Source organism: Indicator indicator, chromosome 20 (assembly GCF_027791375.1).
Source record: "Indicator indicator isolate 239-I01 chromosome 20, UM_Iind_1.1, whole genome shotgun sequence".
Classification (NCBI taxonomy): domain Eukaryota; kingdom Metazoa; phylum Chordata; class Aves; order Piciformes; family Indicatoridae; genus Indicator; species Indicator indicator.
Window position 1 is genome coordinate 8,032,228 of NC_072029.1, and position 144,179 is coordinate 8,176,406.

General features: G+C 41.6%; 2 protein-coding genes and 1 non-coding gene across 6 annotated transcripts; 2 read left to right on the top strand and 1 right to left on the bottom strand.

Moving 5' to 3' along the window:
• Nucleotides 1-4,559: 4,559 nt before the first annotated feature.
• On the top strand, nucleotides 4,560-46,975 carry PFKP (phosphofructokinase, platelet). 4 transcript variants are annotated; one of them, XM_054390085.1, is made up of 23 exons: nucleotides 4,560-4,692; nucleotides 13,263-13,336; nucleotides 19,962-20,039; nucleotides 22,283-22,472; nucleotides 24,939-25,104; nucleotides 25,513-25,557; nucleotides 25,661-25,769; nucleotides 26,206-26,301; nucleotides 27,595-27,687; nucleotides 28,055-28,180; nucleotides 28,797-28,861; nucleotides 29,360-29,429; nucleotides 30,512-30,658; nucleotides 31,409-31,479; nucleotides 31,892-31,979; nucleotides 32,879-33,031; nucleotides 38,978-39,130; nucleotides 40,829-40,993; nucleotides 42,241-42,302; nucleotides 43,216-43,327; nucleotides 44,728-44,827; nucleotides 45,443-45,548; nucleotides 46,460-46,975. In XM_054390085.1, exons 1-23 carry the CDS (start codon nucleotides 4,608-4,610, stop codon nucleotides 46,611-46,613), a joined length of 2,508 nt encoding a protein of 835 aa, XP_054246060.1. In that variant the 5' UTR covers nucleotides 4,560-4,607; the 3' UTR covers nucleotides 46,614-46,975. The 4 variants fall into 4 exon arrangements, with proteins under 4 accessions (XP_054246060.1, XP_054246061.1, XP_054246062.1 ...); XM_054390086.1 differs by lacking the exon at nucleotides 32,879-33,031 and having other exon boundaries at nucleotides 29,360-29,435; XM_054390087.1 differs by lacking the exon at nucleotides 38,978-39,130.
• On the top strand, nucleotides 26,821-26,892 carry TRNAP-AGG (transfer RNA proline (anticodon AGG)). The gene has a single exon. It is a non-coding gene; the product is annotated as a tRNA-Pro (tRNA).
• Nucleotides 46,976-47,928: 953 nt separating the features above from the next.
• On the bottom strand, nucleotides 47,929-66,138 carry PITRM1 (pitrilysin metallopeptidase 1). Its single transcript, XM_054390084.1, has 22 exons — nucleotides 66,109-66,138; nucleotides 65,173-65,333; nucleotides 63,856-63,982; nucleotides 63,550-63,638; nucleotides 62,914-63,042; nucleotides 61,886-61,999; nucleotides 61,068-61,164; nucleotides 60,774-60,908; nucleotides 59,887-60,025; nucleotides 58,683-58,799; nucleotides 56,881-57,013; nucleotides 56,111-56,231; nucleotides 55,477-55,553; nucleotides 54,535-54,700; nucleotides 54,311-54,411; nucleotides 53,883-54,003; nucleotides 53,034-53,105; nucleotides 51,685-51,797; nucleotides 51,048-51,173; nucleotides 49,514-49,659; nucleotides 48,766-48,868; nucleotides 47,929-48,243 (listed from the first exon to the last, which is right to left on the bottom strand). The coding sequence occupies exons 1-22, from the start codon at nucleotides 66,121-66,123 to the stop codon at nucleotides 48,150-48,152; spliced, it is 2,496 nt and encodes an 831-aa protein (XP_054246059.1). The 5' UTR covers nucleotides 66,124-66,138; the 3' UTR covers nucleotides 47,929-48,149.
• Nucleotides 66,139-144,179: the final 78,041 nt, after the last annotated feature.

Genomic DNA, 144,179 nt, shown 5'->3' on the forward strand with positions numbered 1-144,179 from the left:
AGTCATTGTAGCTGATGTTCAATAAGTGATTTTCTTTCACAGTGAACATGGTGAGGTTTTACTTTATCACCCCTCACTAAAAAAAACAATAAAGCACTCCTCATAGTTGACATATTTCCTGTTTCCCACTTCTTGCACTGACGTGGGCAGTTTAAATGGCTTTATTACACTCAGTATGTTACTGAGTACTTTTGCCCCTGTGTAAAATGGGCACATTCATAGACCAGTGATCCAGCTCCCTCTCTTTTAAAAGCTTATATTTACAGTGACTCAGGATATTATCTATCTTTACCGTGCAAATGATTTTTGATGCATTTTATGACTGCTGGGAAGCAACAGATGCATTCTTTCATTACCTTTTCCATAATGTCTGTATTGGTCAGAGCTTGAAGTAAATTCCTCTCCAAGGCTGTGTTAATTGTTGCCCTCTCCCTAACAAAATCTGCACCAACTAGACAAGAAAACAGAAAAAAAAATAGAAAATCTTGCTTGAATATTTATTAAGACTCACCTATTCTGGACAAATCATGTTCCCTTCTCTAATCTGTTAGCTTTCCATGGTCCTCAGCCCCCTGCTTCCCTTTCTCATCCAATCATAATAGCAAGTCACTTCTTCAAATCTCTTGGGGATTTTCCTACATCTCTTGTTTCATACCAGTTCCAGATTTCCTCTCATTTACACCCTATATTTCTAGCATAAAGAATGCCTTGTGTACATTACTATAACCAGCACTGCAAATATGCAAGAGAGAAATGAAAAACCAAAGAGAATGCAGCTCCTGATTACAAAACTTATACTATTATGAAAACACAGCTGAAGGGAAAAAACAAATAGGAAAGAGGCTAATTAGTACAAGAGTTTATACGCAACATGTAGGGCCAGGGAATATTGTAGTATTAATGGACGAAAGCAAGCAGTTCTCTTAACTAAATGACTGTCACCATCTGCCCATAAATCATATCTTGATGACTTCCTCTTTCCTTCTTTGCATGCTAATCTGCACATTCCATGACTAAGCCTGTTTCATTTTAAAATGCGGGCATTTCTGTAAATCCTTCCATCTCACTCATTATTCTCTACCTGTTTATTAATACTATTAAAAAGTAGGCTATGCAATAGTTAGTTGACTTTATGATTCATAAATCTTATGAAAAATCAACAGCTGGGCAGAAAAGACAATTCCTATAAATACCTCAGACAAACATGGTGTGGGCTCATGTAACAACAGATGCCAAAGAATCCACATATGAAAGAAAGGTCTAGCTGTAAAAAATAGTTTCAGCTGCTGGAAATCCATTTATTCAGCTCTGTTGCCCATGCAATAACCTTGCTCTTTCTCAGGCACAACGTGCCCTTCGTAGTTTAACTTAATTTCAAAGGAAGGTGTGCCAAATGGAGCACTGGATGCACTGGTGATACTGCCTCCATGGTATGAACCATTTTACAGTTCAAAGGCACCATGCGTAATGACACTGGCACAGTTAGTTGAGGTGGGTAGCTTTCCAATGTATATTTAAAGGGTCAATCTGGATTTCGTAGGTAGTGATAAGATTTAAAGGTGGGCAGATAGGCTTGAGGTAGATAGCACAGGGAACAGGCAATGGAAAAAGGATGCAGCAGATCATCTACAATGGTCTACTTGGGGAAGACTCAAAACCCACCTGTCCTCTCCCTATCCTATGCAAAGTGATTCTATTTAGCATTGCCATAAGAGGACAATTACAGTGCCTAATGTCGTGTGCAAATTACCTGCTGAGGTTTTATTCAGATATGCAGTCCTTGACTAACACTTTGCTGATCTCAGAAGAGCCTATTCTTAGTGTCAGTATGATTTACACGTGTACCTGGCTGCATTGCAACTATATCCCATGAGGTTAAATAAGACTGTTTCCCCTAGCAGTCTTCAATACTTAAGCCAAGAATTCACTCCTTTTAAGATTCTAGGCAATTGTATTGCTGGAAGATATTTAAGTATATCATGACAGTCTTCAGGAACAAACAGTTCCACATTCTTTCCTCTCCTCCCACCTCTACGTTAATGATTTGGCACAGACAAAACACAATTCTTTCCTGAGAGCTTTGCTGAATAACAATGAGTAGCTATAATAAATGATTAAAACAGTGAAATTGTAGGCAGCTTCCTAGTTAGGCAACAGTAAAAGAAATACATCACTTGTCAGTTCATTATTTGTTATAAGGCTATTGGAAACAAAATACTTTCAGAAAACAATAGCTCCTTAGCACCAAGGCTGTATTTGGAAGCAAGAGGGACAAGTCTACTTCCAATGTGTGAATGCTGTAGCTTCACTGAACAAAACAAGGTTAGCCCATTCTAAAGAATGTCTGCACCAAACCAACCAACCAACCAATTGAAAGCTTCTGCAAAGTGATGCTCAGATGTCAAACTATCATTGGTCCAATATCTTAAAGTAGTTATAATATTTTATATTAGCCAAAGGCCCTCCTACTGACTTTATAGGTTTGGATCAAGCACCGAGTCACTCAAAAGACCTTTATTTGGCTTTTGCAGAGCTTCTCTCCAAGAAACTAATGTGATTCCAATTCAAACCAGAAGCCTTTGAACAGAGTTGGACTTTATAGGAATTCATATATTTCTGTAACAAAAGTTCACCTTTATTGTAATCTATGTCTCAAAACTCTCTTTAGATTCGGGAAATACAGCAAACTCCCTGCAGAACCACTATTGTTCATGGTTTACACACAATTTGGCAATGTGTCTTTTCCACTGCAAACTCACACACTCCTTTTAGCTTGATTAAGATTTGCAAATGTGAACTGCCTACAAACTAGTATAGATATCTATTTACAAGTATAATTTATTCAAATATAGATCTATGAGCAACTTTGACTGGACTGCTTAAATGTCTGTACCTCTGCATGTGTCTGTGTGAAAGGTGACTGGATGAGCATGTGGATTTCTACAGCATGAGTTGTAATGAAGATGTTGAATAAGCCCAATAATTATTACAGCAATTAAAACATAAAACTTTATGTTTAGTCAGTATTTCTCCTGGTCCTGACTCTCCCTGACTTGGCTTTTTAATTTCAGGCAAGCAACTTAGCCTGATTCTGCCATTTACTTATTGACATTTACTTATGCTGAGTACCACAAAGAACTTTATATGGGGTAGTACAGATTTATTTGCTTAAATCATCATAATTGGGGTCTTAAGTTGTTTTCTGTGACTACACACATTATTATAACCAAAAGAATTGCTCTGTTGTATACCAATGTGATAGAGCCAGCTTAAGAGACCACCTCTCCTCCAGTACTAATCACTCCTCAAAATGCATCAGTGCACAACAGGACAGTAAAAGGGAAGGCAGAAAGACTGGGATGGCTACCTAGAGCAATTTCTTTCAACTGCTTTACCACTGCTGGTCCCTTAGACTCAACCTGTGTCTCTGCACACTAAATGTTTAAAGGAATTCCTTTTCCTAATATCTGCTACGGTTTGGGGATGGCAGAGCAGCAACACACCTGAGAAAGGATGGGAGACAAGAAGTCAATGAACAGAGCTCTACACCTTTGGGTTTCATTGCCTGGTAAGACGTGGACCAGACCCCGTGGCACAAAGCCTGCCAGACAACGCAGAACTAACTCTTCACTTCTCATGCACAGCAGGCGCCGTGTGTCTCGCTCACTGATACGAGCTTTCCGAGTAACAGATGAGCCTGAGGGCAGGGCCAAGCCGCCCAGGAAGAACGGACCGTAAGCACCCCACAGGCTGGAGGAAGACTTCCCACTCGAGCCTCTGGATGAGATGGTTGGGAGCTGCATTCGGGCATCTGCAGCCACCCGCCAGGCCTGTAGCTGGGCTCACACAGGACTGCTCCCGACCAGCATAAAGCACGCCCACGCTCAACCCTCACATCGCGGCACTCTGACAGCCGCCTCAGCAAGGCTCTAGCCTCCGGAAAGCTCCCGCAGCTCTACAGGCGCGACGGGCCTCAGCCGCTCCCATGCAGAGCCCGAGTCACTTCTCGACCGGCCAAGCCACCAGCCATCTTGGCTCCTCACCCCCACCCGGCCGCCACGGGGACTCACGCCCCCTCCTCCCCCGGCACCTGCCGGCGCCCTCCGAGCGTAACCTCCCGCCCACCACGGCAGCACGCCTTCTCATTGGCTGCTTGTCCTGCTCGTCAGCCCGCTCTCCTGAAGAGGCGTGGGAGGGCGGTGCCGGGCTGCGTAGGGTTGTCAGGGGTGGTGGGGAGAGGAAACGGCCGCGGGTACGGCGGGGGAAGAGGCGGGTGGCTGCGTGACTGGCTGTGATGTGAGAACTACTTCTGTGCTCTGCACAACCTTACCTGTACTTTTGTTTTGGTTTTTTTGGTTTTTTTTTCCCTCTCCTTTCTTCCCCGGGATTTTTCATTCAGTCGCTCCCTCCCCTCGTTTTTTTTTTTTTTTTTTTTTTTTTTTTTTTTTTTTTTTTTTTTTTTTCCCCTGTAGAAATACACCTGTCGATAAATCCATACCTACGCTGTTTCTTTACGGGTTCTTTTTTCGCAGAGGCCAAATACTCAACGGAGTGTGCACCTCGAGTAGCAGGGCAGAGCCCCACGGCCGGTGCTGCCCCGCAGCGCCATGGATCACCAACCGAAGTTCTTCGAGAACCTCTCGGGCACTGGGAAGGCCATCGGAGTGCTTACCAGCGGCGGCGATGCCCAAGGTAGCTGCTCACGATGTTCATCCGGAGCGGCGGGGAGGAGGAGGGGAAGAAGAGGCAGAAGGCTGAGGAAGTGTGTATGGGGGCACTGCAGATACGGTGGGGAATGGGGGCAGCCGGAAGGTGAGGTAGGGAGCCCCGCGGGGAATGGTGTGAGGGATGCTGGAGCGCTGAGGGCCTCCGAAGCAGTCAGGGCGCCCATGCTGGAGGCTGTGAGGGAGCCGCCGGCTGTGGCAGGTCTGCGAGGTGTCGGAAGCATGGGTTGCCTCAGGGGTGGCGGCGGGAAGCCGCGCCGGTAGGGGCACGTGGAGGCGTGGGGGGAATCTGGTAGTGCGGCACACGGGAGTGCCGCGGTTCTTGGCTTCCTCTTTGTGTGCCGGCCTTTGAGCCGTCTCCTTACTAAGAAGGTCCAAAAAGATAAATCAGGTTTTGTGCGGCCTGGGCGCCTGAGCTGCGAACACACCCTCATCCTTCCTTCTCCCTCCCTCAGAATCACGGTTCCTCTGAGCCTGCCTTGGCAAGGAAAAGGGTAGAAAGACTCCAGTAGCTTTCACCACCAAAATGTCTTCATCCCTCGGGAAATGGTGGGGAGAGGAGGGTGAGGAGGGAGTGTGGATGGCTGATGTTGAGCGGGGGAAGGAGGTCGTGCTGTCTTGCACGGCGAGTGGGAGGCTGGCTGCGCTGTTGGGGCTCTGCCAGCCCTCGCCTCATCTGCTTTTCAGATTGGCACCAGAAACACATATGTTCATACTCAAGATGTAGAAAGCTCAGATGGTAGTTTACTCTCTAGCCTCATAGGAGTATGTTGGAAATGTTTCACCTCCTTAAACATACCTCTTTAATGGAGAGGTAGTCCTAGCTGCAGGACAGGGTGAACAAAAGACCTATAGACGTTGAGAGGGAAGGGAGAGAAAAGGAGGCGATATACTCAGTCAGGAAGTTGTGTTTTCCTACACTTTCGTTTCCCCTTCTCCACCAGGAAAAAAAAAAAAACAAAACCCACAAAGCTTAAGTAAATAAAGATTTCAAATGTGCCTTGCTTCATGCTGTTTGAGAGGGCTCTTCCTCTGCTTTTGCCAGGAGTTGTTCAGTGACGATTGCTTTTAGCTCCTTCCCTTAAATGACAATTATTTTCTTGTGCCGGGCGTGTCTCGGAAGTACTTTCACTTAAAGAAGACTCGGCACGCTTAGTCGGAGGAGAATGTGTGAGGAGAATGGGGGGAGAGGGGAAAGCCCGGCTTTCCTTTTTGTGTGGGCTCCTAGTGCAGTGGGCAGTTTACCTAGCCTTTTACTCGAGGCCGTGCGGGCTCAGCCCACACCCGCGGCTGGGTTGTTCGGTCCGGATTCCCCGGGCAGCAGCGGGTACCGGCAACCGCCTCTCCGCCCCTTGCTTTTCCAGCACGCCCAAGACCTGGAAGCTGGCGGGGACCGGCGTCTCCGCGCTCCCTCCCCGCCGCCGGTGTGTACGTGATCCGCGGCGAGTCGCTGCAGATTCCGCCTCTTTGCGTCATCTGGGCTGCGAGAAGCATCCTCCCTCCTGCTGCCCGCAGTAATAACGGGAAGCCCCCGGGTTTACCTGAAACACTAATCGGGGGTGGAAGGAATTTGATGCCAGTTGGAAAAGAAAATGCAGTTCTACCAAAAAAAAAAAAAAAGGGCTGCTGGTGGTGCAAATTCATCTCCTTGCCGGGCTTCCTTTCTCACTCTCAGTGCAGGTTACACTTGTTCAAGTTTTACACACAGCTTGCACTCAGTGTCATCAGTTCTACCTCTAAATGATTCTAGGAGGGACTGTGAATCAAAATACTTGTCCTAGTGCTCATTTTAATTTTGAAGTGTGACAGGGCATTGCATCAAGCAGTAGTAGCATGTTCAGCAGAAGGCTGAGCCCTGCTACTTGTGTCCGCATGGCTGGAGATTATATAATGCAGCAGCAGATGCATCTCTTTTTATAAAGTATTAATCTGCACTTGCTACTATGTGAGCTAAAGCATTTAAGGGGCTTGCAGAACTCATGGGTAGCATCTAGGCTTTATTTTCTGACAGATTGCAACTACAGCATATTTGTATGGAGGGACAAAAAGTTACAGCCTGTGAAAGTTGGCATCTGAGAAGTGAGGTCACAAAGACCAAATGAAGTAAACTGGATGCTTTCCAAGTCGTTTTGTAGGCAGCATTGTCCCAACTTGGAAAAAAGGAAGAAAGTAGAACTTGATCTTTCAAGTGAATCACACCACACAGTTGAGGTTCATAACCTTTACTATCATGGTAATGGTTTAGATGTGTAAAACATGCAACATCAAGTCTGCTTCCTAAGTTAGGAGTCAAATAAGGGACAGAATGAGTCATGCCTTGTCAAGGTCATTTGCCCTCTGTAGGGCATATGTGTGAGAAGTGAAGTCGTGAAGTATAAGCAGAAGGAAATATGTTGCCATTGCCGCAGAACTGTTTGAAAATACCTGTTCAAGCAAACTGTAGGTGAGACAAAACAACTAACTCTGAAGTGGGCAAAGAAGTACTAATACATAAAGTTCCAGTATCGTGTGTTGGGCTTTTTGGTTTGGTTTGGGTTTTTTAGGATTTGTTGGACACTAGAAATCTTCAGAATATCTGAAACTTACTGGAAATTGAGTGGAAAGCACACCCATTAGCACTGCAGTGAACACTGTAATCTTTGTATCAATAAGTGCCTTGATTTAGATTGGACTGTAAATCTTAGCCTAGAACAAAATAGGCTTGAAATAATTTTGAAATAGGAGTAATTTGCTGTTATTGTACTTTTAAATAATTTAGAAGTAGCATTAGGTAAATCAAGCCTTTTTATTTATAGGGCATGTTAAGGTTTAAATTACTTCCCCACATTTGTGGTATTTCCTTGTAAAGCTTTTTTGTTTGTCCTTTTTACTATCTGTAGAATATTAAGGACTAAAGGATATGTATATGTCATACCGAGACTGTTACGGTTTAGTCACTGTATTTTAAACACAAGTATATTATTTAGTTTCTTGGAGTTAAAAGCATTTATTAGTAGTTTGTTTCACAGAAAAAAAGGAAGATAGAGATTTTGTACAGCTAAGGTTTGAAAGCACCAAACTTTGCAGTCCATCCCTTTAGCTAGCCAGCTTTTAAATTTTGAACTAAATCAAGTACTTTCTACTCTAATCAGAAGTACCTTGAGATGGAAAAGAAATTTTGACAACTAATACTCAAAATGTAAGTATTGGTTCTGTTTCTGGACTGTTTCTAAATTGCAGCTCAGAAAGGTGGACTAACATGACTTTTAAGTCATGCTTCTGTTTTGCCTTTGTGGGACTCTGACCATGGTCTCCTTCAGGTCATGAAGCAGAGCGGCTGTGTTTGAGCAGAGCGGTTGTTGGTGGCTGCCACAGACAGTTTTGGCTGCTGTAGGTCATTTGTGTTTGTACAACCTCCAGCCAGACTGCTTATTTTAGGATGGTGATAGGTAGGGCTTAGCAGCAGGAACAATGTCATCTGAAAGCTGCTGACAGAAAGCAATTGTGTAGTGTTGGGGAAAATGATGTGTTTGTGACTACTTTGAGCTGTTGCCCAATTTACTGGCTCAAGATTATTGTCTCTGCATGTGACTGTGTTGTTTTTGAGATAAGCTAAAGATTGAGTGTTGTGGAAGACAGCATAAGTAAGGGATTTATGGATTACATCGTGATGGTCTGGAGTATCCTACACTGTGACTGCTGAAGTAGAGATCTGCCCATCATGATGTTGGAAGCATTACCCACTTCCCAGTGCTTCAAGGTGTGTTTGACGCACTAGTGCAGGTGTACTGCTCTTGTCCTAGTAGTTTACATTGGAAGAAGAAATGTTGCCACTGAAACAAATGAAAAAACTCCTTTGGCAAATACTGAACTTGGAAATGGCTAAGAGCCCTATAGCGTCTTGGGTTCCAGAGGTTTTGCATACCACAGACCATGACTGGAAGCAAAGATCTACATAATTATCTTCCTGAAGCATTGCAGGCTTCCAAGGAACATCACAAGATATATTTAATATGGTAGCACAAAATGGAAAAAATTTTTACAGTGAACAAATAAATGAACAACAAAACCCAAACAAAAAAACCCCAAAACCCAAACAAAAAACCCACTGCCACCAACAAAAAACCCTAAAAACCTTCCAAAACAAAGAAACCTACATTCCTTTTATGTCATCTGAATTACAGGTTATTTAACACTTCTGTAATTTGAAGATAGTCACAAGAAATATTGGAATTCTAGGCCCCCCTCAAAAGCCACCTTTTTCTAGCAAATAGATGTGTGTAAGTGTATGTATTTTATGTACAGTTCTGTGTCCATATCCATAATATAAGTACAGTTTGTAAAATTAAGGAATGTAGTTAGTAATGAATGAGTGTAACTATTTTAGTGCACTTAATATTTTGGAGGAACTGCTCCTGTAATTAGTGAATTTGTGATTGAAAAGAGTTTTAAAGTGTTTAAAGTTTTGAAGAAGGAGATATGTATGTAAATGTTATGCTGTTGTATTTATTTGTGCAGTGGAATGTTCTAATACAGTTCATGTTTAGAAAAATGGTATTTTCTTCAGGAAGCTAGAATCTGTTCTATGAAATTGTTATGTAAATGGACCAAACTCTTAATAATTTCTTCAATTGTATTTGCTGCTTCTCATCTTTCCTTTTGAGAATGATAGGCTCTTACATCATTATTGGTAGATCTGTTTACATACTTGAGTAAAGTCTTTTTGGCAATGTTCATACATTTTCCTTAGTTTGTGTGGTTTTGCTATTCAGTCTTTTTAAGCCTGGATCTTTACTTGGGATGGCACTTAGGGCATATGTTTAAGTCATTAAGCATGCATTAAAGCCAATGTTTATCTTTAAAATTGGTGCTTAAGTATTGCTTGATGCTTGTCCAAGATGCGTACTTTTTATTTTTCTTGTATATGGTTAGTATTACAGCTATTTAAAGGCCTGTCTAGCTGTTGAAAGTGAGGAAAACTTGGCTTAAACACAAAATAGTGTTTTAGTTTTAGTCAAACTCCTCTGCTGTTGTGGTGCATATGTATGTGGAACAGGATGTAGGTACATGAGGGGAGCACCCTTTGGGGGAAGACTGCTTTTAAAACAGTTTAAGGATTTGTGTAGTGTTGTTTGTAGCCTTGCTATGAATAGACAGTATCAAGGACAGTAAATTATCAACTCTTTAATTAAATTCAGGCATATAAAACCATGTAAGTAGTTGCAGTTTACTTAGTCTTTGCTGATTCCAAAAAGCAAAATAAATATTTTTTCTCTGTCAAAGGCTTTAATGCAAAAGCATGTGGTTATTCAGAAAGACTTTAAGTAATTCTTAAATTACAGGAAAAATACTGGTTTAACTCGTGGCTGTCTTTTGAAGCTGCTATTCTAATCCTATGCATTTATAACGCTGTATTTATTATTCAGGACTAAATCCATGTTTAACATGGTAAATCTTCTTCAGTAATAAGCATATAATTGCATGTCATAGTTGTTATGGTAATTCACAAGTTGTATTGTAAGGCTCTACAAGTAGTCAAATACTACAACATTTTGTTTGACAAGTTCTACAGAGACCTATTTTATTAAATATATTTGCTGAAATTATTGTGCTTTAGCTTGTGTGGATCACAGATGCTGGAGTTTTTTTATTCTAATTAGATACTTGGAATACACAGACTACTGCTGAATTAAATACGAGAGTTGTTAGAACTGAATATAGAAAATGGACCTGAAACCACCTTAGTCTTTCTTTTTAGGTGCCAAATGGGAGAGGTGACAAGGTTGGACCTCAAAACTAGAAGTTTCTTAAACTAGAACTTTGAGTCCTTATACAACGAGGATGAACTTTTTCCTTCAGAAAAGGAACCTTCTAACCTCTCTGCTAAAGTTCTGCAGCCAAGTGGATAATATGTGAAAAAGTTGATCTCACCTCTAAAAAACACTCCTCCACAAACAACGACAACGTTCCCACTCCAGAAATATTCCACAAACTTCACCCAAACTACCAAAAAAACTCCCTACTAACCAAAACCAAAAATAAATCAGTCTGCCATACAACATACTATGTTTTAATGGGAGCAAGCTGTGGACTTTAAAGGGAGTAGCTTGTGCTTATGTCTTTTCTGGTTGGTTCTGGAAAATGGCAGTGCTGTGAGGAACTGTCAGTTCTATAAAGTTAATTGTCTGTGTCCCCATTTTCCAGGGGATATTGTGTGTGAGAGGGGTGGGGGTGTCCTTGGTATGAAAACTGTTTCACCTTGGAGACAACCTGGCAGTGTGTGGTAAATCTGTTTTGATCTGAGGTTTAGCATGCTAACTTTCTTTTCAGTACAGCTGCTTTTCTTTGACATCATCCAGTTCATCGTCCAAAGCTGTGCTTTTAGCTGGCTTGGCATTTGAGAACTTTTTCCAGCTCTGCTGCAAGGCTGACTCTGAGAGAATTCTTGCTTGTGTTTCCTAATACAGACTTGACGTGAAAACACTGCGACTCATTATTTTAATCTTAAGGCTGAGACATCTATATGAACAGCAAAACAACTCTTGATTTTGGCAAGCTTGATTTTTTTGTTTTGTATTGGGCAACTTTCTGGTATGTTCTTAAGTAATAAATCTTTGAGCATATCTCAGTCTCGTCCTTTATTCAAACAGATAAGCTTTTATAGCCCAGTGTTTTTTACAATAATGGTAGAAGTCGTAGGCTTACTGTGTTGTGGATTTATCATAGTCTCATTAAGGTTGGAAAACACCTTTAAGATCGAGCCCAGCCCTCCTTACTTCAGTGCACATGTAGTGTGGGTGCTGACTTTTTACATCTCCAGATAGATGTCAAGCATTCACCTATGTCGAGCATCAGACACTGACCTACTACTGTGCTCTTTTGGTGTTAAGTATAACAGATTTGGAGGTTCAGTGCCCGATATTTTGGCTTGCCATGTTTCTGGCATTCCCTTTTCAACTGACGTGCTGAGGCTCTTTCATTACAGCCTAGATACTACTTCTGTCCTCTTGTCACTGTTTTAAGTGGTATGGAAATAATTAGTTTATGACTTTTGGAAACTTCCTGAATAATGAGTAAGGCAACCCAATATGGAAAGGGATGAGTTATGAGATAAATTCATTTGACCCTTGGGGGAGCATCAGTGGAACTGAAACTATTGCTCAAGAGGTTAAGACCATTGGATTTAAGTGGAAGATTTTGCATTAGTATAATTTGTCAGATGTCTGTGAGCAGACAATTCCAATATGAACTTGCAATTCTGGGAAGCAAAGCTGCATTTAGGCACTTTCCTGTTGAATGAGTGCATGTAGCATTTCGTTCCAAGCACAAATATAGGCTGGGAGAGGAGTCGCTTGAGAGCAGTCTCAAGGAGAAGGACTTGGGAGTGTCAGTTGATGAAAAACTCTGTGTGAGCTGGCAGTGGTCACTGGCAGCTCAGGAGGCAGCCTTGTGTTGGGCTGTGAGAGCAGCAGGACAAGGAGGAAATGCCGCCCCTCTGCTGAGATCCCTCCTGGAACACTGCATCCAGTTCTGGTGACCCCAGCATAAAAGGGACATGAAACTGCTAGAGTGGGTCCAGAGGGGGCCATGAAGATCATCAGAGGGATGGAGGGTCCCCCCTGTGGGGACAGACTGAGAGAGTTGGGGCTGTTCAGATTGGAGAAAGGAAGGCCCTGGGGAGATCTTAGAGCAGCCTTCCAGTACCTCAAGGGGCCTACAAGAAAGCTGGGAAAAGACATTTTACAACGATGTGTGGTGGTAGGATGAGAGGGAATGGATTTAAGCTTGAGGAGGTCAGGTTTAGAATGGGTATTAGTAAATTCTTTACAGTGAGGGTGGTGAGGCACTGAACAGGTTACCCAGTGTGGTTGTGGACACCCCTTCCCTGGAGGTGTTCAAGGCCAGGTTGGATGAGGCCTTGAACAACCTGGGCTAGTGGAAGGTGTTCCTATCCATGGTGGAGGGGTTGGAACTAGATGATCTTTAAGGTCCCTTCCAACCTAAATCATTCTATGAACCTGTGAATCTTGTGTTAATTTACTGCTGCTTCTATCTCTTGGAACCTGTCTGTGTTAAGAACTTTGCCAGTGCTCCCCCCATCCCCCTCAAATCCTGTGTACAGAACTGTGTGATTTTGCAAAGCTCAGGAAGAACAACTGTTGCAGTGGAAGTTCTCCTTTGAAGAAGATAAATTTTAACTGGCTGAATGTTTTGCATTTCAGATGGAAAACCAATTCTTGACAAATGAATTTACTCCGTTTCTGGTTTGGCAGCTGTTCCTTTTACAACGCTGTTTTACAATCAGCAGCAATTTAATCTCTGATTAACACACATACTGGCATCTACATAATTATTGTTACAAAGCAAATAGTTCAGCACCCTTCATATTCATGGGCTGATTGCACTGTCATTAAGCAAATTTCTGCTTTAATAGATGCTGATCACTGTCTTTCTTTGGGAGTAAATTAATGTTGTCTTTTTTTAAAGAGACTGAAAATGTAGAATACACACAAAATATTGGATAAGCTCTAACAATGTAATTTTGCTTTTTCTTCCCAGGTATGAATGCTGCAGTGCGTGCAGTAGTACGCATGGGAATCTATGTAAAAGCCAAAGTCTATTTTGTTTATGAGGTTAGTTTTTGTTTTATTCATTCTGTATTTGTCTTCTGATTATACTTGAGGTTTTGTGGAAACCTCATGGAGAGTGACTAGTGTAAATAAAAATGCTTGTAGATGTCAGTCCTTTTTAGTTCATATTTGAGCAACATGATCTAGTGCCAATGGTAGGGGGGGTTGGAACTAAATGTTCTTTGTGTTTCTTCCAAACCATTCTATGATTCTGCATTTTTAATTCTTGTAGAAAGTACTTTTTTAAAGGTTTATGCTACAAATACTGCATTTTAAAGTAATTTAATGGAATTCTTCATGTGACATCAGAAGCTTGAAAATACTGAGAAAACCAGAGATGCTTGTCACCCAGCAGTGAGCTATGCATTTGTGTGCTTGTTAGATGTTTGACCCCAAATATGCTTTAGAAGTATCTTCCTAAGCCTGGTTGAACTACTGATTCTTAAGCCTTTGAGTTTCCTAGTACATTTTCCTGGGATATGATAAGGATGTGACATTACCCACATCTCACAGATGACACAACTTGATTTTGAGCTAGAATATTGCCAGGCTGGTGCCTTACAGGTGGACAGTTATAACTGAAAAAGCTCCAACCAACAAGCAGCAAAGACCCCACCAAAAAACCTGCACTGTCAGTAGGGTGTCCAAACACCAGGTTGTTGTGGTTGAAGCTCATGACTGCATGTGCATGAAGATTGTTAACTTCTGTAACAATTATTTGAGATGAAAAAGTGATGAGTTGAATGTAAATGCCAAATAATATTACATGTGTCTTACTGGAAGTCTAAGTTATCCTCAGATGTCTGCCTGAAGGACACTTTCAATTTTCAGTAGAATTTGAGGATTGAAGCAATACAGTAAATACATTTAGCAAGAAATCATTCTGTTCACACTGGAATTCCTTCCTGTACAACTACTTAGAAATTTGAGGTGATTACAAAACATAATAAACATTGTATACAGGGCAAAACTTAGTAGGCAATGTTCATAGCAAGATGTCATTTTAATGTTTACTATGAAAATATAAGAGTACTAGAATTCATACAAGTGCTAGGAAAGTACTTTGGGTTTAGTTCTGTGCATGCAAAATCCCTAATTTAACTTTACAAGGTAGCTATTTATCCATTTTCTTTGTCTGCTTATTCCTATAGTTCATTTACTAAAGAGATGTGAAGTACATTGAAATGCAAATAAGCAGGGCACTGTGCTCCAAAATTCTTTTGTACTGCAGTGCTACAGCAAGTAGCTCTGAATACTTGGTGTGTGCTAATTACATGGCCCATCGCTAGAATTCTGTCAGTGTTCAGCTGTTTTGAGGCTTGCTGAAATGGGTCAGATACTTTTGTGGCAGTAAGGAGGGGGTTTTTGCTATCTTTAAAGGCCAGAACTGGAAATTTTTATCTTATTTTTTTTTAAATTATGTTTAACTTAAGAACTTACAGTATGCTATCTTTGTCACCTTTTAAAAACAGGTTTGTATCACAAAGTCTATTCAATGATAAATTTCCAGAGAAATTTGTATATATCTGTTTTTCTGAATTTAGAAAAATTGCACTATATAAGTTAACATAATCCTCTGTTAATTGCTAGAGTGGCAACAGTGTGAAGTCACAGATACTTCTGAATGAAAAGTGATTGTGAAAATCAAGTCAGTGGAGTTTTGAGTTTCCATTTTATATTTTCATTTTATTTTCATTGTAACCGTGTGATCGGGAAAAAAATGCACATTTCACTCTAAGGAGGGGTAGTAGCTCTGCAAGCTTTGCTTTTAGATTAGTCCATTGGTATGTTTCAGCTAGTACTGAATGTTAAGCTTTTTTCTTCTGTTTTCATTACTAAAAACATGAAGTCAGTTTTCTTTTCACAACACATCCACTGTTGCAAGCTTTGAAATGAAACAACTATTTCATTTCAGCACTTTGAAGCAGGAAACAGATGCAGGTGACAAGAATAGTGGAAGGTAAAAAGTAAGACTTTCCATTAATGATTCCTGTTTTAAGCCTTAGCATGGTCTGTACATGGAAAATGTATTTTTGTAAATACTTGAAATTATTGAGTATTTTTAATAAAGTCCTTCTGTGTTACAGTTTATCAAATGCAGAATTCAGTGTGTTAAGCAATGAGAACAGTATATTTTTAGCCTACATTTTGAGTAGGCATTTTAACTGATACACGTTTTCAAGGTGAAGTGATACTTCTGTTGAAGCTGCTGTGAAAAAGTGAAGAAAAACCTGGAGTGCCAACACCCAAAAGGTGAAAAATATTTTCTTATTTGGAGCCAAAAATGGAGTTCAAGTTCTCAACCTGTTCAAGCATTCTTTGCTCTAGTTATTGTATGATGGTTTTCTCCTGTAACTTTTTCCATCATAAGAAATTTTTTTATACTGTAAACCCATATATCTTCTACGGTTGTAGTCACAACTAGCTTGGTACTCTAAGCAAAACTATAATGCTTATTTTCCTTTTGTTTCCTAACACTATTACACTTTGTTTTGGGATGAGAGAGATTACCACAACAAATTAAAATTGGCAGTGATCCACATACAAGTGATTTTCTAGCCTTTTTTCAGTTAGGTTTACCAAAGCCCAAAGAAAGAAACAGATACTGCCATTCATGGGCATGGTTTGATTCACAAAGAGAAAGAAAAAGAAACTAATGAGAAAATGAAAACTGAAGAATAACTTATATCAAAACTATAATGTTTTATATCTGATTTATATAGTTAATTTGAAATTATATTTTATAAATATAAAAACTCAACCCTTGTATCTTAAATCACTGGAATTGGCACCGTTTGAAAACTTTGCTGTGAGTTCGTAGAAACGCATTTGCTCTATACAGTACTCCAGTGTCATATTTTACTATGTTAACATTTTTTAGCATTTAATTTTAGTATCCAAGCAGTCTGTAGTCCCCCTCGCTGACTAGCATCACGTTTTTCCTCAAATCTACACCAACTGCAATTAAAATTTGAATACCCATGGACTTACTTCACTCATACTGTGAAACTCAAGAAGACAGAGCTACATGTCAAAGTACCAGGCTGCTCTAGGAAGCTACTTTTAAATTCCTTCACTAACCAGAAGTGATTTAAATTGGTTTTGTGCTTGGTTTTGGATTTTTTTTTAATTGAGAATTAGAAGAAAAAGTGATGGCTCCCATTCTTGGGAATTCATTTTGGAAACTCAGGTCTGAAATATTTATACAAATAACCTGCCCTTTTTCCAGGATTGAAGCACATAGTTCCCAGTGGATGCGTGCTCTTACTACTAAGCTGTGGAACTTTTAGATTCTTCATCTTGATTAAGAGTCTTTTTCTCCAGAGGCCGGCATTGGAAATGCAATGGTACGGCAGTCACGGATTTCCGTGAGGAACACTTCCTGTCTTTTCTGTGTGGTTTGTGCACTCCGTGATGCTGGTATTTTACCTTCTCGGGCAGTAGCTAAGAAAGCTCAGTAAGTAAAATTAACTGTACAGCCCAAATGTCTCATGTAACATAGCAGAAGATGGCTTTTATTTTTAGAGGGAAGACTGGAGCAAGTTGTGCTGTCTCTCCCACTTTCTGCAGGAGTTGTGTGTGCTGTGTGAGCATATGACCCACAGAGATTTCCTCTTGCTTGTCTTTGAGTATTCAGATTTTGGGTAGAGAAAGGAATACATACAAAACGGGGTTGATCTTCAAGCATAGTGCTTGCTGTATTATTTTAACAGTTTACTCCCCCCCACCCTCCTCTTCCCCCCATTCTTGTTCAGTACCCAAACCGCTACATTTAGAATCTAAGATTAATTTCTTCAAAATGTAAATTGATGGGGTCCTAGCCTTTTTTTTTTTCATTAAAGTCTGTGTTCACATATGCCAGTAATTTTCAGTAACCAGACAACTGTAGCAGTGCTGAACTGTTTGATAAAATATTTCAACTTAAATTCCACCTTTAAAATGGATCACCCAGTCCCCAAGTTAGGGTCAAGTGTTTAAATATATAAAATAATAAATGGAAATCATCATCAATATTTCAATTATACTTAGGCTTTTTTTTTTCCTCTATAGGTTTTCTAGAAAGCTGTTTTAATTCTGTGACTTTTTCAATCTCTAAATGATACAGAAGAACAGCATGGAAATTTTGGCTACATTGTTCATAGCTAGAGTACATAAAATCCCTGGCATGCTGAACGAGTCAGGAAGAGAGAGTAAAGCAATGTTCAAGTGGAAAGGGCCTCTTCCAAAAGCACCTTATCCTTACCTTGTACTGAGAGGAGTTGTTTGTACATCCTCTCTTCTCATTTGTGTACATAGAGAAAGTAGAACCGATGCAGACCCCTGCCCAGAATGCACACTTTAAAGATGCATGGTCCAGCAATCAGTCACAGCTCATCCATAGCCTGCCTATAAGGTGTTCCAGCTCTTACATATATTTTCAAACAGTAGTTTGTCCATTTGCTTTCCCATGTGTTTTAGATTTGTTAATAAAATACAAGTAAGGATTTTTCATCCGTAAGCCTTATTTTGTGTGTATAACGATGTAGGTATTTTCTGTATGTTGTGCTTTCTTGAATGCACTTTATTTTTTTTCAAGTAAAAAACGGAAGGTGAATGGTTGTTGCAGGTACATGATCTGTATATCATTTTTGTGTGCTTGTAGTGGAGCTTACTGTATAGTCTTACAAACTGAATTAGAGTGCAGCCTCACATGATTCTTTTAGGATTTGCTGCCTGTGAATCTGTGTTACCATAGTAGCCAGTTGGAACACTGATAGGGAATGCTATCAGTTTGTTACTGAATGATACAGGGAACATGATATTCCTTGCTTTAAAAAGACACAAACCTGTGATACGTGAATTTGGTAATTTATTAGCCTTCATCAAACTCAGTTGGATCCACTGGAATGTTTCTGTCTGAAGATTTCTGGACTTTATCTAAGAAAGAATTAATTTTTTAAAGCTGATATGTAGTATTGTTTCTTTTCTAACTTGCTCTGATTTTTGAAGGAATTGTGCCAATTGTGTTAACTTCAGGTCATTTATATACATTAGAATACAAGACAGTATGTGTATATATTAAATACATAACAAAGTTATCTGGAGGGTGTACAGAACATTCAATGACAGAAATTAGAGCCATAGGTCATTTTCATGCAGACATTTCTTTATTATAACATGATCATCTACATGTAAATTTGTTAGCCAAGTCTCACTGAACAGAAACTTTGATGTTTTCCCCTTAGAATCTCTACTAGGATCCTAGAAAGTTTAATTTGAGTAACTTCTGCTAAGTCCAGGTTCTCTTTGTATTCTTATCCTGTGATGCTAGTGATAGACTCCAAGTATGCTGGAGTATTCATCTCATACAGAGGGCTTTTTATACCAGTGTAGTCATAGCATTTCCATGTTACTGCTCACTGGAGAAAACCTGCACATGCTCTGTTTTGTGCCAAAGTGTGTGTGTCTCCAGTTTATAATGTCACCTAAACTTTTGGTTCCACCTGACTTATTCCTGAGAACCCTAAAACTAGGTATGTACAATATTGGAGAGCTGCGTGTATTAGAAAGGATAACTAACTGCTCCTCAGCATGACCATCTGTATATACACGTCATCTGAAAATAGAGACATAAACATTCTTGTGTTTATTTTTGTTTAGTGGAGTTTTTTGTTTAGCATAGTTTTGTTTTCCCTTTGGATTTAAATAAATGTCACAAAGTTGAATGGTAACTCCAGTTTTATCCTGGTATCTCTCTCAGTTTTCCAGGTTAGACTTTTGCTTTATTTTCTTTTTTAAAACAGCCAAACCCACAACAAACAGTATTCACAATATCACCTGCTGGAAAAGAGTCCCTAATTGTGATTCTTTCTGCTAGTATTTATGTAGGGAGTTAATGAAGCCAGGCACAACAAAACTCTTCATTTCCTCACTGGCTACTTTTCCTTCTTTCAGCTAGGTGTAGTTCTTTCATATTACAGCACACACTGGTTTCCAAAGACCATTTGAGTTAAGATATTAAGGATTTCTTAAATTTATAACTACAAATTGTATTTTTCTACTACATTTCTTCCATGAATTTGTGTAACTGTTTGTGTCTTTTGTGTGAAAAAAGAGTGGAAGTTCTGTGACCTGATTTTTCCTTAGTTTATGAAAGATTCTTTGGTTGTTACTCTTTGATTTGTTGTGCTTACACCTACCTTGAGGGGAAGAGTGTACAAAACGTCACAAAGGTAGATTTTTGTTTTTTTTTCCTAAGAGCATGACCTAAGACTGAAATTACATTTTTAGGAAGCACATTTTATAATGCATTTCAGAGTTCTTCCATCTTTGTCATTTTTAAAAAATAACTGAATTTTAATTCCTAAGAAAGGAGAGTTTAGAAGCTGTGTAATCTGTGTAAAAGTATTACTGTATCTTGTAAGTTGTTTATATAACTGATCTTGTAGAAAGAAGGTTTCTTTGGCTTTGTTTTTCCCTAATGTGATACTTGCTTGAGTGTTTTTAATTTAAATTGAGTATTTTTGTTATTTAGTGGTTTTAGTTTCTTTTAAAAGTTCCATTAAATTGTGGAAGGTGAGTATCGCTGCAGTGGAAATGTTAGAGATTTTTTAAAATCGGGCTTGTTGAAATACTTTTTCTTTTGCAGGGTTACCAGGGAATGGTTGATGGAGGTGATAATATTGTGGAAGTTTCATGGGAAAGTGTTTCAAGTATCCTGCAAGTGGTAAGTTTTATGAGGTGGGACGTGAATCCCCTCTCTTTAAAGAGAGAACCCTAATTCTATATACAGACAACCACAGTAATTATGGATTTGAATCCTGTGATGACTTGAGTGACCAGTACATATCACTTCTAGCAGAGCCTGATTTCTGCAGTATGGATGTTTGACACTCTAAAGATCTCTATGTGGTCTTGTGTTCAGTGCACAGAAAGAATCTGGAAACCTTTGTCCTAGATTTTCAACAGTATATCTCACTGGCTTCCTAAAGCCATATTGACAAATCTGTATTTAATGAAAAAGACATCACAGAGCTAAAATATGAAATGAGTGTGTTTTGTAAGGCAAGTGCTTTCTGATGAAACCCTCTTGGCTTTCTGTCTGTGTGGATTTAGAATTACAGTAATGGGAGTAATTATAGTCCAGTTCTCCAGAGCTCAGATAATACCAGCGACTTGGTGCATTTATATTACAACCTTCTGCAAGGTGGCTGTTTGGATCTCCTTACACTTTTCCTCAGCATGGTAATACTGTTACCTCTTCCAGAGCAGATGCTATGTTTGGCAAAGAGGCCTTACTGCTTGCCAAGCTTTCTGAAAACTACCTCCAGGTGCAATGTGGGTTTCTTTGGAGCTGTCTGTAAAGCTAACATAGTAAACATGAAGCAGTTAGCAAAGAGAAAAATAGGTTTATTTCTTAAAAAACAAATACTGTGAAATATGTTTGTCCACATATGTTTGGTTTTCTGGTTGTTTTTTTTTTTTTTAATCCCCTGTCTTGAAGAATCTGTAATTGTAGAATCAGAATATCTCAGGTTGGATGGGACACATAAGGATCATCAAGTCCAAAATCCTGTTTCCTGCAGGGCTACATAAAATTAACCATGTGACTCTAAGAACATCATCCAGACCCATTTTATGATTAAGAGAATATTGAGATGTCATGGCTGAGCCAGACAGGAGCACAGGCAGGAGCAGGATGTAGGCATCCTGTACATGTATATAGCGTGTATGCTATATACCTTTCTGAGCTTGATTCCTAGAAATTCTGCAGACCAACAGTGAAGCTTAGGATGCATCTTAAAGGATATGCTTAGATGTTTTGATGAAAGATTTTTCAGGCCAATGTACAATTGTGTTTAATCCAAATAAGCTTGTTTAAATAGTCTATTTTTCCTGTACTGTGTTCTCCTGAGTATGGAAATAACTAGTTCAGATATGTTTTTAGTCCAGGTTGTTATTTTTAAAACCTCTCCACGTGTATGCTGCTGTTTTATCTGTGGAGAAAGCTGAGCTGTTCCTATTCCACTGGTTTTTTTGTTTTTGTTTTGTTTTTTTTTTATTCTAATAGCAGCTGTTGTGCGTTGCAGTGTAGATGGTAAAATAGTACCTAGGGACTGGCTTAGGAGCTGAAACCCCCATTGATAGGGCAGATCATTTCAGTACAGTTTACAGATCAGAATCCCTGATTCAGGTTGGCATGACTTATCTGTTAGAAATTAAAGTGAAGGAAGTGTTTCTGCAAAAGTTGAGGGAATTGTCTCCAGATTTGTTTTACTGTGACAATAAATAAGGCAAAAATTAAACTTCTTCTGAGTGACTGAACATAAACACAGAGGTGTAAGTAACTCGTTTTCAGCAAGATGCCCAGCAGTTTACAGTGACAGAGAACTTCAGTCTTGTTTGAAAATAATTACTTCCAGTTCTGGAGGAAGGTCTTTAAATCATATTAGTAAAGCACTGAATGTGGATGCAGTTCTCTGCTTGATTCTGTGGAGCAGCAACAAATGCTGGTTTTGAGCTTTAAGTATGCATCTTTTCTGCTGTTTATATATTTCATATTAGGGGGCAAATGTAATGCTTTGAAGCAAACTTACCTAAATGCTTAACTATTTAGTGTCATAGCACTTTTACTGTTGCCGTCACATATAAGCAACAATTAGAGAATTTAATGGAATGCTACTGAAATTAATCCCAAACCATTCAACATTCTCTTTCAAGAGTAGCCCTTTTTCAGTCGTTTTTGAGTGCTTTTTTCCTTTTCCCTGGGGTTTATATATGCTCTTGAGAACATAATTTCTCTCAGATTTGATAATTCTTTGTTTTTCATTACTTCTTAGTCACTGTAAAATTAAAGATGGAGGTTATGCTACAAAATAACCGTTAATCATTTATCTATCTTAAACAAAAAAAAAACCCAAACAAAAAAAAGGATTACAAATGCAAACCTGTTCTATTTCCTTTTCCTAGGGAGGTACAGTTATTGGCAGTGCACGCTGCAAATCCTTTCGTACCCGGGAGGGCCGCCTGCAGGCAGCCTACAACTTGGTTCAGAGAGGAATCACTAATCTCTGTGTGATTGGTGGTGATGGTAGCTTGACTGGTGCTAATCTGTTCCGTGAAGAATGGAGTGGACTTCTAGAAGAACTGGCGCAGAAAGGTAAGTTTGTTTAAACCCTTAGTCTGATATCTAATAGGTTATCTACAGTAACTTTATCTGCACAGCAGGTATCCAGAAGATATCTCCTGTTCAGAAATCAGATACATGCATTCTAAGCAGTTACACTCTCCCTCATGAAGTGATAGTTTTTAATTCCTGTACATCCTCCCTTATATACCATAAAGGCTCAAAAAGGCCAAGTAAGTTACTGGGCAACAGTTTGTGTGGCTTTTATCCCTCGTGGTGAGTCATTTTCAGCTTTCTGCTTCAAAAGCCCTTTGCCCTCAGATCCAAATTGAGATGGTAATTCCTTTCTTACATCAAGCTGCACACTAGGTTGTTACTAAATTAAGATGCTTTCCTGCCTATGTATCACAGTTTAAGATTAGAGCATTAAGTGGCTGTTGCTAAAAGCGCATCCAGCCCAGTAGCTGTCCTTGATAGCATGCAGAAGAATGTATAGGGAAGACTAAAAGAGCAAGCCCAAACAATCCTGAGTTGATGCTGTATATGGTTCATAATGTATCAATCCCAAGAGGTTCCATCCCTTTCTGACTTCGGGATTTCCGAAATTAGGTGCTGATAGCACTCCTTTATGAGTTTTTCTTCCATGAATGTATACAGCCTCCTTGAAAGCATGCAGATTTTTCCTGAAAACATTGTGTAGGAAGGAGTTCTGCAGCTTCGTTGAGTGAAGATGGTGAAGAATCTTCTCCTGTTTATTTTAATTCTATTGACTTCTAGTATCATTTGATGTCCTGTGATTTTTGTGTGACAACAGTGAATGATCAATCCTGCTTCCTCTCTGCATGCCACTTGAGATTTTACAGCTGTCTTATTTTCCTTTCATCATCTCTTTTTCTAGATGAAAGAGTCCTAGTTTGCTTAGTTGTTCCTCACATGTAAGTTCTATACCTTTGATCATCTTTGTTGCCCTTCTCTGAACCTTTTCCAGTTCTACCATGTCCTTTTTGAGGTGGGGAGGACCACAACTGCACCCAGTATTCAAGATGAGGGCAAACCATGGATCTACACAGTAGTATAATGATCTTTGTTTTGTTCTCTATCCTTTTCCTAATATTTTCTAATATTTGGATTATTTTTTGACTGCTGTTGAGCACTGAAGCTGATTTATTAATGGAAACAGCTTTATCCTATCATTATGCTGAAAATAGCATTATTTTGTTAGTGATATAAGGGTACATTCTTCATGTGTGTGAGTTCACATTTATCTACGATGAATTCCATCTGATACTGTACTGCTCGCTGTGTCTTGCTAGTCTTCCTCATTTTTTTCTCAGACACTTCATACTTTAGAACTCAAATAATTCAATGTGTAAACGTTGGCACTTTACTGCTCGTTCCCTTCTCTAGGTTATTGCTGAGTGTGTTGAACAGCGCAGATCCCTGTATAATTCTATTGGTTAACTTTCTTCAGATACAAGACCTTGCATTTACCACTGCCCTCCTTCTTATTTTTTTTCTTTTTTACACTCTGTTTCACATTATTTATTCTATGCAAGTCTTCTCTATTATGCTGTAGCTACTTAGTTTCCTTAAACTCCTTTGGCAACAGACCTTGTCAATGGCTTTTTGGAAATCTAAGTAGAATGTCAACCAGATATCCCTTATTCATGTGATTGTTAAATTACCTTTGGAACTCTAGAAAAGGTTTGTAATGCATGGTATACATTCATTGAAAACATTGTTCATCAGAATGTTGTATTTATCTTTATGGACATGAGTTACATTTTTTATTGTGCTTTCTACTATTTTCTCTCGCATAGACATTAAACACACCAATATGTAATTCTTGAATCTCATATTAAAAATTTGCATTATATTTACTACCATCCCATCCACAGATGCTAAGGTAGTTTTAATCACTGAAGCAGCTAAGGTATTTCATCCCTGAGGTCCTTTAGAACTCTTGGATGATAGAGCATTTTCACTGATGTCTTGGGAGACGCAGACCAAGACTTAGAATAGGAGCTGTTCTATTCTGTTTGCTTATTAATCATGAAATCAGAGCCTTTCAGTAGTGCAAAAGAGAAGTTTAATGCTGATTTTTGATTCTTCACATATGCCCATAATCACATCCAGTTTGCTTACTTCTTCGTTGCATGTCTTACACTGAGGCTACAATTTGATTGCTACTGTTTAAGTCCAAACCATCAATTTTAAGGTTGGTTGCAAAACCTGATAATCTGTTGGCACTTTGATATGGACTGAAAAGCTCTTGTTTCCTTCCTTACTGTAAGGAGTTCTATGCAGGATTCTTTGGTTTGGTTGGTTGATTGGCTTTTGCTTGTAGTTTTGACTAACCTTGTTACCTAAAATATCTAAACATAATTTAATGTTTGGATATGATTAATTTACAAAAGTAGAGCATCCAAGCAGTGTGTCTAAAACGTTTAAAAGAAAATAAAACATCTTACAGCTCTTTCTGTGGATACTTCTTTACAGGAAAGATTGATGAAGAGGCTGTTAAGAAGTATGCTTACCTTAACATCGTGGGAATGGTTGGATCCATAGACAATGACTTCTGTGGCACTGATATGACCATAGGTACTGACTCAGCCTTGCACAGAATCATTGAAGTCGTGGATGCCATCATGACCACTGCTCAAAGGTATAGAAAACTCTGACAAATACACAATGGTTCATGCTTCAAATCTTAAGCTCTCCCTAGGTAAAAGTTAAGCCATTAAATTATTTTTCTTTTTTAATGCAGCTTTACTATTACTGTTCTTAACTCTGGATCTGCATTGCTTACATTTCTAGTAAATGTTCAACTTTTCTCTCCTATCTGTCCATTGATGTTTTTAGAAGAAAGTATTAGTGAAAATGAATGATGTGTTGGAAGATATCTAATTTCAAAGATGCTGTTTAATACAGCCCCCTGGCTTGATAATGCCTTCTGTGTTTGGTGAACATGGTAAACACAGGCTGTTGCCTGATACCAGGTTCTGATTTCAAGCACTTGGACTGGATTTCTGAGTTGCAGTATTACAGTTACTGTATTTTCTTACTTTTACAGCCATCAGAGGACATTTGTTCTGGAGGTTATGGGGAGACATTGTGGGTATGTATTGTCTTCAGCAGTTGCTGTCTTATGATACAGGTATCATTATGAATGATAAAGAATTCTGAACTATAGATGTCTAATTATTTGTTATGTTTACCAGGTATCTAGCTCTTGTTAGTGCCTTAGCCTGTGGGGCAGATTGGGTGTTTATTCCTGAATACCCACCAGAAGAAGGATGGGAAGATTCAATGTGTGTCAAGCTTTCAGAGGTAACTATTACTATGTTTGGGATTCCCTGACCTCTTGGTAGATGTTTTTTTGTAAACAATGATTTTTAAATGTTATCAGGACTTCCAGCAAATCTTTTCTTCTGGTGTCACAGCTAGTGCTGTTTGATCTTAAGCATTTTTTTTTCTTCATTCCATAATTATTTTGAAGAAGTGTATGACCTACTCTAGGGATTACTTAAAACAACTCCTATACAGGCAGTGTGTGTATGCCTTTGCTCATTAATTTGGTACGTTTCACTTCATCAGTGAAAAGACTTGTCTGAAGATAAAATGTGTGAGAACTCTGTAGTGATTGACTGCAAGAAATATTTCCTCAAATCCTAGCATCTGAATGGGTAGCAACTGATTATAAAACTGTGCTGTAGGTTTCTTTTACTTTTTTAGCTATATTCATGTGCTTCTATTTTCATTACAGAATCGTGCACGAAAGAAAAGGCTGAATATTATTATTGTAGCTGAAGGAGCTATTGACTGCCACAACAAACCTATAACGTCAGAGAAGGTTAAGGATGTAAGTGTAACATGCCCATTATATGCTTTCTGCTTTGTTCTTCAGATGGGGCTGGCTGTTACCAATCACATTTCTGTACAGTAAATCTGTTCTTGTAGCTTGTCACAATTTGCTGGTTCTGTGTTGTATTTGTGCTTCTAATCCATAGTCCACTTACAGGGCAATTTTGCAGTGGCTTTTAATGAGAACCTTTTCTCTTTGTAATATAAGACGGTAGTCCAAAACACCTACTTAATTGCTAGAGTCTGAAATCAGCTCCAAGCAGTAATTATAACCCTATTTTGCTTGTAAAGTGTTAATTCTGTCCTATCTCACAGTGAAATAGTGTTTTGGACAAAGTCTTGTCAGTTTTTCCTGAGTGGTTGCCTTGCCAAAAGTTGTGTTTTGATGTGTAAGATTAAGAAAAGCTTTTGAGCTGGAATTATTCTGCTTTTCCTGGAAAAGGGCCTGCAGGAGTTGAAAAACACATGTTGGAGGTTTGACTTTCCTTGGGCTTTAGGGAAAAAAAGAACTTTATGTGGCTCGTTGGTCTAGGGGTATGATTCTCGCTTAGGGTGCGAGAGGTCCCGGGTTCAAATCCCGGACGAGCCCAAGCCTATTTTGGTCGAGAGGGCCAGTGCTGTCCTGGGGTGCGTTAAGAAGTGTGACCAGCAGGTTCAGGGAGGCTGTCCTGCACCTCTGCTCTGCCCTGGTGAGGTCTCATCTAGAGTAGTGTGTCTGGTTCTGAGCTTCCCAGTTCAAGAGAGGGAAGTACTAGAAAGAGTCCAACAGAGGGCCACAAAGATACATGAGGGGACTGGAATATCTCTCATATGAGGAAAGGCTGAGAGACCTGAGGCTGTTTAGCCTGGAGAAGAGAAGGCTGAGAGGGGATCTTACCAGTGCTTACAAATGTGAAGTCTCATTCTCTGGAGACTTTCAGAACCCACCTTGATTTGTTCCTGCGTGACCTGCTCTAAGCAATCCTGTTTTGGCACAGGGGTTGGACTGGATGATCTCTGGAGGTCATTTCCAACCCCTACTGTTCTGTGATTCTGTGAGTGAAGTCTTGTTTTCCGTAACTGTCAGCAGCTGAGAGGAATCTCTGACTCTTAACTCGGAATTGCAGTTTCACTATGGAAAGTGTTACGTGTAGGTGCAATAGATGGCTACAATTTTCATCCAAAACCTACAAATGCAAGCGACAGAAGATTTTGCAAATAACTGTGCTAGCACATAGAGCAGATCAGTGCTAACACACTTATGTCAAACAATGATGATAATAAACCCACTGTGTTTTGAAACTCTCTGCAGCTTGTGGTTCAGCGGCTTGGGTTCGACACCCGAGTAACTATCCTGGGTCATGTGCAGAGAGGTGGAACCCCTTCAGCTTTTGACAGAATTTTGGTGAGTGAACATAAAATCTTTACTCATGCAACCACGTAGTAAAACTACATTTTGCTTATTTATTTTTTTGGGTGTGGGGAGGTTTTCTACCTGATGAACTTTACAAATCCAATTATTATTTCGTATTAACTGTCTTGAATAGCTCAGATTCAGAATAGTGAAGCACTTTATGTGAAAGAATCTTCATAAGGATTAAAAAGCAAAGCTGAAAGAAATATTGTCTGTACTTAAGGGTATTAAACAGCCTGTGACATTTTTGCTTACCAAGGAATAATTGTGTTCACCTTCAATTACAGAGAAATTCTGACCATTTCTATGATTGGAAGCCTTGTGTTTGCTTGAACACTCAAACATTATTTGTTTCTAGGCAAGTCGTATGGGTGTGGAAGCTGTGCTTGCCCTTTTAGAAGCTACTCCAGCTACCCCTGCCTGTGTCGTGTCCCTGTCTGGAAACCAAGCAGTCCGTCTGCCTTTGATGGAATGTGTGCAGATGGTGAGTGTCTGGCAAAAAGCCAATTTATAGCTTTTTCGTTAGCTACAACAGACCACTGTGTGCAGTAATTGTCTGTTGTCGTTAAAGCACTGATGGGACCATGTGCAGAACTTTCCCACATCTGGGACTAATGTTAACTTCATGTGTGTTCTCTATGCGTTATTACTTGTGAAATACCAACAAACAAGAAATATATGTATTTATTTAATTTACTATAAACTTCATGTCAGACCTTCTCTTCTTATTGCTGCAACAAATCCCTCAGATGCTTGCATCCGTTTACACAACATATCCAACTGTCAGCTTTCTGCACTAAAACTGTTCAGCTTAAAGTGAACACAAAATAGATACAAAGGTTTTTGTTGTTGTTTGTTTGTTGCTGGTTTGGTTTTGTCCCAGGAAGGCCTGTAGTGTCTGTTTCTACTTTGTTCTTCTCTCCACTATAATTTATGCAATGATAAGAGGTAGCTCAAAAATTAACCTAATGTTAGTATTTCTTTTTCTTCTCTTTGGAAAGCTATTTCAGAATGATTTATTTACTGAACTATAATAAATAATCAATTTAGTTCGTTTTTAAAAGATACTGAATAATCAACTTGGTTTTGTTTTTGTCAAGACTCAAGAAGTCCAGAAAGCCATGGATGAGGGAAGATTTGTTGAAGCTGTGAGGCTTCGTGGAAGGTATAGTCAATAATTTTCATTAGTTCCTTAATTCTAAAAAAGCTGAATTGCTTTGCTGTTCTGCTGGCACTTCATATTTTATTTTAAATAATTTCTACATGTTTTTATATATTTGAGAGAAACAGAAGAGACAGAAGAAGAGTGGATTAAATAGAATAATTGAAATTCATACCTCCCTAAAAACATCCAAAGCACAGAAAATTAGTTCAATACTATGCCAGTCTAGTGGCTGATATTAGGCTGAACAGTGACAAAGAGAAGAGCTGCTGTGTTGTATGAGCAGACTGGAAGCAGCCATATGTTTGTTCAGTTAAGACTTTTAGGCCAACCCCCTGAGCTTGTTCCTAAGTAGCTGGTAGTTTTCCAGCAGTAATGTTGGAAATGTTCTGTCCATGTCACTTGATAATAAAATGCTTTCTCCCTGATCTGTAAGATTAACTAACCAGCTATATAGTTATTTTATTGATCTTATTTTTTGTGTGTGCCTTCTTTATTTAGGAGCTTTGAAAACAACCTTAACACCTACAAATTGCTGTCACAAAAAAAGCCAGATGCTGAGCTTCCAAAGGTAAGGGTGCAAGCGTGTGCGCTTGGGTTATCTTAACAATCTTCTTGGGTCAATCCCAGGCACAAATCCAGGCTGAGTGTAGAGTGGTTTGAGAGTAGCTCTAAAGAAAGAGACTTGGGGGTGTTGATTGAGGAGAAGCTCCCCAGGAACCATCAGGGCCCTCCTGCAGCCCAGAAAGTGGCCGTGTGCTGGGCTGCATCAAGAGGAGTGTGGTCAGCAGAGCAAGAGATGGGATTCTGCCCATTGACTCCACTCTGCTGAGATCCCACTTCCAATCCTGCCTCCAGTTCTGGTGTCCCCAGCATAAGAAGGACAGAGCAGTTGGAGTGAATCCAGAGGGGGCCAAAAGATGATCCAAGGGCTGGAGCACCTCTGCTCTGATATGAGGATAAGCTGAAGGAGCTGGGTTTGTTCAGCCTAGAGAAGAGAAGACTCTGTGGGGACCTTAGAGATGCCTTCCAGTACCTGAAGAGATCCTACAGGAAGGCTGCAGAAGGACTTTTCATAAGGGTGTCTACCAATAGGATAAGGGGGAATGGTTTGAAGCTGATGGGAGGGTAGGATTAGACTGCATCTTAGGAAGAAGTTCTTCAGTGCAAAAATAAGAACCAAAGTTTCAACCTCAGGAGATAAAAGAACTTAGAATTTTTTTTTTGGTGGGTAGTCAGCATTGCTTTGCCAGATCAGGTATCTGTTGGCTTGTTTTTTTTTAATCTATCAATGCAAATTTAGGACTGTTAGCATTGGGATATTTTGTTTTAAAATAGTTTTGCCATGTCTTTCTGTGATGGATGGCATTCAAAGGTAGGCTACTTGCGATTATTAACTGCATGACCACACTAGCCAAGTCTGTGTGCTTCAGTAAAAGGGATTGGATGGGAACTGAAAAGTAGATGAAATGTGCATGTCAGAGGAACTGAGGAAAAGCTTGTGTATGTATTGTTTAGTTGCCTTTAAATTTTGGATGTTTTTAGGGGCTTTGAATATTCCTTTCCTACCTTCAAATAGCAACTGTCTATAATGGACAAATTAACCATGGTGTAGAAATTAAAGTACTGACAATTATTTTTTTTCTCTTGCAGACTAATTTTAATGTGGCAGTTTTAAACGTTGGTGCCCCTGCAGCTGGCATGAATGCTGCAGTGAGGGCTGCAGTGAGAGTTGGCATAACTGAAGGCCATAAAATGTTTGCTGTCATTGATGGATTTGAAGGTTTTGCTAGAGGCAAGGTCAGTATTACAGATGTGAATCACAGAGTACTATGTACTTCATCCCACACCACCACCTTCATGTTCTGTTATAACTCTTGTGGGAACTAATTCTATAAGCTCTTTTATTTCATTCCGATATATAAACTCCAAACAGTGACTGTAGTTCTCAACTCTTCAAGCCCACATATTCATTTATCTTAAATAGTGCTAATCCCATGCTGCAGAGCTACAGAATTAGTTCAGATGGATCATACCTTGAAATTTTAGTCAGTGTTTAACATACGGGAAGTTCTCCACAGAAGAACAGAACTGGTGATTCTGCATGATGAGTTGTTGCATCTGTGCTCCTTTGCTGCAAAAAACTCTGCAGTGGTACTTGTTGAGCTTTTTTTCTAATTCCCCAGATGAATCAGGTAGTGGTAGACATCAGCTGGTATGCTGAGGAGAAGCTGGATATGAGACTAATGATTTCAACACATAGCTGGTCCCAAAGCTAACTTCACATACCTAGTTTTAGATGTTTCACGTTCAGTAGGAGAGAATGTGAAAACAGGATTATGACACAAAACAAGGAAACAGTCTGGAGGAGGAAAGAGCAAATAGAGTGGAAAAGGATTAGTAAGAGTTCAAGAGAAGTTAACTTTCTGTGACAGATTTTATTTCTGGTGCCCAACAACTTCTAGCAGTTTTTCATTAAGTAGCACCTGCTGTTTGCTGCATGTCAAGAGAAGTACTGAACTGAATCTCTGTTCTTACTCTTATTCATAGATAAAGGAAATCAGCTGGGGAGATGTTGGAGGCTGGACTGGACAAGGAGGATCAATTCTTGGTACAAAACGGTAACAGCAATATTTTGCTGACTAATATGATGAACTCTGGTATTGTATGTAAACGTTGTGTGATGCCTTGCTCTTTTCCTTCCACAGAAGGTTTTAAGTCCTCCTTTACTATTTTGTTTAATATCAGTTCTTTCCAACTTGAGTATCTTTACCAGTATCTGTACCAGCTCTGAAGAGAGGTTGAAAATGGGATTTGAGACTTAAACTTGGGACTTCAAAGGACTTCAAACTTGTAATTGCTTTGTTTGACCTAATTCCTTACTGGTTGTCAGAAAGAGTTGTTTGTATGGGTAAATATGTAGAAAAATACTGCATTGCCTGCTCAGTTTACTGTTTCAGCTTAGTAATTAGTCCTTGTTGCTGCAGAGTCTGTAAACTGCTTTTATTTTTCTTTTGGTTTAATGATTTTTAGTACTCTTCCTGCAAAATACTTGGAGAAGATCGCTGACCAGATGCGCACTAACGGCATTAACGCCCTTATGGTTATTGGTGGATTTGAGGTACACTGAAATGACTAATTCTGCCTAAGTAGAGTAGAATTCCTAACAAAACAAATAGACCATTCTGATTTTTACTCCATCTTCATGTAAAGTGTATTTGGTTGCAACTGTATTTGATCTACAGCACATAGTGTTTAGAATTAGGAGCGTTGTCATTCACTGATCTGTTGACATTCAGGAAAGTGACTAGGAACTGCAAACCAGAATGTGCTTAATGGATACATTCAGATAGCTGGATAGTATTTTTGTGTTTAAAAAACCTCACAACTTAATGACTTCAGCAATGCAAGCTGCAGTCTATGCTCTATCAGTACTTAAAACATCCTTCCAGAAGTTTTTGACCTTTGATACTAATTGCACTGTAGTCCCATTCTTTCTCACACAGTGCATTTCAAAGTCTGTAATTGATCTGCACAAATATTTTCTCTTTTTCTGTATTTCATATTCATTTCATTTTACAAAAATAATCACGTTTTGAGATCTTGATCCAGGAGAGTATTAACCAGAGAAGAGCATGCTTATTGCTTCTTAATAAGGAATGAATCATCCATTTTTTCCAGGCCTTGGTTAGGAATATTAAGATTTTAAATGAGAAGTAACAGTACCTGAAGACTGGAGAACTAGTTTGCAGCATGTTTGGGTTGTACAAAGCACTTTGTCTAAATTATGTATTTCCTTGAAAATGAATGTTCTGTTTATTGTTTGTTTTCAAATGTATGCCTGGTTTTAATGCTTTCTTTTCCTTGTGTCTGTTAGATTTTAGTGGTTCCTTGATGCTTTGACTTGCTTGAGTGTGCTGTGGTAGAAATGGCATTCCCATGGCCCTTCCCATTTTATTGCTCCCACTTTGCCTTTATCTTATTCATCCTAATCTTTCACCCAATGCCTGTGCCCAACAGGCGTACCTCGGACTCCTGGAATTGTCAGCTGCCCGAGAGAAATATGACGAGTTCTGTGTTCCCATGGTTATGGTTCCTGCAACTGTATCCAACAATGTACCGGGTTCAGATTTCAGCATTGGTGCAGATACTGCTCTGAACACTATCACTGATGTAAGTCTATCCTGGTGTGTGCGCTTACTAACCAAGCACTTCTGGTGCGAACGGACTCGATTGGCTAGAAATGGATATTTTCATAGACCAGAACTTTGGAAACGGCATCTGGAAGACACTGCAGTTTCACATAGCTACAGTCATGGAGGCCTTGAGCAGCTGAGCCTAGTTGAGAGGTGTCCCTCCTCGCCCATGGCGGGGAGGTTGGAGGAGATGATCTCTGAGGTCCCTTCCAGCCTGAGCCATTCTAGATTCTATGATACGTCCTTAAAAACAGGGAAGGTTTTAGGATCCCAGATGCTTCCATGGTTTCCTCTGAAACCACAATAACCTGCAAATTTACAAACTACATAATAATACAGGGACAAAAGAAACCTAAAGCTAAGGATTGGCGGTTATATGGTGCACTGGATAGGAAAAAAATCTCCATTATATGCAGATATGTAACATCTTTATTCCTCTAACACAGAATGCAAGAATCCCCATTTTTCTTACCATAGGAATTACCTGTACTTAGGTGTTGGTCTCTTCTCCCTAGTATCAAGTGATAGAACAAGAGGAAATGGCCAGGGGAGGTTTAGACTGAATCTTTAAAAAATTCCTTGACTGAAAGGGTAGTGAGGCATTGGAAGAGGCTGTCCAGGGAGGTAGTGGAGTCACCATCCCTGGAGCTCTTCAAAAATCACATAGACAAGGCACTTCAGGACATGGTTTAATGGCCATGGTGGCATTCAGTGACAGATGAACTTGCCCTTAGAGGTCTTATCCAACTGAAGTAATTCTGTGATTCTAAAAAGACTTGAGACATATTATGAAGTGTTTTTTAGAAGGATCAAATCCAGTAATCCAATATAAATTGAAAATGGATTAGTTAATAGTAAACTCAGTTGAACAGAAAGCATTGCCAAACACCATGCAAATGAAATGGTCAGCCATGCACTTACCATTCATGAAGTGTACTGCAAGCATTAATCCATCACACCTCTGCTGAGAAGATCTGTTCACTTTCTGTATATTCTGACATCATTTTGGCTGTGAGACAGTGGCAGTCATTCTGCACTTCAGTGTTCTTTTCAGCATAATGAGCTGACAGACATACTGCAAACGTAGCTGCACAATGTACACAGTTTGTTCAAAGCACAGCAAAGACGACAACAGAACAGTTGTCTTCAAAATCATGTTTAAATTTGCAGTTACAAAGAAGGAACAGAATGATTTCATGGTTTAGACAATTACAATGAATTGCCATATGGTATGAGAGGTTCCACTTTTGATTTTTGTTTCCAGCCATGTTTGAGCCAGAAGATGGAATTTTTCAGATTGTACATATTGAGCTACATTTTAAAACATGAATAATAATCGGCATAGTGCTCATATCAAGTGGGAAAAGAATTTTAAGTTGCCTTTAAAAATTAAAATTTCAGTTCTTCTGTCATTTAGATACAGTTGAAAATGTTAATTGTAATGTTCTTTTCAGAAATTTGAAGTATTTCTCCAATGGCATCAACTACAAAAGCACTAGCAAAACTTTCACCTGTTTTGGATTTGTTTTGCTTTTTACCATGCCAACATAAACATTTTTGTCTCCAACAAAATATAGACCCTTCAGTTAGGAAATGCCAGTTTCCCTCACTGCTGCCTTTAATGAGACTGTAAGCTTAGTAAAATCTATCTTGAGAGTGTTCTTTAGAGACAGGCTATAAATGCTGATGTTGTTTCCAGTTCTGGTAAATAAAAATATCTCTCCAAAACCATTGATCACAATTTGAGGTGAGTAATGTTTGTGCATAACACCTACTTTGCTTCTGTTCTTTTCTTCATAAGCTTTGTTTACCTAACTGACTTCTTTTTATAGGTTTTATAGGAGATGTATCATATTCATTTGGTGTCTCTCTCCTTGTTGCTGTGTTGCTTTATATTTAGGTTTCTAGATACCTTTCCTTGTCATTAAATAATATGTCAGTATCTCCATATTTTCCAAGTCAAAAAAGTCTCAAAATGATTTTTTTTTTTTTTTTTTTTACTAATAGCTTCTGTCCTGATTTTGCCTTTTATTTTACCCAGATTTTTCTCTGAAATCAGTATGAAATGTTACGACTTTGCAAGATTCAGATTCATTCCAATGGAAAATTCAGATTTCTTCCTCTTTGGGGAAGGAGCAGGCTTTTGTGTTGAGGAAGCATTTCTGCTTGGTATCTTCTCAGATTTCTGCTCTGATTGTTAAAAGCTAATTCACTAAAGCTGATAATGAAAAATGTGTCCTTTCATTCCTGTGTCACAGTGATGATGCCCCCTATTAAATGTGACTGAAGAGCTCCACACAAGTCATACGATGCTAAATGAAAGTAAAGATGGACATGATTGTCCCTGACATCTAGTCTATAGATACATGTCTAGAGTAGTACCTCTTAGGAACACCAAAATGTCATGACACTTAAGTTTTTCTGTGGTGCTGTTCTGCTCTTGACAGCTTTTAGTAAGGTAAGTGCATTCCTGCTGAGTAATGAGGTCTTAGTGTTTAGCATTTCTAGACACTCATCAGTGTTTGGGGTGTTTGGAGCATGGCAGGCTGTGGAAATGATGGTATCTTGAGACATTTGCAGCTAAAACTTGTTAAGAAGCTGCATTTAAAAAGAAAAAAAAAACAATAAACCTCAGACCAACAGATAGATAACTTCTGGATGAGAGGTCAAGCATGTGAGTTTTTTTTGTCCCTGAGTCATAGACAGTGGATGGTACATTTCTTAATAGTCACAATTTAGATTCTTTCACCAGTTCTGTGACCCTCTTAAAAATGTTTTGTTTTTTCAATTTCTGGTTTAAAATACAAGCTTTTAATCAGTGAAATGGTAGAATGTGTTTTGGCTTCTGAACAGTCTTTCAGGTTTGTGATAATCCTGTATTTTTCGCTTCACTTTTCAGAATATTAGTGAGAACTCAGTATTAAATAGCTTGGGAAAGCTGGATGTTTCTGTACCTGAAAAGGGTATACCTAAGGCTTGTAGATGTATACAAAATACACTGTTTAGGATTGCAGGATAAGAAAATGTGAACTTGGGAGTTTTCTGAGAAAAGAAGCATCAGGAAAATAACTGCCATCGTAAAAGTACTTCTATCCTTAACTTCATTTTACGAACCCAGTGAAATGAATCCAGTATTATTTCAGGTAGCAGACCTCTGAAATGTGAAATCAACGAGTTAGATTTTTGTCCTACTTAACCAGGAAGGACAGAAATGCATTTTTAAATGAAACTTGGAATGCTTAACGTGATGAAAAACAGGCATTAGCAACACATTTTGCAGGTGGACTAAAAGGCAGAAACCTACTTTGTAATAAGCAGAAAGAATAAAGAATTAGACTCTTTCAGCTGCAGAACATGGAAATAGTGGAAAGGTTGAACATTTAATTTGAAAACAAAGCCTACTGATGGGCTAGAGGATACTGATGGAAGGAGGAATAAAATACAACAAGGTATGGAAGCAAATTCTTTTGATTCAGGGGTGTAGAAGTAAATGAAGGAATGACAAAAAAACCCCAAAAGGTACTAGCTAGAGATGGGAAAAATGGAACCTGCAAAAAGGAGAGTGTTCTTTGACAGTATGACTTTTCCTTTCATCACAGGGAAGAGGATACAGGTTGACTAACTGTTTTTTGAGAAAAAGAGTAGCAGACAACCCCTGGGGAGTAAAGAAAGCTACAGTAAGATTGCTGTAATGCAGTCTCCATGCACTTCCCTTGGAAATCAGACTGCTGTACCCTTCCAGTGCTGGTACTAGCATGTGTGGCTCCACATTAACCTGAACTAGGAAGCTGAAAATTAGCCTGACCCACACTAGTGTTAACCAATTAAATTCTCATCTACTTCAGTTCTAGCAACAGCTGGATGTGGAACTAGAGCTGTAAATCCATCCCTTTCAAAGGCCATTTGCATTTGATCCACATAAAGTTAACAAACCACAGCCTTTGCTTGACTGCATCTATTTAATCCTTGGTTATGGCAGTGCCCTTTCTAATAACACAGAGACAATAAAAAGGTGTCAGATTATTAAAGCATGTTACACAGTACAGCATCTCTCTGACTTGACTTTAGTTTTTAATAAAAAAAAAAAGTTGTCCAGCAGTCATTAAAGCTACCCATCACTTGTTTCCCATTTAGAATTCCTGAGTGACCATTTATTAAAAGCATTTTCAGATTTTGCTGCAGTGATGCGAAGATGTTGCATACAATCGTCTAATGCTCGTGCTTGGTGAAGGGACAGGCTTGAGATATGTTTGCTGAGCTCACTTGCATCAAATAAAATGACAATATTTAATGCAAGGAAAACATATCTTAATTGCATCTTAACATATCATAAATGCAGACTAACCAATTGTGTTAGTTAGTTAGCTCTAAATCTCCCTTCCATTTGTTTACCCCAAAGTCTCCCTGTAAATCTTGTCAGAGAAACTGATGGTTTGCAGATCTCCAGGAATCCAAAGTGATGGCTGTGTCACACACCACTGACACTGTCTATTTCTTTATCTGTCAGTAGAAACAATTCAAAGCAGCCTGACTGAGCTGAGTTGGGCTAGGCAATCACTGACATTTTCTCAGTGAAGTCTCTTCCACTCCAAAAAAAAAAAAAAAAAAAAACAGAATAAAATTTAATAAATAAAAATAAAGAGTCCCATTTGTTGCTCTTCTGGCTGTCCTGCTCCTCAGAACTACAGGTCTGGAGGTGCAGTGCTTTGGATTGGACTTAAACTGGCAATGCACTGAGCTTAATAGAATGTTGCACTTGGGAAAATACACAAGTAGAGCTAGACTTCAGAAAGCAAATTTGCACTTATTCACCTACCAATATGTGCTGTCCTCTCACTGACCAGGATCTGCTCTGTCAAAAACCCACAGAGCAGAAGTCACAGAGGTGAAGTTTTTCCCAATCATTTTCTCCTAAGTTACTGCCTAAATCACTGTATAGATCCTTGTGGAGATGACTTGATAGCTAGCTGATTCTGATCTGCAGTGGTTTGCTTCTCTGATTTGAGAAATTGAAAAGATGAGAGTTCGTTGACCATCAGTCCCTTCTGGGAGAAAGAGATGGAGAGAAATGCAATGTTGTGTGTGATTGAGAGGCATCACACAGGCAGTTGGAAACATTGCCATGCATCCTAAGAGATGCTGATTAGCTTAGAAAGAATTGGAATCATGTAACTAATTTGTTTACTGACTTAAGCCAGCTGCAAACTCTTAACCTCTAAGTGTTGTTTTGACATCTTCAGGAACACCTAATCCTTTTCAAGTGTGTGGAATCCATTTGAGGGTCTACAGCTGCTTTTCAAAGAATCCTTGAACTCTACTTGCAAACTTGTATTAACTCATCCATGTGCATGGTCCTGCATTTTTCTGGGCCTGTGCCCAGTCTACATGCATAGGGGCAGAGGTGTGATGTTGATAGAATCTTGGGAGGCATAGTCAAACCTTTTTTTTTTCCTTTTCTTGGCAGAAATAGATGTTTCTTGACTTCATAGGATAACATAGTTTTTAAAAACCAGCTGTCCTTAAGCATTTCCTTGAAGTTGTAGGTGTTTTACTAGTTAACTTTCTAAACTCCTTAACATATATCAAACTTTGTCCTTTAAGTGGTTTCTTGTGGAATGATTTCCAGTCTCCCTGTATGCCATCTTTTTCTGCCCACCTGCTTCAGACCTCTGTGCTGTGCACACTTCACGTTCGCTCTGCATTAACTTGCACTAATCTTCTGCATCTCTTCAAAGAGCATTGTGCCAATGCAACCCCAGTGCACTGTTGTGGTATGTCCAGATTGTTCTCCCCACCAAACAACTCACCAGTTGCATTTACCTGGGCCAATGGACAGCCAAATTTACCATCACACACAAGGAGCCACTAGCAGAGCAATCTAAAGCCAAGCAATGTATCACTCACACTTGTACCACTGCTCCAGGCCTATGAAAGTTGTCTGCAGCTCCACGAGGCCCGTTCCCGCTTTGAGGAGTTCTGTGTTCCTATCTGTGTGTTACCTGCTACTATTAGCAACAATGTGCCAGGCACAGACTTTAGCATTGGTGCTGACACTGCCTTGAATGCTATTGTGGAGGTAAGACTGCCTATCTTTTAAAAGTTAAGAAGATAAAATGCATAAAGTGAAGATCCATAAAGACCTTGAAATGTCTGCTGTCTACAATAACTTGGTTACTCTAGCTTTTAATGGTTTATTGTTAGGATGTTTTCCAAGACATCAAAGGTTAACCTTGTAACAATTAATTATGCTGTAAATTTAACTTCTGGGGGATTGTGTTTTGTTACCCAGGACTGCTGCAGTAGTGCTTAGGGCATTTGCTTTTCATAGAATCATAGACTCCTGGAATGGCTCAGGTTGAGTCTGCTGGAGTCACAGCAAAGAGAACTGAGTTGAGGTCTCGTAAAAACAAATGAGTAAACCTCTGAGCAGCTCTGGGTTTTACCAAACCCCTCATTATCAATCCATCTAAGTAATTATGAAGTGATTGGCCAACCAAGTCAGATGAGAGATCCAGAATTTGATAAATGCTGTTTCCCTGCTAAATAAATATCCCTGATGCACTCCCAGGGAGGACACAGGAACTTTTGCCACCCCATGAGCTGCCTCCCCCTTACCTACTTCTGTAGATGTCAGGGTGTGTCTGGTAATTACGACTGATACCACTTCTGATGGTGATGCATCTGTAAAACTGAAACCATAAAACAATGGGGAAAGAAATGGCTCCTCTTCTTTCACTGCTTTTGTTGTGAATGTTAATTGCTGTTTTCACAGCTTCCTGGTTGAATCAATTGAATTTCATTATGGTTAGAATGTTTTATGTTAAAAATGGAATGCTGTTGATTTGGTGAAGTGCTGAATATCAGATTTCTCTTGAAGCTGTCTCTGTTCATGTGAAAACTCATGTAGCAATAGCTTCCCTGTTTAAAACCTCTCAAACTTGGACCAGGTGTTGGATCTGTGGCCTTTCCAGCCCATGGAGTAGGACATGACTGAGTGATTCTTTAAAATCCAACTGTGCCATTTTTGTGTTGGGTTATTTCTGTCACAGCCATTCTGAGAGAGCAAGAATATTAGAAAGGTTCAACTACGTCTCTTGCATAGTCAGAGGCAGAAATCCTTCTAAATAAACCTGAAGTGGCTAATCTCAAAAGCAGCTAAGGATTTAACATCCTTGCTTTTTAGCACTTGAAGCTTCTCAAGAGGCAGAAAATTTCATTCACCTAACCAAGCAGCTGAAAAACTGATTTAGCGAGCTTGGAGTTTACAAATAGGCTAGGTCTCTCAGAATGAAGGAAATGTTATAAGTGTGTTGTATTTATTTTTTCAGCCCATATGTTTTTAACTATCATAATTCAGGTTTTTAAGATGATGAACTTCCCAGGTACTTTAATCTCTCATTTTTACTAAACAGAATTGGTGTATGGAGGTACAGCAGTTTCACAGAACTCTTCTTGTCACCGTGTGTGGGATAACTTACTGATTTTGAAGACAAAGAAGGAAATAGTATTTGGTTATTTCTTTCATTTGCTTTCTGGAAAGAAAATGCATTACCTGATGACTTGAAAACAACCTTGAATGCTGATTTATGAGAATGACTTTATTAGATCATTGCTATAGTCAGATTGGGTTAATGCTACTTTGGTATTTGTAAAACTTTTGTAATAAATTCCTTATGTTCTTCTACATGTGAGCAACCCAAAGCTGCATGACATATGAGACTATAAAAGCAGAGGCTTTCCTTACTTAAACTGCCAATCTCTTGTCTTTGGTCAGACCTGTGACCGCATCAAACAGTCAGCCAGTGGTACCAAGCGTCGAGTGTTCATCATTGAGACCATGGGTGGCTACTGTGGTTACCTGGCTAACATGGGGGCCCTAGCAGCAGGAGCTGATGCTGCTTACATCTTTGAAGAACAGTTTGATATTCGAGAGCTCCAGGTATACAGCACTAGCAATGTTTACCTCCTTTTTAAGTAGGTGCTAAAGTTGTGCATTTCATGTGTGTGTTTGAAGGTTTTTAGCACTGGTTTGTGTCCCTGCCCATGGCAGGGGGGTTGGAAGTAGATGATCCTTGCAGTCCCTTCCAACCCTGACTGATTCTGTGATTCTAAAAGCTGCCCTTGCCAGTACTTAGGCCACATTATCTAAAGGAATATACAGCCAGTTATTCTTGGCATCAGGTTGAGTTAAATGACGTCATTATTGCCAGTTTTAGTCATTAAATACTACCAGGAGATTAACTGATTAATTTGTGGTTTATTGCATTGCATTTTATTATTAACGCATTTTATTACTAATGCTTTTTTATAAACGTAAAGGCAATTTTGTTGAATTGTATTTACCTGCAAGCCCAACTGCATGTTAATGAACAGGCCAGGGCAGTTTTAAAAGAAAAACCAAAACAACTAACAAAAAACCAACAGAAGCAAAATAACTTTTTTCCCCATTATGATACTGCCACAGCTTCCTGTGTTAGAAAGCTGTTCAGGGCAGGAACTGAGCAGCATGGGAAGTGTTTGAGATACTGACTTTGATACCAGAGCTCTTCAGAGCATGTGTAGATGAGTGACTAAAATGAAGATTGCAGGCTGTAAGGATTACAGATCTGGCTGTAAGCTGGAATTGGTCTACCGTGAGGATTTTACACTTCTCAGGTATTTGGTGCAAGCTGCAGTCATGGACCAATACAGAGCTAAAAAGGCAGAAATTTCCTGGAAGGAAGGGAGATATGAAGGGAATTTTAATTCCTCCCCCTCATCTCTCAATGCTCTGGTGTTTCCTTGTCATTTATGGCAGTACCAGCACAGCAGTGCTGCATAACAGGACTCTTGCAGGGACTGTGAATAAGTTCAGGCAATGATCACAGAATCACAGAATATTAGGGATTGGAAGGGACCTCAAAAGGATCAACTCCAGCATGGTGCTGTGCCAGAACAGCACACCAACCCAGCCTTGTGTTGCTATTCACATGAGTTATTGGCGATGCAGAGGAAGGAGTTAGTTTAACCCCAGCTGGATAGGCACACCCAGGATGTTATCCTGGCTTTCCAAACTCCTGCTGTGTGAATTTGCACACAGTACTTTGTGTGGAATACTTGACAGAAATTCTCAGGATCAATAGGTTCATGTCGGTTGTTTATGAAGAATTCTGGGTGGCTTATTAAAAATACTCTTGTTGTTTCTAGGCTAATGTGGAACACTTGACTGAGAAAATGAAAACCAGCATCCAGCGTGGGCTAGTGCTGAGGTAGGCAAATGATGGATGGCATCAGTGATACTGAACACTTCCAGCCAGGTAGACTGGCCACTTGCAAAGACACTCCAAGTTTACTCTCTGAGTATTCCTTTAGCATGAGATTTTTAGTATAGCTGGTGCTCCAGAAGGCAATTCTGGGGCTTCTCTGGAAGCTCAAGTCCTAAACTGCCTTCTTTCTATGTAAATGTATTTCCTCTATAATCCAGTATTTTAGCCTTTTTTGGCCTATTTTCTTATCAGCTTTATCTTTTATTTTACATTCTTAGTAAAGACAGTGGGAAAACAAGCATACAGGTGTCCACACAGAAAAATCTCTTTCAAAACATTTAAAATATATTGATCAGTATGTTTTACAATTACAGCTTCTTACCTGGATCAGGCTGTAGCTTCTCTCTTGAGCATTTATTTTCAGTCTGTCAAAACAGCAAAGGGCTGCTAGGTGGATAGCACAGTAACTTGTATGAGTTACTTGTATGAGAAAATGATGTTTGGTCAGAGTCTACAGGGTGAAAAAAAATTATGTTTGCAGTGGCAGTAAGGAGCAGCCTAAGGGCCTATTCATTATCCATGCTTTTATAAAAGAGAAAATGATGAGATTGGATGCAGGTGACTTCCTGTTTTACTGCAGGTTTTCCTCTGCTTAATGAATTTACCAGACCTAAAATGCTATTTTTCACTACCTTATTCAGCTGTAAATTCCAAGTGATCTTACCAGTGTAAAAGTAATGGAGGCTTCAAAATCATCAGCATCTTACATCAAAGTGAACTTGTGATTAGATTAAAATACCCCAGCCATGATTACTGGCATCAACAAAATGGGAAAGCATTTGTCATTCAATAGCTGTAAAGACATCCACTACTTGATAGTAAATTTGCTGACTGTACCTGGCCTTAATTGTGACAGAAATGAGAACTGCAATGAGAACTACACCACAGACTTCATTTACCAGCTGTACTCCGAGGAAGGGAAAGGGGTCTTCGACTGTCGGAAGAATGTGCTGGGCCACATGCAGCAGGTAAAAGTGACCTTCCCAGCTGTGTCACCACAGTGCACACTGCTCAAGCTGTTCAAGCCAGGCTCACTTAAGGGTGAAGAAAAGCAGGGGGAGTTTTGTTTGTAGCTAACTCACAAGCTTTTGTTAGCATCGTATTTTATTGCAATTTCTTCTTAACAATCTAGAGAAAGATGCATTAGATTAGGATTTTCAGTTTTATACCCTTGTATAATTTTCAGTTTTATACCCCTCCTGTCTATATTACTAAACAGTGACACTTATGGGTAATATAGATCTTTTATTATTGTAATGCATTTTTAGAACACACTTTCTTGCCCATGCATGAAAGTATCTGACTTCTGAACCCTGGGAAAGATGAGATTTCACTGAGAGAATAGTTGCAGATAGATTGTTCTTGTAGAGGAGAGAATAGTGAGCTGCTACTTGTGGTCTCTGAATCTTGTGTCCCTTTATTTCATTATATTCCTCGTTAGTGAGCTAATAATTAGTTTCTAATTTGCCTACCCCAATCACCAAGACTGAGGGAGTTAGAAAACCAAGTAGAGGCAGATTTGTGAGTACTAGTAGTGAAACAGCTGCCTCTGCTTTTCAGTCATGTCATGTTGTATATTGTCCTTATTCCTGTGGCTTTAGACTGAGCATAGCACTTCCTGTGTAAGATTTAGCAAAGGTGACCTTGAAGGCTACCAGCATTAGTGACTGCTTAGAGCTCCTGGTAGGTACCTCATGCAGGATTTCAGTCCCACCTGCTCCACTGAAAATGGACAGAAGAGGCAGGCAGGCTCTATGTAATGCAGACTGAGGGTTTGGAAACAACCCAAAACAAGGCTGTTTGTTCCCAGAACTATTTAAAGGCTGCTGTAATACTTGGAGTGGAAGCGCACACACACACACCTGCACCCCAAGAAAGTGATTGCTAGTCTGGAAAGTCCTGATGGGGTTTTCTCAGCCTAGTACTGCATGCAGGACATTCTGTCCTCCCTCATTCTAGCTGCCTTAGAAAGAGATGCTTCCCAGACTTCCTAGGTGTCAGAGTCAGCACTTGGGTTTCTTAGGCTCCTTCCAACACCCCTTCCTCAACAGCTTCCTGGGTTCTGATGTGGTGAACTGAGGCTGCCCCATGGCAGTGCCATAGCTGGGCAGTGCTTGGTGAGCAGCACTGCAGGGAGGTGAAAAGCAGCGTTGAGTCCGCGCTCTGCAGGTGCCTCACAGCTTTTGAATGTGCTGTGGTGACCTGTGTGCTTGGTGGGGTTTGTGGCTTGATTGTTGGTGTTTGTGAGGTGGTGGCAAAGAGGGAACAAGAGGTGGTCCAGGCCCGTAGTGGAGATGGCTGATGGAGTGCAAAGCCAAGCACTGGTGCAGCAGACAGCTGAGCTAACCCACATTTGGTTTTCCTGCAGGGTGGTGCCCCTTCACCATTTGACAGGAACTTTGGCACAAAGATTTCTGCCAAAGCCATGCAGTGGATCTCCAAGAAACTGAAAGAGACCTACAGAAAAGGTGGAGAAATGCAGGGGGGCTCTCCTGGGGCTGTATGCGATTAGCTGTCAGCATGTGAGGCTGCTCTGCTCTGCAAGCAGGAGTTTAGATTAGTTCCTTCTTTCCCTCTTGTGTTTTTATTGTTCTTCTGCTGTAAGATGTCCCCTCCAAGTGCAGTCAGTCCTTCAGATAGCTGCTTCCTCATCTTTCAGACAATGTTAGTGTGATTGCAGTTTGTCATGCATGCAGGAATTGATGGTTAAATAGTTACATCTGTTCTTCCTTTTTGTTTCATGGTGGCTACATGGGAGACAGAAGAAGGTAATGATGATGTCTTCTTTGGGGATTTTTATAAAGCACTCGTAACTAAAATCTAATGTAAATTTGGATGTTAAAAATCAATCTTCCCCTTATTTAATTACACAGTTTTCATTGCTAATCACCACAGATAAAGTTAAAAACTGAAGATCTCCTAACCCTATTAAAGTACTAATTGATGTTTTATCATTATATTAAACATGCAATAACTGAAATTAAGCTACTGTAAGTTTCCCATTCCATTTAATGACAGCAAAAGGGGTTTCACCCTTACAAGTGAGAGTAAAAAAACATTCTGAATGGTTTCTTTCTTTTTAGGAAAAGTCTTTGCCAACACTGATGACTCAGTTTGTTTGCTGGGGATGCGGAGGCGCAACCTCGTGTTCCAGCCCGTGGCTGAGCTCAAGACTGAGACAGACTTTGTGTATGTACATGCTGCTCACATCTTAAACACCCCAGCACAGCCTCTCCTTCAGCACAGCCTCCCCTTCAGCACAGCCAATCAATCCTCCATACTGCTGACACACAGCTTTTGCCTGCTGCTACCCTCCACCTTTGTCTTTGGCCTACATTCAGGCGGTGCTTTGCTTTGATTGTTCACTTGGGGTTTATAATAGCTCCCTTCATGTTTTCATTCTCCTTATTCTTGGAGGTCTCTTGTGAATTCTGGGACTTCACTCTGCAGTTCAGTGGGGCAGCATTTTTTTTGTGCCAAATTTGGTATTACTCTTAACTATAAGGAACATCTTCAGTAAAATCCTTCCTTCAGTATTCTGTCCTTATTTCTCCCTATTTTGGGTCAGTGTTTACACAGAAACTTAGAATGGCTTAGATTCAACCTCAGAGCTCATCTATTCTAATCTCCCTGCCATAGGTGAGGATGCCTCTCAACTAGGCTGCTCAAGGCCTCATTTTACCTGGCCTTCACCACCCCCCCCGAGGGAGGAGGCAGCCACAACCTCCCTGGGCAGCCTATTCGAGAGTCTCACCACCCTCCTACTGAAGAACTTCTTCCTAAGATCCAGTCTAACCCTTGCTCTCCCTCAGCTTCAAATCATTCCCCCTTGCCCTGTCTCTAGACACCCTCATATAACATCCCTCTGCAGCCTTCCTGGAAGATCCCTTCCAGGTATTGGGAGGCAGCTCTAAAGTCCCCCTGGAGTCTTCTCCAGGCTGAACAATCCCAGCTCCCTCAGCCTATGCTCACCACACCATAAACGTCAGTGTCTGAGCCTATTTTTAAGGAAGCCCATTACTGCTGGCATTGCGAAATGTGTTTGTCTAAGCCATTAAGTAAATCACTTTGTATTTTTTCCCACGCCACCTGTGACACAGGCACAGGATTCCCAAGGAGCAGTGGTGGCTGAAGCTGCGACCCCTGATGAAAATCCTGGCCAAGTACAAGACAAGTTACGACGTGTCAGACTCAGGCCAGCTGGAGCACGTGGCCATGCACAGCCCAAAGGAAGCAGAAACCGGAGCCATCTAAGCCATCACTTGTAGATTGTTGTACTAGGTGCACATTGTGAGTAACAATGCTTTAGGATCGTTACAGCTTCGGTTTGTAACATTTAAATTATTGTACCAGCACTTTATGTGACCCAAGACCTTCAGCTGTCACAGTTCCTGTCCTGTACTTGTGTTCTGTTGGAAACAACCCTAGCATCTGATAGGTGAGCACCATTTACTGAAACTACCCCTTAACAGCAAGTGCAGCACCCTTCTATGCACTCTGTAAGTTACTCATCTACTGCACTTTGTTTGAGTACTTGCACCCAAACCCTAAGTGTAGGTGGCTAGCTTTGTGTTGAGTTACAGGATGTGCTTAATGTATCTGAAGTGAAATAAAATACTGTTGCAAACATCACCACTGTGCTCTTCTTTGTGGACACCTGGGGAGAAAAGGCTTCATGGAGGAGTCTTTGTGCACAGGGGAGAAGCACCTGTCCTCCTTCCCTAACTGTGCAGGAAGTAGACATACAATCATTGACTCCCCAGCCCACTAAAACTGTTATCTTGAAGCCACAGCTTCTTGAACACCTCCAGGGATGGTGACTCTACCATCTCCCTGGGCAGCCTGTTGCAACCCCTCACCATGCTCTCAGGAAAGCTTTTCCTAATGTCTAACCTAAATCACTCCCTTTCCTTATATCCTATCACTGCTTACTCAGGAGAAGATACCAACCTCAGCCCCACTCCAGCCTCTTTTCAGGTAGCTGTAGAGAGCAAAAAAGTCCCCCTGGAGCTGTCTTCTCCAGCGGGAACAACCCCCAGCTCCCCCAGCCTGGAGCAAAGGTGCTCCAGCTCTTGCATCATTGTTGTGGCCTCCTCTGGACTCCAGAGGCAGGATTGGAGGTGGACTCTCAGCAGAGCAGAGTCAAGGGGCAGAATTCCCTCTCTTGCCCTGCTGGCCACACACCTCTGGATGCAGCCCAGCACACAGCTGCCTTCTGGGCTGCATGACGGCACCACTGGCTCCTGGGGAGCTTCTCAGCAATCACCACCCCCAAGTCCCTTTTCTCAGGGCTGCTCTCAACCCACTCTGCACGCAGCCTGGCTCTGTGCAAAACAAGCTAAACACAGCACCTGTTGATCAGTGGTCTGCTCACTGCAGTTCATCACAGCCTTGGGCTCCTCTAGCTGTCAGCATCTTAAGCAAAGGAAGGTGCAGTCATCACACCAAAGAGTGAAATCTGTCAGTAGGAGAAAGTTCTTTATCCATTCAAACACACAGTTTAAAACTCTCGACTTTTGCATATACAAAAATATTTAATTTATGTTCTATTCATTAGGTGGGGGGGAGTCAGGCATCAGTAAAATGTTAGGGTCTGTCTTTGCCATACAGAGCTCAAGGATGGCTGGATGGAACATCCTGCACAGTAGGTCTTGCCAGGACAGCTTTTAACTGTTCTGTTGGACACTGTTAAAAGCATCAATGAACACTGAAGTTGCACCACAGCACTGTTAAGTTACTAAAAACCCCTAATGATGGTCACACAGATTGGCTGGGAGGGGCAGCAGCAATTCAGCGCTTGACCCATGAGGGATCTTTGGTGAGATCTGCGTTTTCAGGGCCAAGCACAGCTTGCCCACGAGTGCTCTTCCCCACTGCCAGATACCTGCAAGGAAAAAACAGAAGTGAGGAGCTGCTGCATGCAGTTACATGAGTTAAAGGTATTTTCCTCTCAGGAAAAAGTTTCACAGTAGGGTTTGCTCCCCACTCATCACAACAGGACAGTCTCCAAAGGCTAACCAAGCCTCCCTTGCTCCTTAACCTTGCATTCCTCAGGAGTGGAATCCTTCAGGCCAGAGCAAGTCTAGAAGAACAAGCTCCTAGAGCCAGCAGCTGGATGGCTGAGTGTGCTCTCTCCAGCCACATTCTGGACCCTTCAAAAGTAAATCTACCAAAAATTCAGAACACAGGAGGAAGTGAAGTTCCATCTGCTGGAATGCAGCCAGCAGACCACAATTAACATCTATCCTGGGTTACAAAAGCAAACTGTGAAAGCATCACCAAAGGGCAAGGGAAGAAAACCAAGAACGTTACAACAGCTTCTGCAAACTTCCCTTCTCCAAATGAGGTTTTTGTTCTACTCTTCAGGTGCTTATTCTCCTACCTGCAGCACAGACCACAGACTTACTTGTTTGCTACATCAACCAGGTTATCACTGCTGACAGCAAAGAGTTGTTCTCGGTGTGTCTGCTTCATGGCATCTGAAATCCCATACAAGAAATGATCCATTCCTAGAGAAGACAAAACCACAGCTGTGTTGGTGCCCTGGCACCTCAGCTACAAGGGCATGACTGACTGCAAACTAAGGCAGGTACTAGAAAGGAGGAGCAGAGACCACTGTTCTGAGACAACATCCAACAGGAAATCAAACATCAAAGGTCAGAACTAGGGAGTCGTGCTGAGGTAGAGAGTTTCCTCTTCAGGAAAAAGGATACTTCATGTCCTGTTCTGATGAGTGGCCAAGGAGGCCAGCGGTATCTTGGGGTGGATTAGAAGAGCTGTGGTGAATGGGTCCAGAGAGGTTCTCCTTCCCCTCTACTCTGCCCTGGTGAGGCCTAATCTGGAATACTGGGCCCCTCAGGTCAAGAGGCTAGCAGAGCCACAAAGCTGCTGAAGGCAGTGGAACATCTCCTTCTTTAATCCACCTCCTAGCTGTATTCACCTGACATCAAGGAGCATTTTCAGTGTGAAAATCCTCAGTAGAGAAACTGCATTGTGGTGGTACTTAAAGGCAGCTTGGTTGAAGCTGTCTTACCTCTGCCAAGTACAAATTTTACCAGGTGATGCAGTTGAGCAAACTAAATATTTTCTTCCTTTTACAGTTAAAATATAAATAAATAAATATACTGACAGCTCTGAGGCTGCTGAGAACAGACCTTTATCTGATGGAGCTATTGGTGCATCTACAGCAGCAAAAACTGCTAGCTTGGCTTCATCAATGTCTTGTTGGGTGAATTCTCCACGTTTGGCCCATTCCACTGCTTTCTCAAAGGTTTTCAAGGTGCTTAATGAGTTTGGGTCTCTTAGAAGAGGAAAAAAAATAGTCTAATTAATAAAATTAATTACTTCAGCCTTACAAAATGAAAACCTGCAGCTGTTCTGTTCTCATGTCACTCACATTTTACTATGCAACACACAAACACAGAGGTGAAGATTAAACCAAAAGGTGAGCTTCCTTTTTGTGGACAAAAAAAGTTCAGTTGCCCAGAAGTAGTTGCAAGAAAGCATGCAGAGAACTGGAGCTAAGAGATGGTAACCCAGCAGTGTTTGCTGTGAGAGCTTAGCAAGCATCACTGCCAGCAGTAGAGCAGCAGTGTTAATGATCTGCTGTATCTCCACCAAGCTGCTCTTCCTGCTACACCTGGTTTTGCTCTCTGTAAAACAGGTGCAACAGGTTAACAACTACTGAAATACTAACAGGACAAGTCTTACCATGTTGAAGCTCCATTCTCTATGAATCAAGGCAAGGCTGCCCAAATTTTAGCTGGGAATCCCCACCAAGCACTGTGCTAGGCTGCTGCTGCTGCTCTAGGAAAATGATTTAAGCCTGGACTCCAACAAGTCAAAGTGCAGGGTCCTGCATCTGGGTCAGAAGTAGGTCTTCAGTAGAAGGGTGGTGAGACTGTGGAATAGGCTGCCCAGGGAGGTTGTGGCTGCCTCCTCCCTGGGGGTGCTGAAGGCAAGGCTGGATGAGGCCTCGAGCAGCCAAGTACAGTTGAGAGGTGTCCCTGCCCATGGTGGGTAGGTTGAAGGAGATGACCTCTGAGGACCCTTCCAACCTGACCCATTCTAGGATTCTATCCACGGGACACTTTCAGTGAGGATTATAACTAATCTTTAATACCTCCAATTAAAATTAATTCAAAATGCTTTGGTAAGACCAGTGCAGGGTTCTGGATTGGCACAAAATGAGGAAAACAAAAGGAGGAAGCCCTTCTGTCTCATCAGCAGCAATGCTTTCTGCTGAGTTTCTGACAACTCCAGCCAGTCACTGAAGGAAGCTGCACATGTCCATGCTCAGGACCTCAGGGAGCAGCATCATTCTACTTCCTGGCCTCAAATTTGGATAGTCTCAAATTTAGAATAGGCTTGAATTCTCAGGGTCTTTGCAGCCCAGTAGGAAAGAAAAGGCAAGTAGTTGTACTGACCTCTGATACTAAGACAGAAAGTACCTAAGTAGAGAGTCACAACAAGCAGAGATAACAGAGGCTTTCCCAAGGACACAGAGCAGAGAAAGCAAGGAAGGGTTCATTATGTCCATTCAGCAATTAACCTTTACATCAGCAGCCCTGAATCACTTTCTGGTTATTTCATTCATTTTTCTTTCACTTTATCTTGAAAGAGAGCTCCAGCTAAACCAGGGCACATGGAAGTGGTCACCTCTCACAAGCAGGGAACAAACCAACCCACCTGTAGGAGTAGAAAGTGAAGATGCCATTGTGGTTCAGTTTAGCACCTCCACCATAAGCCCCTCCTTTCTCCCTGATTTCTCTGTGCAGGAATTTAGCTGTCATCAGCCGTGCAAGAACTCGAAGGCTGCAATGAGAGAAGCACCAACAGCAAAGATGGGAAATGGACAACAGCAAGAGCCTCAACTTCCTCAGAAGTCTGCCCATTTGCAATGCACTATCTCTTGTAATCTACAACAAGAGCAGTACTCAGTATTTACTAACAGCTGAGTGATGAGACAGCACTGAAAGAGTGGCACTGATTCCCTAACTATTTCCATTTCTTTCACTCTAATGCAATGTGAGAGCAGGTTCCCAAGCTTTGTTACATGCAGTAGCATTGTCAGAGGCATCCAAGCAGGCAGGGCTGTTTTATTTGGCAGTTAGGAGACAGCAGCCCCTGCTTACCTGATCTCAGCATTTATTAAAACAGGGCATTTCTGGCCCAAGCCACACACAGCTACTCTGTAAGGATTTTGTGACAGCTGCACTGCAAAGCATTCTCTACCAACATTCCACTCTCTGTGCTCAGCCCAACTCTTATTCTGTTTTCTGCTAGGCAGCATATGCAGAAGCTCCCTGCTGGCTCTGTTTCCCACCTTGCATAGTCTGCAGCCGTGTAGGGAACTGTTCGAATGCACTCCCCAACATAGTTCACTGGGAAGGGAAGGACAAAATGGGTCTTCATCGGGCATGGCTTGAAAGTAGGATCCTGAGAGAAAAATGCATTATGGTCACAGTTAGCAGAGGTGAGACAATTTACCCACTGGAAAACTCTGGCTTCTTTGAGAACTGTGATTCTGCCAAGCATACAGACAAATAAATGCTGAAGCTGCTGCTTGACCTACACTCCAGCCAGGGACACTTTGCTCTTGCCCACATTAGCAATTCAGCACACAGAAGATCCTTGGCAAGCTAAATAACAGACACTGGACATCAGCTCCCCATCCTTGCACACCAGCTTTTCAGTTGTGCAGAAGCTGTATTAGTACCAAAGACTTGACTGGCATTGTTCCCTGCCATGGCTTTACTTGGATTGAAACACCTCTCCACAACTCTCCACTTCCATGGCTGCACAAGTCCATGGTCACCACACCACCTTTCAATCCATCTACTCCACTGTAGATACTGAACACAGAAACGAAAACCCACCAAGAAATGCAAACCAGTCATGAACAGCAGCAGCAGCTACGTGCATCAGCTCAGACATCTCCTGCAATAAACTCCCTTCTACCCTACAAGCCCACCTCAGAACTTCCAGTGCTCTGGGTGTCTCCAGGCCCCTGCAGCACCTGCTGCTTCACCTCTTCCACCCATGCACCTGCTTGTGTGCTTCCTCAAGCACCCCCAGGAGCTTTTATGACTACACTTCAATACTCCCAAGCTTTTTGTAACTGCAGAGACCTACTCCCCAGCCCCTCACACAGCCTCTGGCTGATGGGCCAAGCAGAGTAGCATCCACATCACTGATCAGCAAGAAAATCTATGGGCTGAGCTCTCCCTGCCTTCTTTTCAAAGGAGAGCTCAGGGTGTGCCAAGTGGTTTTTCCAAATACAGGTTTTCATTTTTACTTCATTGTCACTGATGCTCTACTGTCAGGTGTCACTCAAATTCAGAATCATTTAGGGAGGAGAGGAAAGGAAGGAATGGACTAACTGGGAGTGAGACCACATAAGCCTGGTTCTGAAGGAAACCAAGCTAAAGCCCAAATAAGCCTCACTTACAGGAGACAGTACAAGTGTTTGCCTGCATTTGTGGACACAGAGCTAGTTAAAGGATTGCTACCCAGAACCAAAGGGAAGGTAACAAACAGGATGACACAGAGGGATTAAAAGTTTGGTGGCTAGTTTAAGGAAACGATCCAGTCAGAGGGTGGAACTGAAGGGCACATTATGTTCAGTGTCATGTTTAGTCCCAGTAACAGCCCTGGAACCAGTTATGCACTTACATTAACTAGTTTCCTTGTGAACTGCAAATCAGGAAGCATTGCACTTCCCACAGGTCCGACTTCTGAAGATTTCTACAAGAGACCCAAGCCCCCCAGTTAAGAGATGATTTAACAACTTACAGCAAGGATATTACAAATGCAACCTCTGCCCTCAAACCCCTTCAAACTGTCCCCAGAGTGTGTCTTCACAAACATAAGCAAGCTACTCAATTACTTCTTTGTACTTGAAATTCTAAGCAAATGTTGAATGAATTTTCTTTCAGAAGTCTGGCACTGAAAGACACCAAGATAGGGATTAAATGAGGCCCAGTAAGTTTCAGACTAACATCCTGGGTAGGGAACTGGGAGCTTCTTGCAGTCTCATCAGAAACAAAGACAGATCTGCATATTGACAGAGCAGTTCCTTTGTTCAATTCATTGAATCAAGCAGATTTTGTGCCAAATGTCCTGAGCACCCAGATGACAAAACAAATTCCTACAAGCTGTGGAGCTGCATGTCATGCCCTATTTCCTTTTGGCCAACATTTCAATAAAGCTCAGCTAAAGAAGAAATTCCCATTGTATGCAACAGAGAAAGGCAGAATTTCTTTTTCCATATCTCAGGCAAAAGAATCAAGCCCAGGGTAAAGCCTGGCAGCTGATCCAGAGGATCATCACTGCCTGTTTTCTTGTGGCAAAGTAGCCTCTGTGGCAAAACACACAGCAGCTTATCACAGAGCTGGCTCCTGCTAAGCTATCTTTGTATGGACACAGGACCTGAGTTTAAGCCATGTCCTGACACAATGGTCTTTATACATGATCAAAGTGACTGTGCCTGGTGCCCCAGCCACGACTGAAATAATTTCTTACCTCAATCACATGGGGCCGAACAGGTTTTCTCTCTTTTTTACTTCTAGCTATGCCCTTTATAAACTTCTCTATTTCTTTAGATGCCTCTGATATTTGCTGAGGTGCTGCATTCACTGAACACCTGTTGAAAATACATATTGAGTTGCAGTAACTTTTTGTTTTTTCAGAAATTCTTTTATGATTGGCACCACTGCTTTGTGGTGCAAAGCATTGTCTATTAAATCATCAGTCTAGCTGAGAGGGGTCCCTGCCCCTCCCCATGGTGGGGAGGTTGGAAGAGATGATCTCTGAGGTCCCCTCCAACCTGAGCCACTCTAGGATTCTATGACCTCCCATTTCACACAACCCCAGTACTCTCAAAAATGCAGATTCCTAGCCCATGGTTTCTCCTTAGCCAAACTGCTCCTCTTCTTTCAGCTGGAGCTCACCTGATGTTGTCACTGTTCAGCAAATACTTCTTAATGCGGGGCAGTTTGCGGAGGATTGGTTTCATGTCAGACATTTCTGCTATTCTCTTCATCAGCTTCACCTGGGTGGGTAAGGAGGCAGAAAGAACAGAGACTGAGCCAAGAAAAAGAATTAGCAAAAGCAAGCACTGCAATTCCAAACTCAAAGAACTGGGCCTCACTGAAGGGTGCCATTAATTTCTCACCTGATCCATGCCACCGAACATTTCCTCCAGCTCCCCAGAAGGTGTCAGGTTTTTGCTGGCTCTGATAGAGGCATACAAATGCCCAGAGTCTGGAACCCCATTGGACAGCTCCTGAGCAGTTGTCTTAACCAGCACTCTGAAATGTTCTTCCTCCTCAAATCGGGGGCTGGAAAAGAGCAGGAGCAGGTCTTTAGGTCACAAAAATACCACAAAGTGAAAGCACAGCAACGGAATTTGTAATACTGCATTAAAGCAATATTGGAATGGCTCAGGCTGGGAGGGACCTCAAAGATCATCTACTCCAACCTCCCTACCATGGGTAGGGATGCCTCTCAACCACGTTTGGCTGCTCAAGGTCTCAACCTGGCCTTCAGCATCTCCAGGGAAGAGGTAGCCACGATCTCCCTGGGTAGCCTATTCCAGAGTCTCACCACCCTCCTACTGAAGAACTTCTTCCTAAGATCCAGTCTAACCCTGCTCTCCCTCAGTTCAAACCATTCCCCCTTGTCCTGTCTCTAAGCACCCTCAGGAAAAGTCCCTCTGCAGCCTTCCTGTAGAATCCCTTTAGGGATTGCAAGGCAGCTCTAAGGACCCCCAGAGTCTTCTCTTCCCTAGGCTGAACACCCCCAGCTCCCTCAGCCTGTCTTCAGAGCAGAGGTGCTCCAGCCCTTGGATCATCTTTGTGGCCTCCTCTGGACTCACTCCAACAGCTCTGTGTCCTTCTTATGATGGGGACAGCCAAGTTCAACAAAGAGCTTTTAAACTGTTAGTTCTCCATTTGACCCACTCTACAGTCATGCAAACCATGGAATGATTAGGAACTGAGAGCCTCTAAAGTTACAGTTATGAAAAGAAATCCCAAGTCGGGTCTGTAAGAAGAAGAGAAGGAAAGTAGAAACCCCAAACACATACAAAAATAGAAAAGAACCCAATATACTGTACTTGTTAAATATTTCACTCCACAAATGCATCATGTCTGGCAGATTTCTATCCAAGCACAGAGATGAAAAGAGTACACCCTAAAGAAGAAAAAAAAAAAACAAACAAAAAACTAACAGCAAAACACAAAAAACCCTTCAGAAAAGACAACCAAAGCAATGGCTTGGAAATGCACAACTACTGCTTATGACAGGGATGCACTGATGCCAAGCCAAAGCTACACATCACGAACCCACTTTAATGCAGGCAGTGCCACTCCAGTCAGAGCAGACATGAACTGTGATTGTTCTTCACACAAAGCAAGCCTGGCAAGTCACAGATTCATAGAATGGGTTGGGTTGGAAGGGACCTTAAATAACTAGTTCCAACCTCTCTTCCATAGGCAGCAACACCTCCCACTAGCTGAGGTCACTCAAGGACTCATCCAACCATCCCTCTCCAGCCTTCCTGTAGGATCCCTTCAGGTACTGCAAGGCAGTTTTAAGGGTTTCCCAGAGTCTTCTGCAGGCTGAACAAGCCCAGCTACAAGTTTTCAGTACACATCAGCTGCCCCTCTGCCTGGAAGCCCTGCCTGCCCCTGGCCTGCAGAGCTGCTGCTGCAAGGGTAATGTGCTTCTGAAGCTTACGATGGATTTACCTGTTCATACACATCCAGGTGGGAATCATCTGGAATGATGTGTGGGCTGACATACATCCCACCGGTTTTTAGTTCTATTTTCTGGGCTTGCTCCCTGTAATCAAGGGCTCCACATCCCATCCTGTGAAAGACAAGACAGCCTTGTCACCCTTTTCAGCGTATGCCAAAAGCAGGCTTTGCAAAGTGGACTGTTGAAGCCAATACTAATGCAGCAACTGGACAGCTTGAGGCATTATATAAAGCAAACAAATACTTCACACCTTATAAAAGCTGCACCCCAAGCTTTTCACTGAGAGCCTCCTGTTCCTTCAAAATGGTGTATTAAAGAGTGTCTTTTATGTCCAGCCTTGCCACCACCATCTGTGTGGAACTGCATTAATGAGTATCACCTAAGCTGTTCTCTCGCCAATAAAAAGCTCTGTGCCACTTTTCCCCTGCAATGGGCTCAGCATTTCTGTGACCACATGGTGAATTTAGACCAAAAATCTATCCAAGTGAAAAGTTTCATTTCTGCTGGGCTGTTTTTCATTTATATGAACTTTGCAATCTGCTCAGAGACTGCCTGTGATGGTGCTGGGGAACAAAGCAACGCAGAGGCCGCTTGAGAAGGGGAAAGGAGTAGGCAACTACGTGGGGAAGAGGGAAGACCATTGCCTGTGCAGAACACAAACTTAGCAGCATTTCTCTTCTGCAACAAGAGGTGCTAAAGTCACTAAAAGCAATGCTCATTCAGTAGTGCTGTATTATTACCCAAGGAGCAAACCTCTCACTTGGTAATGACGTTGCAGAAGAGCGGCACGTATGGTTTCAGCTCCTCCGGAAGCGTGTTCAGGCTGGAAACAGCTCGGAAATAAACCACCCCATTGGTTGGCTGAGCACAGTACTGGACAGGAATGTCATCAGCTAAGGATTAAAAATATAAAAAAAACCAAAGAATAACCAACAACTTCCCACTACAAACACAAAAGCAAACCAATTTCATACAGGATCTTCCCCATAAGAGTTACTCCCTGTTAGCACTTCAGTGCCACTTCTTGTTTAAACTTTGCACACTGCAGGGATGTTGGGCTGGGGGGTTTGGTTGTTTCTCTTCAAGGTAAGGACAATACAACTGGACAATCTGAAGAGATACTGTTGACAGAGCTCACATTCAGATAGATCAATGGTAGTTTTTATTTCCGAACAAGTCAAGAAGTTTTTCTCCCGTATTCTTTGCCTTCATCTCCTCAAAAGGGTGCTGCAACAGGCTGCCCAGGTAAGTTGAGGCCCCCATCTCTGGAGATATTCAAGGTCAGGCTCAACAAGGCTCTGAGCAACCTGATCTAGTGGAGGATGCCCCTGATGACTGTAGGGGGTTGGATTGGATGACCTTTGGAAGTCCCTTCCAATCCAACCCATTCTAGGATTCTATTCTATGAGAACTGACCTAGAGCATTAGAGCAAACATCAGAATTTTCACAAAACCAGGTTGTTTCAGCATGAAAATGATGCAGTACTTGACACCTGATGGTGACTTTTACAGGAGAATGTCTGTTAGAAATACAGTACAGAGTAGGATTACCTGCAAGATTTTGACAGAACTCTACCAAAAGTGAGATCTAATTTCTTGTTTCCTATCAAGCCATGGGGCAGCCACTAGCAAAACAGGCAGAAACTTGTCCCATGGCTCCTGTACATCGTATTCTGTAAAAAATGAGCAGGGACAGAGAGCAGTAAGGAAGGCTTGCTGCACAACCTGCCTGTCCTGGAAAGTGGTGAGATTGCTCAAGAGCAGTGGAGCACACTGCCTGGGAGCAGGGCAGGCAGCAAGGAGCTTACATCAGCAGCACTACTGCTGGGACTGGGGGAGTTCTGGGCTTCTCAGGTCAAGAAGAACCTCAGGACACTGCTTGAAAGAGTCCAGTGCAGAGCCACAAAGATGTTGAAGGCAGTGGAGCACCTGCCTACTCAGGACAGGCTGAGGGACTTGGGGCTCTTTAGCTTGGAGCAGAGGAGCCTGAGGGTTTATCAGTTCACATTGATAAACATGTGAAGGGCAGTGTGGGGAGGATGGAGCCATGCTCTGCTCCAGTGACAGGACAAGGGGCAATGGGTGCAAGCTGGAGCAGAGGAGGTTCCATAGGAACAGAAGGGAAAACTTTTTCACTGAGGGTACAGAGCCCTGGAGCAGGCTGCCCAGAGAGGTGGCAGAGTCTCCTTCTCTGGAAACATTCAAAACCTGCTTGGATGTGTTCCTGTGTGACCTGCCCTGGGTAATCCTCTAGCAGGGAGGGTTGGACTGGATGATCTCTCGAGGTCCCTTCCAACCCCTAACGTTCTGTGCTTGAGTGAAGGGCGAGAGGGCTGATTGGAGCCGAGAACAGCTCCACGCTGCCCCCGCCAGGCGACAGCCAGAAGCACCTGCAGAGCCACTGCACACCACCTGCTGCAGGACTACACCAAAAGGACCCTAACTAGGGACAGAAAAGAGAGGGGGGACATCTGTTTTGCTCTTTGCAAAGCAAAACAACAGCTGGGCAACAACGCAACAGTACCCTGAGTCTTTCGAGGATGAAACTGTCATTACACCAACCTGTGAGCCTTGTCTCCAGCACAGTGAATGGGATTCTGGGCTCGATGTCGGACACTTTCAGAAGTGGAAGACAAGAGGTGTCATCAGGCTTGCTTTGAAAAGCAATTAATTCCAGACCTTGCAAGAAGAGCAGAACACCAGCTTGTCATTGTCAGCTTTTAGCAAAAGTCCTATAAAAAACCTACTGAGCTGATGCAGAGCAGAAAAACACAAGAGTCTGAGGTTTGGAATTTTCTGTCAATAACTCTCTCAGACATTACTGAAACGAATTCTGCAGACTCTCACCTTGCAACAACAAACAGAACACTCCACAGCACTAAATTCTCTGTCCAACTCCTCTTCACATCCTGTTTACAGTAGCATGCAATTTAAACCCTGAAGAAATGACATCTGCCAGGCTCTCCTGTCACCCAGCTCTGCAAACACCAACCCACACCTTGCAGGTTAGAAGCTTACTAGCTGGAAGGTAAGAACCCAGTTCTTACTCAGGTGCTCTGTCAGTGCATTGATGCAGCTAAATTGTTGTTTCACTTTACATTTCAGCCTTTCAGATTCTGGCTGGTCACCTCAAAGTACTTTTCCAATTTATCTTCTTAAGTAGAAAGTCTCCTCTGATTTTCTGCTCCTCTACCCTCTGTTAGTATCAAAGCTTCAGAAGATTAACATCACTCTTTGGAGGATTTCTGTGACTAAATCACTGTGTTCACAAAATTAGATGACTGACCAGGGTTTCTAAATTGAAGTTATTGCCCAGAATACATTGAACACATTTTTTAGCTGACTTTTTAAGTAGAAGAGAAATAACATTACAAACTAGAAGTTTGACAGAAGCATGGAGCAGACCTCGTATGTTCAAAATTAAACAGCTTCAAAGGAAATACTGGAATTCATCCAGGACCATGTGCAAGTTCATATGGGAAAGAGTAATCAAATCAGTAGTTTAAAACAATTTCCTTACTTCAGCCCTATTAGAAACATTGAGAAGTCTATTTCTGAGCATTAAAACTAACAGAATATATCAATCATACACTGGAGTGTAAACACTACACTGCACAAAAACACAAATACTCAAACTTCCAACAAAAAAAAAAAAAAAACAAATATGCTGGGGAGTGCATGAGAACTTAAGATATTCCACAAAACACCACAAAAAAAAACTGGCTGTGATTTTAAGAAGTTCAAAAATATGGAAAAGCATCTTAACCTTTTTCAAAGATTTGGGATTTTTCTTCTTCAGAAAGACCAGTGACCTTTTTTTCCAGCTTTTCTGCTTCCATTTTTGCTTGTTTATCATGGTAGCCTTCCTCTGGACTCATTGACAGAGTCAGTCTGTGTGGGTTGTCCTGCAGAAACATACCCCAAAAGAAAGCATTTTTAATTTTGAGGGCAGCTTCCTCCTGTTTTGCTTCATACTATTGCTCCTGCAGCAGCAGATAAAAACAGCCTGTGCATCACTGGGCTCACACTATCAAAACCATCACAAACAGGCAGTGTGAACTCTTCATTTCATCCTGAGCAGACTGATGCAAGGGTGGGGAAGAGAGGAAGCTTACCACAAGGACAAGCACAAGCAACGCTGTGTCAGATTTATAGAGTCAGATTCCCTACAGCCAGCACTACTCATTACTTTAATTAAACCAAGATTCAACAGCTGTACATAAGGCTGTAAAGCAGTATGACACAAGTTTTATCTGGAGAATGTCCTAAGATGGGGAATCTGCTTAAATGCAAGAGGGTTTCATTAAACACCTTCAACCTGCCCAAGCTTGAGTGCATTCAGATCCCATATGATGATGCAAAGCATGCATGCCTTAGCCTGCTCAAAAATGTTCCAGCTCAGTCTTGCTGCCAGAGAGCTCCATGCATTAAAAGCAACTGTCACAACTGCTGTTGGATTTCTCTTTGTTTGTATCAGACTGTGGAATTTCAACACCAAAATTCCTCAAGCATTTAAAATTAGCATGCTTCAATCAAAAGTGCTGCTGGTATTCTACACCTAAAATTAGGCAGCATGGCTATGAAGCCTTCTGTTTAAAGACTGTGATTTAAAAAGTAATGCTGAAGGCTATTTTTTGCCATCAGTTTGCCTACCTTAAAATAGGTTTTAACTTTTTCCTGCAGAAATGTGGGATTTTCCTTAAGGCACTGCCTGAATTGGGAGACTTTATCTGCAATCTTCATCAGCTCCACTGGATCTCCATCCTGATTCCAGCAGGAGGCTATATACTGAATGGGAAAGAGTAGTTAGGTAAGCAGAACAATCCATCTGCACAGCCACATCTGTGGTCCAAAACCACCTATTGAGACTTCACAGTTTGCAAAGACAGACATCAGATTTCCTTGCTCCTAAAAACACATCACAGAGGGGCACACAAACAAACTTACTGATGTCAGGGCAAGTCCAAAACTCGTAGACTGATGCTTCAGCTGGATTTCAATCTTGTGAAGTAGAGCTTCAATCCTATCTTTCTCAAATCCTTTCCTTTGGGAAGGGGTGATGAGAGAAGGAAACCACATCCATTAAAACTAATCACTTTGAGTGAAGTTATGGAAATTAGTTACACCATGGATAAAGCAAGCATCACAACATCAGGGTTGCCACAATCAATTCATTTAGCAAAACTAATACCACCAGAGGAGCAGCTGAGGGAACTGGGGTTGAAAAGGAGGCTGAGGGGCAACCTCACCACCCTTTACAACTCAAAGGAGGCTGGAGTGAGGTGGGGCTCTGCCTCTTCTCATGTGCAACAAGTGAGAAGAGAGCCCAACAGAGAGCTACGAGGATGATTGGGGGACTTGAACATCTCTGCTATGGAGAAAGACTGAGAGACCTGGGGCTGTTTAGTCTGGAGAAGAGAATGCTGAGAGGGAACCTTATCAATGTCTATAAATATCTGAGAAGTGGGTGTCAAGATGAAGGTGCCAGGCTCTTTTGGGTGGTGCCCAGTGATAGGACAAGGAACAACGGGTATACAAGCTGGAACACAGGAGGTTACACCTCAAATGACAGATCCCTGAAGCAGGCTGCCTAGAGAAGTTGTGGAGTCCCCTTCTCTGGAGACTTTCAAAACCTATCTGGATGTGTTCCAGTGTGACCTGCCCTAGGTGATCCTGATCTGGCAGGGGGGTTGGACTGGATGATCTCTGCAGGTCCCTTCCAACCCCTGACATTCTGTGATTCTTAAAAGTTGAGCACTACTCACACAATAACTTCATCCACTGTTCTAGCAATGATCTCTTTCACAGTACCAATGTCTCTTTCAGCAATACCCTGTAGACCCACACTGAAATAAGCTTCTCTTGTTAAGCCATTAAACCTAGAATGAAAAGATATTAGTCTCAGTGATATGTATTAGAACTTAAGCAATAAACCTGCCAGTGGAGGCAGAAGGGGGAAAAAAAAGCACTTGTCATTTCCACACACAGAGGAGGAACTTAAAATCTAGAACAGAAAGAAAAATAATTACCAAAGAGGCAAGAAATGGAACTTGAAAACATTTTTGTTCATGTGCAGTAGTAGTAGCCACTGCTAAGGAAACACAGCATGATAGTAAAGAAGGTAAAAGTTACAGAAGGTAACTGAAGATCACAAAGTTACAGAAGATGAGTTGGTCTTCTCTGTTCCTCCCACTCATCTTTTAAATAGAGAGACTTTACCTGGAAGGACTAAAAGTGAAAATTTTAGCTGCCTGTAATGCCAAAACACAGAGATTCTACTCCAGCAGGTGAGTGGGATGGTACTTTGAAATTTGTACTATTAAAGCAGTATTTGTAAAGTAATTGGTGAAGGTGAGGTGTTCCATATTCGTTGCAATTATTGTCAATGGTATTTAAAAGAAAAAACAAACAAACAAATAAACAAACATAACACCAAAAAAGTCAAGGTAAGAGTGCAGAGAAGAGCTAGCAAACTCTTTTGAATGGCCAAGATGAAAACCTCAGCTAAATCAGGGCACTGCAGCTGAACCATATTTTTATCTACCCATGTTTCTTGCTCATTGCTTTAAACAATACAACTCTAACTTCTAGTGAATTGTTTTGACAATCACAAAAATCACACTTAGAATGCTTTAGAGTTCATCAGGAGAAACTCTTAGCAAGTTTTACCATTAAAATAAGGTTATTGTGATATAAACTGACAGTATGAGAGATGCCATCTCCCAGCTTAGTAGTAGGTGGTTTGTGACTTTTCTAATATTGCTATAGTGGTGAAACAAAGTGCAGCACTTACCCAACAGCAGGAGAAAAATCTGTACCAACCCCAGACTCAATTAAGGCTTTGTAAAAAGGAGAATTTGGCCCATCAACCAAGAGTGATGACAGCAGGCTTAGTGTGAATGTTTCAAAAGTGTCTGTAATGCTGAAAAAGACAAATTAATGCTTAAAATTAAGCTACAAACATGCAACACCAATTTAATTTCAGAAGAATTGCTCCTATGAAACAGTGCAGAGGAAGCAGGGAAAAAATAATTGTCTGTTATGAACTCTGCAGCACACCTTAGGGAACTAAGAGAGTTCTGTGTCTTTCATGAGTAATAACTAGCATTACAGCAAGTTAAATTAGGCTGCAAGGGTAGATAAAATTAGTAGTAAGGTCATAAAGACCTGCACATGGCAGGAAGCTGAAAGACTGGAAGCCAGTGTTTCCACTGAGCAGCTCTGGAAGGTAATGGTTGATTTTCCTTACATCTGCTAAAGACAGAAGTTCTGCGTAACAATTAAACTTTCATTTACTAAAGTAGGATTTGTTCAGCTCTCCCATGGCACTGTTTATCCTAAAGGTACTGGGGGACACAGCATATTCCTACAGCTTGCTTAGATTTCTAAAATGAGCCTTTGATTCTGAATCTCATTTTGATATACTTACTCTGTCAACAAGTAGCTAACACTGACAGTTGTCTGCTTGGAAGGGTCAGCAGCAAGTGAGTCTGAGCCACATGTTACGCAGTGCTCTCTCTGTAAAGGAAAATAAATGCATGGGATGCAGACTAAACTCAGAAAAGAAGAATAAATTAACTGCTTGCATCTTCATAGCATCTAAACAAACAAAAAAATAATTCCATCAGGCTGGGCTAAAATATTAACTTGCTATATTGTTTCTGCAATTCCAAGATTGGATACACTTTTTTTTGTGTGTGTGTGTGTCATTTTTTTTTAAATTCTTTTTACTTACAGGCTTTTCCCAGAGTTTCTGTTTTGGGATGTCAGTATTTGATTCAATTCTTTCAAACTTCACCAATGCTTCTTCATGAATTTGTTTCAAATGTTGCTCCAGTGGAAAATTGCCATATGTGAAAAATCTGCATTTCAAATGAACAATTAGGATTAATCATCAGGTTTGACATGAAACTTACAGCTTTTACTAAATTCTGAATTCCCTGTGTTTTCCAGTGAGTCAGTTACACCTAGAAAGGAATGTGCTTGGTAAGGCTCCTAGGTTAAAAACCCACCAGTTTGCATAAAATCCACAGATCTCCTGGTAAAATTCCCAAGTTTTTCAACTTCTGTTTTATGCTTTGGAGGCCACGAGAAGCTAGAATTTGATTAGCTGCAGCAATATGCAATGTCCCAAGGAAAAGAAAAATAAAATATTGATCATTGAAGCCAGAATCCTAACACTCTAAAGTTTCAGAAGACAAAATTCTTATGATGATCACATGTAACGTATCAAATCTGATGATCCATCTGGGTTTTGCAGGTCAGTCAATCAAGTACATTCCCATAACTACAAGAAGCATTGCTGACTTCCACTGGATTAAATATGAGCTCAAGGTATCTAATCTTACTCCCACATTAGAATTCAAACACAGGTTCAGAAGAACACCTGGGATCATGAGAAAAACAAAGGATGGGCAATTCACTAGCAGGACACAAGCTAATGTTCCATAAGTGAATGAATCAGACTAACGAACTGACCACAAAAGGACACTAAGGAGTTCCCTCCATATCACTTTCAAATTGACTTTTGGCTTAAATACTTCATTAGTACCATCAGAACTAGCATTTAACAAGTGAATATCCATTACTTAAAACCTGACACAGCAATGTGTGACTCAGGAGCAAATGAACAGCCATTCATTTGTGACTTCCTCTTCTAACTTCTGTTGATTTCCAAAAGAACCCCTAGACTAATCTAGGCTACTTGTAGCATGCTCCTTAACATTAGCACCAAATAATTGTGCTCCATTTCCCCCTAACTCCAACCAGTTCAAGGTGAAACACCTGGAAACAAAACTGCCCAGAACAAATCCTCAATATGAAGCAGGCAGACATGCTGTAGAGTATCCTCCAGCTCTCCTTCCTGCCTCCAATTCACCCTTCACTGCTCTTCCTAGAGCAAATTTCCTTGCGTCAATGTTGCCCTAACTGCTGCAGGGCACAGGTTGTCTAAGGTGCTGGAAACACTGTATTGATGCTCCTCAGCTCTTAGACATACCAGCAGAATGCTAACATGCTACACCATGCAGAGTCAGCCAACCACTTCAGGTACCTGGAATTGCTTGGATGATAATGTGTGGCATGGAACTCTTTAAGCTGTTCCCATGTGAGATCAGGAATACATAATGGATCTCCACCAGATATTACACCATAAGTGTGATCAGGAAGGATTTTATTCTGCAGGTGCTGCATGAATAACCTCTGGTTATCTGTCTTAAGAGGAAAACACCACATTTCAGTAAAAGTCATCAAAACACATTTTAAAAACAAATGCTGTACAGAATGACCTCAGAACTCTAACTTACACAAGAACTCCTCCTCACACCAGCACTGTTCTGTTGTCCAACATACTTTAATAAAACTTCCTACACTATCATAGAATCCTAGAATGGCTCAGGTTGGAAGGCTCAGGGATCATCTACTCCAACCACCCCACCATGGGCAGGGACACTTCTCAACTAGACTTGGCTGCTCCTCATCCAACCTGACCTTCAACACCCCCCAGGGAGGAGGCAGCCACAACCTCCCTGGGCAGTTTTTTCCAGAGTCTCACCAGCCTCCTACTGAAGACCTTCCTCAGATCCAGTCTAACCCTGCTCTCCCTCAGCTTCAAAGCATTTTCCCTTGTCCTGTCTCTAGACATCCTCATGAAAAGTCCCTCTGCAGCCTTCCTGTAGGATCTCTTCAGGTATTGGAAGCAGCTCTAAGGTCCCCCTGGAAGCCTTCTCTTCTCCAGACTGAAAAGCCCAGCTCCCTCAGCCCATCCTCACAGCAGAGGTCAGTTTAATCATGTCCATTTAAAAGAAAATTCTACAATAAGATCCATTAAAAAGGTTCTCTTTTTTTACATGTAAGCAAACTTTTGACAGGCTAATGTTACTATCCATGTAAATTTCACAAAGGAGGAATGGTGCAATAATGGCACTGATAACCTGCAGCTTAAGCCATTTCACCCTCTATAAGATCTTAAACCATTCACAAAACTTACAAATGCCCCTTTCATTTCGTTAAAAACAACTCCTTTGAAGACCAGAGGTGTCTGAGGATCAGATGGGTTCTCATGTTCTAACCTCCAACCTTCTTGCCTGAAAAAAATTAATAACAGGAAATGTGAGGAGTCTGAAGGTTTGAGGTTATTTTTTCTTAAGTTAAGGCTTGCATACATCAAGCTGCCCACACCTTACCAGAAATCTAGTTGCCGCAAACATGGAAAGAAAGCTGCATCCAAGTAGACTGACAGGAGATTCTGAAAATCCTTGGGGTTTTGTGTGGAAAATGGATAGAGTGTGTAATCACTAGCTGTGTATAAACGAACATTAAAAGAGCAGAATTTTAGTAAGTCTGAGATGCATTTTGCCCCTATTTATTTTTAATCTCTCCTCTATATAACAGCCAGAAGTGAAGACACTCAGTAAACAGACATTTTCTCAGAAGAACACTGTCTAATGCTGCTATTATTTTATCATCAAAATTTTGCTTCTGCCATCTATTTAAGTAATTAAATGCTTTGCTGTACACTGTAAAGATCCACTTCTACTGGGACTTCAGAACTGCCAAATTAAAAAACAGATTTTGTTGCCTGCTTAATTTTTTTTCATCTCTCATTCACAACCTTCACACTTCCCAATCACTCTCCGAAAGCAAATTGAGGAGAACAGGCAGCTCTGCTGCAATAAAACCTCACCTATCATTTACTTTGGGCTCACCTGTGAATGCATTCATGAAAGTGGACAGTGATCTATTCAACATTTTGAAGAATGGATCTCTGCAAGGATACTTTTGAGAACCACAAAGCACAGTGTGCTCGAGGATATGAGGGACTCCGGTGCTGTCCATCGGGGTGGTCCGGAATTGGATACTGCAAGACAGAGAGCAGCCAGAGGAATGCAGCTGTGTGTGATGAAAAGTCCACCCAAATCCTCACTGCAGCTGTCATTTATGGCAACATTACCTCTGCCTAGTAACCATCACAACAGACAGCAGGGTGCAGTCTGTGAGTTCTGAAGACTCTTGAGTGCTCAGCCACCTTATCCAGAGGGTGTACAACCTCTGCACTTCTATTTCTGGAGGTGGTACAGAAGTTTGCAGCACATAACTAAACATATTTCTTCTTTACCCAAAAGGTTCCAAAAAAAAAAATCAACCAACCAAACAATAACAAAAACAACAAACAAAAAAAATCAAAACAAAACTTTCTGGAAGGTTACAGAAAAAGGAACTGGTTTACATCTTGGGACTACAAGGCAGTTTAGCAGAAAGTCCAGTTTTTAGTTGACTAATTGAAAAGAGGTGATAACAAGTTTAAAGTAGTTCAGTGGAGAGCCATAAAGACAGCTGGAACCATGCCCTGAAAAAAGGGGCTGAGAAAATTTAGCTCCTTTAGCCTGGAGAAGGAAAGGCACAAGGGGACTGAATAGCTGCCCTCCAACATCTACAAGGAGGTTAATGATGAAGACAGGTTCTTTGCATAGATATGCATGATTGAAGACATGAGACAATGCTCAGAAACTGAAGCAAGGGAAGCTCCAATTTGATATTAAAGAAAAAATTACCCCACACGCCCGGTCAAACACTGGGAGCCCAAAAGGCTGCATGATCTCTGTCTTTGGAAGTTTTCAAGGCCCACCTGGAAAAATATCCAGAGTAACTGCAGCTGAATTAAGGGCTGACCCTGTTTTGAGTACTGGACTGAACAACAGATACAACATCTGTCCCAACATGAACAACTTAAGTCATCCCAAGCAGGGGCTACCATCCTCTTTGTTATCACAGAAAAATTTGTTATGAAGCTGGATTATAATTTAGAAACCACAAGGAGATGCTGAGATGAAACGTGCTATATGTATATCAACGGCTTACCTGAACAGATTATTGGAGTCCTCCCGAGCCACATGTAAATACCTGGCTCCTGTAGTATCATGACTAAGCTTCACTGCAGTCAGGAACAGCTCAGGAACAGCTGTCACCTGCATCAGAAGAAAACATCTTCACTACAGTGTGACTGTAACCAGGTCAAATAAATCATGGATGATATAGCAATGATCATTTATTGATCCTGCATCTTAGCATATCTTAGTATCTTAGCCATACACAGTATTAAATAAAACCTTTGTTCCTGAGTTTCAGGGGGTGTGTGGATTAAGTTTGCAAATGACAAAGTTAAAAAAAATAACAATTTAAATAACTTCAACCAAGTTGTCTTCTGGCACAGATATTAATACCCCAAGAATCTGATTAGAAATACAGCAATAAGGCACATACTGCAACACCAGTAGTTATGACAGCAATAGAAAAAAAATCAGGGATTTCAGCTGTACCAATTTCACCAAACAGCAGCCAGTGAAGACCACACTGAATGCTCAACAGCAGACACAAACTCCCAGCTACGTTATTTACTCTACAAGAGTTAACTCTCTGGAGAAACATGTGTCACCCAGAGAACTGGGTCGTAGAGAGGTTAAGGTCTACAAGTAACTTCTGTGGCATTTTTTTAACTGACAACCCAAAGCACCCACAGAAATACTTGGTGTGTAGACTCTTGGCCTCAGTGAGGTGTTTACAGCCGAAGTTAGATTTATCTAACACAGGCACCGGAGTAATGCAGGTGATGCTCACCTGCTTCACAGTGAACCCATGGATTTGCTCGCCCACCCTGTACTGCAGCGCTCTTTCAGTAGCGGAAAGGCTCTTCCATCTCCATGACTTGCGATTCAAACACCTGAAACAACACTTCCAATTAGAACCAACGGGCTCGCCCCGGGGGCAGCGGACGAGCCATCACCCCTGATGCCCGCGCTGAGGGACGGCGGCGACGGCAGACGCGGAGCAACTGCCCAGCCCCTGGGTCTCGCCGGTCTCCCACAAGGCGCTGCCCTTCGGACGCGGGCAGCCCCAGCCTGCCCGCATCAGGCCTTCTGGAGTCCGCCGGGGACACGTCGCGTCGTTCGTCGTCCTTCGGCCGAGAGAGACGGAGCCAACTGCAGCACGGACCTCGCCCAGGCCCGCAGCGGGGCCCGGGACAGCGAAGGTAGGGCCGCCTGTCCGCCAGCCCCCCAGCAGAGGGTTGGGGCCGGACAAGGCAGAGGAATAACTGGCAGGGACCTACCACCCGCTCCCTCCGGGTCCCTCCCGGTCCTCACCGGCCATGGCCCAGCAGCCCAGCGGCCGCCCGGTAGCGGCTCCACATGTCTCGGTGCCTCGGCAGCGGAACGGTACGGGCCGCACAGCCCAGCCGGCGCAGGCGCTGCGGTCCTGGCCGCATTGGCGGCGGCGGGAGGCCCCGCCCGGGAGGCTGCGCCCGGCCCGTCCCACGCCGTAGCGGTCGTGGAGCGGCGGGAACGGTGGTGCGGTCGTCGCGGACTGCGACCGAGTCCTTCAGCCGAGCTCCGGCAGCGAGTGCTTGACCCCCGTCGGGGAGAGGCGCTGGGGACGGCGGGCCCCGAAGCCGGACGGAGGGGCATCGAGGGGTGGTAGAGGAGGAACACAACAGGATAAGTTTAGTTCATGTGGGGGGATTGACCTTGGGGGAAGGCTCTTGGAAGTGCCTTTGACAGTTCAGGAAGGTCTCCGGAAAACCAAAGGCTGTGTTGGTGGTAAAGGAAGCGACCCCTGAGCAGAGTGCTTCAGGGACAGTACCTCTCCTTGCCTAGGTGTTGACAATGCATCTTAGTGTTTTAATGCAAAGATTTTGTGAGGAAAATGAGCAAAGCAAGCAGGAGCAAGTGGGAAACTAAAGCAAGCTTTTAGTCCTGTGGTTGTGTCTGTGTGTGCAGGACTTTATCTGCTGCACAAGGCCTTTTGTGCAGCGGCTGCATGGTTTTGATAACTCAAGGAGAGACACAGATGTTGTCCCCTTCAGTGTCATAACAGGGAGCTCAGTGAAGCTGTGCAGGATGTCCTTGTACCTGCCAGGAAAGTGCTGGGCCATGCCTATGCTTCTATTCCTTCCCTTTTGCAAAATAAGATTTCTAGATAGAAAGTTGATAATTGATTTCACATCACATGTTCCCATGAGCCAATATCTCTGAAATTACAAATATCTGTGAAATTATAAATCCCTGGTTTCTCAATGTAAGGGCCTGATTATCTATTTAGATATAAGAGGTCTGAATCCACAAGAGGAGGCTGTGTGGGGTTTCAAACAAACCCAGGGTGAAGAACAGGTGCTTGGCACATTCCCTGCTGCTCATCTTTAGTTCTTTGGCTATGATGTTAACTGAGATGGTTGGAATTTAAAGTATCCTAGGAATTTTTGTCTTGGCTATCTCTGACCTTTTCCTCCGCTTCAGTGTCTGGCATGCAGTTGTTTGCCTCCTACTGATGCCTGTGATCAGTCACGTTGGGGATTTTATTACCCTTTGAAACCCTTCTCCCCTCCCTGCCCTGCCCTGCCCTCCATCTCCCTGCCAGCTGCGTGGCTCCTGAGTGCTCAGGGCTGTTCATTTCCTCTGCTTTTCTCATTTGTATTTTCTACGTAATTTTCCCATTTTATTTTTTAAATTAAATTAAAAAAGCCAATAGCTTGCTGTAGTTAAAGTCTGGATGTTGTACAGTAACCTATATACCCTGTCATCTATCCTGATTACACATCTTTCTCATCCTTTTTTAAGGCTAGTGAAAAGATCCATTAACTTTGATGTAAGGCTTAGATGTGGCGTGCAATTGAATGCAATTTGTTTGCTCCCTATTTTCATGATACTAATTTCCTCCCAGGCTTCTACCATTTCACCTCTTGTTGATTTTGGCCTTTTTTCCTGTATTTGTTAGAGATTAGGTTCAACTCACATGACTTCAGCCTCTCAGTTCAGGAAGGACCTCAGAGAACTCTGAAAGAGTCCAGCGCAGAGCCACAAAGATGCTGAAGAGGTTGGAACATCTCCCTGCTGAGGAAGGGCTGAGGGAGCTGGGGCTCTATAGCTTGGAGAAGAGGAGCCTGAGGGATGCCCTCATTCATGTTGATAAAGATGTGAAGGGCAGTGTGAGGAGGATGGAGCCAGGCTCTGCTCAGTGATGTCCAATGATGGGACAAAGGGCAATGGGTGCAAGCTGGAGCAGAAGAAGTGCCACACGAATAGAAGGGAAAACTTTTTCCCTGAGAGTGTCGCAGAGCCTGGAGCAGGCTGCCTAGAGAAGTTGTGGAGTCTCCTTCTCTGGAGACATTTCAAAGCTGCCTGTATATGTTCCTGTGTGACCTGCCCTGGGTGATCCTGCTCTAGCAGGGAGGTTGAACTGGATAATCTTTTGAGGTCCTTCCCAACCCCTAACATTCTGTGATTCTGTGTGATTCTTGGTTTTACTACGAGTTGCCTAATTTCACCATAAGCTGTTGTCTCTTTTTACAGATTTCTTGCCACCAACATTTAGTTTGCTTCATGGTTTATAACATTCATCTTAATGGACCGTCAAGCTGGTGTTCTGCTGCAGAGATTTATTTATTTTTCACTGATGTTTATACTGGAAGGATGTTTTACTGGCTGACTGTTTTTATATCAGTGACATAGCATTTCACAGGCAGCCTTTCACAAACTTCACCCATCTAAGTGGGCAGAGTTTCAGAATACATCAAACATCATTCCTAAACTGAAATTTAATCACAAAATGGAAATCTTTTATGCTATCCCTTAGACAACTTAAAAATGTTGTTTTCTTTCTCCTGCTATTGTCTCTGATGTATTTTGAACATCAGAGATTTTCTTCTGGGAAACAGAAAAGAAAGTGATCTGTTATAGTATTTTTTCTTCATTTGCTTGCTGTGTGAGATTGCTGCTGCTCTGGTGATGTAAGAGCAGTGTGTTATGTTGTGGATGTACAGTTGGGTGGGCATAAGGGAGGAGCACTTTACAACGAGAGTGGTAAAATACTGGAACAGGCTGCCCAGGGATGTGGTTGAAGCCCCATCCCAGGATACGTTGAAGGTCAGACTAGATGTGGCCCTGGGCAGCCTGATCTAGTTGGAGGTGTTCCTGCTGACTGCAGGGGCATGGGACAAGATGACCTTTGAGGGTCCCTTCCAACCCAATGCAGTCTGTGAATCTATACTTTTGCAAACAAGACTTTTGCATCTTAAGAAAATGATAATTCAGAAAACCCTCACTGCCATGTGAAAGAGTAACAGGTATAAAATTATCTTGGTCAACTTAATAAATCACATAAACCCATTTGAATTGCCATGACCAGGTCTTGCTTTCGATTATTTAGTGACAGATTCTATGTAAATGGAATTGCTTCAAGGAGCTTTTCCATTGGTGAAAATGAGAGCACAGTTTAATCCTCAGTGTTTGACTAGAGAGATACATTTACTTACTATTATTTTCCTTCAATCATTTTGTTTTCAGTCACTTGCAAGTTTGTCTAGATTAAATATTAGGGCTGAAGAGTTTTGTGATTGCACCGGGTCTTTCTTTAAAAAAAATCAACTAAAACTATTTTGTGTTTAACAAGAAGTTTCATTCCTTATCCTTTATGGCAGAAGTTGGTCCCTCCCACTTGTCGTGTGCATCTTTTCTTATCTTCATGGACAAAAGGTTCAAATTTTGCCAAGTTAAAATCTCTAGATGCTTTTTACAGCTGGAAACTATTTTCTATCTCGTTGCCTACCAAGCTCACTTGGATCTTAACGTTTCTCCTTGCACAGAGCTAGACTGAGCCTGCACCTTTATTCTAGGTTTTTCTTGGGCTATATTTAGCAAAAATATATTTCCTCCATGACTATTTCACCCTCCCAGGGGAGAGAACAGTGGTCTCCTGCCCAGCTCTGTATTAAATGTTGACAGAAGCAATGTAAAATTCCCTATGAAAGTCAGGAAAAGTTAAAGGAAAAAAGGCTACATGCAAGGGCTACTGAAAGCAATCCAAAGGGGATACACTTGGTAAGTCAGAGGTTGTGCTTTGTCAGTGGACAAAGTAAATAAGCTATCAGCCTGCCAGTTCTTTTCTGAAGGCCACAAGGAAAGACATTGTGAGGGGAGTTCATGACAACAGTGTGGCAGCTGCTGAGTTGAGAAGAGTGAACCAGATATCAGCCCTTCTCCCTGTGTCCCTGCAGTCACCACTCATCACCTTCCTGAGAGAGGATCTGGTAAGAGTAGGTCTTTGAGAGGACATGAGCACAACCCAGCTTCAGATGTGTCTTGAACATCATCGAACCCTTCTAGTACCAGATACACATCTAGCACAGATTCAGGGCAAAGGGGAGTTTGTGTGGGGGGGGGAAGAATAATGTCTGCATCAGCAACTTGTGGACTTCAGAGTTCAAGATTTAATTTAAGTGAGCTCACTGCCCTTATCTGCCAAACTACATGCTGGATCCTGTGGAGCTGCAGCAATGGGAAGAAAACATGAGCTGTATGCCTTGGGTTAGGACAAGTGGAATACATTTGGAGAAGAGGGGTGGTCTAGTCCATGGGTGATGCTGTCCAGAGTAGTTGGAAAATCTCTCTGCATCTGTTTACATTTCAGCTGCTACATGCTGGAAGGAATTTTTTTGTTATCTCTTCCCTTTATTTTGAGGGGAGGGAAGGAAAGGAGAGAATAAATACTTAACCTTCCAATTTCTTGTGTTTTTTTTTTAATTTAATGTAATTTTATTTTATTTTATTTTATTTTATTTTATTTTATTTTATTTTATATACTTCAGTGTCAGACTAGAAGAGCATCCTCATGAAAAAAAGAAAAAAAATTTAAAAAGAGAATTTGCCCTTCTCCTCTTCTGATGTTTCTGTGACCCTTAGACATAGATGAGAGGATGGGAATTTTAGTTTAAATTACTTGGAGTAGTGACAGAGCTGTAATGCACCTTATAAGGGTAGTAATTTTATAATAGAAAAGTGCAGGATTCTTCTGTGGGCCCTGGGAAAAGGGCCTTGAAGAAATCTGAAGCTTGAAGTCCCAGGACTATCATAGAATCTATGACCCTATGGTTGTGTAAGGGGATGGCAGCCTAACCCAGTAAAGTCTTCTTTCAACTGACTTTTAGAAGAAGTCTATGAGCAAACTATCTCCATATTCTTAGCAGCTTTTGTTTCAGGACTAGGTTATCTACTCCAAAAGAGAGCCTGAGACTGAATTAATGTGATGTGGTTTGAACCATCAGGGAATGGTGTAGCCAGGGTCTATACTCCAATAGCCAGAGGAGCAATTCTTTTTCACCTTTCCTTATTTGAATTCTTGTTTGAACACTTAGCTGGACGGATTCTGATATGCTAAAGTAGCAGTGACAGTAATAATGTCACATGCATCTGTGACTACATTAGGTATTGGAAGTTTATGTGAAGTAGGTGTTTAGACAAGTTGTCCCATGACCAACAGCTATAACCAAATATTGTTTCTTGTTGGCTGCATCCATTATGTTGAAGTAAAGCAATTCCCTGTTGTCTGTCCCCATATTGCAATGCCCTCAGGAATCTCTCATCCCTGCTGTGATTTTGCATTGCCTATGCTAGCAGTGTAAAATCATTTGCTGCAGCTGATTTGGAGTGATGCATGGACAGATTGCTTAGCAAACTGAACATAAAATGGATGGGCTCTTCCTGATTGTCCCTCATTTGGGCACTTAAGTTTTTCTGCTGCTCATCTGTCTCTTTCAAGAAAAGATGGAATTTAATATCCCTGAGATGTCTGCTCTCCTCAGGTTCCATTGCAATTAGTTAGTTGGTGGAGGAGAGGGGAACTCAATGACAGACAGGAAAAGCATGAGCTGCAAGTCTAATTTTCTTAGAAACCCAAGATGTACAAATGCTATCAAGTTAAAGTAATCAAAACATTCTCCAATCCACTGACTGCTTCTGAGCAAATCAGTGTTATATTTTCAGATGTTCTTGGGTTTAGATTTTGGACTGGCTGTTAGACAGCTGTTTAAAATGCAGTACAAAATGCAACTCTGCTTACACTTTTTTTATTACAAACAAATGCTAAGCAGAAGCCATCTATATCTTCCACTCTTTATGTGGTGCTGCAGTTGTCCAGCTCCTATAATCACATCCTAGACATTGTAAGTCCTGTTCAATGTCTGCATTTTGTGCCATCATTTTGTACCATTGAAGCTAACCTTTAAAATGGGGGTCATTGTTCTGAACATTCAGAGTCAATACAATTCAGAAATGTTGAAGATGGAGCATAAATTTTTCATTTGCTCAACAACCTTGTTTGCAGTTAATCTTCAAGTCTCATGGGTCAAACAGTTTCTGCTAACTTACATATCATTTCCTGGGCTGCATCCAAAGGAGTGTGGACAGCAGGGCAAGAGAGGGGATTCTGCTTCTGGACTCTGCTCTGCTGAGACCCCATCTCCAATACTGCCTCCAGTTCTTCTGTCCCCAGCATAAGAAGGACACAGAGCTGCTGGAGTGAGTCCAGAGGAGCTCACAAAGATGATCCAAGGGCTGGAGCACCTCTGCTATGAGGACTGGCTGAGGGAGCTGGGGTTTGTTCAGCCTAGAGAAGAGAAGACTCTGGGAGGACCTTAGAGCTGCCTTCCAATACCTGAAGGGATGCTCCAGGCAGGCTGCAGAGGGACTTTTCATGAGGGTGTCTAGAGACAGGACAAGGGGAAAAGGTTTGAAGCTGAGGGAGGATAGTTTTGGATTGTTGTTGAGTTGGTGAGGAGGTTGGTGAGATTCTGGAATAGGTTGCCCAGGGAGGTTGTGGATGCCTCCTCCCTGGGAGTGTTGTGTTAAAGACCTTGAGCAGCTGAGTGTTGTTGAGAGGCATCTCTGCCCATGGCAGGGAGGTTGGAGTGGGTGATCTCTTAAGGTCCCTTCCACCTGAGCCATTCTAGGATTCTTTGATTCTGTGTGCTGCAGTCAGTCACACTGAAGTAAACAGCATTTCATGAAGCAGACACTAGTGAGGTGTTGCCCCATGGTTTTCGTTCTTTATGGTGGTTTCTACTTATCCGTAGCTCCAGTGACAGCTCTCTGGAAGGGGAGGTGCACAAACACTGTTAGTACCACTCTGCACTCACAGAAAGGCAGAAAAGCTTGCTGAGGGGCAGCTGCAGCTTGTGTAACCCTTGCATGCTGGCCAGGGTGTGTGTAGCTCTCATCCCTGCAGCAGTGGCTTTCTGTTGTGTGTCACTGGGAGATTTACCTGAAGAAGGCTGCAGAACGGAGCCAGGGTTTTTATCACACAGATTTTACTTTTACTTAGTTTTCAGGACATGTAAGTCTCTTTCCTTTGAATAATACATAAAGTCTTCAAACAGGCAATGTGACCTAATCTGCTGAATGATCTCATGCTTTGTCAGATGTAAAATATTATCCAAAGTGAATGAAATGTGGTGGTTTGAAGTTTTGAAAAGATGTCTTTGGAATGTATGAACATATTTGTTTCATCTTCCACATGTAACCCAAATAAAGAGCCCATTATGATGTACTCCACATAGTATACAGTTCATTATGTTCAGCAACATGTCTCTCCCTTCTTGTATTAAAGCAAAGTATTCTCTTTCATCTCTGTTCCTGATAAAGACCTGCCACCTTTTACTGCTTAATAATTGAAGGCAACCTACTACCAAAGCATAGTGTTGGATGGCTGCCTGCACCAATGATATGAAAAAGAATCAAGTGATTATTTTTGATGGCTTTAGAAGTTATTAAACTGAAGACACTATGTCAGGACTTCAGGAATCTTTTAACTCTGCCACCGACTTACAAAAAGAAACCCTGGCCTTGCTAAGCTTAATAGTGACTTCTACATCACTATAAGCTCTACTTCAGTCATCAATTCTCTCAGTTTCACAGTTTCTCAAGGAAATAATAAGTTAAGATTGCTATTATTTTCTGTTTTGCAGATAAGCTAATACAATTTCATTAATTAGTCAATGGGACTACAGGACAAGATCAATTTCTCTGTCAGAATCACGTAGCACCTTTCTGTTGATATACGTAGCTGAAGCTTCCTCTGCAGTTCCTGTAGAACTGGCACACTTTTGCCAGTTATGCAAATGTGTTTATATAGGTTTGAAATTCAGACGTGTGCTTATCTTAATCCTTCGTTAGGAATTTCAAAACAAGGTAATTTTCAGAAGTATTTATTTCACATGAATGGATTTTCTGAACGAATGGATTTAGGTAGAACAAAGATTTCCCATCCCCGGTACTGCATCCAGTTCTGGTGTCCCCATAATAAGGACACAGAGTTGTTGCCCTCTAGGCTGCATGAGGGCACTGCCAGCTCATGGTGAGCTTCTCATCAGTCTCTTTCTTCAGAGCTACTCTCAACCCTGGATTTGTGCCTGGGATTGTCCCAGCCCAGATGCCGCACTTTGACTTGTTGAACCTCATGCAGTTAGCGCTCGCCCATTTCTCAAGCCTCTCAGGATCCTTCTGGATGGATCCCTTCCCTCAAGTGAGTCCAGTGCACCACACGGCTAGGTGTCATCTGCAACCTTGCTGAGTTGTCCTCAATGCCACTGCCCACGTTGCTGAGAAAGATGTTTTTCTCTCAGTAGTTTATCTATTGATGACAGAGCTCACCCAACACACGTTTTACCTGCTGATCACCGTGTCAGCCTAAGAGAAAACATTTGCCTGTGTGCTGTTAAGGTATCAAGTGCACATACACATGTGCAAAGTATTAAAGTGAAATACCAAACATGCAGAGAGCACAAAGTTCTGAATTCTAAATTCTGCTGTCCTATTGTTGGCCCCAAATCATCTTCTGGTACATCAGCAGTTTTCAGAAGGAAGTTTGGTGCAATTGCATCACAAAAAGTGCTGCATTTATCATTTTCTGACCCTGCTTAACATGTTGTTCAAACCAGAAGATATTAGCTCCAACTAGGAAATCAAATATGTTTTGGTTTTAAAAAGTAACAATTTTACACAAATAGGCTTTGGGTTAATATCTCACGGATAAGCTTGTTTTCAGAGAAGATTAATTGCAGAATTACATAATGTTGTTAGTAAGCAATTAAAATTCAACTGAGCCTTAAAATTTAGGCCTTAGGGAGCCCTGGTCGAATTCACACATATTTCAAAAATAAAAGTACCAACTGCTTCCAAAGTGCCATTCTATGCCATGCATATTTAAAAGTTTTCTCTTAAATGATCCATTTAACCTTGCTTTAGGGATTTTTGGAATCCTGTTGTAGCTTACTGACTTTGGAAATAGCAAAAAGATGCTTCATCCTCCACAACCAGCCTTAGGTTTTATTATGCTCAGTGCATTCCTCCAATGGCACATTTTCCTTTCTTCACACCTAGTAATGGCTCCCATCCTTCCACACCTTTTGTGACTGTAGAGAAAACAGAAGGAAAATTATGGAGTGCAAAGTAGATGGAGACCTGTAGCACCATTGGGGAAGTTAAAGTTGGCCAGAGAAGAGGTCAGATGAGGCTATGCCTCGGGAAAGGGTGATAATGTCAGTTTTAAGTGAGATTGAGGAGCATGACAGAGTTGTTGCTCAAGAACAGTATTGGAAAGTGACACTGCCCTGATTTGTTCCAGGAAAGTTGCAGTCTGCAATGTTATAGCTCCAAAAGCCTCTGAGTCATCTTCCAGGGAGCTTTGTGTTTAGACCAATAACAAATTTTCCTCTTATAGCTTCATGCATCATGTTCAGCAACCTCTAGTCTGGCTTCTCTACAGTCCAGGGAGCCCAGCAGGGCTGATGGCCAGGGAGGAGGAATTGCTGCAGAGGGAATTTTGATAACTTGAAGTGTTCCACACAATTCACAAAGTACAATAAGGGGTCTGGAAGTTTGAGGGCTAGAGCTGGCTGTTAGTCACTGATCTCCAGAGGGTGAGTGCTCCCTGTTGTACCTGTCCACCTCTATGGAGCAGGGTCTGTCCTGTGGTATAGCACTGCCCCTGCTCTCCTCCCCATTAAACTGCTGTTATCACCCTTTCTTTTGGCAAAGCCTCAGCTTAACCCTTGCTTTTTTGCTGGCCACACTGCTGGGTTTAGCTTTCTTCCTTTACCAGTCAGATTACCATAAATGATTGTGCTGCTGGCCAAAAGGAGCTTTCTGTTGACAGAGCTGTGCATTTATGACTCATTAGAGAAGTGGGATTATAATCCTGCACCAAAATCTGACACTGCAGCAACATGATAAAGTTCCTCCAATGGTACTCACTGTTGTATCTGAAGACTGAGTGCAGTTATTGAATGTACAAGTTGTAATTTGCTGAGTTGAGTTGTGGATTTCAATAAAAAACAGGGAAAATTTGTAATACGTGGTCTAGGCTGGGGGTTTATTGCTTATCTCACTACAAAAGTGGCCATGCCATGGCAGAGATGAACCTGAAACAAAGCAAAATCTGGTGGGTGTGCAAATGGAGCCAGAGGACACTGTGAAGTGCCATAAAAATGCTGACAGCTGGGAAAAATCAAGTTGAAGCTATTTCAAGATAGGGAAAAAAAAAGGATAGTGGTTTTTTTTCTCAATCAGGAGAACAAGGCCCACATCTGTTTGGGTGATACAAGACAACACTGCTGCCGATTATTATGACAGCTTCGAGTAGTTTGGTAAGGCTGAACAGCAAAGTGTATTGAGATATTTGTCTGAGGTACAAAACCAGTATGGTTCTCATACTGTCACAAAAACATCTCCCTAAGACAAGGTGCAGGGTGACACTGATGCGTTTATAGTGAAGAGAAGACTCCAAAGGACCTTTAGAGCTACCTTCCAATACCTGAAGGGATCCTGCAGGAAGGCTGCAGAGGGACTTTGCATGAGGGTGTCTAGAGACAGGACAAGGGGAAGTGGTTTGAAGCTGAGGGAGAGCAGGGTCAGACTGGATCAGAGGAAGAATTTCTTCAATACGAGGGTGGTCTGACTCTGGAACTGGCTGGGGCTGCCTCCTCCCTGGGGTGTTGAAGGCCAGGTTGGATGAGGCCTTGAGCAGCTGAATCTAGTTGAGAGGTGTCCCTGCCCATGATGGGGAGATTGGAGCAGATGATTTCTGAGGTCCCTTTCTACCTGAGCCATTCTAGGATTCTATGATTGTGGTTGAAAGGAATGAACGTTTCTGCCCATTGCACCCCTCAGAAAAGGGCAACACTAATTGTCACGAGGCAACAGCCAGCTAGTGTTTCCCATGTCACATTCAAGCACTTCCAGATCTACACAGAACTAAAAGTTCTAATTTACAGCTAAATATATATATGTGTGTGTGTATAAACTATGTATTTATTAATTTTAGTTGTGGCTAAAGGCCATGATTAAAGATCAATATCTTCTTGCCTGAAGGACTTCACATGAAAATGAAAGGACAGTTTTTGTCCACAGACTGGCTGAGTGAAATCCAATTAAAACATTTCCCCATCATGAACTATAAGTATGATTAAGCAATGCCTTGAAATAAACTTAATGAAAACATTCTCCATCATTTCCAATTGTGTTTTTCCAATTAAATCAGGACATAACCTATTTGACAATTAGCATGCAGTGATGGCTGTCCCTAGTGGGAAATAAATATCAGTTTGACTTTGCTATGATGAAAGCTTTTATTTTTTAGCCATTCAGGCATGCACATGTTCAGAACCAGGCTGATACCAGATATGTCCGACTAGAAATCTGACTGGTGTGGGATATTTTCTGTGGGCAAAGCTCAATACAAAGGAAAGGGGACAAGGGACAATGTTTTCAAGGGGGTTGAGCTGCATGGGAAATACTCCATGTGTTAGCAACTGAAATCGCAAGGCAGAGTGCTGAATGACACAGGGTGGCAGCACAGCTCAGCAATCCTGGTGTCTGCCCATTGTAAGAAAAATCAACACCCAGTTCTTGCAGAAATTTGTGATTTTTTTGTTGTTGTTGTTGGGGCTATTTTATCCATGCTTTATTGTCAACATGTGATCATTTTCCTTGAAGATTCTTCACCTTAAGATGGATTGGAGTCAAGCTAATTTCCTATGGCTCAGTCTAGCGCTAAATGAAATCTTAAGTGGGTGAAGAAAGAAGCTCCTAGAGAATGCCTGTTCTGGAATGGGTAAAGTTAGATGTCTCAGGTGAAATCCTGGTATTGTTGAAATCAGATGAGTGGTTCATGACTGACTTTAATGGGACCTGGATTTCAATGCCAGGTTGGGATTTTCAGGAGATCAAGGGAAATGACACTAAAAATCAGGCCTTTAAATCATTTAGTCACTTAGGTGTGAAGACAGCATTGCAGAGGAGTAATGTACCTTGCTTGAAAATCCTAATCCCAAATCCACAGTTAGCCACTTGCCTGACTGACCTTGCTTATAGGGTGTTTGCCTGTTTGCACCCCCTGTTGATTTAATGCAAATGTATTGGGCAATTGTGTAGCTTTCCCTGTAGCCAACATTATTATTGGACTTTCTGTACTTTAAAGGATTTCAGTTTACAAATTTGATACATTCTTTTCATCTGCTTCTATTTCTCTTGTGTAATGATATCCACAAGATAAAATTAAGCTATCCTTTCCAGCAGAAGTGAACTTAATATCTGTTTCTCCCTAATGAGTATACAATCATTCAGGTTAATTTCTGTATTCATATCAACTGCCTCATGCCTCTGGGTTTCCATCTCACAAAGGCTTCTCAAGGTTAAGGATGCCAGATTTTCCTTTACAGTCACATGAAATTACATCCATGTTTAAGGTGCATATTAACAAGATCAAGGGCCTTAGGTAATACACTGTGAGATATTTCTTGAAATTCTCTGACTCAGTGGGGTATGATCAAAGAATTATGACCTTGCATTTTCTTGTTACCATGTCAGCATTGCTTTAATTTGATCTATTGTATTTATTTTCTCAGCAACAAAAATCTCATTTAATAATAATCCCAAAGAAGAATAATAAAAATGGGGGTTTGTTTCATTTGCTTAGTCATATGTTCTTTTGTGTGCATTCAGCTCTTGTCCATCCTGAAAGAATCTATGGTAAGTGGAGAAGCAATGAAATTATGACATCTCAAGAGAAAAGAGGTTGAAATCTGAACAAATGAGAGAAGAAAGGATTTTTAGCCACTCTTTTTCACCCATTTTGACTGAGATTTACTGAACAGCAATGTCAACTAAATGTTACACGAGGAAATAGATTTGACTTTCTTGATATGGCTAACACTGAAAACAGGTGCTTCCTTTTTTTTCAATTTCTTGTCTTTTGAACAGAAAACCCAAAACACTTCCTCCATCCTTTAAATGCTGCAGTGAAGATAAAGGTCAAGTGTTTTATCTTCATATAAAGATGATTACAATAATCTCCTTACACATTCCCTTCAAAAAGCTGACTTTTCAGTGCCCTCTGTATCTTTCTAGCAGTCCTTCTTTGCTTCTGGACATCCTTGTTCCATTCTCCTTTACGGGGAATGCATCTAAGCACCTTGCTTTGGTCCAAATGACTGCATGTAGCACCTGCTGTAATTAGATGCAGTGAAGATAATAAACAAAACCTTAGCTGTAGCAGGAAGAATTCTGCAATGAGTTAAGGCTTTCTGTGTCAATGTCAGAAGGAGGAAGGACATTTAAGCAGCATACATTATGCAGCTCTAAACATTTCCTTGAATATACATTCTGAGCACATAGGCCTTATGATAGAGGTTGTAAGGGGATTTTTAACTTGTACTCCCCAGGGTCTCATCCTGCAATGCGGTGTTGAAAGGCTGCAACTCCTGAAATCATGAAAGTGGTGGCAAAATATTAGCTAATTTAAATTACCATGGATCCATTGAAGTCTTTCTCCTGATTTCAGTAACAGTTTACTCCAGCAAAATTCCTGCTCCTTAGAAGAAGGAATTTAACATTTCCAGAAGCCCTCTACAGGACCAGATCCCATTACAGAATCAGATTTCTTCCCCTTTACACTGCTTGGAGACCCCACCTCCAATACTGCATCCAGTTCTGGTGTCCCCATCAGAAGAATGACACAGAGCTGTTGGAGCAAGTCCAGAGGAGGGCTGGAGCACCTCTGCCATGAGGATAGGCTGAGGGAGCTGGGGGGAGAAGACTCTGGGCAGACCTTAGACCTGCCTTCCAATACCTGAAGTGATCCAACAGGAAGGCTGGAGAGGAACTTTCATGAGGGTATCTAGAGACAGGACAAGGGGGAATGGTTTGAAGCTGAGGGAGAGCAGGGGTAGACTGGATCTTAGGAAGAAGTTCTTCAGTAGGAGGGTGGTGAGACTCTGGAATAGGCTGCCCAGGGAGGTTGTGGCTGCCTCCTCCATAGGGGTGCTGAAGGCCAGATGGTTGATACCTTGAGCAGCTGAGTCTAGTTGAGAGGTGTCCATGGTGGGGAGGTTGGAGTGGATGACCTCTGAGGTCCCTTCCAACCTAAGCCATTCTACAATTTCATGATTCTATGAACATCAGACATCAGCACCATGAGCCATATTCCCAAGGGACAGCTGAAATTCCATACATCTCGGACATCTGTAGGAATTCTGGTGCTAAGCAAGCAAGCTGCATAATTCAAAGAGAGGAAAAAACCTGAGCAGTAACTACTTTGCTAGGAATAATAAGGTGGCATCTGAATATCTGTAGGTCTAATCCTCTCATATTCTGATGTTCTCAGATTAGGCAGTAGATGAATTTTTAAAGCAGCCAAGATAGCTAGGGACAATTATATCTAAATTTTCCTCTTTTTTAGATTTTATGTTAAAGAATGGTTGATCATTAAAGAATTGCTCAAAATAGGTCCAGCTGTATTATCCTACCCCCCAAGTAAAAGCAGCCAAGATCATCCCAACAGCACATTGCAGCACTGGGGTTTTTATGGAGATGTAAGGTATAAAGGATAAATCTGACAAGTGTCACTATTGCAGTTTGAGCACAGCACCAAAATAGCTCCCTGCCTTCTGGAAAGTAACCCTACATTTTGGAATAGCCTCGACTCAATTCATATCGATCCACCTAAAGAATAATGACCAGCTACACTGCTTCAGTAGAATTAATCCAATCTCTTTCTCTACTTCCCTTGTTGAACCCTCAAGAGAGAATTATAGATTTCTTATACTGTTGTGCTCATTCACTTACCATGTGGCAATGACCTACTTTCTGTTTAACACAGTGAACAGGGGACTCTGAATGTAGACACAGAGCGTGAGTCTTGTGCATGCAGTGTTGTGATTGTCAGAGATAAAATCTGACAACCCATAAATCTTTGATCTTGAAAGGAAATGCTGCTTATTTGCATCTAAGTAGTTGCAAGCAATTGCAGGTAATCCAAATGGAGAATCAAAGCAGGAGAAGCTCTTTTTTGTGGGTAATTACACATTTGAAAATTCCAGGCAAAAAGCAGTTTGGGTTTGATTTGCTCAGGGAGGCACCAGGGATGAATTTGCACAAGTTTACAGAAACAGCTTCTTTTCAACTCTCTGTGACCTTGCCTTTGGTCATTGCAAAAGAAATGCTAATTAATGGAGCACAAAGTGGTATTTATTTGTTCTTTCCAAGTCTCTTACTGGAGATGGATGCAACCTGGAGGGGATGTTGCTATCAGTTATTATAAAAAGCAAATAACATGTCCTCTCAAATGCTACAGTCTGGCACAGGTACTGGAAAGAATAGAAAGGCAGGTAATGAATAACAGAAAGGTTTGGCTGAAAGGCTTGTCAACTGCAATGTAAATATCATACCTCAGAATTACAGGCACTGAAGTGATGTGCTTGACACATCTATGCTGTGCTTTGTGTCACAGCTGTTTTGGTGTAGGGCAAAGCTGTGATAATCCTGTGTGTTTTTATGCCAAGAAGAAAATTTATTTGCTTGAAATGTGGATAATTTGCTAATCCCACTGTCAGTGAGTGATGATGTCACAAAAATCACAAAGTGTTAGGGCTTGGAAGGCACCTCCAGATGTCCTTCATGTGAAGGCTTGGAAGGGTCAAAACATCATAAAAACGGATTTTTGAGATTGGAAAGGTCAGCTTCAAAACAAGAAAATTTTGACTGCAAAACTTTTTTTTTTGCAAGTAAACTTTTCACTGGATGATTATTCTTTCTTACATGGCAGTCTGGCTTTCTATAGGAAGGTTGTTTTAAAATAAAAATCAATATTTTGCTCAGAAGCACTGGGCAATACTTTGTGACACAGACAGGACTTCCTTTCAGTTTTCCCCTCACTGAAATTCCTCAAAAAGAACATGGACTGTGGGACCCACAGATTTTGACTGGCTTCATATTGTAAGGTAGATTCTCGTATTTTTTCTTTTCTGTTAGCATTCCTGAAGTGTCTTCCTAAGATTTCTGGTGAAGATCTGTGCTGCTCTCTATAGATAAAATAACCAGGCTGGCTTTAGGTAATCAAGACTTACCTATATGAGAGCATTTAGCCAAAGATGGAGTTTAACTACTTGTCCTTGTGTGGGTGTCTTAGTTTTCAGCTGTTGTAAGCTTCTGAATCACGGCTGCTTGACTGTGGATGTATACGAAAAATTTGTAAGTCAGAATTCCCTTTATTTTCTACTGCAATTGTTTGAGAAATGTGGCTTGGGTTTTTTCTTTTTTTTTTTTTTTTCTATCTATGAAAAAAGAAAAGAACTATGAAACTGAAAATAAAACTAACTTTGTTTTTTAGACTCCAGGGGGACCTTAGAGCTGCCTTCCAATCCCTAAAGGGATCCTACAGAAAGGCTGCAGAGGGACTTTTCATGAGGGTGTCTAGAGACCAGCCAAAGGGGGAATGGTTTGAAGCTCAGGGAGAGTAGGTCTAGACTGGATTTTAGGAAGAAGTTCTTCAGTACAAGGCTGGTGAGACTCTGAAATATGCTGCCCAGGGAGGTTGTGGCTGCCTCCTCCCTGGGGGTGTTGAAGTCTAGGCTGAATGAGGCCTTGAGCATCCAAGTCTAGTTGAGAGGTGTCCCTGCCCATGGTGGGGAGGTTGGAGGAGATGACCTCTGAGGTCCCTTCCAACCTGAGCCATTCTAGGATTCTATGATAAACTTAAAATATCAACAAAATCCTTATATCTTTACAGTTTCTGGAATATTTTAAAAATTAATTTAATTTTCTTTAAATTGCTGCTTTTCTCAACCTTACCAAAAATGAAGTTTTCTCTTGAAAGTGAAAAAAACCTCTATAATAAATGAAAAGCAATACTGCCAAAAGACCTTTTTGCTGACAGATCCTTAGATACTTTTAATGTGCATATATGACAACACATTTTCAAAAGTTCAGAGCTGTGCCTCTGTAGCTGCTACTTGCCCTATATTATTTGACAACCAAATCTTTTATACTGCATCCCAGAACATGATCAGTCGTTGTTACCGACATCCCAAGTCACGAATACAACTTTGTCTGGTTTTAGGGTGATATTTCTGGGGTAAAGGTGCTGGTTTCCTCATTTTTCACAGTTTGTAATCACAGAATGTTAGGGGTTGGAAGGGACCTCCAAAGATCATCCAATCCAACCCTCTACCAGAGCAGGGTCACCCAGAGCAGGTCACACAGAAACACATCCAGGTTTTTAATGTCTCCAGAGAAGGAAACTCCACAACCTCTGTGGGCAGCCTGCTCCAGGGCTCTGCCACCCTCACAGGAAAGAAAGTTTTCCCTTCTGTTCCCGTGGCACCTCCTCTGCTCCAGCTTGTACCCATTGCCCTGTGTCCAATCATTGGACATCACTGAGCAGAACCTGGCTCTGTCCTCCCCACACTGCACATCTTTATCAACAGGAATGAGGGCACCCCTCAGGCTCCTCTTCTCCAGGCTAAAGAGCCCCAGCTCCCTCAGCCCTTCCTCAGCAGGGAGATGTTCCACTGCCTTCAGCATCTTTGTGGCTCTGCACTGGACTCTTTCATGCAGTTCCCTGCATGAGGGCCCCAAACTGGACACAGTATTCCAGATGTGGCCTCATCAGGGCAGAAGCAGCATGCTTTTCCGCCTTCTCATGACTCAAATACCTAACCAACTTTACTCACTCTGTAAAAGTTAATTAGCAGTTACTGTAACATTCCTTTAAGTTTCTGACAAGCTGTATGTATATAATTATAGTTTTACCTCCTTTCATTCAGCACATTGCATCATCTGAACCTGCATGGGAAATGAGAATTATTGTCTCTGTGTTTTCTAGCGATATTAATGTTCAAAGCCACAGCAAAATGTCCTTCATATAAAGAAGTTTAATCCTAGAGTAATTAGGTTCTTCTTTCATCTGCACTCACAAGGCAGAAAAGGGAGAAGAAAATTTCCAAGCCACTAAAATCATGCAGTCATTGAATAAGTCTTTCCATGACGACTGTGAGTGAACAGATAGACCACAAACTTTATGAAACACTCAAAAAAAAACCCCAAAAAACAATCAAACCCTTCATGTGGTCTAGATGTCAGCAAATATATTTGAAGGTATGTCATGTATGAAATGAATAATGTTGGAAGGGAGACTGCTCCACTCCAGCAGCTTTGTTCATAGTGCTTTCTAGGTTGATTGAAAACAATCAGCTGGAAAGACCTGAGTACACAGGGAAATGGCACAAGTGGCCCTTACTAAGATGTGTAATTTCCCCCTTATTATGTTAATTAAAGAAAATTGCCTTCAATACCACCAAATGATAGATCTATATTGGTTCAATTTAACTAATGTTCCATAGCTGCATAGGCAATCCATGAAAGCAAATAAAAATATATTCAGCTAGAATTTATGGGGAGTGTTCAAGCAAGTCCCCAAAAGGAGGGATGAGGTTTATAGTTCCCCCACTATAGATTCTGCTTTATGCTGGGCAAGAGATTTCCCACCTTCTTTTTCTAATTTCATAGTATAACAATTACTGACTCTCTGATAACTCTGATTTGATGCAGACAACATTGCAAAGTGACAAATGCTGTTTTTCTTCCATGACAAAGAGAAAGCCCATATTGGTTTTTGGTCATAATTCTGTAATTCCACTTCCAAAGAACAAGAAGAAATAAAAGAAAAATCTCTTTAGGTTTATCCCACATTACTCAAGATTCAGTGGGTATCTGTTAAGTTAACATTAATAGAATTTCAATCTAAGCTGCCTTAACCCTGATTTAAAGTGAGTAAAATATGCTGCAACTACATTATACAATGTGGAAAATAAAATAACTGGGGCCAGAACCATGGTTTTATATTTCCTCATTCATTTCCAAACTCCTGTTATATCTTTCTGATATATGTTCATGTCACTTCCATTTGTGTTTTAGGAGACTTGAAAACAGAGCAAAACTTACAGTTATTGAAGTCTGCCCATGTATTTTGAGCACAGAATCATTCTTTATATCAGGTGTAACCTTACTGATTGCAGTGATCACACTTTATGTTCCAGCAGCAGCATTTTCCAAATGCTACTGCAGAAACCTCTCCTTTCTTCTCCAAATGTGGGGAATCGTGAACTTACATAAAAAGAGGTGCAGCACAGCCAGACTGTTCATGCTGTGTGGTGACCTGGTAACTATTGTAGTGTAATGTGGCTAGCCACAGGTGTGCTCTGTGTCAGTGTGTCAGGGCTGGCAGGCATAAAGCCGTTGGAGGGAGCATCCAATTTTTTAGTACGATTCATAGAATCCTAGAATGGCTCAGGTTGGAAGGGACCTCAGAGCTCATCCACTCCAACCTCCCCACCATGGGCAAGGACACCTCTCAACTAGAATTGCATGCTCAAGGCCTCATCCAACCTGGCCTTCAACATCCCCAGGGAGGAGGTAGCCACAACCTCCCTAGGCAGCCTGTTCCAGAGTCTCACCACCCTCATACTGAAGAACTTCTTGCTAAGATCCAGTCTGACCCTGCTCTCCCTGAGCTTCAAACCATTCCCCCTTGTCCTGTCTCTAGACACCCTCATGAAAAGTCTCTCTGCAGCCTTCCTGTAGGATCCTGTCAGATATTGGAAGGCAGCTCTAAGATGCCCCTAGAGTCTTCTCTTCCCTAGGCTGAACACCCCCAGCTCCCTCAGCCTGTCCTCACAGCAGAGGTGCTCCAGCCCTTGGATCATCTTTGTGGCCTCCTCTGGACTCACTCCAACATCTCTGTGTCCTTCCAAGGCCTTGAGTCACCAAGTCTAGTTGAGAGGTGTCCCTGCCCAGTGTGGGGAGGTTGGAGTAGATGATCTCTGAGGTCCCTTCCAACCTGAGCTGTTCTAGGATTCTAGGATTCATTTTGTGCCGGGAGAAGTAAATGATCTTATAATGTCTTTTAGGCCAAATTTTACAAGCTTCCTGATGTTTCTCTCAGAAGAGATCCACCTAATCTCTTACCAAATCTATTTTTAAGATTTCTTACGTTACCTCTCTTGAACTTCATTTGGTGTAAAAGCTACTTCTGATAATGGCATGAAAACAAAGCAGTATCAAGAGAGAAAAACCTGAACTCTTTAGTGAGATGATAGAAATTCATTATTCACAGCTGCATACACACAGATTTGAGTTCTAACAGCCAGCAATTAGTTTAAACAGTAACACCACCAAGGGAAGCATAACTTAGTTAAAATTTACATTTAAATGAGATCATTTGGCGAAATCAAATGCAGAACAATCTGTTATTTTTATATAACATTTCATAGTAGATTTTCTTAGCAAGGTATTCCTCACAATATACTTTTATTACTTGCTGGTCTGAAATTACCATGATACATTTGTATGTGTAGGGGGAAAAAAAAATCACTTACCATTTGTTCATTAACAACCTGATGCAGAAAATTATCTCTGTTGAGGAAAACATATTAACCAAATTTAACTTAACATCCATGCTTGGCCCTGCTACAAGCTAAGCACATACTGAAGTGTTTGTCTGAACATGAATTAAAATTCTAAGTGCATTTAACTTGCTTTCTTCAATCATATTCTCAACCTACAGTGATAGAAACTGTTTCTGTTGTGAAGCTCTTTGAATTTGTCAGCCATTTTTAATTCTTATAACCAGTCAAACAATGATACATCATCCTGTAGCAACACTTTATTGGGATTTTTATGCCAGGGAGAAATCTCTTGAGATGTAATTGTGAACTTTGAAATGAGAACAAAATGAAAATTAGATCTTCCTTCTTCTGGGAAGCTCCTGCATGATAGCCTTCTTTAAGGTCTGAATTTTTGACCAATATTATAGATAAAATTTTCCACAGAATAAAAAGTTTCTATATATAAATATAAAATAAATCTGAACATAAATATAAAATAAGGCCTTTTGGTTTTGATGTTAGGCATTAAGCTGCATATGCCAGTGAAGTGAGAGGAATTTATAGGGTTTCTGGAAATTTTTTCCCATTTTCCTCCATAGCTTCCTCTCTGGATTTTGTAACATAGAATCATAGATTCATAGACTCCTAGAATGGCTCAGGTTGGAAGGGACCTCAGAGATCATCTACTCTAACCTCCCAGCCATGGACAGAGACACTTCTCAACTAGACTCAGCTGCTCAATGCCACATCCAGCCTGGCCTTCAACACCCCCAGGGAGGAGGCAGCCACAACCTCCCTGGGCAGCCTGTTCCAGAGTCTCACTACCTTCATACTTAAGAACTTCTTACTCAGATCCAGTCTAACCCTTCTCTCCCTGAGCTTCAAACCATTCCCCACTGTCCTGTCTCTAGACATCCTTATGAAAAGTCCCTCTGCAGTTCCTGTAGGATCCCTTCAGGTAAGGGAAGCAGATCTGAGGTCTCCCCAGAGTCTTCTCTTCTTCCAGGCTGAACAACCTAAGCTCCCTCAGCTTATCCTCACAGCAGAGGTGTTCCAGCCCTTGGATATTTGTAATCTTTAAGGACTCTGGACGGAAACTGGCTGTCCTCTTTGACAAACAAAATTTCCAGATATTATCTAAACAGGATCCAGGCAAGGAGAAGAGGAAAGCCTTAGGGGTACAGCATTCTGGGAAAACACCTTCCAAACAGTCTGGCAGAACAGAGCCCTCAACTCTGAGCTACCTCTGGAGCACTGCCAGCCAGCCTAGGAAGGAAGCTGCTGTCTTTGTTGGAACACCTGTGGAATTCTTTGCCCAAGCTGGCAGGTAGTGAGGGCAGCCTGCAGAGGCACTGACAGGAAAGTGGCTTGTGCAGTTTATTGTCACAAATACAGTCACCTGGGACTGTATCTCCTACTGGAAGGGCTGCAAAAGTGTCACATCTGTGTCTGTGAGCTGCTTTTCTGCTAAATAAACCGAGTAACTGTGACAGAATGGAGCAGGAGCCTGTAATGGATGACTTCATTAGCCATTCAGCACCCAGAACGAGCAAGAGTTTCGTACAGGATACAGAGTAAGATAGGTCCCTGACAGAAAACATTTATATAAAGACATGATGAAACAGCTAATAATGGAAACCAGTTCAGTGCTCAGAATAAGAAGTTCCAGAACCCAAAGGTGTCTGAACTGAATTTATATTAATAGTAAAGAGCTCTGTATTCTATTAATTATGGAAGAATCTCCTCTTCAATTTCTTATTTTTATCACTATTATTTTTATTTTCCTCTTTTTTTTGTTCCATCCGCTTGCTGCAGTGGTTTTCAGTACATCAGCAGCATGACATTTTCTTGGCTAAAAGCTCAAATGGGCTCTTTGAGCTCTCTTCTCACCCCTAGATAATGCTAATAAAACCTCTCTTGAAAAGCATGAGGTAAACCTATTTTGAGATAGGTGGTTGGATGGGAATCAGTAAGGTCTCTGGCAACAAAAAGAGTTAAAAAACGTAACAGAACCAGGCCAAAAATGATGTAAATTAATGAAAACTTGGCCATGCTCAAACCCAAAACCCAGACTCATCACTCATTCCTGGTCAGTGCTGCAAGCTCCAGTGCAATAAAACAGAGTTTTAAACAGTCTTGTTTTGACATCTTTATGCGTTTGTGATGCACTTTTGTCTCTATCTGAAAATGACCCTGTGGTAATGTCAGCAGACACAGAGACCAGGAGCAGAATAAGCATGGAGGCTCACATCTCTAATGGTCCTCTGTCTGCCCTGGTCAAGAGGGAGCAAGGGCATTAGAGGGAGCCAGCTCAGATACTGCTACTGCTGGCCTTGTGCTTTCGTCTCCTGTGTACCCAGCCATGCCACTTACAGATAGCATTAAAACTCATGATTGAAAATGGCCCTCTGAGGAAGTTTTAACAGCTAACAACAAAGCTTAAAGTGATATCATAGAATCGTAGAATGGCTTAGGTTGGAGGGGACCTTTGAGAGCACCTACTCCAACCTCCCCTCCATGGGCAGGGACTAGACTCAGCTGCTCAAGGCCTCATCCAGCCTGGCCTTCAACACCATTCCCCTTGTCCTCTTGCTAGACACCCTCATGAAATTTCTTTTAATTACCAAATCAGTCTTACAGCCTCCAATGTGTGGTTCCAGTGCTTTATTTCCTTTGTCCAGATTCCTGCACAGAACCACAGCTTTTCTCTCTTCATTGTAGGCAGAGTGACATCTTGTCAGGCTTTATTATAACAATTGCCAACAGTTTTAGCTCAGAGTAAGTGGAAATATGAATGTGAATAACTCCTCAGGCTTTACAATATTCTTTATGTGTGCCTCAAACCAGAATAAAATATCCATTCTGCAGCTTTTTCACATGAGTCAAAACTACAATACTGTATTGCTGCCTGGGCAGACACTGGACAGATACTGCTAACTTACCTGCTTCTGCTGACTCTAGTGCAGGTGAAGAGAGCAGGAGAGAAAAACTTTTCCTTTTCTGGGAAATGATGCCCTACCTTTGGCAATCATACCTGGGTCAGGGTGGATATGCTCAAATGGCTCAGAAGTGAGCAGGGGCAGGCAGAAGCTATCGATCCTGTCCTTTGGTTTAGACAAGATGGGGAATACTGCAAATATGGTCTTCACTTGTCTTCTTTAAGGGAGTCTTGTTCCTCCTCAGCTCCTCCAGGGTTGTGTGGGAACACCATGATCAATGCCAGGCTGTGTGCTCATGGCAGTTCCTGAGCTCATTTGTGCTTCAGCAAACAAAAACTGGGTGCAGTACGGCGGACAGGGCTGACACAGGGTGTGTTGCTGAATGGAAATTGAAATCCAGATTAACTCCTGTGAGATTCTGTTTCTCACCCCCAGTTTTGCTTCTATGTGAAGTGTAGAAGAAGCTGGACATGTTCATTAAAAGTTTCAGCAAATGCTTCTTGTGTCTTGGCTTTCATTTTTTGTGTGTGTTGATCAAATATAGACAGATGGAAGCTGCTGGTGATTTAGGACATTAGTGCAGCCAAGGATTGTGCTGTCACTGTAAACCATATTATAATCCATGCTTCATATGGAAGCTGAGATTCCAGACTGAATTACAGTTTTACTGTTCAAATATAGTGCATTCACTGTCATTTATAATGTAAAAGGACAACTGCAGAGCAAGAAAATAAATAAATATACAGCATTACTTATAGGAAGCTGGAATATTTATCTATTTCAGCTCAAAAAGGTGTCTCAGGCTGTGATTTAAGAGAGAAATGATTGCAATAAATCAAATGAAGCAGAGGCCTAGATTAAAGATGAGAAAGCTAACACAGCCAAGATAAATGCATTTGAGTAAAATTACTTATTTGTGGTATTTTCAAGATTGGGTTCAGCAGCTGGTGTAAAACCAACCCTTAATTTCCCTGCTAAGTGAATAGGTTTATGGGCACAGTGTTACTTGTTCTAGAATTGTTATAATAAAACCTGACAAGTTGTCACTCTGCCTACAATGAAGAGAGAAAAGCTGTGGTTCTATGCAGGGACCTGGCCAAAGGAAAGAAAGCAAATACTGGAACCACACATTGGAGGCTGCAAGACTGATTTGGTAATTAAAAGAAATTTCATGAGGGTGTCTAGCAAGAGGACAAAGGGGAATGATTTGAAACTGAGGGACAGCAGGGTTAGACTGGATCTGAGGAAGAAGTCCTTCAGTAGGAGGGTGGTGAGACTCTGGAACAGGCTGCCCAGGGAGGTTGTGGCTGCCTCTTCCTTGGGGATGTTGAAGACCAGGTTGGATGAGGCCTTGAGCAGCTGAGTCTAGTTGAGAGGTATCCCTGCCAATGGTGGGGAGGTTGGAGTAGATGATCTCTGAGGTCCCTCCCATCCTAAACTACTCTATGAACTGGCAAATCTTTGAGCCACAATTCTAACTCAATTGTTTCATTGACCTATGGCCATAGGACTGATAGTGCCCCCAGGTAAGTCAAATGCATTGTATGTAGTTGTGTACATTTATAGATTTAGAGCTGTGTATGCCAATGGGTTTCTGTATTTGTCTGTGTTTTGTACGTATTACAAAAATAATATTAATTTTTTAACATTTATTTTCTTTGCTGGAGCTTTTGTCTCAAAGACAATATTCTATTTTCTCTCTGTTGTCTCACTGAAGTGTTTTTTTTTTTCTCCAAAAAAACCAAACACAAAAGTTTACCATCATATTTTTTTGCAAGCTTCAGCCATTTTATCTGATTTAAGTATTTTACAACTATTTCATTTTTCATCTTCAGGTATACAATGAATAGAGCAGTGGAGAAACTCATAACAGAAATTGAAAACATTGGGAGAAAAAAAATATGAATAAGGGAATGTAATAAAAATATGCAAAATAAGAAACAGTATAGAAGAGGTAGATCAGGAGCATCTCTTCTCCCTGTCTCATAACACAAGAATATGGGGACTTTTATGAAATTAAAAGGAGGTAAATTTAAAATAGATAAAAAGAAATACATTGTTGTACAGAGCTGGTAAATATTAAAACTTCTTGCAGAGAATGCTGTTAAGGCTGAAGACTTGGTAAGATGAAAAGGTAGCTGGGTGTTTATACACTTCACAAGAATATCCCCATTTTCATTTACAATAGTGAGGGATAATATAAATTCTGAAAGATCTAATAACCCTCATGCCACGAGTTTATGACAATCTTTTATCTGTCATGACTCCAGGCTCTGTCTGACAGGTATTGTGATGTTTCTTCTCATGTGATCACCAGCTTCTGGTGATTCCCTGGGAAAGGGCTGCAGATGAGGCTGGTGTTCCTACAAGAAGAAACGTTCTTTCCCTATAGTATTGATATTGCAAGTATTTCCTTGTATTTATCAGAGAAGTATAGAAATGTAAAGTTTTGTAGAACTTGTGGTTGGGTACAGAGTTCAAGAGCAGCCCTTCTGCAGTTATGTCACCTAAGAGAAGGCTGACAGGGGAATCTTATCAATGTCTATAAATATCTGAGGGGTGGGTGTCAAGCTGAAGGGATCAGGCTCTTTTGGGTGGTGTCCAGTGATAAGACAAGGAACACGGGGTGCAAGCTAGAACACAGGAGGTTCCACTTCAACTTCTAGAAGGAGACACTTCTTTGTGGTGAGGGTCCTGGAGCCCTGGAGCAGGCTGCCCAGAGAGGTTGAGGAGTCCCCTTCTCTGGAAACTTTCCAAACCCACCTGAATGTGTTCCTGTGTGACCTGATCTAGGTGATCATGCTCTGGCAGCGGGCTTGGACTTGATGATCTCTGCAGGTCCTTTCCAACCCCTAACATTCTATGATTCTGTGATTCTCATTCCTCACTACTAAGGACTTGGGTGGGCAGTGAACAACAAAAGGCTGTTCCTAGGGAGATGGCTATAGCTGATATCATGGTCAGGAGTCTTGTCGTGGAGCTGGGAAATGGGCATGTGTGAGCAGCAGAAGGAGAGATTTACTTGGGCACGATTGAAAGACAAAGGGTGAAATGTAGAGTGTAAATTGGGGTAACTCACAGAATTCCTCTGAAATATGCAGATCACAAAACACACACTTTCAAGGATATGGAGAAATAAAAACAGAGCCTCTCTGGATTAAAAAAAATAAATAAGGAAGATGACTTAAAGATCTATAAAATTACAAACATTTAACAGTGGGAGGAAATGGAGGTTGGGATTTGCAAAGAATTGCAGAGGGATTAGTCAGATCCTATTCATTTTAATTAACAGATGAATTATTTCCCTCTCTTATCATCACTAAGACTTAGATGACATTTTAAATGGGCAGTCTATACTGTTCCAGCCCTGGCAGCAGTCCCCTCGCCTCTGGGTATTTGACTGACTGCTGTGCTTGAGCCTCACACACTTGGCTCGTGCGGTAAGAACCTTGGATGGGATTCATTTGCCTAGCTGTAAGCATCTACCCTGGACACGAGCAGTGTGAATATTGACAACCAGAGGACATAAGGCCTAGCTTCTCAGGCTGAGTCTGCTCCTCTGCCTTCTTAACACAAATCTGTGGGAAGCACTCTCTGCTGTTTCTCTGCTAGTATCAAGCACTGTTCCCAAACCAGTCATTCATAACCTTTGCCTAGAGCAATAAAACACTTCCAAGCATTTTCTTGCCTTATTGCCCAGAATTTTCTTTCAGCTTTTGAACATTAGCTGGAGAGACTTTCAGGAGCTCAGGAATCACTTCTAAATAGACATCTTTTCTCCCCATTGCGGAGAACATTTATAAAAATGTTCCTTTATGAAATGTCTTTTTTACCCTTCCTTTTTCCTTTTTCTTTTTCCTCTTTTCTTTTTTTCTTTTTCCCCTTTTCTTTTTTCTTTTTTCTTGTTTTTCTTTTTTCTTTTTTCTTTTTCTTTTTCTTTTTTTTTTTTTTTTTTTTTTTATTCTAAAGATCATCCAGTCCAACCACCCTGCCAGAGCAGGATCACCTAGATCAGGTCACACAGGAACACATCCAGGCGGGTTTGGAAAGTTTCCAGATAAGGAGACTCCACAACCTCTCTGGGCGGTCTGCTCCAGGGCACTGTCACCCTCACCATAAAGAAATTTCTCCTCATTTTGAGGTGCTTGCACACCTTGTTCCTTGTCCTATCACTGGGAACCACCAAAAAGAGCCCGGCACCTTCATCCTGACACCCACCCCTCAGTTATTGATAGACATTGATCTGATACCCTTTCAGCCTTTTGTTCTCCAGACTGAACAGCCCCAGCTCTCAGTCTTTCTTCATATCAGAGATGTTCAAGTCCCCTGCTGGACTCTCTCCAGCAGCTCCCTCTCTCTCTTAACTCAGGGAGTCTCAAGGCGGACACAGTATTTCAGGTGTGGTCTCAGCAGGGCAGAGCAGAGGGGGCAGGAGAACCTCCTTAGACCTGTTGGCCACGCTTTTCTTAGTGCACCCAGGATGCCATTGGCCCTCTTGGCTACAAGTTTCTTACAAATAACAGAATCAGTCTTCAGACCTAGAATCCCTCCCACACAAAAATATATTCCTAAACATAAGCAGAATCCTTGCTGAGCCTCTCAGTTCAACCCCTGAGATTTAACCAGAGAGCTTTGCTTAGTTATTCAAAGAAATTAACTCCTTGCTTAACCAAAATTCTTGGAGATCAAGTCTTCAGGTAGATTCATGAGTGGAGATTATGACCTTTAAAACAGGGTGAAACTCTCTACCAGAGACTATAAACTAAACCTAGTTCAGCACATGTTCTTTGAAAGCTAATTCCAAGAGTGGTACCCCCAATTCTGACATCATTTTCCCTACAAATCTAACAAAACTGCTGACTACAAAGAAAGTGACTGCAGCTGAGATAAAATGGGAAAAATCAAATGGGAGTCAGTAACCTAACACCAGGGAACATAAAAGAGATGAAAATGTTTGTAGAAAAATAGCCTCAGCCTTTGTAGGAGGATAAATGTTTACGTGGGTGCTGGGTGCTTGCTGAAATTGCTGCAAGAATTCTTTTCCCACAGCATCTACAATCAACAACCTGAATGAAAAGGGAGAATTTAAAGGGGTGCTTAGTTGCAGAAAACATGTCTGGGAAAACCTCCCATGTCTACAAGTGTGGCAATACATTGCAAGTACTATGTATTGCATACAGCATAGAAGCATGAGGATAATCCTCTGCTGAGTTTTTAACCCTGTGTATGCTCCTGCATTTAGCTGCAGTCTGCAGCTATGGATACTGGAAACAAAGATCTAGTTGGCAACAAATTAGTTAAAAGCTGTTTATGGTGTTTCTAACATGAAACAATTTCCTATCGTAACGAGGTCAAGGGGCTTTGGACTGGAAAAAGTGACCCTTTACTTATTTTTTTTCTTCTCTAAATGAGGAGCTAGGAATATAACCATGGCTTTAATAGAACATAAATCTTAAACAAGGGGATGTTTTAATATAAGCATCACATACCCTCTGCTTTATTCTAGTCTGTCTTGTAAGTTTGCACTGGAATGAATCAGTTTCTGGAGTTTTCCTCGGGTATTTCACAACAGTGAGGTTACTTTTTTGCTCATTAACATGCAATGGCCATCTTAGAAGTGATGATAGAAGTGCTAAAAGAATTATTCTGCTTTGCAAGTTTAGATTCACCTTAATGAATATTTTAAAACAAGCAGAGAATGAGATAACATTTGGTTGCTATCTCAAAAATCTCTCTTGCCCTTCAGATTGTGGCCAAATATTGTATACTGGTCATGAAGCAGAAACAAGAAGTATTTTTACAGCTTTTAAATGTGTGTGAAAGGCCAGAATCTTGCCATAGTACTTCTCTTTTTAACAGCAACCTCTATTTTTTTTTGGCTTGATTTTAAAGGCAAACACGTGTGTTTGAGTAATGATTAGAATAAATTCAGAAAGATATCCTCTTTCTCCTTTGTAAATGGAAGCTGGATGAGGGTTTACTCAGCATGTAGGTAAGCTGGCCTAGGAAAAGGTGAGTTACTGGTCTGTGCAGTTATACTTAGTGGGAAAGTTCCAAGTTGGAGTAAATCTGGCAGTAGGAGGCAGAGTTTTATACAGATGAGCAAACATGGCAAAGGTCCTGGTACTCCTAAATTCCAATCACATTATCTCTTCCTGAAAAATACTGTCTTGTTTTGACAGTGTGTCACTAAATACATGCCTCCTAAACTGGAAGCCTGAGCTCTGGAGGAGTGAGTGTGGGATGGGGATTTGAGGAATGTTAAAGTCTAAACCCTGCTCTGCTACTGACCTGTTCTGTGGCCAGAGACACAGTTGTCTGCACTCAGCCTCATTTTCTCCCCTCCCAAAGGTTCTCTAATGGTTTACAGTAAATGTTTTTTAGGGATAATGCAAGTTGTCTCACAGTAGGGCAGTGTGAGAATGGTTTCAAAGTTCTTCCACTGTGAGAAAAGAGACATATAGTACCAAGTAGTCATTTCCTCTTGACTTCATTGATGCCAGAGAGTCTCAATTTCTGTTTACTTATGTATTTACATCAGACTAGAGGAAGCAATCGAGTTTTTTTTTTTTTTTTTTTTTTGGTGCTTGCATACTAAATCTTTAACTTCAGCGAAATAGTTAAACAGCCTGTTGAATGTATAAAATGCCCAAATATGACTTGTGATACAACGCTAATTCCTGTTGGATCAAATTCTAGCTTCTGCTGTATTTTTTTCAAAGGTTTTATGAGTTTTCTGTGTCAGATCCTCATCTGGTTTCAACTGTCAGAGTGCCAATGAAGTCAGTGACAATGTCTTTTAAATTAGACCTGCAGGGCCCCAGGATGACTGCAGCCAACTGCAGCAAACCGTCATACTTCACATCGCTCTGTATCAAAGCTAAATGCAAATGCTGCTCTTGCACATGATGCAGTGCACAGGAGTCAGTCACACACAGCCAATTTACATCAGCAGATTAGCTTGCCTGCTTCATGTAAGTGAGCACCCGACACTCAGAACAACTGCCAAGAAAGAAGGAAATACCAATATGTGGGACAGTGAGAGCAGCGAGCAGAGACACAGGCTGGCCCTGCAGCCAGCTGCAGTGTTTTGAGTGCTGGGGCTAGGGGGATTCCTGGGGTTTAGTTCTCTTGCTGTCACTGATTTATTGAGTGACCTTGGAAATGTCTTTGTGCCTTAGTCACCATCTGTAGCATCACCTAAATACCCTGCAAGCGTAATTGCTGCTTCTAAAATATTGTAAGAGCACTTGGTGGAAAGTTCCCTATCTGGTTAATGTCACATTGTTTTATTTGAAACCCAGAAATGTTCAGAATATGAAATGCTGAATGTAAAGCTGTTCAAAACCATATGTCTTCTTTCCATAAGTCACTGTAAGTTTCTGGGGGAAGTAATACACAATAAAACCCCCTCTTACCCTTTCTCAGATACCATAGCTGTAAGTTATCCCAGGCATCTGCAGATTTCAATCTGAGGGCTTGTCTCAAATTCCAGCTGCTTTTCTAATTTTTTAAATTATGGATCTCATCCACCTCCCACTAAAATCAAAGGAAGGACTTCCACTGACTTTACAGGATGCTGGAAATGGCCTAAAAAAAAGTTGTTGGGAACCACAGCCATTAAGAGACATTCGCGTAACACCATTGTGTTTTGCAGCAGAGCAGAGATGCCTAATCTGTCCTGAGTCAATGATACTCAATTTTTAATAGCAGTTAAAATGTGTTCTGTGTAGAATGGCTACAGGTAGAGTGAAATAAAATTATCCACACTATGTAGCAAGAAGAGATGCACAGTTAATTTTCATCTGGAATGATGCAGCACATGATGGTGTCATTCCGCTGGTTATGATAGGAAACCTTCAGGTCTCAATTGCTGTTTTGTTGCAGAGAGTCAGGATTAGCATGGGTCTGATTCATTTTATAGTTTAAGTACAAAGAACCCAAATCAACTTCTTAGAAAGTGCCCCTGTCAAATGTCAGAGTGAAATTCTGCTGTTTACAGGGTGTTTTATTTATACTTGGAGGCACGTTGCTAATTACAGCTGAGGGAATAATTTGTAGAGGGTATGCAACTGGAAAAATAGAGCTTTTCTTTCTCCTGACTGAAATATTTTCAAGTGGATGATGATGTCCTCCAGTGTCTGCTCTGAAGCTTATTTGGTGAATCTCTCTGCCAGGCACTTCCAGAACGCTGCCTGGGAGTTCTCTGAATGGAAATGTTACCTAGTTAGCAGCAGTAGAGATGATAAGGCTCTGTTTCTGTCCAGCAACAAAATGCTCATGGGCATGTAACTCTCACCCTTAACCGAGTACAAGCCTAGTTCCCAGATGATCATGATGCTACAGGGAGATGGTGGAAAGCCCCCATTAACTACTCACATCTTTCAAATTTAGTGCTCTGGCACACATGGTGCAGAAGCTAAGTTGGACTCCAGGATGAAAGGCAGCTTCACCCAGTAAGCCCTCATTAGTGTTTTGCTGCCTAATGAAAGAGTGAGAGGAAAACTCTGGCTGTGGCACACACCAAGGTGAAACTTAGGCAATATGGCATCATGTGACAATTTGAAAATTTATGGCACTTGTCCCCTCTTTGCATCTCTTAATTTTGTCTAGCTTCATTCTTCCAGGAAAAGATATGGTCAGCTTCTCCATGCTATGGTTGACCTCTTGCTAAGGGCCTACTGCTGTCACGTTTGCCTAAGCACCATTATTAATCACTACTTTCTAAAGCATTTCTAATATATATATATATAAAAAGTCTGTAAAATTCTGCTTTGTTTTATTCACAAGACATTACTCTTCCTCAGTGCCTGAATTTTTTCTTGCTGTACGTAGTGGACTGCAGAAGACAGAGAGTGGCTGAGTGCTCTCCTGTTCAGGTTACATCCAAGGATCTCAGCACAGACTAAGGGCAGATGATCAGTCATAACAGTGCTTGTCTTTGCCTTTCTTAAAGTATCCATGAGCTAGAAAGAAGTCAGAACTGGTCCCCAGAGAATACTTTATGAGTGGTTGGGCACAAACAGCCTGGCTGAGCACTTTGTGGAGATTTTAGGGTGTTTGGGGAACATTATTGAACACTGAGCATTGCTCTTCTGTGCTCTTTGGGGATCAGAGAAAGCAAATCTGCCTTCTGCTGAGAGCTGGGCAGAATCTTGTACAGCCCCAGCATTTAGGCAGCAGAAATAAAGCTGCAGCTTGTCCCTGCCCTATCCCTTTGCCAAAAGCAGCAGAGGTCCAACTCAAGAAATATGCAACCAGATCTTTGGACAAAGGAACTGTGCATATCTACTGACAGCACTGGAAATAGACAAGTATGGGAAACAGCCAGAGTACAGTATGTGTCCTAATCTTGCTGATGATTATTCTTCTTGCTAATTTATTAAATCAAAGGTTATTTTAGGCAAATCCATCTTGTAATCCCAGATCTGTCAGAAGGCTCCTGTCTGGAAGAAGCAGGAGCTGGAAGTAAGTGCTACTTAAGACTACTGGTAGGAGTAATTTCCCTTTTAATATCATATTATAAATCAGGTGCCTGCTATGCCTCAATAATATAAAAGCTGGAGTAATCACATTTAAAATAGGATGAAAGCAAACCTCCTTACTTTGCCCTGTCACATGCTGTTTGTATACTACACAGGACAGAAGCAGGCATCAAAAGCAGTACAGTACATTACATTTTATTTAACATTTGCCTGCACTGGATTTTTCATTTAGAGATCTAGAGATAGTCTCCTATCCATTCATGCATATATCTCTTTTTCACAGATATGACACAGGTCCCTTTGTATTTTTCCCAGCAGAGCTATAGGAGTGACGCTTTTTGTTGCCTGGAGATGTCAACAGCAAGAGATAGTCCCAGACTTTACCTACTGGCCTTCTTCAGCTTGTCTGTGATTTAAAAAAAAAAAATCGCTTTTATTTTATTTTATTTTATTTTATTTTATTTTATTTTATTTTATTTTATTTTATTTTATTTTATATTTTATTTTCTATTTTATTTTATTTTCTATTTTATTTTCTATTTTATTTTATATTATTTTATATTTTATTTTATATTATTTTTTATTTTATTTTATTTTATTTTATTTTATTTTATTTTATTTTATTTTATTTTATTTTATTTTATTTTATTTTATTTTATTTTAGTTTTTATTTTCTATTTTATTTTATTTTCTATTTTATTTTGTATTTTATTTTATTTTATTTTATTTTATGTAGAAAAGCCTGCAGAGTACAGCAGAGCAGCAGGGACAGAAAGCAGAGGGCTGCAGCGGGCCCCGCGTTCGGTCGCTGCAGAAGCGTTCCGCTAGGTGACGCTGTGGGCCTCGGGATGGGCGCTGCTGCTGCGGGGAGCGGTGGAAAGCAGCCAACCCTGTTAGGGCTGTAATCATCGTTTGAAGAAAAATGTCCCCCAGAATAATAACTAGGAAAGCTGCATACAAATTACATTGTCTTTTCAGGAAAAAAAATCCCCGATGAGTTTAAAACGCACTAAAAATAGAACTTGAACACAACTAGGGGACGCACTGGTTATTATGTCCTCACCTCGGGAGATCCAGGCAGTTAGCTGAGGCTAGGAACTGAATTCAGATTAGAAAAGAATATTAAGAGAAAGCAGTATTTTTCTAGAGTTTTTGAAGGAAAATGTGCTTGAAATTAACGGAGAGCGATGGAGGGAGAATTCTTTTGCCGTTTCTGGTGGCAGAAAATCAAACAAAATGTAAATACATTTGTCTTGGGGAGTATCAGAAGATAGCTACAGGGAGAGAGATGCACCTGACTGCTGCCCTACAAAATGGGTGAGCCAGGCTGGAGGGCAAGAGAGGGGAGTACAGGTTCTCAGAGGTTTTACTCCCACATGGAGAAACAAGTTGTGAAATTAGCCTGTCATTCAGCACAGTTCTCCAGCCTTCTTCTGTGAATTAGACAGAAGCTAAGATTGAAAATGAGCAAACTAATCATGCAAACCCATTTAGAAGGAAGCAGTGTGATGTGCTCGAGGATCAAGGTTTAGGAAAATAAACCAATATGACTACAAATCCAGAAGGCATTTTCACACTGGCACGTTGATGGAGATGAGTTGTGCTTTTGCTTTCAGCAAGAGCACATGGTGTGTTTCCACTGCATGCACTGAAATACTTGACTGAATTAGAGCAGGTGACAGGAGTAAGGTGACAGGATTGAGAGCAGCCTGAGATCCTGCGACCTCTTGTAACTCTCCAATCCTTTTATTTATCACCTGAATGAAACACTCAGTGTCATGAAAATAGCCTTTCTTAACCTTAAGGCTGCAGGGTGGTCTCTTCTAAGGTGACTTAATAACATTACTAGCACTTCAAATTATTCTGTGGCTTCACCAACACTGCTGATGTAAAACCATAGAGCCTCTTGGGCTGGGTTGTTTTTTTCCTTCCCCTTTTTTTGGCTGCTGTTCTGAGTATTCTGGGTATGGCTGTGATATTCGGGAAGTTGCGCGTGTGCAGCGTGGTTGCTGATATCAAGTGTGCTTCCCAAAAGCACCAGATGCAGTTCTAAATCAAGCTGAGCCTCCAAGCTTTGGGAAGTAGCTGATATCACAGAGCCTCAGGAAGACTGTAAAGAAGGATGTTGCCAAATGGCACACATCCAATTAGCTTCCTCAGTGGCATATTTAGGACAATTAGGAGAGACTTGTGGATATGGAAGACTGCTGGATGTAGATTCCTTTTCTTTTTGGTATCCAAGGAAGGGTACAACAAGCGGTATGTTCTGGTGAAGTTATATCTTCTGATAGTCCTCACACCTCACATTTCATACTGTTGACTCTAGGTAATAGGGATGTTACATTCTTCAGAATCAAAGGCACAATGTAATTAGAAAAGGTATTATTTTGTGTTTAGCAGAGCACTAAATTAATGATATATGGGTATGATACCGCTGGTGCACATCCCTGTTACTATGGCAACAATATTATGTCATGTGAGTCTGTCCTTGGTGTTACTTAGAGCAGCAAGGTCTCAGCAAGCCCCTCATTTATTTCCAAGACCTAAACAGACACTTCTCTGTGTATGGAATGAAATCAGTTTTATTATAGCTACAAATATTATATATTCCATTAATTGCTTCTTTTATGTTATCGTGTTAATTTACTTTACTTACATGGAGCATTAGCATTAACATAAAACAGATAATTAGTGAACTGCAAATGACTAATGCACTCATATTGTGCAAATTCCTCTTTTCATATTCAAAGCACTACCATGTGCTTCAACTTTTTCAACCCCAACCATTAACCTCAAGGGCTTGCAGACCAAAAAAGGAGATGGAGTCAGTCCAAGAGGAAGCATTCCCAGCTCCGGAGCACTATCTGCTGATTCACAAAGAAAGAATTTTAAAAATCCAGCCTCTCTCCTTCCCCCATCACTTCTCCCAGCTTCTAAACAGAAAGGAGATAGAGTTTTTAGAGGGATTCCTGCTAAGGGCACATGGTGTCAGGTTCCGCCCTCTGTTTTCCTGCAGGTAAACCAAAGTTCTTTGATCAGGATCACTGAGGCTGTGACAAGTCTGGCAAGGAATTGCGAAGTGAAGAGGGGCGTATACTACAGATTGTACCTAGATTAGATTCCGATCGGTTTGATTTATTGTTCTGTTTTTCCACATGTATTTTGATTTGCAACAGTACCCTCTGAGGTGTCCGAACCGGTGCCCCGGCACAGCACGCTTCTCTCGGGCTGATGCTGTTGCCTTAGGGAAAGAGGTTCCCCGCCCCCGGAGCTCAGCTCCTGCCCGGCCCCGCACCGCGTCGGGGGTGTGTCTGGTAGAGGGTGTTGGGGGCAGGAGAGGAAATGTTGGCAATCCAGAATCTACAATTAAAGGAAAATGTTTATTTCATATGATTTTTTCTTTTTCTTTAGAGAGAGGGGGATGAAGGGGGAAGGGGGCTTTAGGTGGTGGGGCACAACCTGGATGCGTTAATCAAATTTGTTCTGTTACCAGTCCTTGTTGTACTAAGTAATGCTGAGTCCTGGTTAAAACAAAACGATTACCCTCCTCCGCTTCAAGCTTTGGATACTTTGGAGAAACCCTGTACCTCCAAAGTACCAGCTGGCCAATCGATTTATCTTGACATTTACCGCTGGGAAGTTCGTCTATTAATAAGAGATGCATCATGTACCAAAAGATGGTTAATGATAACCATATATCAATATACAGACTGTATATAAAGCTATGCTCCTCCTTATCCTCCTAAGAAAATAGACTAGAGATACACCATAAATATAATAGGAAATTTTGAGTGATCCGCTCTTTATTAATTCCTGGAAATACAAGGTAGGATCCTCAGCCTGTGTAAATCATGGTATCTCTGATGAAGGCAGCTGGAATGACAGTGATTTAGATCAACTGGAAACGTGACTCACAGCCTTGTCTGCAGTTTTACTGTTACATCTCTCTCCCTGGAGTCCTTTGCTTTCCAAAAAATTCAGCATCACCCACTGCTAAAATGGATTGTGAAAGACAAAATAAGGTAAAGAAAGAGATTCTTTATCCGCATTAAAGAGCGACACTTATAATTTCTGAGAAGACCCACTGCCTTGCTTAGTCATTTCTCCATTTTGGGTCACTGCAGAAGGTTAACACCTTCAGCACAGGCAGTTTTTCTGCATACTGCAGAACTGGCTTCAGAACACTGGAGATCAGTGAAGATAGAGGATCTGATAGTGCATCACTGTGAATAAATGCTTGTTTTGCCTACATGCTTTCACTGTGCGTGACTCAGGTACTATAATGATGGTCAAAAAATCCACTCAGAGAAATCAACTTTATTCTGAGAAGGAGGCCCACTTACCTCTCCCCTATCCCTCCTCATCCTTCAATCCTCCTTCATCCTGATTTGATGCTTGCTAAGGTCAATGGCAAAGCACTGTTGTCTTCTGGCTGAAAAATGGAATCTAAAAGAATGTTTTTCATAGCTCATTTTCCTCCTTCCTCTTTCCTTCTTTCCTACTACCATATCCTCTGCTATTCCCTGATAATAGCCACTGAGGCTATCTCCATTTTGCTGTTGATTGAGTATTCCTCAAATGTTAATTTATACCAAGTAAGGAGATTCCTTGCATAAAGAAGGTACAGCTGTGCACAGTATCTATGCCACATATGTAAGCTTAATTCATACAAATGCTTCCATTGATTTTATTTTGATGGCTCAAGCTTTTGCAGTCCAGGTTTACCAGTGCTAATGTAATAAGACCAATAAACCTCTGTGTTTCCTCCTCTCTGTTTCAGCCTCTTTTCTTCTTTCAAATCACTCCTTAAAATTTTTCTTAGTTAAATGCCCCTAACAGAAACTAAAGTTTTCACATTCGTTCCATCTTTCCATTTCTCTGACAGAAAGTGAAACATCAGTTCTGGCTGTGTACATAGCATGAAAGGACCATGCTATTAGTAAACACACAGAAAAATAAGGAGGTCTGTATTCCTACCCCACCTTTATTTGTTTCCTCCTCCAAATAAAATTGCTTGATGTGTGAGTTGGTCCAATTGTTAAAGGGCAAATTACCAATCCTGTGGGTGATACAAGGAACAGAGAATAAACAGCAACAACAAACATTTGTGTTCCCTTGAGCAAGCTTTCTAAAATTAAACCCTTTGCATGTCTGCCTTTCTGCTTTTCTCTTTTCACTGAGGAAAGTTAAACATTGTATTATTTAGTTAAATAATTTTCGGTAGGTCATTACTGCAGGCTACGCAGGTTAGATGGTTATGAGTTTCCCCCCCGTAGATTTGCTGTTCCTTTTTAGTTACTGCTGACAGTTTCCCCATGACCACAGGGCACATTCTCATTGGAAGGCTGGGTGCACAGCAGCTTTTATTAATGCTCTTAATCTGCTGTCGTGTCAGTTAATACATTAGCCAAGTGGTGTGACAAGGGTTGACTGAATCTCAGGGTGAATATGAGAGTGGGAAATGCGTGTGAGGTAACCATCTTCCTGTGAAGGCTGGTGTTTAGAGAGAAATAGTAGGAAAATCTCACAAAGGACTGAGAGCAGCGGGAGCCTGTGTAAATTCCCCTTAACTCCTTAAATCTGTGAACTTTTTCAGTTAATATTGTTGTTAATAAGCTGTTTCCTATAAATTTTATTATCTGGTTTTAAATGTAGCCCAGCACAGGAAGAGCCTAAATCCGGCAGAGCAAGTACTTCATTTGATGAAAAGTTAACAGGAGAGAGACTTTAAAAATTAATGACATACCTGACTTGTTATTAGTTCACTAATACCTCTTAAAATACTCACCCTGTAAAAAAATTCCCCAGAGAGTTCCTATGAAACAGTGAGAATCTGAGTTTTGAATTCCTAAGGGACAAGACAGTTCTTTAGCTCTGAGACCATCGTGTGCTGACTTTTCTATTTAAGTAAAATCTAAATCCTGACTGGTAGGAGGGAAAGAGGAAAGATTACTGTGCCTCTGAAACACTGTACACAGCCTAATCTTCTCATCTGTGTAATTCTATTGACTTCAAGCTTTCAAAGGCCAGAAAGAACTGCCTGTTTGAAAGTGGCAGGAGACAGGACAGGTAATTCTAGGGCAGGCCCATGTGGTTTTTTGGAAGATGATATGAAGAATATTTGAGGCTCTACAGCAGAAGCTGGAACATTTCTGCTATGAGGATAGGCTGTTGGAGCAGAATAGCTCTGAGGTCCCTTCCAACCCGAGCCATTATGTGATTCTGTGGTTCTGTGAAATCAGATTCTGAGCTGGAAGCTGTTCACCTCTGTAGAGTTGTGCTCATCTAGAAAGTTCTTAACCTATGTCCTCGTAAAGCTTTGCTGCAAAAGGTTGGTTGCTGTCAATTTCCTCAAAGGTATTGTATTTTATCCAAAGTATTTTGTCAGCTGGTGGCTATTTATGTGTCTTTTAGCTGAGGAGATTTACAGTAGAAGGAGGTAGACAGACGCCAAAAAAGATAATTTGGACCTGAAGTACATAATAATATCAACCCTTCTACCGTGGAAACAGAGCACAAATATTTAAAAGCAAGATTATGAATTCTTAAAGTCCAGAAAATTCCTGATTTGGGGGACTGAGACTTTTCTCATGTAAGTGAGTGTAGTTATTTTGTGCTTAGTCAGTTGCTGACACCTACTGAAGTATCAAAAACGAGGGTGCAATATAATTATAAACATAGCTGTACCAGCAGGGATACCTGTCTTGTACCAACTGACACCAAGACACCAAATCCATCTCTGGATGGCCACCCTGACAAGAACAAAATACTTTCACTGTCAGCAAGCCCTGACTGTCCCTGCTGGATGCAGCAGGGTCCTTGAAATATTTTTTAAGCAGTCTGGTCACTTAGTGTTTTATTGTTTCAATTCCATTGGTTTTGAGCTTTTTCTTATTCCTTTGCCAGAGATTCTCCATTGCTGCTGTGCCAAAGACTCCAGAGCTTCCTGGGCTGTTGTGCAGCAGGCATGACAGAAGGTTAATAATAAAAATAACCCACTCTGGCAAAGCATCAAAATAGATAAAAGGAACCACCTAAGTCCATGCATTTGCCAAGCAACATGGCACAGAACCAGGGGGAATGGTTGCAACTTGTATGAATGTTTCTTGAACAAAATAACTCAGCTGAAGATTCAGAGCTGCTGTGAACCTTGAGAAGACATATTTGGGATTTACAATCCATTTCAAAAAGGAAATGAGGGGGTTTTCACTGATGATGAACAGAATTAAACCAGCAAATCTGGGACACTTGAGTTTACCAAATCCTTCTTCCCTGCAGCAAAGACATTGCAAGTCATTACAACTGCTCAAGTAGATGTTCCACCACTGGTGTTAGCAGCCACAGTGTGATATCAGAGAGGTCTGAACCAAAGCCTGAGGCTCCAAACCTCTTACATTTGATACTACTCACATTTTATGTCGTACCCTGCTTTTCATTAGAAGCCAGAGAATAACTGCTCACAATCTGCAAGACTGCCAAGTTACAGAGATTCAGAGTAGAAATAATCAGTGGTCATACCTTAGGCAACCTTGGTGTTTCTGTATAGTATAGTAGCCTCTGAAGGCTATCAGCAGATTATTATGCTGCCCATGATGTAAATAATCTTCCCTGCATGGCCCTACACCAAGGTTTGCAAGGACAGCATTTTCTGCTATTGTTGGAGTTTTCTCTAAATACCTTCTTGGAGAAGAGGGAGGAGAGTGAATTGGGTACTGGGTGTTTGGACTTTGTCTCTGAAGAATTTCTTCAATGTGGTGAGAAAAGCTGAGTGGCAGTTTAGGTTTTACTTAGCATGTTATGCATGCCTCTAAAATTAAGTCAGTGGGTGAGAATTTCTTCCCATTTTTCCCCTGCAAATCGATACATTTTTAGTCAGACATTAGATCAGTTAAGGAGAAAATAACTTGATTCAAATCAGCAGCACTGACATCAGTCAGCAAAGGACACACATCTTGGCTAGGGCCAATGGAATATGCAACTGGCTCCATCATATGATGCACCCTGGTTAAGCAGAAGGGGATAACATGCTGAAAATTCTCTTCTAAAAACCAGGGGAGGTTTATTCACAGACTGTGCTCCAGAGCTGTGCTCAAGCCTGGGGTGGGAGTGTTCTTTCTAGGAAAGTACCACTTCTCCTTTTTGCTGTGTAGAACATGCTCTCAGAGAAAATCAAAGGTACTGAGTTCATGACCAGAGTTCATGACCATCCTGAGATGAATCCCACATTTATTTCCCTTTGGGTTATTCATGAAAAGCTGCCTGGTTTTGCTGATTATTTACAAGGTGACTGCATTCTGTGCCGCATGGCTCTTTGGAACGAACACAAATGTCTAGTAACTTTCTTCTAACTCTGATATGGTCCATTAAGCATGAGGCAACATGCTCTATTTTTATATCAGTGACACTATTCAGTAAGCATTTAATTTGTTTCACCACTTAACACATGGTCTGTATTTATGAATTTAACCTCCTTTTAAGGACAAGTTACTTTTTGGCAGAGCTGCTCTCCTTCTACTATTATTATTGCTGGCTTTGCAGTTTAACCTACATGTCTGACTGCACAAAAGCACAGAAAGGAATTAAAAATCAAGATGTGAAAAGCTGTATTCCCTCTGTTTAGTGCTGGCTTGGGGTTATCATTGTTTGGCTGGGCTGAATAAGTCAAGCTTCCTCACTTATGTATGTGGATGCCTGTCAAGAGTTAGGGCTGGGCTGGCCACTAAATGAGTGACAGACATTTTCTATTAACCCTTCTCCCTTCCCAAAGGGGAAGAGAAAGGGAATAAAGGTCAGAGACTCATGGACTGGAAAAGAAAACAACAATAAAATGAAATATAGAGAAATAGGTACAAAATAAATATTGAATCCAAGCGCCCGATGGAAATCACATCAGCACTGATTCTGTGGCAAGCACTGGGGAAGTCTCAGACTCAGTGACTGGATTCAGAAGATGGATTCTGGAACTGGATTGAGGAAGTCAGGAATTGGGATTGAAGGCATAATGGACAGAGTCCTTCTCAGACACCAGCCACTGAAGAAGAGGCTTGATCCTCATGGTCCCTCAGCTTTATACTGAAGATGACATCCATGGAATGGAGCCCCTTGTTGATGAATTTAGGAGTTCTTGCCCTGTCCACTCCTCCCTGCAGGTGCAACCTTTTTCTTTGCAGCACCCCTTACATTGTGTACAATTCTTGGCAGTGACCTTGGTCTCCGTGCCAATCCTTGGTACTAATCAGGAACAGGGAGTGTTATCACTGCTGGAAGCAGGCACTGTCTGGGAAAACATGCCCTTAATTTCAGAAAGGGCAGCTCCTGAGAAGAGACTGAGCTGAAAAGTAAAACCACTGAGAAGAATTAGTGCTGTTCTGTCTCAAGCCAGGACACTGTTACAGCATGGTCCACCTGCTGCTGTTCACATGTGAAATGGAGAGTTTTTGTAGTTTCTACTGCCAATTCTGGGACAATTCTGTGACAGACTATGTGTGGGTAGTTGGAAGAGGAAATGAGGCAGACTCTGCACAAGAAAATTGTGGTATCTTCCATGTAGCATGGAACATAATTTAATAAATTCATCAGTGACCTCAAAAATGGAAGGAATTATAAGCAAGACTTTTTTTTTTTTTTTTCACAACATGTGTGATGAAACACTGGCACAGGTTGCTCAGAGAGGCGGTAGATGCAGATGCCCTGTCCCTGGAAACATTCAAAATCAGGTTGGACAGGGTTCTGAGGAGCCTGATCTAGCTAAAGATGTCACTGCTTACTGCAGGGGGATTGGACTAGGTGACCTTTGAAGGTCTTCTTAAAGGAACCTATGGGACAAAACAATCCCAGGAAGTTTTCACTTGGCAGCAAAGCAAAGAGAGGAGCTGATAGTACATAAAAGGGATCTCAACCAGCAAGAGGAGTAAACAGAAAATTGATAGCATCCAACAAAGGACAGTGCAAAGCCCTGAATCTGGAATGGAACAACCCTGTGCAGCAATCCAGGCTGGGGCCTGACTGTCCAGGTGGCAGCACTGCAAAAAGTGCCTGAGAGTCCTCACAAAGAAGCACCTGGGTATAGACTAACAGTGTGCCTTTTCAGCTATGAAGGGTGCTGGGCTGTATCAGGAAAATGTAGCCAGCAGGTTGAAAGAAAAGGTTTCTGTCCTCTACAATTGGAAGGCCACCCCAGAAGCAGGTTCCACATTGAAGTGAGTTCAGCAGAGGGTCACCACAATGGCCTTGGGGTTGATGCACTTGCTGTGCAGAAGAGGAAAGAGAGTGCATTTTGCTCAGGCTGGAGAAGCAAAATCTCCAATTGCTGTCTTCAACTATCCTTGTGGGTGCTTATAGGCAAGACAGAGCCTGAGTCTTTGCAAAGGTGTGCAGCAAAGGGATGTGAATCAATGGTCAGATACAGAGGAAATAAAACAGTGAGAGTTGTTGAGCACTGGAAGTGTGGGTTCTCCATCTTCAGAGATATTAAAAACTCAGGTGGACATGGCCTTGAGCAGCCCCAGTTGACTGTTTTGAGTACAAGACTGGACCAGTGACCTGCAGGGGTTTATCAGCAAAAATTGTTGTGTTGTCTATGACTTTAGGCTGTTGCATGATATTAAGGAAAGGTCTAAGTTCAGGCCAGTCCATTAGTGACAAAAAGACCAGTCCTCTTCTGGAAGGAAGATATTCATCTATTATTAACAGAAACTGCTATTTCAGTATTAATGACTGATAGAACAGACATTTCCTGGCATTTAATGACCTGTTGACTGCCTGAGAAGCAGCTGAGAGCCCTCTGCTTGCTTTGTCATTAGTTGACAGAAAATGACCAACTTGGAGAGTGCTGGCGCTGCTGTAGGCACTGAAAACAGCTGAAAGAAAAAGCTACATTAATTGGACCAAATTCTTTTCTTAGTTAGCTAATGTCAAGAGGGTTGAATGGGGGTTACCAAGAGCAGATTTGAGGCCACAATCCTTTTTCACATGTTTTTTATTTGTTGAATGACTGAAAGCAGATCCTCACATTGCTATGGCTACTGTGTTTATAATAGAGGGCCACATTCCTTCCTGATGAAAATCTATTGAATATGTCCTATAATTGCTAAGGGCTGATGCTGTAAGGAGCAGAATGGCAGGATTACATTCTTACCTTTATATTATTTATATTTTGCCCCCATTACTCTGCTCTGGTGAGACCCCACCTGGAATACTGTGTCCAGTTCTGGTGTCCCCAGCATAAGAAAGACACAGAGTCGTTGGAGTGAGTCCAGAGGAGGCCACAAAGGTGATGAAAGCGCTGGAGCACCTCTGCTATGACAGGCTGGGGTTGCTCAGTCTACAGAAGACTCTGGGGGAACCTTAGAGCTTCCTTCCAATACCTGAAGGGATCCTACAGGAAGGCTGCAGAGGGACTTTTCATAAAGGTGTCTAGAGACAGGACAAGGGGGAATGGTTTGAAGCTGAGGGAGAGCAGGGTTAGACTGGATCTGAGGAAGAAGTTCTTCAGTGGGAGGGTGGTGAGACTCTGGAATAGGCCCCCAGGGACTTTGTGACTGCCTTCTCCCTGGGCATGTTGAAGGCCAGGTTGGATGAGGCCTTGAACAGCTGAGCCTAGTTGAGAGGCATCTCCGTCCATGGCTGGGAGGTTGGAGGAGATGATCTCTGAGCTCCCTTCCAACCTGAGCCTTTCTAGGACTATCACATCTGTTGTACAACATCTCACTTCAACTACCCATTGCATGTCTCATTCTTCTGTTCTACATATACAAGGTTTAGCTGTTCCATGATATAATTACTTGTTTTGAGTGCATAATCAGTGCAGCTCCCAAACATTGATTGCTGCCTTTATATCCAGTAAGAAAAGAAGTAATCTAGCATGTGGCTTTAGGTAATTGTCTTCTGAGCTTGAGCTCTGTGCTCTGAGCATGCTGTTTGTTTTGAGTGTCACCCAGGAGAGGACTGGAAAACGTGAGGGGACTTTAGGGTGTGGTCCTCAGATGCAAAGCATAAAGACACTGATCTGTATTCAGGGCTGTGGGGACACTACACTGTTCTGCAGACATTTTCACAGGCATTACTGCTATTTAAAAGCAAAACACAAGCAAAACCCTAAGCTATGATGCTTAGGTCTTTTCTGTGGTGCTGAACACACAGGAGCAAGCAAACCTAAGCTACTGCACTAAAATACATGGAAACAAGCAGTTTACAGCAGACCTGAAGTATGCTTTAGTAGACCAAGAAGCTGGTAGCAGGCCTGATTCTCTGCACTGCTAGAAAGATACATTAGATAATGAAGGATCCAACTCAAGCCTGACTAGCCTTGTAACAGCAAGGTTATAAAACAAACAGGGAGACACTTGGGAGCCTTGCTGCGTGAGAGATATCCAAGGGAAGGGCTGTTCTCTGTGGCCACTCTGCACTTAAAACCAAGATAAATGACGCAGATGTCTGAAGGGACCTCCGTTGAAGGGTACAGAGAGAATTGGCTACTGTCCATGCAAGGCTGCTCTCTTCTAACTAGGAAAGGTCATGGAGAGTGAGCAGAGGTCCACAAGGATTGGAGGAAAGCAAATATTGCATCTAGAAAAAGGGTTAAGAAGACAATCCGGGGAACTACAGGTTGGTCTGAACGAAAATCATGAATCAAGTCCTCTTGGAGCACATTTCTGGGACCATAAAGGAGAAGAAGGTGAAAGGGAACAGTCAGAATGGCATTTTGAAGGATAAATCATGGCAGACCCATCTGATGGCCTCCTAAGATAAAATGACTTTACAAAGATTACTGTCACTGTCCCACAGTATTCTGGTACTCGGGTAAGGACCTTTAGGTCTTGATCAGTGGGCAAACAGAGTTGGTCTAGATGACCTTTAGAGGTCCTTCCAACTCAAACCATTCTGTGATTTCATGATTTTGAAATGGTATGGCCCACAATAAAATTAAACCAAGGCCAATATTCAGCTGTGACACTCATGCAGTGTTCTCTCCAAAGTCACAGGATCCAAGAATGCATCAAATCCAAGGTGAAAATATATAAGTAGGTAAACCAGATCCAGAGGTTCTTCTGTGAGGGGAATATTCTTATTCATGGGGAAAATGAGAGTGTTTGTTACATGTTGAATCCTTTGTCACCAGTTCCTGAAGGACAGATGGACATAACCCCATATCTAGTTAGAAATACAGGATAATAATGGACACTTTTATCTTCAGCTGTGCTCCAGATTATTTTAATTCAGAATGATAAAAAAAAAATATAATTACTTCTCTGAAGATGACCTGTTGAAAATGGTTCCACCCAGAAGTGCTTAGCTGGATCCATAACTTTCATTTTAACTCCAGGGAATGCCTTGGTTTCCTGCTCCATAGAAGCTCAGATACTTAGTGGCTATTTTTAGGCTTTTTGGAGTAATTTGAGGAAAAGTTTGATTATGTATAAATCTAGGTAGGTTTATATTTAAATATAACTAGATCTGAGAATGGAAAAGACATTTAATTAAGGTGTAACTGTAAATTCATGCTGGAACTCTAAATAGCAAATGGTGCAAACACAAATCACACAGAGGCTTCTACCTTCCAGAGAGGTGTATTAAACTAAACTGTATATGCAAAAGCAATTTCTTACCTCTCAGCAGCTAATTATGTACAGAGTTCATCTGCCGCTGATGTTGAAAACACATATGTAGTATAAAGTATTCCAATAGTAAGAATTTTCTGAAGTGAATGTATGTTTTTGTCATAGAATGGCTCAGGTTGGAAGGGACCTTATAGATCATCTCTCCAACCTCCCCACAATGGGAGGCCAGGCTGAACAACCCCAGATCCCTCAGCCTATCCTCATAGCAGAGGTGCTCCAGCCCTTGCATCACCTTTGTGGCCCTCCTCTGGACTCACTCCAACAGTTCTGTGTCCTTCTGACGCTGGGGACACCATTTTTGACACAGTTTTCTTCATAAGAATTTTTGCAGATCAGTTCCTTATCCTTGTGGCAGTCCATTGCATAGTCCCTGTGCTCCCTTTTCTGCCCTAGTGTGCAAGCTTTCCTGACATCCATTAGCAGGAAGAAATCATGATGTAAAAATTAATTCCAAGATCCTTTGAGAGCAAAAGGCCACAAAGTATTAACCTCCAGAACAACTTCTTTTGGTAACCTGCTGTCACATTTTTGGGAGAGAGCAGCAGGCAGCTTGGCTTTTAGGGGATGAATAGGATTTCATCTTGCAGCTGGTGGTGCTACTGATTTATCTGCTATGTTTGTGGATCAGGGTTTGCCATCCCCAGTTTATAAAGGAGTTGCATTAGACACTCTCAAAGGTCTAAATTAAAAAGAATGCAAAGAAATACAAAACGCAGGAAGGCCATGGAGAAGAAAACCACACAGGCAGATAAAATGGAAAGTGTCAAAGTCAATTTGTTTTTTGGTGGGTTAATTTTGTTAGTCTTCTACATTGTTAATAACATGGGTAAACCACCCCACCCACACCCCCCCCATGTGTTAAAGAACTTAAAAGATGCTGTGTACAGGAGCCTGAAGGTCATTATTTTCAGCACAGATAGGATTTTGGTATCATACACCACTCAAATCCCTAAGCCACCATCATCTGTAACTCAATTTCCATTTATACCTAAAAAGGTTCCGACACGTTTTTAAACACCAATACCTTCACGAGTAGGTGGAAATGTTAGTCCTGTTGGGTATCAAGTGAAAGAATTGGAAGTTTAATATGACACTAAGCTTAACAAGCAGCTCCTAGTGATTTTCTGCTGATGTTGGTATTTCAATGGATTTTTCATTCAATATTTCCTGTTTCGTCAGTGGCCTTAGATTCCTACTGAGATCTTTTAAATGGGCATGCAGTCTTTTGACTGAATATGGAGTTAATTTGATTACATTTTTCAGCCTTGTTCCTTATACTTAGTTATCACAGACACATGGGCTTGTTCTTCAATGATTCATCAGCTCTCTTGAACAAACAGCACCAGCAAGGCTGTGGTTGTGCAGCCTGGAGAAAAAAAGGCTCCAGAGAAACCTAATAGCAGCCTTACAGTACCTGAAGGGGGTTTAAAGAAGGCTGCAGAGGGACTGTTTCCAAAGGCTTGCAGTGACAGGACAAGGGGCAATGGTTTGAAATTAGAGAGGAGCAGATTTAGATTGGATGTTAGGAACAAGTTCTGCACTATGAGGGTGTTGGAACGCTGGAACAGGTTACCCAAGGAGGTTGTCGAGGCTCCATTCCTGGAGGCTTGACAAGGCTCTGAGCAACCTGATCTAGTGGAGAATGTCCCTGCTGACTGCAGGGGGGTTGGACTAGATGACCTTTGGAGGTCCCTTCCAACCCAAACCATTCTATGATTCTAAGAAGATTCAGAGGAACTGAGTTCTGAGACTAATGTAGGACTGATCCAACTAAATTTTACAAATGCAACTTCTTCCTCCCTCTTTGGCACTTGTGCCATATGTTTTCTGTTTGTCTTGATTTCCTTGGTTTGCAGGCAAGGATACAGCAGAAATAAACAAACACACACATATATATGATAATGTTGAGTAATTTACTAAAACAATATACATTAATCACAGCTGCAGTTCAGTGCTCTGACTCTGAATTTCTACCATTCCCTGCCTGAGTACTATGTAGGGTTTACAGTGGTTACAGTGTCTATTTTACCATGAATCTGGGAAGTGGAGAACCTGCCTTGCAAGCCAGAACATTTGGTCTTAAAATTCAGTATGTTAGGCTGTGCCAGTATGCCAGCTATAAGCCATCTTGCTGGTGTTTTTAAATTATTTAAGGACCTCAGGAAAGAGCTGTGATGATTAAATGTGGGTCAGGCTAGTGAGGAGATACTGGGTTTATGTGTTTATCCATCTAATAAGCTAGCAACTTTAATCATAGATGTATTAATCTATCTCAGCAGGTACTTGTCTTAACATGCCTATGCTTACAGTCAGATATCAGATCTGCTTTTCAGCATCGAGCTGATAACTGGTGTTAGGTGAAGGTCAAGATTATCTTTGTCATAGTCTGTGTATTATTTCATTGTGGTCAAAATCAGGGGTGAGGGATTAGTGGAAGCACAGCATTTTAAAGCTCCCTGACAACAGCTCTTTCTGCATGAGATATTATTATCATTGTTTCCCATGGCTATTGTGAGGATGTCACCATATCATGTTCACTTTGTCCTTGATATGCATTCAACTGTAATTCTGCTTGGTCCTAACCTGGAAAGCCTGCAGTTCTGTGTGGTATAGGGAATGAGAAGAGTGTTCTGCCTTCTAAAGTCTCAGTTTCAAAGACTTGTTGTTGTGCTGCCTTCTAAAGTCTCAGTTTCAAAGACTTGTTGTTGTGCTGCATCCAGTTTGACTTTGCTTGGAGAAAGGTTGACAGAAAGACTTCCCAGGCTGACTAGGTTGTATCCAGATGGTCCTTTTTCTTTGTCTCTGAAAGCAAAACTTTGCTTGTCTCTGGCTGAGCTTTTTCTGAGGTCCTGAACTGTCAATCTGCAAGGACTTTGTGGAAGCTCCAGGCTGCAAATCCAAGCCCTTTTCCAGGCCTCCTCCTCTCCAAACCACATGGCTGCAATTGCTCAGCCTGCATGTTAGGAAGGGTCAGTTTACCCCACAGGTGGTGGTTTCACATTTGAGTTCTGAAAAACTGAGGTTGTGCACTAAATTCTCTGTCATCACCTTGCTTGACGAGTAGCTGCACTTAAATGATCTTCTTGAAGTGTTCCTGAGACTTCAAATTTTCCATGGGATTCCCTGTTCTACTTTTCCTCTTTCTCACATTATATTGAGATCTCATTGCAGCAACCTTTGGCTTGCCTGGAAGATACGAACCCAAAGTTTTCTGAGCATGCAAGCCGCATACTGAACTGAGGATACAGAGAGGAAAATCATCCTCTGGCCCTGAGGTTTTATTTTGCCATGTCCGTATTAAATTTGCTGTTGGCTTAAAGAGAAAATTTGGCACCTGGACTGCTTCTCTAGCTCAGCAGAACAAAACACTGCTTTCTCGGCTAGCTTGAACACATCCTTAGCTGTTTCTTTATATGGAAAATTATTCTCACTGCTGCTAGCAAAAAAAGAATACTGATCCCTAGCCTTTATATAGCACAGACTAGCTCTAGCTTACAGTACCTTTTACAAACAAAACCAGGAGCATGAATACTTTATTTCTCTCTCTCTTTTATTTTTTTTTAAACTGTTGGGGAAAATTGGGCCAGAGAATGTAGAAAATTATTTACCCAGTGTTATCCAGCAAGTCAGGGCAGAATCTGATTCACCACCTCGAGGGATGGGGCCTCAACCACCTCCTTGGGCAACCCATTCCAGGCTCTCATCACTCTCATGGTGAAGAACTTCCTCCTCACATCCAGTCTGAATCTCCCCACTTCCAGCTTTATTCCATTCCCCCAAGTCCTATCACTACCTGATATCCTACATAGTCCTTCCTCAGCTTTCTTGTAGGCCCCCTTCAGATACTGGAAGGCCACAATAAGGTCACCTCGGAGCCTTCTCTTCTCCAGACTGAACAGCCCCAACTCTTTCAGTCTGTCCTCACAGGAGAGGTGCTCCAGCCCTCTGATCATCCTCATGGCATCCTTGCGGTCTCTTCCAACCCTGACTGATTCTATGATTCTATGACCCAGTGGCTCAGATGCCAGGGCTACAGTAAGCACATAGGTAAGAAGAAGCTGTACACCAAAGACACCACAACAAAAGCTGCCTCTCACAGCCTGTTTCATCAGCTTCATTCATTTCCACTGTTTCCAGTCTTTCAATATCACCTCCCTTTTGGGTAGTGAGGAATTCATGGCAAAGCATTTGCAGTGGAGGAGGCTCTGTCCAGAGTGAGGGGGAGATGACCTTGCAGGTTCAGAAGGAACCTGTAGGTTTATCCATGGCATAGCATGCTCTCAACCCCCCTCTGCTGATTCTGCTCCACTTACCCTGCTCCGGTAATGATGCAATTGTGGCAGAGCTATCAATATGGTTATTTATGCCACTATGGTTTCAGGGATGAAAGCTAAAACTAGTTTTGCTCATCAGAATTCATTCATTCCTTCAAAAGTTCAAAGCTGGGTCAGCACAAAGCAGATCTTTGGCTTGGAAGCATTTAGACTCTTTTTTTTTTTTTTTTTTTTTAATCTTGCATTAGTGCCATGTTTAACTATGTCCCCACATAAAAGCCTTTTGGCACAGAAAGTCCTCCATTCAAGTCATTCTCCTGCAAGTGACTGATTAATTCAGACCATTAACTAAGAAGCAAACCAGCTAATCATCTGTCCATATGTGGCCTGCATATGTAGCGAGCTTGTAGGCTTCTAAATGCAGTTGGCTAGCAAAGAAACCACTGGCATTTCATTACATTTTTGTGTGTCTCAGCACTTTCTGCCCCTGCCCAAAAATATGAAAAGCCAAGGCACAGTCTGTCTTTGCAGTAATTCCTCTCAATGCAAAATAAAAGCTCATCATCTGATGTTTCTAGCCCATTTTCTAGACTCAGATCTTTTTACGACATGGACAGTCACCTGGTCCAAACTTTGGTTCGTTTCTTGCAGCCTGCTCTTGGTAAAACTCTGTGCTGATTGTTCAATTTATATGGTGAATAAAAGCAAAGGGAATTTGGGTAAGTAAAGCAGCAGTGATAGCTGAAAGTCAGAAGTTAATTCTTGTGTTGGAACCTCAGTCTTTGACTTTCAGACTTTTATTACAGGCTATGCTTTACTGAAGTCTCTGAGCTCTTCCCCAGCAAGTCTCAATTTAATCAGGACTTTTATTTTGGCTGATTCTCTTTTGGTATTTTCATAGTTCAAGTCTGTAATCATTATTGAATAGTTTTGATTATAGCTGCTGCTCAAGAGACCTGAAATACATCTTTTCATATCTTTACGAGATACTTCTTGTGTGAGGTTTTGAAGATCTCATAATTTAAATGCTGTTAGAAAAGTATTACGTGAAGTAGAAGTGAGGTCTGGACCACAGAGAATGCCCATGAATGGCTTCAGGATTTTGTTAATTGCTTGGTGCTTGGTTTCTGTAGCTATCATGAACTTAACAAGGGTAGGATGCATGTCTGTACTACAGAACTCTGTGTAGGGCTTTGGAACACAGCTTTTTAGGTTAATGAGAAGCACCCAAACCTCTGTGGTGTGTTTAGGAAAACAAAGGATCACAAACTCACTGCATTCTAGCCACACACACACACAAATTAAAAAAAAAAAAATCCTTTTGTATCTTTGTAAGCTGAAAGAGTTGTTTCCTGCAAGGATATCCTCAGGCCAAGGTGGTGAGAAACAGACTGCACAGACAGACATCTGCTCTTTTTACCTTTTCTAGTATGAGATTTGTCCAGCCTGGGGAAGTGACTAGTGGTCCCGGGGGAATGCTGCCATGCTCCACACTCCATTGTCTTTCCTCAAGGTTTCCTCCCATTTGGATGATTTTTTTCCAAATCACAAAGCTTACACAGAGTACATGTCACAGTATATCAATTTCCTTCTTCCACAGGATTTTTAGCTGCAGGCACAAACATTTCTTAGGTTTCCTTGGAAGGAATAGGTGGCCAGTTTATCCCAGGCCCTGTTTTGGTCAGTCAAATCTTCCAAGCTAGACCCAGCACATCTATTTTTCTAGCAGTACCTTTCACAATCTCCACAATTAGGTGTTCAAACTCAGCTTTATTAAGGGAGAACTTACCTGGAACTACACACAAGTCAATAAAATTGCTTATAGACGCCTTTAGTGACAACTCTTCTGTATTCTTTTATATTTATATATAGAAAATGTGATGAATTCTGTTATCTGTCTGCCTTCATATGTGCTCTTGGGTCATCTTCATCACTTCATTTGAACGTGATAATTTTTTGTTTTGTCTTCTCTCTTTGTATTGCTCTTCTGTTTTCCTTTCAGTGTTATTCCAACTCCAGACTGGTGGATGTCAGCATCATATCTAATCCCCTAAAATGGAATTCTCCATCTTTTTGATTTTATTATCATTTTCCAAGGCAAAGTAGTGTCTATAATCTCTGCTGGAATGAAAGCAATGGAAACTGAAAACAATATTTGTCTACTTAGAGACAACAGGATCATAAACTTCTCCATAACGCAGTTGGCATGGAGCTTCTGTATTTTCATCTGTGGATAATTGTTTCTGTGATCAACCAGAAAAAAAGTGCTAGGCAGACTATGGAGGCAACTAAAGAACTGTTCTGTCTGCAAACATTAAACTAATTTAACATCAGGCTGTGGGAAAAGTGATTAGAAAAAAAAGCACACAATCATTTAATAGAATTTTCTCTAAAATACAGAGAGAGAAAAGAGTCAAGGGAATCTGTAAAATATCTATTTTAATCTGTAGTGAATTGTGAATATCTCTCTTTTTTTTTTTTTTCTTCAAAAGGAAAAAAAAAGAAGAAGAAGGAGAAAAGAACACCAAAGAAGCAAAAATTATTTATCTGGAGAAAAATAGGCTATTTTTTTGAGATAGGTCCATTGTTGGTCACTGAGAACAGTTGTCTGATGCAATGTCTAACAGCGTGTGCCTGACAGAGCAAAGATTGCTTCATACTTGACCTTTTTCTTTGGTGCTAATAAATTGCTATATTCTACCTTCAGGAACAGGATAGTTGGCTTTGGCTGACCTAGTGTAGCTGCTCTTGAGGATAGTATGTACTTTAAAGGAAAAGGGGGAACTGAAAACAATAGAAAGTGGAGCTCTGTCAGAATCAGCAAAGCTGTGGGTGAAAAGTTTGATCAGTCAGCTGCTGTATTGCTCTATGTTTCCTCAGAAACAGGTTTGGTCTTGGTAAATAATGCTATGCTCTAAGGAGGCCTTGGCCAAAAAGGACCAGTATTGCAAGATTTGGACTAAAGTCAGGCTTTCTGCTGTAAATCTTTATTGTGTTTTGGCTGTGTTGAATATCCAGGCTGAGAACGGGGAAGTTGTCTGACTTTACCCTAGGAGGCAAGTGACGGCTAAAGACCTGAGCAGCAGAGGGAGTGTGGTGAGAGAGATAAGAAAATGTTAGAGGTACAGTTTTCTCAGACTGCAAGAATCAGTGATAAACATAAGAAGGCACTACACACAGATTCTTAAAATACCTTTAGCAGTCTGGGTCTTAGTCCCCAGGATTATCCAGGCTTTTGATTCTGATAAGATGATTTATGAAGGTGCCAATGAGTACTGCTTACAGAGATGTTATTTATGATGTTTGCATTCAAAGCTATGAGTCCAGAACAGGGGACATGCTAAGGAGATAATCAGCAACTGTACAGGCTGTGTGTGGAAACTCTATGCATGTAAGTTTCATGGGAACTTAAGTCCATCCCTGTGTTATTTCCCTGCTACTTACACCACTCCTTTTTCAGACTGGTAGGTACAAAAATTCTTCAAAAATTCTTGGCTCTAGAAGTTATCCTATTTTAGCTATGCCTCCTTTAAGAGGAAATACTGCCTGGAGCCAGGAAGGAGGAGCAGCCTTCAGCCACAGTGTCTTTTACTGTAGTGTCCTCTCTGATGTGTTCTCTTCCTGCACCATTGTTTTCGTACCATCTCTTAAAAATAACTTAAGAATATAAAAACAGAGATAGTGAGGAGCTTCCCCTAGCTCCACACCAATTTTACAAATGCTAGATAAAAGGGTGAGCACAGCTGCAGAAGAGATTTCCTAGCCTGCATTTTTCAGTTCTCTTTTGCTTCTTTTTGATAAGACATATTTAAATACTGATCTCTTCCTTCCCACAATGTCTGAGCCAGAATGAAGAGAAAAATGCTTCTATTGCTGAAGCAGAATATAGCAATAGATCTACTTGCCATGTGTCATTAGCAAAGAAATACTGCATCCAGGTTAGGCAGAACATTTTGAATCTTACAACCATCCAATATCTCAATCTAAGCAAATGGAAGTTTATAATGGAGGTTCAATATTCCCACTTCATAATCCATTGTCTACTTATTGATGAACTGTTTTCTTTCTTTCTTCTTCTTTTTTTCCCCCCCTGTTTCTTTTATTACCTTCCATTATCTTTGTGAGGTATTGGGAGGCAGGTTACTCACAGAAGAACATTTTCTTTCAAATGGAGAGTCATTTCTGTAAATCCTGTCTTTCCAGGCTTCAAAATACACAAGCACACTTAAACACACCCATGACTATAGAGCATGACTCCAATTGACTGCATGGACTCAGCCCTCTACTTCCCTCCCGTCCCTCTATTTGTCCACCTCTGTGTTCTGCACTACCCTTCCATATATCTTCATCACATCTCATTCAAGCTCCTTCTGCTATTACTAACATGCCTGAAAAGCGATATCACTGTCCTTTCTTATTAAAAATGAGGCTAATCTGAAAATATTTTTGCTCTTCAATTAAATGATTAGTGATGGGAGTTCAATACAATGGAGCTCACGTCACTTCTATTCATAGCTCTGTTTCACTTCAATATATCCCTGTGTACTAAAGTGGCATTTTTATATCAGCATCATCAAGAGAAGGCAAAGGAGCAGAAATCTCTGTGAACCAGGTTCCCTTGGAGATTGCCATTTTGTGTGTCTCCTTGAGGAGAAAGTCTTAGAATGTGGATGGACAGATTTAAAAGAAAAAGAAATTATTTATAAAGCTAATTTCTTCACTTAAAAATAATGGCAATAATAACAACTCTGGTAAACTGCTTTTCAGCAAGCTGTGCTTCTGGGGAGAAGCCTCCAGAGCAGAGAGGTGTGAGGCAGATAGAGGGTGGGAAGGACAGTGGCAGGGCTGCTACCGAGCAGAGCCCGCCGGGTCAGAGAATCAGCAGGGGGGGAGCAAGCAGTGCCAAAATGCTCCTCACAGCACTGTCTGACAAGAGGGCTCAGACCAAAGCTGTGCTATTTTAGTTGAAGGTTTTGGATAAAAATAATGCCACAATGCCTAGCAGTGATCTAATCATTTGTAACAGGTTTTCCTCATTTACTCTCCACTTAGGTAAAACTCCAGTTGATTTACCAGCTGGTCAATCAAAAATCAAAATATTTTGTCAAATGTTTAAAAATAAGTAGCTGTCTGACTTCAACAAAGGAGATTTTGCCCCTTCCAGCTGTTGTTTTTATATAGAGTTTTCTATAGCCATTTATGGTGTTTCTTTCTCTTCTGCCCCTATGGCTTGTTTCTCTTGTGCAATGAATTGTGAGAGTAAGACAAACCAGGGAAGGGAAGGAGATAAAGGCACCACGTGGCTTTTCTTTATTTGTTCTGCAAAGCATGTAGCTCATTTTCTACAACTGTATAAATGATAGCAAAATAATTGGCTTCAGTGGGAGCTTTATTTGGGTAATTTCTACAGAAGAATTGCAGTCTGGGACTCCCACTGTTTTAAACACTTCCAAAATACTGAGATATCTTTTTTTTCCCATTTGTGCAATATCTAATAAAGACTTATTTCATGTCTTTACAGAGCTGGGATATTTGGGCAAGAAAAGGGAAACAAAATGAAAATAACAAGTGAATGCATTTTAAGAATGTGTGGTGCTGTATGGTCTTTCTTCAGAGCTTTCCTCATAATTTCCATTTACAATAATGTGTGAAAGTACCCAGCACTTCTGATATTTCCATTTTTAGTTCATAAACAAAAATACCTTAAAGTGCTCTTCCACTCTGACAGAGAAAAACAAACATTTTGAAATACCTTTACCTGGGCACCTGATCTTACGCATACATGAAAAACCTGTCCTTGTCCCAGAGGAAGTGACACAAACTGCCACAGCTCTGTGTTGTAATGGTACAGAACACAGTATGATGGACACTGCACTGGGTGAAAACCTGGCTGGATGGCCAGGTCCAGGGAGTGGTGGGGAATGAAATTAAACCCAGTTGGTGGCTGGTCACAACTGGAGTCCCCCAGGGCTCAGTATTGGGGCCAGTTCTCCTTAATGTCTTTATCAATTATCTGAGTTCACCTTCAGTAAATCTGCAGATGAGGGTAGGAAGGCTCTGCAGAGGGAGCTGGACAGGCTGGATCCATGGGCTGAGGCGAATTGAATGAGGTTCAACAAGGCCAAGTGCTGGGTCCTGCACTTGGGTCACATCAACCCCATGCAATGCTCCATGCTTGGGGCAGAGAAAGCTGAAAAGCTGCCCAGCAGAGAAAGACCTGGGGGTGCTGGCTGAAGATGAGCCACTATGTGCCCAGAAGGCCACCAGCATCCTGGTCTGTATCAGGAACAGTGTGACAAGCAGGACCAGGGAAGTGATTGTCCTCCTCTACTCTGGTGAGGCCACACCTTGAGTACTGCGTTCAGTTTTGGAGCCCCCACAACAAGAAAGACATTGAGAGGCTGAGGGAGTCCATGGAAGGACAACAAAGCTGGTGAAGGGTCTGGAGAACAGGACTGGTGAGGAGCAGCTGAGGAACTGGATTTTTTTAGTCTGGGGAAAAGATGAGCGAGGGAAGACCTTCTAGATCTCTACAACTACCTGAAAAGAGGTAGTAGCAAGGTGGGAATTGGTTTCTTTTCCCAAGTAAGAAGTGAAAGGATGAGAGGAAATGGCCTCAAATTGCCTCAAGGGACAGTTAGTTGGGATATTAGAAGAAACTTCTTGACTAAAAGGGTTCTCAAACACTGGTAAAAGGGTCCCCGGGTCCCCAAGGAGGTGGTTGAATTCCCATCCCTGGAGGTGTTTAAAAGATGCCTAGATGTTGTGCTAAGGGTCATGGTTTAGCACCAGCCTTGGTAGAGTTAGAGAATGGTTGGACTCAATGATCTTTAAAGTCTTTTCCCACTGAAGCAGTTCTGTGGTTCTCTGATTCTGCAACAGCTGCTCTAGTCTAGTCATGCAGAAGCTCCATTGCTCCATTGATGTTTAGGGGTACAGCAGACTAATGTATTCCCTAGCACAGGGGTTAGCCCTTGGCTAGGTACAAGACTTTACATGGATTTGTTGTTGCTTTTGTGGAGGAACAAACAAGCCAAATAAAGATTTCACTAAGGAGCCAAAATGTGACTTGAAGTGTTTTTATCTGTCTGAGTTAGAGAAGCACAAAATCTAAGAGGCTGCTGACTCTCACAGCCTGAGAATTGATTTTTTTTTTAAAGTCTACTACTTTATGTAAATAATAAGCTTTCCAAGAATAACATTGTGTTCTTCTTTTAAATATTTAAACTCCAAAAGAGATCTGGCTTAATTGCTAGAAGAAATATTGGCCTGAGTATACATCAGCCCTACACATTCTGCACCATACTCCTCTGTTCCCTCAGTCTGAACCAGCCACTTTTACATAAATATGAATAATTATGTTGTTGTCAGTTACCTGATTCTGCACAGCAAAGTCAAAATGAGAAGGTGGCTGAAGGGGTAATAAAGAGCAATCAGGAGAAACAGCTAAATATTTGGAGAGATGAATGATGTGAAACAGGGATGCTATGTAGCATTAATTTGAAATGACAGTGACTTTCTAGTGGCTCTGCTCTTGCAGTTGAATTGTCTTGCTAAGATATATATTTGCTATTTAGGAGGATGGTTCTGTCTTAGAGATTCCCCTTGTAGACCTTGGGTGAGAGTCAGTTAGGAGTTCCTTGCCTTGAATTTCAATATCTCCTTGCTACTGCCACTGCCTTTCAAATGGGAGATGAATGCAAAAGAAGCACAGATCCAGAGGAAAGGAAGGTGCTAAAGACTAAGCAGTCCTGCAAAACTTTTGTGCTCTTCCTTTGGCTCTCACATCAAGAGGCACTCAGAGCCCAACTGCAGCAATTGTTATAAATGCCAGTCAGAAAAGTACTTCTTCTGGAACAATCTGATACTGAAGGGCCCTTATGGGGACCTAGCTCTTACCTAAAGGCCTTCTAACAGGATAAACAAATTCCCCCTGTGCAGTTAAGCCAGCCTGAAGGGCCTCCTTCTTGCAACAGGGAAGACTTTGAAGCTTAGACAGTGGATATTTAAATGCCTAAAGAACAAGCATCTGAAGTATGAGCACCTAAGCAACAAAGGCAGAAGCAACACAGGTACAGCTTTTGTGAGAAAGAATGGAAAACGTTTTGCAGGAGGAGAGGCTGAGCAGTGATGCAGCCATTTTCTTACCCTCTGAAAGCTCACAGACTGCAGAAGACAAAGGAGGGAACGACAGTTTTCTTGAGTGTCCAGTAAATCTGCTCCACGTGTAAGCAGATGCAAACAGCATACTTTACAGAGGCTGAAAATCATATCCAAAGGCCTGTAGCTAGCTGACAGCTTGGAATTAAACCTGTGCCTCTGAAGAGGTCATCTAAGGATTCCTGCCTTCCAATACCAAAAAGGGATCCTACAGGGAGGCTGCAGAATGGTGCCTAGCAACAGGAAAAGGGGGTTTGAAGCTGAGGGAGTACAGGGTTAGACTGGACCTTAGGAAGTTCTTCAGGTGGTGAGACTCTGGGACAGGTTGCCCAGGGAGGTTGTGGCTGCCTCCTCCCTGGGGGTGTTGAAGGCCAGGTTGGATGATGTCTTGAGCAGCTGAGTCTAGTTGAGAGGCATCCCTGCCTATGGTGGGGAGGTTGGAGTAGATGATCTCTGAGTTTCCTTCCAGTCTGAGTCATTCTAAGATTTTATGATTAAGACTATTGGATTTCTAAGACCTTCAAAATACTGGTGGGAGTTGTATAAGATCTAATATAATCCCTTATGCCTTATGTTATCCCTATATTATCCCTTAGAAGTAGAGTGTAATGTGCAAGGTAGCCCACCTACAGAATAGACATTCCACTTTAATTGAGAGATAATAAATGACTGGAGTACTATAAAATAAAACCAGGTTATGAAACATGCAGGAAAATGGAGAAGAACACGTTGTGCTGCCAGCTCCAGCACAGATGCATATGCACAATGTTGAGAAATGAAGCTGTCTTTCCTAGCCTCAGTGACAGTAAATAGAGAGTGATGGCTAACCAAAACAACGTGATAAAGGCTGGGTTGTGTGAGTTGCTCTTTTGCAGGGAACTCATAGCACGGCATATTCATTAGTCATATTATCCCTAACTGAGTTTTATGTATAGCTCCCTGTCCATCCCAACTGAAAGTACAATCTGTACTATATATGTCCTCTGATCGAATTTGGCTCTGGTGTAATCCAGCAAGGAAAATAAAAGCAGCAGTTCTTAGAAGAGAAGGGAAAGTAAAGCAAAGGAATAGTGAGGACGCGTTCATTTAAAGTGATGTGAAAGCCCAAGAGTAAGTACTGCATCAGAGAAGAAAACAAGTATTAGAAGTGGCATTCTACAAGTCCTAGACAAAATCTATAGCAATTGGCAGTGCTTTGCATTCATGGATTATGTTCCTTGGCTCAGCTGCTGTGAGTGGTGGTGTTTATTAGAATACCTCAGGACCAGCAAGAGCTGCCAGATAACAGCTGGTGACGCTTTATGTCAAGAGTAAAGGTGGAAGGATTGGTACAAACAACAGACCAGCAATTTTCTCATTTGAACAAAAGGACTTCTGATGGCTTTAATCCAGAAGGAACTGACAGCTGGCTGGTCAGCCTGCAGTGCTTTCTGGTCTTGTGAGCACCTGAAGAAGTCATTACTCAAAGGCCTTGGAGGGTGTGAGGGCATCCAACTACTCAGTGTTTGCTCATCAGCTGCAGCAAGAGTCAGAAGGCTCAGTTATGAACCTCTAGTAACAGTAAATCCTCAGTCCCTTTAGTATATTCCCTAATTCCCAGCTTGCTCCTTCTGGTTTAAGAGCTGAAGAGACACTGATGAGGTAAAGTCAGACATTCAGTCAAGTAACTTCGAAGTAACAGGCTGCCATGCATCAAAGCCACAGCAAATGTTCTTGTGAGTGCTCTTGGCCAAAGGCATGTGTCAGACAAGTTCAGGCAATTTAGTCCACAGTGGAAAGGATTTGAGCTAAGTGCATCTAAGCTGCCACAAACACAGTTTTGGAAACAACATTATCCCACTTGTCAGTTCTGTTTCAACACCTGAATGTTGTGGCACACAGCAGCAGAAACATTTGCCATTCTGTCCTTGTAGCTCATGTCACCTCCAGGATTGTGTATAAGCCATATTTCAGAGTGAAGAGAGACGGTCAAAGGAGCCTAAGGAGGTAAAAATATCTGAAGTCCACTGAAATTCAGTGCAAATTGAATATTTAGCAGATTAAGACCCCAATTAAATTACCAAGACTTCAGAAAAAAGATCACAGATTTTGCTGGTGTAAACTCAAATAATTGAATAGTTCCATGTCCCAGCTTAACCTCACCCCTAATCTCATTTTAGTCGGTAAAACACATAGTTTACCTAAGATTTTAAAAGCAATTAATTTTTCTTGACAGATAAGACTTTACATTATTTTCTTACATTTGGATCATCATCAGTCATCAAGCCAGAGCAAAGCCGAAGTCATAATACCAAGCACTTAAGGTTTTTCCCCTTGCAAGACAAGCACTGAATCCTCACCCTAGCTGACTTTTTTTTTTTCTAGGTACAGGAATAAAAAACCCAACACAGTGAAATTTTCATTGACCACTGTACAAGGCTCAGTTTTGTCCTAAACGAGTATTGCCTCTCCAAAGAGCTGAATTGAGAGATTCAGTGGGTACCCACTAGGAATTTGAAGGAAGTCTTGCTGGGAAGTCTTGTGATGCTCACAGAATCACAGAATGTTAGGAGTTGGAAGGGACCACAAAAATCATCCAGTCCAATCCCCCTGCCAGAGCAGGATCACCCAGGGCAGGTCATACAGGAACACATCCAGAAGGGTTTTGAATGTCTCCAGAGAAGGAGACTCCACAACCTCTCTGGGCAGCCTCCTCCAGGGTTCTGACACCCTCATAGGGAAAAAGTTTTCCCTTCTGTTCCCATGGCACCTCCTCTGCTCCAGCTTGCAACCATTGCCCCTTATCCTATCATTGGACATCACTGAGCAGAGCCTGGCTCTGTTCTCCCAACACTGCCCTGCACATCTTTATCAACAGGAATGAGGGCACCCCTCAGGCTCCTCTTCTCCAAGCTAAAGAGTCCTAGCTCCCTCAGTCTGTCCTCACAGGGAGATGTTCCACTGCCTTCAGCATCATGGTCTGTGCAGCGTTTCTCCAGAGCACTCCCTTGAACCAAGGGTTGGCTTTAGAAACATGCCTCATTATTACTTAAGGCCTTGGTGCTCCCACAGCTCTTACTAACTAATAAATGGTTACGCAAAATATGAATGTTCCTGAAGTTGTCTTTTGGCCTATGATTCTATGTTGTGCCTGGTAACGTCTCCAAACATCATGGGAAGTTCTCTAGTTTTCTTTGCTCTGGGGACCAGAGAAATCAGTGTCAGGACACAGACGTTTATGGAGGCTTACACTATCCATCCAATGTTTTATGGGCCAAAAGACACTCAATCCTTGAAACAAATTTTATTTCCTAACTTTGGTCTTCTGAGAGCAGAGAGAGAAAATCACATCCCTTGACCTGTGGCCACACTTCTTTAGATGCAGTCCAGAATGTGATTGTCTTTCTGGGCTGCAGATGCATGTTGTTGGCTCAATTCAGTTTTTCATCCATCAACATCCCCAAGTCCTTCTCCTCAGAGCTGCTGTCAATCCACTGATCTCCCAGCCTATATTTGTGCTGGAATTGCTTCAACCCATGTGCAAGCTCTTGAGTTCAACTGTTGAATTTCATGAGACTTGCACAGGCTCATCTCTCAAGCCTGCCCAAGTCCCTCTGGATGACATCTCTTCCTTCCAGCACCTCAGCCACCCCACTCAGTTTGGTGGTGTTGGGAAAGCTTCTGAGTGCCCTCTATCCCACTGTCCATGTTGTCTACAGAGATGTTAAACAAAGCCAGCCCCAATACTTACCTCTGAGGAACATCACTCATAACTGGTCTCCACTTGCACATTTTGCTGCTGACCACAGCTCTTTGAACATGACCATCTAGCCAATTCCTTATCCACTGAGTGGTCCATCCATCAAATCCATGTCTTTCCAGTTGAGAGACAAGGATGTTGTGTGGGCTAGTGACAGATGTGTTGTACCAGTATGGTAATTAACTGCCCAAAGAGTAGGGCAAAGGACTTTAAGACAGTAGTTGAGTGAATTCACAGAGTGATGTATCACAATGTTTGGAAGCATTGCAGTGGCACTTCATTCTTTGGACATGCAAAGAGGTGTGAGCAGACAAAAACATAGGGAAATCCCAGTTTGTTGGCTGAATCAAATTCAACTCAATGGAGCTTTTACTCACTTTGAGTACTACTAACAGGAATGCTCCCAAACTGAAATACTTGATAGCAAATAGGATATTAAGAAAACAGAGTAATCAAGTCTTTTCTTAAGAAGAAAATGAGGGAAGGAAAAGAATCTAGATAAATGGAACATAGCACTAGTTCCTACCAAGTCTTCTAAAAGGAAGCTTTTAAGAAATGAAAGAGAATCTTTTTGAATGGATGGGTGGAGGGGAGTCAAAAGAAAACAGGAGAGGAATCCTGTACTTTTCCAGGAAAAAAAAGTCTGCCTGCTCTGCCTGGGTACCCACAGGAAATACAAGTACAGCAGGGGAGAATGTGCTGCTGTAGTTACTGAGATTTTTGGTCTGCAAAGACATGTTCCATACTCACTAGCACACAGTGTACTGGAAATGACAGGAGAGCACTTTCACCCCGTCTGTAACACACGATGGGAACAGCAGCAGAGCCCAGGGTTGCCTTGACCTAAAGAAACGCCAAATAGTTTGGCAGAACATACTGGAGGCTCTTCCAAATATGGAAGTTTCTTCTGATCTCAGAAGAATATTTCTGCAGAACTATTTTTAAACATTATGTTCACGCTTTTCAAGTATTTTTCTCTGACTGGGAAGCAGAAAATATAGAGAGAGTGAAGTAATCCCCATTGTTTTGCTCCATGTTTTAAACAGTGTGTTCCTGGTGTCAGGAATAGCAAACACCACTAGTATGTGTATACAGCTGAGAGAGGTAGCAACTGTAGCTCGCTACAGATGCTGAATGGTTTTCAAAAAGGAAAACAAAAAGTCTGTCACTGCTTTGGAGCGGTCAAGGTGAAGATCTCGAGAGGCAGAAATGGTTAAGTGCTACATGAAAAGATCAAGAGACCAAGGCAAGGGGGCACATCTATAAATATCTGAAGGGTTAGTGTCAAGATGAAGGTGCCAGACTCTTTCTGGTGATGCCCAGTGACAGGACAAGGAACAACAGGTACAATCTGGAACACAGGAGGTTCCACCTCAACATGAGGAGACACTTCTGTATGGTGAGGGTGCTGGAGCCCTGGAGCAGGCTGCCCAGAGAGGTTGTGGAGTCTCCTTCTCTGGAGACTTTCCAAACCTACCTGGATGTTTTCCTGTGTGACCTGATCTAGGTGATCCTCCTTTGGCAGGTGGGTTGGACTGGGTTACATCTAGAGGTCCCTCCCAACCCCTGCTGTTCTGTGATTTCTCTTTATACAGCTGGAAAAGACCTTTTAAGCTATTTAAGACTAGATAGGTCTCTCATTGAATTTGTATGGCGCCTTGAGCATGGGTGAGTAGGTGCTGCTGAAGGAAGAGCTGCAGATCAAAGGCAAGATTTATGTACCTTATGAGGTATCTTAGAAGACAGAAGGTGACAAACAAGGTTTACAGAAGCATCTCTGTAGATTAGATGCCTAACTTCTCTTGATAGTCTTACCAGCACAGCACAACCCTTTTCAAGTTGCTGATCTTTGGGATAACAGCCCATAGGTCAGTGATTAAAAGTAATCAATGATACCATGCGCACAGAGAAAACAGCACTGTTGCTTCACAGGTCCAATCAGCACTCAGGCATGACATAGCTGTAGAAACAGAGGGTGTCTGGCAAATATAAATGTAAATTTTGATGACTGCCAGGGAAAACCCACCCTGTGAATATAACAGAGGTAATAAAAATATTGCAAGGAAAGGAGATTCAGCAATGTTGGATTAATAAACTGTAAGAAATGAGCTTTGGAAATTAATGAAGTCCTAAGAATTCTTGGAAAGAAAAAGCAGTCATTAGCTGACTGGCTTATATATACACACTGTATCACAGAATGACAGAATGGTTCAGGTTGGAAGGGACCTCAGGGCTCAACTACTCCAACCTTCTGCCATGGGCAGGGACACCTCTCAATTAGACTCAGCTACTCAAGGACTCATCCAGCCTGGCCTTCAATACCACCAGGGAGGAGGCAGCCACAACCTCCCTGGGCAGTCAATTCCAGAGTCTCACCTCCCTCCCACTGAAGAACTTTGTCCTGAGATCCAGTCTAACCCTTCTCTCCCTCAGCTTCAAACCATTCCCCCTTGTCCTGTCTCCAGACACCCCTTACGAAAAGTCCCTCTGCAGCCTCCCTGTAGCATCCCTTCAGGTATTGGAAGGCAGCTCTAAGGTCCCCCTAGAGTCTTCTTTTCTCCAGGCTGAACAACTCCAGCTCCCTCAGCCTGTCCTCATAGAAGAGATGCTCCAGCCCTTGGATCTTTGTGGCTGGAACACCTTTGCTATCTGCATGTAGAAAATTCAGGCAGAGTTTGTGTGCCTCCAAGAGATGATTGTATCATCCCCTTTCAGGTCAGATGCTCTATGAAAATGCACAAGAATGCGGAGCAGATACTGGAGAAAAACTGGAAAGCAATAAGGTTACTTGGTTTAATGTCAGTGTTACTGTCTTTAGCTTATAATAAATGAGCATTAGAAAGGGTTTCACTCACAGCAAACACTTCTGATGGTATAATAGAGTGGAAAAATGAATTTTTACAGGCTCTAACTCATGTAAACTATAACAGCAACTGGACACAAAGTCAGGAGAATGGCTTTTGCATTATATGACTGCATCAACCAAACGCTTCTGTTGACATTGTGTAGAAGTCATTACACTTTCATTTGACTTATTTTGCTATTGCAAACACCATTATCTTCTCAGTGGAAGACTTCTCCCCCTGTATTTTTCAGAGGAAGATTTAATGTTCTCTCAAGAAATGTTGCTGTTATTTTATTTTTTTTTTAACATATAGTCACATTGTTCACAGAAGGCAAATCCTAACCTAGGCTACATCCAGAGGATTGTGGCCAGCAAAGCAAGAGAGGGAATTCTGCCCCTTTACTGTGCTCTGCTGAGACCCCACCTCCAATACTGCACCCAGTTCTGGTGCCCGCAGCATAGAAAGGACACAGAGCTGTTGGAGTGAATCCAGAGGAGGCCACAAAGATGATCCACAGGCTGGAGCACCTCTGCAATGAGATGACAAAAAAGGAGTCTTTGTAACTCTTGCATCTTCTCCATTAATCTTTGCTTTACACTTTGGCTCATAAACAAGCTCGATAAGGTCCTGAACCAGGATTAAAATAGAAGGTGTTTTTCAAAGCTGGTAAAGAAAAGCACTTTTTCATTTTATTGGTGTGTAAATGCCTTCAAAAAATGAATAGAGTCATTCATCTAAAACAACAAAAAAAAAAAAAGGAAAAAAAAAAGAAAAACTCAACTATTGACATTTTTATGGAGTTGTTTTTGGAAAGATCCAGCATTTAATATTCAATTCAACATATGGTTGTGGTCAAATTGTTCTCCTACTGTGTAAAATGTATGAATAACAACTTACTGCATTCTCCTGGCCAGTATAGGGAGAGAAGGTTGATTAATTTAGCTAGTATCCCTTAATCTCCTGCCTTGGCTTCCATCCCATTCTGCAAGGGTTGATAAATTTTACATCCCCTGAGGAGTATTACAATTCCTAATAGTCTTATGCTATTAGGAAGAAGCAAGGCTCAACTGTACCAAAACATCCAGCACATGAAATTGTATAAATAATTTAGCTTTTCCAATTTAATTTTTTTTTAACAGCTTTCCTTTGCAGACCATGATAAGAGTCTCATCCACTGTGACTAACTAAAAATATAAAATAAAAAAGGAAAATCCTCTTCAGGGGAATCTTATGCAAAGGTAGGGCTGTCCTCATCACTGTTTGCAGCAAAGTGTTAGGCTGCAGAGCCAAGGTCATTCATATCTTTGCCCTCCTTTTAAAAGAATCACAGAATCACAGTATTTCAGGGGCTGAAAGGGACCTCAGTCCAGCCCGTCTGCCAGAGCAGGATCACCTACACCAGATTACACAGGAATGCATCCAGGTGAGTTTTGAATGTCTCCAGAGAGGGAGACTCCACAACCCCCCTGGGCAGCCTGTTCCAGTGTTCTGTCACACAGTGAAAAAATTTTTCCTCGTATTTATGTGAAAGTTCCTATGCCTCAACTTCCACCCATTGCCCCTTTTCCCATCATTGGGCATCACTGAGCAGAGCCTGGCTCCATCCTCTTGGGACTCACCCTTTATATATTTATAAACACTGATGAGCTCACCTCTGAGTCTCCTCTTCTCCAAGCTAAAAAGCCCTCAGTTCCCTCAGTCTGTCCTTGTATGGACGATGTTCCACTCCCTTAATCAATCTCATAGCTCTGTGCTGGACTCCTTCAAGTAGCTCCCTGACTTTCTTGACCTCAGGGACCCAGAGCTGGACACAATATTCGAGATGAGGCCTCACCAGTGCAGAGTAGAGGGGGAGGAGAACCCCTCTCAACCTACTGGCCACACCCTTTCTAATACACCCCAGAATGGCATTGGCCTTCTTGGCCACAAGAGCACATTGCTGGCTCGTGGTCACCCTTCTGTCCACCAGGACTTCCAGGTCCCCTTCACCCTCACTGCCCTCCAGCAGTGTTTTGCTTAGAGCGAAAGTTGCTTAGGGCCACCAGATACTTCCACCATGGTATTGCATGGTGCAAAAGTAGGATGGTCATGAAGTAGGATTCCCTGTGCTGCCACAGGTTTTCTATGCCACTGCAGGCAAATCACTCCACACTTTCTGGTGGGCTCAGATGCACTGCCAAGCTAGAATCCTGGAATCCTAGAATGGGTTGGGTTGGAAGGGACCTTAAAGATCATGGAGTTCCAACCTCCTTACCATGGGGAGGGACACCTCCCACTAGCCCAGGTGGCTCAAGGCCTCATCCAACCTAGCCTTGAACACCTCCAGAGAGGGTGCACCAATGACCTCTCTGGGAAATTCACAATCAGCTGTAAAGGCAAGACCCTGGTGTCAGCGACTCAGATGCCCAAAGCTGCTTAAGTTGTACAAGTTCCTCTGCATCAGATGAGCCATAACAGTTGCCTGTGCTCTTACTCACAGCCCACAGCAATTCAACTTGACTTAGCTTACAATGGAGGAAATTTAAGATAAATAGCATAGCCTTGCATTTGCTATAGGCTGAGTTAACACAAGGACAGTCCCCATGTCTCAGATAATGCAAACTGAATTGTTTAGCTGCTCATGTGACTGAGATTTATACCTCATCTAGAAACCATCTTGAAGGAAACTGAGAGTTGAAAAGATAAATAAATATTTTTTCATTTTCAAGCAGTGAAAAGGACTATAAAATTCTCAAACCCTGGGAACACAGGAACCATGAGTATTCAAGAGAGACATTATTCTCACATACAGGGAGAAATGATATTAGTGATTTCTGAATAGGGATACATTTTTCTTTCCAGGATACAGCAAAACCTGGAAAATTAGCTAATTGTTTTCCTTTTGACTAATATAAGTGATGACTATTTTGCTTTGCTAAATTTAAACACCTTTTGCATAAAACATAATCACCTGAAAAAGGCTGAACCTTATTGTCTTGTTTCTAACAAAACTTCTGCTGCAATTAGGGAGCTTTTGGAAGGGTTTGGAGCTTGCAGTACACAAAATAATGTTCTGAATTCAGTTTCAGAAAGATGTGAAAACAGAGCTTGATTCATGGTTTATGTCAATAATAATGTTTTGAATTCTTATTTGTAATTCAGAAATCTTTCTTTGCTCATAGTAAAGTAACTGCTCATGCATCTGAGGTAAGTAGCTGTGAGCAAAAAGGGGCTTTTAGAATTCAGGATGGGTGTTTGTAGGAGTGAATCTCCTAATAAGTGACCATCCTGTGGTGTTTGGAGTGGTTTTTGGAGGATTTGGGCTGGCTCTCTGAAATCAGATGTGGATGTTGTGTGCCTGCTAAGGTTTGAACACATGTCTTATCAGGTCCCCTTCTGCATCCCAAAGCTTCAGTCAAGAGGTAAGAAAGGGGGAAGAAGAGCTGGGTCTCAAGCCCGCAGCAGTTATGTCCAACACTCTGCTGTGACAATGCTACAGCATGGTGTGGAGGTGCAAGGCTGCAAGAACAAGAACCTTCATGGTGAGGTTTGGTTTGTGGGGGCACAAATTTTCTTGTGAGTGATGTTTCATTAAAAATATGGCATTTTTCAGTCACATGAAGAGCAGCCAACTGTGTTGAATGTCTTGTGAAAGACATGATTTGAAAGCTCAGCCTTACACAGTGTAATAGGGTTTGAGCATGAAAAGCTCTCTATAGGAAGAAAGAAATGGACCAAATCAGTTTGACACACATTTGTTGAGGCTCTCTTAACATCCAGGATTACACTGGAGTATTGGAGAGGTTTCTACATGGGAAACACTGTAGGAAGCTGAGTCTAGAAATGTAAAGTGCTAATCTTAAATCTATCCTATCACATTTGTTTTCAGATAGACCCAGAGGACTTGGTTCTAACATTTGTACAGCCTGAGGGCATGAGGACAACTTCTGGTCAGGAGTGACAGGATCCAGCTGGCCTGTCCACCTTTTACAACCATTCCAGCCAGCCCTCCAGGCACTTCTGGACACACCTCCATATACATCTATTCATAATGCTGTAGCCTTGGCCCGAGCCCCTGTGATTTCCCAGAGCTGTGTGGACATACAAAGTCCACCAGGGGACCTCAAAATTTACTCTGACCTATAGCCTCAAAAAGCCTTTCTTACCCCAGACCTCTCAAGTAATTTTTTTTCTTCCCTGTGGCTTTTAGGTTTCTGCTTTCATAGTCAGAAAACAGAGCATGACATTGCCAGTCCAAAGTGTGGGAAAAAACATGAATACCAGCCCCATGTTCCTTTAAAAAAATACAGACATTTTTATTTCCTTATTTCTAGCTTCATGTACATTGTATTTCATATGCTCACTGTAATAACGCCACAAAAGACTTCATAAATGCACCAGTCAGTGGGGAATGCTATGCCTGCTTGTGATTTTACACATCTTTTCTCTAAGCCAGAAAATCTAAATGTAAAATGTAGTGCTCAGAGACACTGAGTGGGGTTTTGTGGTGCTCTCTGGAGGGTGCTGGCTTCATAAAACAATGAATGGATTGCAGTCATCGATAGAGTTCATTCCTCCATCTGTGGCAAACACACAATATACTCTTCCTAATGTGTTTCATATTAATAAGCCACCCAAGTATAATTCAGTGCAGGTTGCAGCCATAAATCAGAAATAGCCTTCGTTTTGTTCAGCTGTCACCACTGAAAGAGCAGCAGGGGGTGGGGGCTGTTTGTAATGAGGCAAGAGGGGCTGCAGCACTTTGACCTCTCCCTGCAGCGTAAAGCATCTCACGCTGCAGCTGTCCACGGAGGCACAGCACATGGCTCAGTGCCCCCTCACAAATGAAAAGCCACCTTGTCACCTGATGGCTTTTCTTTTTTCTTTCATTTTTGTCTTGTTGTGTTCTGCTGTGGAAGAGATGCAAAGAAATGTTGCAGAAGTGGTGCAAGGTAAAAGCAAGCACACTTGCCAGCACCCAAATCCTGCAGGCATTAATGCTGCTGCATCGCTGCTGGGAGCTCTGGGCTTGCACGTGTCTGATCCAGGCACAAGCCAAAAAGGAGATGGAATGGAATGGAGTGGAATGGAATGGAATAGAATAGAATAGAATAGAATAGAATAGAATAGAATAGAATAGAATAGAATAGAATAGAATAGAATAGAATAGAATAGAATAGAATAGAATAGAATAGAATAGAACAGAACGGAACGGAATGGTAGAGTAGAACAGAATAGAAAACAGACTAGAGCATGTACAGCTGGAAGGGACCTACCATGTAAATCTAGTCCAACTTCCTGACAAGTTCAGGACTGACCAAAAGATCCAAGTCAATCCCAGGAACTCCTGGCTATAGGTAACTTTGCTCTAATCCTGACATTTCGGTGGCAGTAGACAAACCACTTCAGACCTGATTCAAGTTCCATTACAGCTGATGAGGTTGGGTTTTCCTCCCTCTGACTTCAGGTCTTGCAGTCACTTCATCTCTCATCTTCCCTGCCTCTGCCTAAGAAATTGGGATAAACATGCCTGACTCAAATTAGTGTTCTGAGGATTAATTAGTTAACATTTGTAGGGCATTCTGAGGATAAAAAGTGCTGACCATCAGTATTAGCACACCTGGTGCCAGCAGGAGGGGTATTGCATGTTTGCGTGCAAAATGAGTACCATACTTCCATGGGTAAAACTTGCATCTCAGATAAGCTTCATGCCTATGCAAATAAATCCTCAGGAGAATGGAAGTGCTCAGTCCTCAGGCAACATGCAGGAAAGCAGAGGCAAAGGCAGAGGGCAGCAGAAGCAGGGGGAGATGTAAAGAAAAACAGAATTGTAAGTGGGTGAGGAGGGAAACCTGGGAGAGGGGAAATCTCTCTGCAAGTGCATAGCTGTAAGCTCTACTGAATCACAGGCTGTACACTTGGAGATTCTGTGTTTCAAAATTCTTCTTGTATTATGATTTAGCCATGCATTTTGTTTGTGGTGACACGACCTCATTGTTTGGAGTTTTTTGGTGTGCACTGTAACAGCCTTTGTATGGCAATAATTGTAACTCATACGTTAATTTTTGGCACTCCTCATATGTTCATTCAGCCACTGGAATGTGTATAGCTTAAAACTAGCATATTGTAGGTGAACAAATAGTGGATTATATGTGCCTGTTTTGTCTTCTTTACTAAGCTAGGTGGGATCAGAGGTATCTGCTTCTGTGCCGTAGTTTAATTATATTTTTATCCTGAGTGCCAACATTTTACAAAATGAAACGAAGCAACGACGGGAGAAAACACAGCATCATTCAAACAGGCTTTAATCAGGTCTTGGAAGGATAATAGAAAACAAGTGAAGCAGGAGCAGGTTTGTTATTTCAGTTGGTGTCAGCCCGTTGTGAAACCAATGCACACAGCTGTTGTCTCAGTGATGGTCGCTAATGGTCTGTCTAGACCTGCAACTGCAGAGTGGATGGCAGGGTAACGGCGTGTTTAGATGCCCACACAGAGGTAGCTGCCACACTGCTAGTGACAGAGAATTGACACAAGGACAAGGAGGTGGCTGCTGTGTAGGAATGAGTGGTGCATAGGCACAGCAGCAAATGATGCTCCCTGTCTGCGCAGCTAACTGCGGGCTGCAGCACTGCACATCATGCTCGCTGTCTTTGTGTTCTGTCATCTCGAGTCCAGACACACTTCTCAGCATTTCCTAGGCACCGACGTAACTCTGAGTGTTTAGAAGGTGTGGACTGGATTTAACTGTGAGTGAATTTCCATGTCTATCATGGGAAAAGGGTTCACCCATGCCCCTTTTGTAATGACACTGTGACAATGAGTTACAGGAATGTGCTCGCTGTGGTGCTAGCCCTTAGCGATGTGTTGAGTCCTCAGGGTAAAAGCTCATTCACTGACTCCAGGGACTAAAAACATATGCAAAAACCCCTGTGTGGAATCAGGTAGCTTCTGCTCCTCCTCTCTAAAATCTGAAGTGCTAGCAGGAAGTGCTGTAATAATTATTTCTTCTAACAGCTGGCACTTCAACCTTCCTTCACACCAGGGGAAGTCAGTACACAAGAGCTGGGAAGCGAGGTGGAGTCTCAGGGGACTTCTTGTCGCTGAGGACAGCACTTCCGTGCGATGTTTGGGAAAGAGAAACGATTAAAATGCAAACTACTTGCTGCATGAGCCACCTGTCTTCCTCAGGGGCTTTTATGAAGATGGACCTTGACTGGAGGGGCATCTGGTTGCAGTGCTTTTTATACTGGCTTTGCTCTCCTTGCTGGCTTATGTGGCTCCCCTTAGCCCTTCTTCTTGTGCCCCCTCCTTCCTGGATGCTCCTTCTCACCCCATGGATGTTCCTCACCCCACATCTCCTCTCCAGCTGTTAGTGCTAAAATTCATAGGTTTTGTGTTAATCCAGAGCTGAGATAAGGTAAGACAGAAAAGTGGAGAGAAAAGGTGGTTTCTAAGATAAATCTGGATCATAGCAAGGACCTGCAGTTTCCTCAATTAGTTCTATGGGCAGAGTCTTGTAGGTAGCAAGGAATGTCCAGCAGTCTAAGGTGGAATAGTTGCTGGAGAAAATGTCTTTATAACCACAGCCTAAGAAAGGAAGGAGGAGGGAATGAAGTGAACACAGGAGGAGATGAAGTGAACAGAGGAGGGAATGAGATCTCCACAGAGTAATGGTCATGACAATTGTGGTGGCCAAGTACAGATACAGAAGAGATGATGAAGGGATTTTAAGCACCTTTGTGTCTCTTTAGCTGAGTTGTCACGAGGCTGTGTGATGCTAAGGTGACTTACCAGCCTTGACTCCTTCCCTGAGATACAACTTTTCAACTGTACTTAGAGACTGTTTATGGTTTCATTTTCTTGATATCACTGTAAATGCTGGAAATTTCATTTACTCCCTTTGATTTGCCCTCTGTGCATGAGAGTTTTGACACAGACTTTAATTACATGGCCATCTATTATTTTTATTTCTCTGTATGGATAATTACTAAGTAATTCTTTTTATCGTCTTTATTCAATGTATGGCTCCAGAGTCTATTAATCACAATCTAAAGTCTCAGCTGAATACAATGTTATTAAATTCCTTGTGTGTTTTTTATGGTGCTCTTTCTGTGGTTTGCCAATTCTTCACAAACATCCTGAATTTATATTCATAACACCCCTAGCAATTAGGGGTATTATTGCCATCATTTTACAGATAGAGAACTGATGAAAAGATAAATTACAGACAAAGCTGTCAAAATCCTATACCGATTTCTGATGACCAACTTTAGACACCCAGCCTGTAATTTCTTAGGAGCAATAGTATTAAACACATAATCTACATCCCAGTCACCTGTCCATGTGCTCCACCCTCTGAATTTCTGTGAATCACACCCAGAAAGCAGGGAATTAAAAAAATATTAACAGCTGAAAGCTAATTGTAAACAGCTCTAATCCAAAATGAGCACCGTGGCAGAGGTAGGGAGATGTCACTGAGGGTTGAGCTTTGTACTGAAGCAGCTAAAGGCAGAAGTTTATATTGTGACTGCCTACAGATGACTTAGGCATCTAAGTTCTCAAAGGTGTCAACAGAGCCTGGGGTTACCCTTCCCAGACACCTATGCCTTGATGTTAGGAAATATTTCTTCACTGAAAGGGTTCTCAAACATTGGAACAGGCTGCCCAGGGCACTGCTGGAGTCACCATCCCTGGAGGTGTTCAAGCAGCCTGTGGACCTGGCAGTGGACATGGTTTAGTGTTGACTCCTCAGTGCTGAGTTGAGGGCCGGACTAGATTATCTTTGAGGTCTCTTCCAACAGGATGTATTCTGTGATCATCCCAACACTCTGCTGTGCTCTACCAAATGCATTGGCTAGGTCTCAGTTGACTCTGCTGGGAATGTAGACACTCAGCTAATATGCAGACACCTACCTTGTAGATGACTGATTTATTTGCCTGAATAAGCAGCCAAGCCTCTCCTCAGTGTATTCAGTAACAAAATGCTACATTTTCTACAGTGTTCTTCCTTTATCCTTTCTTCAATACCTTCCATTTCCTGCAGCAAATTGAAGCTAGGATACCACAGACACATTTTCATTGATCCTGTGGCTCTTATTCACAAAGCACTGCCCATACTTGATGAGCTTTTAGTACCTATTCACATATATAGTAGCAATGGATCTCACACTCCTCAAAGAGATGTGTTTCTCTTTACACTGTTTGTGACTGGCTTATATTGCATGTTTCTGAGTCTTCTGACACAAGAGCAGCTTGACTTCATCTCTGTTTTTACAGCTGAATCAAAATTTCAAAGTTTTAATCCATTGAGGTGTTGACCAGAGAGACTGCAATCAAAACCCAGAAGGGATTTTTAATTACAATGAAATTAGGTTTCTTGTTTTTCTAATATGTTAGTTTTTGATACCAGCCAACTGCTTGGTTACCTGACTAGTCCATTGAATAAACTTTAATTTGTATGATAATTGAACAACCTCT

Excerpts from the sequence above, each read along its gene's own strand:
- PFKP (XM_054390085.1), top strand. The coding sequence starts at position 4,608 with ATGGATCACCAACCGAAGTTCTTCGAGAACCTCTCGGGCACTGGGAAG. Across the intron at positions 28,181-28,796 it reads TGATGGAATGTGTGCAGATG|ACTCAAGAAGTCCAGAAAGC; the intron begins GTGAGTGTCTGG and ends GTTTTTGTCAAG. Across the intron at positions 40,994-42,240 it reads TTGATATTCGAGAGCTCCAG|GCTAATGTGGAACACTTGAC; the intron begins GTATACAGCACT and ends TGTTGTTTCTAG.
- PITRM1 (XM_054390084.1), bottom strand. Across the intron at positions 61,165-61,885 it reads ACAGTGGATGAAGTTATTGT|GAAAGGATTTGAGAAAGATA; the intron begins GTGAGTAGTGCT and ends CCCTTCCCAAAG. Across the intron at positions 58,800-59,886 it reads ATCCCAAATCTTTGAAAAAG|GTCTGGAATTAATTGCTTTT; the intron begins GTTAAGATGCTT and ends TCTTCTTGCAAG.